This window comes from Trachurus trachurus, assembly GCF_905171665.1.
Source record: "Trachurus trachurus genome assembly, chromosome: 24".
Classification (NCBI taxonomy): Eukaryota; Metazoa; Chordata; class Actinopteri; order Carangiformes; family Carangidae; genus Trachurus; species Trachurus trachurus.
The window spans coordinates 5,094,647-5,197,963 of record NC_139910.1 but is presented as its reverse complement, the minus strand read 5'-3'; the positions used below and the strand labels follow the sequence as shown (position 1 = coordinate 5,197,963).

General features: G+C 42.5%; 1 protein-coding gene across 1 annotated transcript; it reads right to left on the bottom strand.

The window, feature by feature from the left end:
• Window positions 1–27,447: 27,447 nt before the first annotated feature.
• On the bottom strand, window positions 27,448–98,695 carry adgrg6 (adhesion G protein-coupled receptor G6). The gene is made up of 26 exons (XM_084000894.1): window positions 98,455–98,695; window positions 96,536–96,675; window positions 96,141–96,420; window positions 93,995–94,168; window positions 83,355–83,420; window positions 67,429–67,517; window positions 66,545–66,597; window positions 66,347–66,385; window positions 66,115–66,257; window positions 65,817–65,934; window positions 64,073–64,164; window positions 63,874–63,953; window positions 62,633–62,766; window positions 60,986–61,151; window positions 60,740–60,886; window positions 60,526–60,642; window positions 59,315–59,360; window positions 58,595–58,704; window positions 57,923–58,050; window positions 55,920–56,188; window positions 55,012–55,114; window positions 53,058–53,208; window positions 52,830–52,962; window positions 51,936–52,037; window positions 49,447–49,602; window positions 27,448–33,540 (listed from the first exon to the last, which is right to left on the bottom strand). Exons 1-26 carry the CDS (start codon window positions 98,519–98,521, stop codon window positions 33,320–33,322), a joined length of 3,324 nt encoding a protein of 1,107 aa, XP_083857020.1. The 5' UTR covers window positions 98,522–98,695; the 3' UTR covers window positions 27,448–33,319.
• Between the last annotated feature and the right edge of the window lie 4,622 nt (window positions 98,696–103,317).

The window sequence follows — 103,317 nt, the reverse complement described above, 5'->3', positions numbered from 1 at the left end:
GTCATCTGGAACATACTGTACACTGAGCATGGAAATGACACAGCCACAAAAGGTGGCCCACTCTTTCTGTCTGTTCTTTTTTATCTCTCTCTGGGCTCAGTTTAGGGGAAGCTGTCTCGCTGTCTCTCTGCCAGCCTAACCATGGAGAGGCCGTTGCGGTAAACCATTCATGAAGAAATTAACAAGGACAACCCAAACATCTGGGAGGCAGATACTATGGCGAGCTACAGAAAACAACCCTTTTGGTTGGGTTTCCCCAAAATTGCTCCACCAGATCTCGTGAAATTTCCTGAAATGAGCACGGTGTCCTGAAATGCAAATAGCAAACTCTGTGCGGAGGAAGTGAGTTTAACCGCCATGAAAAGACGAGGCGCAGCACAAACCGACTGTAATTTATACTGGGACTGCATTTTACCTTTAATTCCATATGACATGGATTTTTATGACCAGGGTTGAGTTCCCAGCTTGTAAGGAAGTGGAATTTTTTTAATCTCATCTATTACCAACACCTTTCGGGAAATGCTCCAATTTGCTTTCTTTCTGAGAAAGAGATGTTTATCAATCTCATGTCTGTGTGTTAAGTACAGAGTGGGCTTCAGGATGTGGTTAGCTTAGCTTTGCTTAGCATCAAGACTAGCTAGCCTGGCTCTGTAATCTTGCACCACTGAAATCTACCATCATATCTCATTTAAAAATGAATTGAAACATTACCTTCAGGACGCAAAAGCGTATTGATTTGTATGGTCCATCTCTGCAGTGTCTTCAGCGTTTGTGTTGGTGTAGCTAATAGTTTTCAAAATCTGACTTTTTACAACATCTACACACTACGTAAGAAACCCTAAAAAATTTTAACAATTCTACTTTTGCAACACTGTTGGAGAGTCTTAAATGTGGACAAGAAAAACACAGTAGTGAATTTGCCACAATGACACGTCCACACTGTCTGTGTTGAGTTGCTCCTTACCGTCGAGACAGACGTACGTGCATAATTTACATTTCTGTTAATTATCTGCCATATTTATTCATTTCTTTCAGTGGCTGCAAATACACAATTTAAAATGTCAGTGTTTGTGTGTTTGTGCGAGTATGTGCTTGTCATTTGGCCGACATTCTGACTCCTCATCAGGTCTTCAGGTGGAATAATTAGAGAGCAGAGGGAAACTGGAAACAACAGCCTGTCGCTCCCATTGCCCCGAGACACAGCGCAATTATAGAGGCGGAGGTGAGATAATGGGGATGGGGTGGAGGAGGAGGGGAGGAGAGGGGAGGGTAATGAGGAGAGGTGGTGAAGGAGGAAAAGGAGGTAAGAGAGTGAAAGAGAAAATAGTGTATGTAAATTAAAAGCCTTACCTGTGGAAGGAGAAGCGATGGCAGACAGTTCAACCTACTCTAATCTATGTCAATGTAGCCGATGTCAGTCTGGCCTTCTGCATGGTGTTCCTCGGTATGGACTGCCCCAGGTGGGGTTGGAACCCCGGTCTCCTGCATGGCAGATGATGATGCAAACCGTTTTGCCAAGAGCTCAATGAGCGGTTTGCACGTCCTTCATGGGTGAGTGCACCTCCGTTATACTCACCTCCGCTGAACTCACTCCACCCAGGGCATCCGGGTCACAGCACCACTGTAGCCGCTGTTAAATCTGGCCCTTTGGTTTGTGTTGGGATTCGAACCCCAGTCTCCTGCACGGCAGGCGACGATGCAAACCGTTTTGCCAAGAGCTCGATGAGCGCTTGGCAGCCGGTTTGCACGTCCTTTATGGGTGAGTGCACACCTCTGTTACATCAACATGTCTCAGAGAAAAGACAGAGGATTCAGATTCCACTGAAGTGTATCAGAGCACGGCCACATCAAAAACAGCTGAACGTATGGGCTGCATAAAAATGCTCTGGAAAATGCAAGTATCAAACAGAGTTGATCAAATGCAGTGCTGAAGTCGTTTTTTACTTTTGTGCTGACCTGCAAATTGAGTGGTTTCCATTTCCTCCTTGGTCAGTCTGAACTCCAGCCAGAAGCTGATTGGTCTGCAGAGCCAATAGTGTGGGCATGTTTGACTCCAAGAATCCGATTTCATGTGTTGACTATATTTTCTACATATTCGATGTTTGATATCAGCAGTCTTTTCACAGTAATAGTCACATTGGTTTCATTGTCCATCAATCAGACTCATGTCAGAATCAGTTTGTCTGACATTTGACAGTTTTCAGTCTTCAGTCTTTCGGAGCTCATCATCTGTGACAGTTGTAATTCTCTTCAGACAGATTTTCACTCTGGTTTATATCAGCAGTGAACATTTCTCACTCGTCATGATGTTGCAGGTTCAACCAACCTTCAGACGGTCCTGAACTGCTCTTTGTGACTGATGGATCGTATCTTAATGTTTTTAGGTAGAATCTAATTCAGTCTGTGGTTGTGGTTGTCTGGAAACAAGGAGACTTCAACTTAACTTCAGTTTTTTTTTTACTTTTACTTTAAATAATTTTGGATTAAATCTTTCTGCAGACGTTTGTCAGGTTGTTACTGCTCTTCATCGCGCCTCCTGTGTGTTTCTGCTAAAAAGAATAACTGGTGTTGTGAACAACATCAGATATTCAGTTTTGATCCAGTAAAGGAAGAAGAAGAAGAAAAAAAAACGGGTCAATACAGTCATAAAAAACGCAGCTAGAGAACAGCTGGTTTTAGTGTTTGCTCTGCGGGCCGTAAATACAGCCAGGTTTAGATCAGTGAAGCAAAGCAGGTGCCTTTCTGACCCTGATCTGGATAAGCAGCAGAAAATACAGAAAATGGATGACTATCCTCCCAAGAAAACACTGACAGCAGAAAACACATTCATTTTCTAGTGATTAAGTCCAGTGCTGGATGTCGGAAATAAACTCCTCTCTGTTGGGAATAAATAGGAAGCCAGGAAACGTTGTTATAGAGCAACAGAGTTCAAAAGGTGAAGAGGTCAGGAGGTCTGGTTGAAGAAGACGTCTGACTTTAACATGGTAGATGGTTCCTCTTGATGTCTTCTTTTAACAATGACCTCTGCAGATCAAAAAATGGTTTTAAGTGACATTGTAAAGGCCAATGACCAACGGGAAACTGTAGACTTGTAGAGAGCCAGTTTGGATGGGCAGACGGATGAGGCTAGTTTTATTAATTCAGGCAAGTTGTGGTGTTGAGTCACAAAAACACATCTCCTGGTATTTTTACTCCACATACCGGATGGATGTCGTCACATTTCCTCCTGAGAGCAGGAGCTCTGAAGCTGGTTTGACGGCTGGACTCGTGCTACTGACAAGTCCCTTGAAAGAGTGAGACAGCTACGACCTCTGACCTCCAACTTGATGAGTAGCGCAAAGGGAAAGTTTTCCCAAGCATCAATCACAACCAGTAACAAAACTTTCCTGCAAAACATTCATCTTAATATTCAAACTACTGCAACAACTCAATTGACGTAATAAAATAAATCAGAAAGAGAAACTCCTGTTTCAATAATGATTTTTAAGAAGTCAATAACATTTGTTGGTTCCAGCTTCTGAAATCTTCTGAAAAAAAAAAAGTGAAGATCTTTGGGTTTCCAGCCTTTGGTTGAAGAAAACCAGCGATGTGAATGCATCTGTGTGGACTGTGGGAAGATCAACAAAGCTCCACTTCCTTACAGTTTGGAGGCAAACCGATAAGTCAAGAGTGAAATAATTATCTATTATTATTATCATCATCAATAGATTAACATGAAATTACTTCATCTTAAATATTGAGCTCCCAGAACAGAGGGTTTACTATTTGTGGTTAAGATTTATAGTTAGAGAACGCTGATCTTATCAAGTAGTGATCATCATGGTTTATGTGGTTTTAAGTATTAGCTGTATGGTTGGAGGGAATGTGGGTCTGTCTGTCAGTGGGTCAAGCACTCTGGTCCAGACTAAACTATCTGAGCAGAGGAATTGTTGCTCCAGACATTTATGGTCCCCAGCGGGTTCAGTCTGTTGACTCTGGTGGTCCTCTGACCTTCCCTCTGGTTTTAAGTGAATCATCTCCTCTAATCCTAAACGCTTTCTGATCAAACTTGGCCCAGACATACATGTCCTTGTAATCAATTCTCTAAAAACGGGTCAAAATTTGACCTTGACCATCACATTGTTCAACTGATTCTATTTAATAAGACTTTACAGTGCAGCCATATGATTTATTCAGACTGGTTTGAGCAATTACTCTCAAATTTCCTTCACCTTCCCGTCCGCCAAACTGACTCCAGATAACCCCTCCCTGCTGTTTTTAATTCAACATTCCCATCCAGCCCTGGTATGACGGTGCGATGCCGTGGACTGTGTAGGAATGCCTGATTGATCAGCTGTCTCTTTGTTCCCCGAGGGACTAACGGGGCTGAGGGGTGGAGTAATTACCCCCTCATCATTGTCTCCTGTTACACGGACCCATCGGCTCAGTTAAGACCTACAATTAAACAGGTCCCTACCTCACATTTACTGCGGGGTCATCTTCTGCCACCAGCCAGGAGAGGAGGGAGGGAAATGATTAACCCTCTTCCGGACAATAGCAGGTTGTGTTTGGGCTGTAACGGCAGTCAGCTATAACCACACTGAAGAAATTACACCTGTAACTAGAGCTCAGGGACGTGACACCAGCACAGCCTGTTTGACTTCTGATGAGACCCCTGGGGCAATAGTTTGCTGCTAGCCTCTGCTGATGTCCCGCCTCTCTGCCTCGGTACCCTTTAACACATGAAATTCCCAATGTGTCCAAAAACTTCCTGCAGCTGAACAACTCCTAATCTGGGGTCATTCTAATCGCCCCCTGTGGACCAAGCACCAGCAGCGTTAAGGACCTCTCCTCTTTCCTCTGCAGCAGGAATGCCCTCATATATCTAAACTGGCCAACTTTCATTAAAGGTACATTGTGTAGGAATTACTCCCATCTAGCATTACGGTTGTATATTGCAAGCAACTCTTTCATGCTGCATTCACGTGAAATTGGGCAGACGGCTGTCACTGCACGTAACGGCACAAACAAGCCTCTATGTAAACAAGTGGTCCGTCAGCGTGAGGCAAAACAATACATGTGGCAATATGTTGTCACGGCGATGTCATATTGTTTACCTGTCCCACGTTTTACCGGCTTTCTCTCGACTTCTGTGACTAAAATGACATCTGGTTTGTTAGCGACGGCCGTCTGTCCTCCTCACTGCGTTACCGCGGTGACTTTTCACAGATGCCACCTCAACCTGAGCCGACAGCTCCGGTGTCTCCGCTGAGTTTCCGTGGTTTCCTACCGTCACGCTGCCACTGAACGTAAAAACATGGAGACACCACATGGCAGCAGCACCGAGCTTACCCGCTCCATGGAGATATGAATGATATGAACGGCTCATTCAGAGCTGAAAGGAACACTTCAGTTTGTTGATGGAGGGGATTACTGATTAATGAAAAACAGACTTTTGAACGAAATAATCGATTTTTATATGAATAGATAACAGGAGAAGTTACACAATGTCCCTTTAAAAATGCATTATCAGTGGATTGGCATTAATGCTTCAGCTGTGGTTTGCAGTAGAGAGAACTGCCATCCGCATCCAACAGGCCACCCAAACAACAGAAGATGCCAATGCATGCCAACAATGATTGGATTATCTGTGGATCAGCAAATCTCAGCACCCATGGATGATCAGTATCAGCTGCATAAAACCTGATCACTGCATCCCTGCACTAAAAGACTTCCAGACCTGGCTCTTCCACTGCCCTGTGTTCTGGTATGAGCAGGTGAAACGTCCAAAAACTGGAGTTGATACGAAATGAGAGGAATGACAACATTAAACCACAGCCTGCTGCCCTCCACTGACCTCCTGGGAGATTTAGAACCGATTGTCAGATTGTATTGTTTGTTATTGCAGCCTTGTACAGTCAGGCTCCTGTCTGTATCCACGATCTGCTAACTCAGAGAGCACAAATGACTGGAATGTGTGGGTGGGAGCACTGGGAGAGAAGCACTTACCCCGCCCTCGTCAACAAGACTGCGTTGCCCTAGAGCAAGGCCCTAAACCCCCCCACCTGTGGCCGACAGGTCGTACTGTGGCTGCACCTGGTAGTTTTCAGGTGTGAATGTAACTATGTGAAAGTGATCAGGGTGTTGATCAGATAAACTACCCTGAACAAACAAAGGTTCCAAAAAAACAACTGTTTCTGAAGACAGAAACATGGCCCATACTCACACCAGTGTCCACAACAATTCTTCAATTAACTGTTCCAAGCTAAATGTCAAAAATGTCAAACATTTGCTGTTTCAGACTCTGACAGTAAAGTTAATGCCTCTGCCTCTGAGTCAGATGAAACCAAACCGGTGAGGTGGTGATGGGCGGTTGGTAACTGTAACAGACCCTCCTCTGCTGCTGCAGAGACGAAACAAACACCCAATTATTGGAGAATATAATCAATAGTTACAGTTTAATCCAAGGCGGTATCATAAACAGTGTAAGGTTTCTACAGTGTCAATCGCTGTTAGTTACTTCAAAAACAGACTTGATATATTTTTCCTTCACGCGTATTATCTGCAGTTTTTGTTGGGGAGTCGTCCTGAAACATCGAGGAATTGTGAGATTTTACCACAATTTTAACAAAGCGTGATGAAATGATAAACTTTTCTCCGGTTGGTTTAGACACCAGAGAAGCTCCTGTGACTTCTGTGATGTGATGTTTGTGAAACAGATTAAACCGTCAAGTGTTTGGATTGAACCAGTTCATAATTCATTTGGCAAAGCGAAGGTAAAGCATCAGTGGAGCGGAGCACTGAACTCCACCAACAAACCAGAGCAGCTGATCAACACACACCGAGGAATTTTCACGAAACATCCACCAACCCGGTGAGGCAGAGAAAATAACTCAGTCCACAGTCTGTTTCATTTCAAGAGTCCTGCACCGTGGTTTTCCCTGGCAGCAGCAGCTCAGAGGTTCCTCTGCTGCTCAGTTAATTCAACTCTTCTTTCATTATTTTCACACGAAGATACGCTATTTCTAAGTAGTCAAATTCTATACCTCTGGAACCACTGACGAAACGATACAAATAGATACATTACGCTGCTATAAAAAAAAAAGCAAGTCCCGTCTTCTTTCCGACGTTTCCTAAATAAATCTACATGCGGCGACCAGACAAACATCTTCATGACAGTGGGAAATGCAGTCTTCATTCCGCTTTCGTCCACAGGGGCCGCCAAAATCAACACTAAATGAAAGTCTGTACATGGACTTTAAACATCTGTCGCTGCTTCTGTTAATTAAACAGTAAACTGAAAAAATAGATAACCATCCTCTTGGACGTTTCCTCAGAAACCCACCATTTGTGTAGCACCTTTTTAACAGTTCAAAATTATTAAATAAAACTTTTTTGGCCCTTTTTTCACAAACATTGAACAAACAGAAAAACAAAATTGTCCCACATCATGATATATAAAGTTAAATAACTGGGTTCAGTATTTTAACAAGTGGATTGCGAAGATAAGACCTACCGATGTTCCACGCGAGCTGCGATTACATAAACAGATGGCATTGTGGGAACTTTGTGTTACTAACAGTGAGATCTTTTTATTGGGTACACCAAATCTTTTTTCATCGTAATAAAATGATATACAGCTGGATGGTGAATGATCAAGTTCTCACAGGGATCAAGCCATGCTGTCCAACCTGCTGGCAGCTCCCGTAGAAAAATGTACGTCATCATTAGTGCGAGGAGTCTCGCAGACAGACGGACGGACAGGCAGGTGCAGCACCTGCACACGGTGTTGGTTTGAGTGGACGGGAGATAGATGAGCTCCCATGTATGTTATGTCCTGGCCAGTCTGAGGATGAAAACCATCTATCCGCAAATCCTCCTCATATTTCCCATATGTCCACTGGGCAAATGTCGGATCAACATTCCTGAGAGAGGTGGGAGAAGGTGGGGCTGGTTTGATCTCCAGTAAAACAAACCGTAAGAGAAGAGACCGGGACAATTAAACCACAGTCATTCACATCAACTCAGGTAATAACACACTTCAGCTCATCTTACAGCTACAGGAATATTAGCACTCAACCTTGGATCTTCTCTGCACCAGTGTCTTGATAAAGTGGTGACCAAAAAAAAAAAACAGCAAACAGGATCTGAAGTTCTGGAGTGTAGAAATGTCCATCATTACTCTAAACGAGCCCTCAGAGCTTTTCCCACAGTCAACACTGATAAACTCAGGTGACTAACAGCGCTGTCTGTGGTCTGACGCTTTGTCATACACAAGAATGATGATGAATTCTTTCAGGGAGTTATTTTCAAATCTTTGTGGTTGAGATGAAACAATTCATGGATGCACAGGGTTCAATGTGGTCGATGGGAATCAAATAGATACTAATTTATTCCCTTTGCGTATCAATAAAACCACAGGATATTAGGTGAAAATAAGTATAATGTGATACAATATTCAACAAAGGTATTTCTGTCCACAATCAAAAGAAAACTACAGCTGTGAACTAGATTTTATACATTTCCTTTAGATGATCACAGGGATGTGATCATCTAAAGGAAATGATTCATTCATTCTGAATGAATTATTACAATTAAAAACATTTTCAAGGCGGTATGTGACACTTTTTGCAATCTTGGTGTTAGCAGCTGTTTCTGTTGCTTCTTGCTATTTTTGATCTGATGATCTGTAGAAGTTCCCATCTGTTTGTTTGACTGCCACTCACCATCTGCTCAGGTTTTCTTTTCAAAGTGCGATCTCTCTTTTCTCACAGTCTCTCTCCATATGGTCCAGATCAGAGAGATATATTACTGTTTGTTAATACTAATAATTCTTCCGCACTGACTCAGTGTGATGGAGCTCCCCTCAGAGGCTCAAAGTGACAGCCAACGGTGGAAAAACCTCTGTTTCTCCGCTACTGAACTTACTGATCTTATCTCTTCATCTGAATAATTGGAAGCACAGATTTACACAGGCGTGCACACAAAACACATGCCACTGTGTTCAAAACAGATCTGTGGTCGTCTGGCCGGGCCGACGGCTCCATCTGGACTTGTATAATTACCTCTCGGTGTTTTAGTGAGGTTGCGTCGATCCAGGAAGTGCTCCTGCCTGTTTTCGAGCTTTGTTGTTTGCAGCGTTTCATGGGTGAGACGGTGGGATTCCTGCTGGAGGACACACCACATCATACAGTCTGAGCCTGGGAGCAGACGCTTCTGGTCTGAAGACACGCCGCCTACGCATCCCCTGCCCTCTGAACACCAAACGCCCACCTAAACCCTCAACCCACAACCCCGGCCCCGGACTTTTCCTTCGACTCCCCTCTGAGTATATCAAAGGCGACATCGCCACCAGAGCCTGGGTTAGCGCTGGTCTTACCCCAGCTACAGTGAGAGCTCCATCAGTATCACACTGGAGGCATTACCCCCTTAATTTCCACATGCTCAGTCTCCGCTCCGTTCTGTCTCCGTTGCACATCCCAGAGCCATTTGCTTCCATTGGCGTTTGGTCTCTGGTCCGGCAGCAGTAGAGGTGTGCCAAAAAATCGATTCACATAAGAATTTCAATTCTCATTTAATACAATTCAGAATCGATATAAAATGTCCCAAAATCGATTTAAAAAAATGAAACAAATCTGCTGGCTGTCGGCCTCCATTTCCTTAGAATTTGAGAACAGCATGTTTAACTGCACTGTTTTTTTTAATAAAGAGGCACTTTTAATTTTGTTACTTAAACAATATGCGATATAACTTTTATGCAACAGTTTCAACAATTCCATCTAAGCATGGATAAATGTTTAAAACTCAATAAATGTGAAAGACACTTTAGTCATTTTGTCTTGCAAAGCAGACTGGAGTAGATCATGAGGATCCTTTGCACACTGATAGACTGAGCAGATAGGCTATCATTATGAATCAAATCGTCTTGAATCGAAAATCAATTTTGAATTGAATCGTAGCCCCAAAACTCAGAATCTAATCTAATCGTGAGATAGTAAAAGATTCCCACCCCTAAGCAGCAGTTCTATTTTTGCCGGATCACACAGCCATCATGCATCAATCCAGCATCCGGTAAATTTTCAATTGTAAAATCAACATTAGTTTCATTGGCTGGCACAAACCACGAGTCGTCAACCAGTCAAAGGGTCCTAAAGGTAACAGGACGCAGCCTGGTGGCCCAACAAACCCTTTAGGAGGGAAGGAGCTCCACTCTGTAACAGCGCATTCCTCTGCTGAAGCTTCATTCACGTCGTATCAAGAATTTAAGATGATCAGTTTAACAGTGTTGAGCCGTGACCTATTTGGATGAAGTGGCTGCTGAAGGAGCAGACGAGCCAGGTCAGTAGACTACACCTGTTATCAGTCTGAGCCAGATCCCGTTGCTATATAAATAAGTCGATTGGGGAGGTACTAGCACATAGGCTACTACTGTAAAGAATTTAAAGAGTAAAAATCTGCCTCAAGGTTGCAGCAAGCACAAGCTGGATGGATACTCGTATACAAATTTGTATTTTCAGATTCAGAAGAAGAGAACTGATCTGATGTTAGAGCTTCCTTTTTGTCTGTGCACTTCAATGTGCAGCCATGTTTGTATTTATTATGTATGAACGACTTTTGTACCTCACAAATGTATGCTCATTAGCTTAGAACTGTAGCCGGAGAATGCCACCCTACAAGCCCCTGGAGGGTTTTTTGGCATTCCCCTTCACATTGTTTTGGATTTTATATGTTATATCTTTTTTAACTTTGATATGTGAAAATAAACAAACAAACAATGTGTGAAACAACATGAGCTCAACTGCTGCAAGTATAGATGTAGAGAATGATAAACACTAGATTTTATAATGACATTAACAAAGAAACTTACATTTGATATAGGGATGCAAACAATTAATCGACTATCGATTAATTGTCGATAAGAATTTAATCGATTAAATTAAATTACTTGCAATTAATCGTTCCTTTCCAATGGGAGTTTTACTGTGAAATGTAAACAAGCAAAGCCGACATAATGTAGCGGAAACGTGTGCAGCGCTGCGCACTGCAGCACACAAGGGAGAGAGGGAGAGGAGGTGAAAAGAGACAACAACACCTGTTGTAGCTATACGGGAGGCTGTACCATCGCTAACACACAGACGACCAGTGAGTAACGAGTCAAAAAGCCGCCGACACGGAGCTGCCTGATGAGTTGTAGCCTAATGCAGCCTGACCGCAGCTCAAACCGACCCGGTGCCTCAGCACGGCGAACAAGCTTTGATAAACACACCGGATCCGCACTGGTTTACAGTATCCTTCCGTAGTTTAGCCGGTCGCTACCGGAGCTTAATTTTAAAAAAGAAAAAGAAAAAAAAAGGCGCTCGTTGCGGTGCCGCGGAGAACAGCGCGTGTGTCCACGCTGTGTTGGTTTATGTAACTTGAGGGGACAAATTAACCACATGTTTATTGTCATGCATTGCTGACCTGGGCATTGTTTCTCATTAAATTAGAAAAACCTTTCCTATCATTCCCCTTTTCCGTGCATGGTTGAAGGAAATTTGGCTCGCATCCACACTCCCACTCCCTCCTGCGCCGAAATGTCACCTTAAGTCACATAAACCTGTACGGGTGTGTGGACACAACCACCTATATTGTTGTCAGCGCGACAGCGCCTCATCACCGCTGGTGTTAAAAGGCTCCGTTCTTTCTGCAGTCAGGTTAAAGCGCACATCCACCGTGTTGGTAAACAAATAGTCCCTCTGTATCAACGGAGGCAACCGTGCTTGATCAGCTTGGGTTGGAGGTGGTGTGAGTGCGGGCCAGCGGGGGACAGAGGAGGGGGCATTGGAGCTTCAGCACGGTACAGAACCACTGGCCCTAGTGTGAGTGCGCCCTTATTGTGGCCGCTGCCAGCGCCACACGGGCTTTGCCTTTCAGCAATCAAGCGCCGTCAATGTTAAAAACAATAACAGCAACAGCTGTCGGCAGCTGTGCCGTCACCATAGAAACGCAAGACGCAGTACGGCTCATTCGCAAAATACCTTTCAATGGAAACACCCGCAAATGGCAATTGCACTTTTTCGAAGTTTCAGAAATATCGCTTTTATTTTGCGAAAATCTGTAATGGAAACGCAGCGGTGTCTCTCATCTCATCTCATTATGATAGGACTTCAACCTCAGAGCTCTATGTCCCAATAACGTGCTACTTAAACATTTTCATTGTACTGTGCTCTTAAAATAAATTAACAAATACTAGTGTAAAGTCCATAAGGAATGTTGATCTTAAATTTTCCCCTTAAATTTAGGTTCTCAGGAAAATCGCCGCTTATCAATTAATCGATCATCGATCGATAAGGTCTATCAACTATCGATTAATGAATTACTCGATAATTTGCATCCCTAATTTGATATGGTTCTGGTTAGGGATGCACATGATGAACCGTTTAACCGATAACAAGAACTTTGCCCAATTAAAGCTTTAGTTGGTAATACTTATTCAGCCATATTAGCTGGAACTGACATTATATTCTGATAGTCGGACATTAAATGGGTAAATTAGGACAAAATCCAACTCCTCTGGCTCCACCTACAGTCTGTAATCGTATTTGCCAAAATCCACCGCGACCGAAGATTCAGGTAGAGGGAGCAGGAGGAGCAGCCAATCGCCGCTCGTACACGTCGTAGTAAGTTGACGAAAGTGAAAGTAAAGTCTGCAACTTGGTCGGAGCTTTAATACTTTTTTTTTTATTAGCTCGTTATGTCATTGGGGCGTGTTCACATGTGTAGACTTCCACCTGCCTTCAGTCATATTTCGCAGAAAAAAGTTACGCAGGAGGACTGACATGTGCCAGTTATGCAGTGCAGTCCCCGTGAGGGAATGTCAGACAAAGCCCACATGGACACAGTGTGCATCATCTGTAACAACACCTCTGCTTAAAAAAAAGAAGAAAAAAAAAGACATCACTGCGTGGAGCTGTCAGAGGAGCCTCTGCTGTTCCTCTCTCTTCAGCCTGGTGTTTGGCTGCACTTTGTATAAAAACAGTTCAACATTGGACGATCTTACTTCCATCTGAGACAGAGCAGAGTGGATCTGGTGCTGATCAGCTGTTGCAGCGCATGTGTGTGTTTTATAACGGCAAAACCACAAGCGTTTTAATCTTATCGGTTAACGGTTAATAATCGGTTAACGAGCGTTGGTTATCGGTCATAAAAAAAATTCAAAATGTGCATCCCTAGTTCTGGTGCATGTTAAAAACTTAACTACCTATAAAATCACCTATAATTTAACCATGACTACACAGACTCTGGTCTCCACAACAGCTGTTAAGAAGCCCTTGCCGTGATACGCCTTCCTTTCAATCACCTGAATAAACTCTACCTACCGTCGTTCCACGTGGCTGAGTTGCTGTTTTGTGTTATTGAGTGTTTTAAGCTGCTTCACGGAGCAGAGCGGCAGGAAAGAGCGCTCGCCAACAAACACAGTCCGCTGGTCCAAACAGACAACATCTGCTAAACTACAGAGCAGACTTTTTATTTATTCATTTTGATTTTTTTGATTGAATATTCAATGCTCATATCTGCCTGCTGTACTTAGGGTAACAACACTATTGTTCAGTGCAGTTCTACCAGTAAAATACAAAACAACAGCTGTAACATGTTAAATGATAATCAGTATAAACATGTATCTTACTGATAAAGTAATTCAGTGTTTTCTTCTGTAATTTTACGGGTAACTCTTATTATTTACTGATTTATCATGATTTAATATTAGTTTTTAAGATGTTTACATTCAAAATTACATTCATTTAACAAAGTGAGTGACCCAATCAGGCATCTGGCAGCACCCAGTCAGTGATGTCACGGCGAGTAAAAGCACATGCCAGTGAATGGGACAAAAACAAGATGAGTAAAGGCAAAGTCAGGACAGCAGTGTATGACTCTATGGTCCCAGCAGGAAGTGGTAGGAGCTGGAGCAGACCGTTTAATAAGGAGGTGAGAGGGTGTTTATTGAGTAATTGCCAAGGTGTCAAGTATTTGGTGATTGCTGTTTCCAGGTGGTTGCTAACACATGAACAATGTGGTTACCAGGGTGTTATAGACCCAACAGAAGAGCCAGCAACAAAAACAGCACATCACGCCTCCATAGGAATGAAATGACCGACTGTCACCCGTCCCAGTGGACATTAAACACTTATTACATTATTGTGTTTTACAGCATCAACTGGTATTAATAAAACCTAACCATACGTTATTACATTTTTCATCAGACACAGCAACAAAAACATCATACGTTTGAAAACACATCTGTTTCTGCTGCTTGATCGATCCACTAGTATGGACGTTACCTGGGTTATTTTACAGGTGTATGCCAAACTCTTAGTTTGTACTAATTTGAGTTATTTGAGCACATTTGAGCTACTTGACAGTAGTTATGTATTCCATCAAAATCAGAAAAATACATTTAATATGGTTCATTGAAGATATACTTGAATAATCAAATATTTGTCATTGTTTTCATAAATCTATTGAATAAACTATTCAAATAGTTGGTTAACTGTACATCAGAGTAGGCTGGCTCTTAACTCAATCCTAAAGAGTAGGATGAATGAATTTCAGTAGTTGTTGACTGAGTGGAGTGGTGGGATGTTTCTAGCTTGCGTTGTGATGTCTTTGTCAAATTGATTGACTGATTTATTGATTGTTTCTAGATTTGAAACGCATCGTCTAAGTTCTTTGGCCAAGTTCTAACAGTTAACAGACATGGTACAAGTACCATCTAATGAACACTATTTGTATTCCTACTGCTTTATCAAGATGAAGTGAATTAACATGAGATGCTATTAGTTAGCACATTAACACACGAGTCATATTAGCACATATTTCAACTAGGTAGTGGCTAATGTTGCTGTTTTTAACTCAACATGAGATATAAACTCTGCTTGGACTCCATGAAGAGTTGAAGTGTCTCACTCAGCTCTCACTTCCTCTGGACTGCTGCCTCTGGCCGGCCTGTTAGTTCACTCATCGCTTCCCTCATCACACATCACCCAGCTCCTCATTCTTCGCCCATGTTTCAGATGACAACCCAGGGATTTGTGAGTAATGACTAACTAGTGAATGCACATGCCTTTTCATTTGGTAGCGTGCACGCTCGTGTCTCTGTCAGCGCGCCAGAGGTTTATATTGGTTTCCCGTCATGGTCGAGATGTTTTGGGATTGAAAAGTCTCCCGCCACAAAATCTTCAAAGGCGGTGAGTGATCATGTCATCCGGACATAAAGACAATGAAAGGACATCATGCACATTAGTAACAGTATTACTGTCACGTTATTGTGCACATGGGAAAACAAATAGACCTAACAAGAACAAGGTACCGGTCAGGATCAAAGCCCTCATACATTATTTATTAATCTGTCTACGTAGTTGTACAGTCGTAGGACGCCCATCCTGACACATCTGTATGAGTCCAGAGGTGCCAAATCTAAACAAGTGCTGAACTTCTCCTCTCTAAAATGTTCCTCAAACACACCATAAACATGAAGCCATGTTTTCTATGACGATTTCCATGTAGGTTTTAGTATCAGCTGATGGCGGTGGTGGTTAGACTTGATAAAAAAAGATTATTAAAAGGGACATTGTGTAACTTCTCCTGTTATCTATTCACGAAAATCGATTATTTCGTTCAAAAGTCTGTTTTTCATTAATCAGTAATCCCCCCCATCAACAAACTGAAGTGTTCCTTTCAGCTCTGAATTTGCCGTTCATATCATTCATATCTACATGGAGCGGGTAAGCTCGGTGCTGGCTGCCATGTCGTGTCGCCATGTTTTTACGCTCAGTGGCAGCGTGACGGTAGGAAACCACGGAAACTCAGCGGAAACACCGGAGCTGTTACACTGATGCTGCATTCACCTGCAGTCGGGCAGACGGCCGTCGGTAACAAACCAGATGTCATTTTAGTCACAGAAGTCCAGAGAAAGCCGGTAAAACGTGGGTCAGGTAACATAACATATTGTCACGTGTATTGTTTTGCCTCGTGCTGACGGACCACTAGTTTACATAGAGGCTTGTTTATGCCGTTACGTGCAGCGGCTGTCGTCCGTCTGCTGTCTGCCCAATTTCAAGTGAATGCAGAATGAAAAACACGATTTGAGTTGCTTGCGATATACAACCACAATGCTAGATGGGAGTAATTCCTACACAATGCACCTTTAAACTTTAAGGATGGTCGTTGTGTCTGTAACGTATGATGGAGACAGTTCATTGTCAAGTCTACCAATGTTAATGAGATGATTTTTATGGTTTGTTTTACAATTTTTCTTTTTACATAAAACAGCTTGTGCTTGCCTCAGAGAGATGTTGTTAGAGAGACGTAATATTTGGCTGCCGGTTAGTTTCTGACTAACGCTTTCCTTCCCTGATAACGATAAAAACCTACTTTTACTTGTTGATGAAACATTGGAACAAGGTTTACAGGACAGAGGAGGCATCAAACAGAGAGGCCAACAACAGTCAGTACAGGCTGCAGTAGGCAATAGGACCAGGATATCATATTTAATTCAATTATATTGTGATTATACAGTTTAAGTATTTTAAGTACTTAATTGATCTCATTAAAGGAATAGATTCTGAGTCTGCACATTTTATTAAAGTTTTGTAAATCTAAGAAAAACCCGTAGATTATATATTTAAATCTATTTTGTACAATATTCTTTTGAGAATAGTCATTTGTCTTAACACCATTATGGGTTAGGGTCAGGGTTGTCTAATCTTGGACAAAAACAAAAAAAATGGTGTCTGTGAAAACCTTTTAAGAGAATTTGTGGAAAGTTGTTGTTTTTTCCCACTTTGTTTGAATGAGGATAACTTAATTTAATGTGACAGGGGTTTTCTTTTTTTGGCGGCTGATGTTGTTAGTCATTTGACCACTTGTTTTATGATTTATTTATTTTTTATGATAGTGAAGTTAGAGCTGTTTAGGGTTAGTATCTGCCAATTGTAGAAAAGCAGGCAGCTCCAACAAAAACAGACAGGAATCCAATGATTCCTGAGCTCGTATTAGCGCCAGAGCCAAGAAATGACCGAGATCCATTTTTTATTTAGTTTGGTTCTATGTGTTTGGTTTTGTTTGATGCAGCACTTTAGACCCATTAGGAGGAAAATTGTTTAATACTCAGCGGCAAAGGATGAACAATCAGATCAGTGAGGGATAAAATACAGGGCGAGGAATCCAAATGCAACAAAACACACCAAACACAACAAAGTGCCGAAACACAAAAGCACACCACAAACTTACATTAAGATGTAAAAATTTCATTCGTTACGCTTGGTGGTCCAGTTTCATGGAGCTTCAGGGATTGGTAATTGGGAAAAGCTGTGAACACGAGGCTCACCAGGTGCACATGAGGGACTTATTAAATATAATAACAAGCGTCGGCAGTGAGGAGGAGGAAATATGTACATGTAATTTGTTGCCAATTTGTTTCTTTTATGACAGTGGAAGGGGAAGTGGCTGAAGGTCGTGTTCAGTCGAACATCAATCCTGATGTCGTCATGTGACCATATGTAGAAAATAAACAAACAGCTTATTGGAGTCGAATCGCTTCCATGAAAAGTATCACATACTGGTAACCTGATAGGCTCATAAATACTGTTTGAATGGTCGTTAAGTGACATCATATGCATGGTATATGGTTTAGTGACCTGCCCTTTAAAGAAAAATGACATCAACTCTCCTCCCTCACACATCAGGGTCAGAGGGATAGTGACTGATGTCTGACCCCTCTCCCCCGGCTGGGCCATCCCGTCCTCCCAGAGGAAGGTCAGGCTCAGAGCCCCCCCCACCCCCCATATTCAGAGCGTCACCATCTTTCCTTTAGCATCACTCGGGGTGTGTAAACACATCACCCCCGTCCTCCAAAAACTGCACTGGCTCCCCATCTCACACTGCAAACAAATCGAAATCCTCCTGCTCTCACCCTTACTTGTAAGAAGACAGCTTTCTGAGTAACAACTTATGATCTATAATGTCAAAAGCTGCACTAAAATCCAACAGCACTGCCCCTACAATTAATTTCTCATCAATACTTTTTAACCAATGATCCGTAAGAGATGTTAAGGCTGAGCAGGTCGAATAGCCTGTTTTACCCTTACCCTTACGGTTGCAACGGCCATCTTGTCGCTATTCAGTCTCATTTCTTGATCCTGCCCCAAGTTCCTTTCAGGAAGGCATGGGTTGTTAGCGTCAGAAGGGACATCGGGCCACATTTCAAAGTAAAACGACATTCACTTTCTTTTTTAAACACAGTGAATTTAGAAAGTCTCCTTTTTCACATTATTTATTATATTGCTGCCATATGCTAAAAACATTTTACATTGTTTTTTTGTCTCTGTTCAGTTCCTCAAAAAAAGAAAGCCAAAACAATAAGAAAAATAAAATCTAATCTAAAAGATATGTGTCAAATAAAGCAGCTGTAAAATTCAACATCACATCTGTTTAAAACCACCTCCTCTTCATCTATTTCACCATTGAAGTCATGTCAAGTCTCTGTATCCGTTTCCTGACCTTTCACCTTTGCCTTCCTCCTGTCCGTCTCTTCTTCCTGTCTTTTGAGGACAGGCAGGAGAAAACATTGCTTGCTGTCTTCTACTGAGCACCACACACTCTCCTACATTCAGTTTCACTTCATCTCAGTAACTGACTCACTGTACTCAAATGCCCCCCCCCAGCCCCTCCCTCCTCTGTCTCCACTTCCTTCCTACCACACTTTACATCAACAGTATACATACTGGTTTATGAGGTCTGATGTTTGGTCAACCCCCCCCCCCCCGTTTAGTGGGGCGTGAGTGAGACGGCGGCTCGGTTTGTTGTTTCGAACCCTGAATTGAAAACAGAAAATTTAATGTATTGTTCTCGACAGCTCGGTGGCGGGCCGCGCCTGTTTTCCATCAGGAGTTCAGACCGTTTTTTTTTTCTTCCTTCTAGCAAACCAAACATGAGAGGAGAAGGAGATGAGAGTGAAAGTTAGGTGTTGATAGGAGAGGAGAGACGATGAGGTGATTCGAGGGGAAAGCAGCACACGGGAAGTGGAAGTGTGATTTATGGTGTTGTTCTGGATTCAGACGGCTCCTGGAGCTTATAACAGTATGTGTTCTAGCCTGTTATCCAATACATACACACATAGGCCTACATATACATACACTGTCTACCTGTTGTCAGCTTGTTTCCAAACAATAAACCATCCTAATCTGATGCCCTCACATCCAGTATGAGAGTGGCAAAGAAGCTAACGTTATAAATAAATCTGATGAATGATAACATAGATGAAAAGTTCCATAACCATAAATCTAAAGCAGCAGTGTAAACTTCACCGCAGCACTCACCACCAATCACCATCACGCTTTAACAAATGTTGCTCAGCACAACTTGAATTAAATATTGGAACATTTTGGTTTTAAAGCACAACCACAGGACACAACACAAGCATGTAGCTCACAAACAATCAGCTCTGACTGCAGTGAGAAAAAAAAAATTGACCATAACCTCAAACCAAGTCTGCATTCATGTCAAATCCACGCTGAGTGATGACAAATCTATCAACAGAGCTGGCCACTGTTCATAACTGGTTCTTTTCAATAGCTATTTACAGAAATATATGTGGTAGAATTATTAAATTACAGAGCATGTTTAAGCAAACAGGAAAATACACATACTGTTCCTTGGCAAGAACTGCACCACAAGCAACCACTGTTACAACACCACTGAAGCTTCATAGAGTTTAATAGCAACATTAAAATTAATTCCCACTTCCTACAAATTTTACAGCAGAATACAGCAGGGAAAATAAGAATGATATGATTTCATTATTAATTCACAGCAAACTAAATCCTGTGAGTCGTATTTAATGCTCTCCTCAGTACTAAACTGTTGCAGATCTACCATTAGTGTTTCAGCATTTAGCATTTAGCCGGACTCAGAATGCACCTGATGGTCACACAGCATGGTGGGATACCACATGAGTGTTTGAATGTAACCTGTAACTTACTGGGCAGACGACCACATTAAATGATCTTTAGATCTTCAAGATATCTGAGACAAATATTTGAGTTGGCTACATGAGGGCAAAGACAGCATAAGGCCTCAGTATCAACCGGCACAAAAAGCTTTATGGAACATTATTTATCTTTTTTAAATGTTTGAGAAGTAGGCCTAAAGAATAAATATTCAATCTTCCAAAAATAACATTTTTTTCACTTCTTGTCTTTTCCTTAAAACTTCAAAAGGATAATGGCTCAGTTATTCCAGCCCTGACCATGCAATAGGTACATTCCTTGTGTCTTCTTTGCCAAATAACTTCATCACATACAAATCATGACAACGACATCAAAGGGCTTGACCATTAAAGGCATTCACACATCTCAAGGTTTGTGTTCATGACAGAATAAACACTCTCACTGCAATGATTCACATGTAAAAACAGCCACAACCAGTGATCTGCACACTAAAACTAACTCAGTCATAAATTGCTGCAAACCAGCATAAATAATGGGCAAGGAACTAATTACTCACAATCAGCAAGTGAATGAAAAACCAACAACAGAAGCAACACGCAGGAATTTGCTTGGGCAACACAAACGCCTCATCTCCAACTAAGTAGCTACAATATAACCTCCATAGCAACAGACCAAGCCCCCTACACACACAAACCCATCATTTAACCAGACAAAGAGACAAAATGTGTCCAACTCACGATTTCTGGTGTCTTCATGAAGCCAAAGTCCTCGTAGTGTCCCACCGCACCTGTTGCTGTGACTGTTGTGTTGCTGAAAAAACCGAGCTCCAACTTTTCCCTCCATTTATTACGAGGCAAAATGGCGTCCGAGTTCACTGCACGTCCGTGAAAACCTCTCGTGACCAGTCTAAACAATGTTATGACTTGTTTTTATGTAGGTTAGAAGAGTCTTCACTTCACTTTACTTTACTTTGGTTAATTTAACATTACTTAACTTTACTTAAGCTCATTTCACTTAACAGTTTTTACAACCATGACGCAGTTTTTTTTTTTCGATCAACTTGCTGCAGCCTCACCTGTCCTCTCCTCTCCATCACTACAATCCTGACTGTGTGTGTGGCTGCATTACCGCCTCTGACCACACGGGCCGACCATTGCCACCTGTTACAATTACAGGGGGGCGCTGTTTCACTCGTTTAGGAAAACAAAGAAAGCTGGCTGGTCTAAAGGATATTGCATTAAATCTCACGCATGGTCTCATTTTTTTCAGCCTGTTATTATTATGATGCAGATTCTTTAATGTGGCACAGCTGCACACTAACAAAACACATGGCATTTCAATGAAAAATGAACTGAAACATACTTTCCTGAGGAAAACGCCTCTAATCCTACAAGTGACATCAAGTTTTGACAAATGTAGAAAATATTTCCAACTAAGCCACTGCTCCCTCATTCTTTTTTTTTTTTTTTTGGCCTTTCATCTCAAAGGAAAAATAGAATTCCCATGGGACAGTGAGAAAGTATCATTTGTCGTTCTTTGTTCCATAATTCACAGGGGTTTGATTAAAAAACAAGATTTTTATACAAAAAAAAAAAGATCTTGAGCACTGATAATTTCATAGAGAAAGAAGATATTTTGTAAGAAGAGCAGAAACGGGGGAGACAGAAAGACCCGTGAGATACAGAGGGTGACAGGTCAACAGAGAGGGGAGAGGAAATAAATGATTGGGGGGGGGGGGGGGGGCTTCGGTTCCAAAGTATTGTTGATCACGCAGCAGCTGAACCACAATTACAGCTCTGTCCCAGGATGACTGAGACTGAGGTACACAGTGTCTCTGTAACCATGGGCCCGTTTTTCCCCCCGTCAGAAAACATTCACAGTTTTTGACAGTAGAAACCAGAAAAGTGAGATTTGACTCTCAACTCTTGCGCTGCGATTCCCTGACTTTTTCAAACCAGAGATATTGATGTCGGAAATGGCTGGAACCCACTGATTGTGGTGGATATCTGTGTCACACAACAGGCCAAAACCTGTTCAGCAAACCATAATTCAGGTTACGGGAAGTGTGGGCCTACAGTCTAATTTTAGTTCTGCTGGCTGTCCTGAATCAGATACTACAGTCTACACTGAAGGGTTGACTGTGGTATAATGTACTGTATAAACCGTTGAGGAAAGAGAAATAAGGAAAACACAGGCCCTTACAGCTGCTCTCACCTTTCCTCACAGCATTTACAGGTTTTCATGGAGGTCCATCTTTCCTAACTAATCACCCTTAAGTAGGAGTAAGTTATAAATCCCACCAACACTCTGGAAGTCGGACACTCCCAGAGAACTGCAGCAGCACCGCTTCGAGTCCAGGATGCTTTAAATGCCAGTTATCTACAATTGTACTGTAAGTTCTGTGCAGTTATTTCCAGGGGATCTTCCTAAGTGACCCCACCTCAAATAAACACTTGACAGACTAATTAGATGTGACATTGTATTTTGGAACAAACGTGCTGTTGTGTACCTAAGAAAACAGCTGCTTGTGCTCCATCCAGGAACTATGGAAATAAACCAAGGGTCTAATCAAATTAAGATGGCAAAAAAAAAAAAAGCTCAAATGCAGCCAAAGGAGCATGGGTGTGAGTTTCCCTTATTCACTTAATGATTTTCCTTCCACAAGCTTGTTATGCCATGAATGTGCCATGTTATTGCCCATGTTTGTCAATGCTTTGGGCTATTTAGTTACAATGTCTGAGTCCAAAAGGATGTCACTGTTTTATACTCTAATTACACAGCCATGAATGTCTCTACAGTTACAGGCGTGTAGGGACCAGACTGGAGTGGGACCATGATCTGTCAGTTTCTGATGATGGCAACACAACTGAACCACCTGGCATTCGTCTTTCACAGCCTTGTCGTCATGAGAGCTGATGAAGTGGGATAGTAATTGGCGGCACGGTGGCACAGTGGTTAGCACTGTTGCCTCACAGCAAGAAGGTCCTGGGTTCGAATCCCGGGCCGCCCAGGTCCTTTCTGTGTGGAGTTTGCATGTTCTCCCCGTGTCTGCGTGGGTTTCCTCCGGGTGCTCCGGTTTCCCCCACCACAAAAACATGCCAGCTAGGTTGATCCTCCAGTCAGTGCCCCTGACCAAGGAACTGGCTCATAATCTGGAGTTGGTCCCCGGGCGCTGCACCGCGGCTGCCCACTGCTCCTCAGGGATGGGTTAAATGCAGAGAAAGAATTTCACTGTACTAGCTGTATATGTGACTAATAAAGTACCTTTACCTTTACCTTTACCTTAATTCACCAGTAGCCAATATGACTGGTTTGTTCTGGGCCCAGGTTGAGGGGACAATATGAATCTTACTGTCAGTCACATTAATCGCCCTCATTTGTTTGTATTGGTTTCACTGGGATGCATTTGTGGGAATTTCAGACTTTTGTTGTTGCCAAACCACAGTTATCCAGTATAACAGCCATAACAACTCGGCTGTCAGGTCTGTCGTCCTGAACGAAACGGATATAATCATGATCGATGGGCTGGCCTGGCATACAGCGAGTTTACCTTTTTCCTCCAATGCTTAGTCATAAAAAATCCAAAATAAAGACAGTAAAAACAGTGCACTGATTGACTGTAACACTTTTATTCATTTTAATGTCAATGTCAGCAGGGCACAACATCCTTCAAGTGAAAAAATGACAAACGTGGTTCAGTTTCTCGTTACCGTTCTGGGAAGCTGGTCGAACTCTCTCGGCCGGTGCCTCAAGGAATGCAAGTATTTATATGGACTGGGTTGAAAGGTCCCCAAAGTGTAACAAAATCTGACTCAGGGACCCCCACGCTGAAGTGTTGTAGTTGAGTCTCACCTCCTCTCCTTGAAGGGCTTTGTTTCAACTGCAGACCCCCTGAAAATCCCCCGGCAGCAGCCTCCTGACCTCAAACACAACTGCTCAAATCAACTCCTCTGCTTCCAAACCACAGATTTTATCCAGATACTGTGGCATTCAAATCTATTTCAGGAGTCAAGAGTGTAACCAGAGGAATCTTGTTTGTCAGTGTATACCCTCTTTGTAACAGATTGAATATAATGTGTCAAAAAACCAACTCATCTCCATACGCTGCATGATAAATGATCTGGGAGCCGGTTCTGGTTTCTCTCCTGACCCCTGGCAGATGTAGTGACCGAGTCCTCTCAGATCGCACTCCATTTAGTGGATTAACCACCACATGCTAAAGGATAAATAGCCAATCACAACAGTGGGATTTACGTGAAGATGGTGTTGAGGTCAAGAGAAAGGTGGGAAACCACAGCTGGGGTCAGACAGAGGATTGGTTCCATGTGTTACAACAAAAAATAAAGTTTAAGGTCAAGGTACATCTTTAAGAGTCCTTTATTCAACCTAACCTACCTCTAAAGGTGTATTTGGGCTGAATGTGAATCCCAGCTAGGGAATTACACCTCAGGAAATACTCTCAACCATCTTCTACATCGTTTTTGAAATTGATGTGCGGCATAGAGATTCGTACTGACACGATACAAGTGTGTTTTTGCAATCACAAAATATTTTACTATAGTAATCCAAAGCAATTAAACTGCAGAGGCAGGAGCTGCCAGAAAGAAAAGAAAATCAAGTCAGATCAAAACCACCACAGGGGATTAATTACCGATTCCTTTGTAGGGAGCATGTTCAGTATCAAAACAGAAATACTGGATTGTAGTAAAAATGCTAATTCACAATCATGGTCCAAATCATAAGACACAAGATTTATGGTGTAAGAAAAGGTCATTGTACAGAGTCCTAAAGCTGCATGTGTTAAAATGGCATTCCAACAAAAACTAAATACTGTTGTGGGCCTTTGTTGACTATACTGAGCTCAGTCGCCTCAGATACAGCACAGTTAACATCACAGCTGAAGTGTAACTGACAGACATGTGTGTCCCAGTGCTTTTACTCACATGTATTCTGTGTGACCTCCCGGCAACGTGACACTCAACTGCACTGAAAGAAAAATGACTAGTGCAAACAAATAGTCAACCAGAAAGATATAATCCGAATAACAGGAATGTAAGCATAATAAACCATGAGGCAAAAGCAAGACGTATAGTGATGAAACAGGAGCAGAAACACCTACAAAAGAAAGAACAAGAATTAGCCAGGCTCACTACGCCTCTCAAAAAAATACATTCTGATATTATGACCACACTCACCTTCTATGGAGCATTTACAGCATAGACGCAGGGTTCAAATCAGAGCTAAGAGAGTGAAGTCTGACTGACTCATGCACGTTTAATGATCCTGGATCACCAAACAGCAGCAGCTGCAACAAGGACAGGAAACAGAGAGGGTGAACCAAGGCCAACAGGTGCCTTATATCAAGGGGGTAGATGGGACTACACGCAGGCGTAGCTCACAGTCGGCCATATTTGAACGGGCAAATTGCTCTGACTCTGGCTGCAGTTACAGTGCAGTAGATAGGTGATCCACTCATCTTCACTAAAAAAATGATTCATAACTCTGTTAAAAATAAATCAGTATGTAGCTATTACTTGAACTATTTGCATAATGTCACTATAATGTTACTTTTACAAAAAAAAGTACATGATTAAACTGATCCGTGATTTTAAGTATGCTCCATCATAACTGCATAGACGTTCATAAAAAATCAAACCGTTTTGAAATCGGACAAAAACTGAGCAAGTTGTGGTCATTATAGCAGAACATGCAGCATAGGCTTAATGCTCTGAGGGAGAGAGTTGCCCGTCCCACGATGGCCGCCGTACTGGCTACGCTTTGTCATTGGGCAGCAGCGGTGGGTGAGTCATCTAGTCTTCTTATATCTATGCCTTATATAACCTGGCCCTGATGAAGGTGCTGGATGGAGGAGGAGGAGGAGGAGGAGTCAGACCCAAGGCTGCTGCGTTCACAAGCATTACACAATTGTCACCTACTGTAGGGGAGCAGTCCAGACTGGAATCAGATTTATGCTGCGCGGCCAACTCTGTTTTGCAAGAAACAATTTGACTGCACTTAAGGGTAAAACAATTGTTAGGAAGAAAGAAAAAAAGTTTGATCTGTTGTCATAATCACTGAAACACAGCCTGCACAGACACTCTCAGTGGGTATATTACTTACATTATGTAAATTCCATTCATCAACTGTTAAGAACACATTCCAATAATCTTAGTCAGTTTTCATGCCTTGGGCAGCAGCTTGAAACACTGGATTATATCACTAGTTTTTTAGAGTGACGTATTCAGGGCAACACACACTGGTGCCATGTTATGTGGGTTGTTGCATCCGTAGTACAATAGCGCAACTGTTCTACTGTATCTCCCAGTGTCTGTGTGAAGCAGCAGTTGTGTCACATCCACTCCTCTGATGAAAACATCCACGACGGCCCTCTGGCTCTGCCGCGGCCTCTGCATTGTTTTGTTCCTGCTTGTTCTGTTCAGTTTTCCCTCAGGTCAATGGTGCACAGATTTGCCCCAATAAAGAATTGTGGGAAATGTAGTTTATCACTCACTGACGTCTGCAAAACAGCAACTTTTATTTTAATCCAAATGCTTTTCAACCTTTCCTGTCCGTGGGCCTTGGCTTTGACATATTCCATTGTCTGTATATAAAAAAGGACGTTGGTTGCAAAAAAAAAACCAAGATGGCGGCGACTGGTCAGAGATTATGTCCCATCTGGGCTCTAACCCTTTTGCCGGGAAACATGGAGTCTTGACTGTGAGTATCAGTTTATACTCTCTCTATCAGTTTCCTGTCATACCTGTCCCAGAAAAGGCAAAATATTAAAAAAATTACCTGTAAAACAAGATGGCGACGGCCAAATCCCAAAACTCTGGGCTGTAAACCAATGGGTGAAGCCATGGAGCGTTGCCACTTGGTCCATCCATTCCGACCCATCTCTATCTCACTACATCATTGTATCTCCTTAATGCATTCATGCACTAAGTTTCTTTTTAAGTTTTCTTTCTTGTTTCTTTTCTGTTTAGTGTGTTTAAGTCCTACTTTAGTTTTGCCCATATAACACCATCTCATTCATCATACATTCACCCACCAACCTTACTGACTTACTGAATACTACTGAGTGTGGATAGGAAAAAATGGTACAATAAATTATATTGCTAACACTGTGACATTGTAACATTTCCTCTACCCATAAGATTAGTACAGCTGTTAATACTAACAGTACAAATAGCTCCTTATGCTCAATTATATGTGAAAGTATCAAAGCCTCAGTCCACAGAGAAATGCACACAGCCTGTATTCAGAAACTAAACCTTAAAACCAGCCGTCAGGACTTCCTGTCACCTTGTGATGTCACAACATAACTCCGCCCACCTGTACCCTTCATAGTGTTAGACAACAAACTGTGAAATTAAAGTTTAAATCAACCTCTGTGCAACTTTCATGACCTTAAATTCCCTTTAATGTTGAGATGCTGAAGTGACAAACCATACGACAATGACAACATCAATGGGTGCAGAAAAGTGTTTACATAACAATAATAATCACAATAATAATAATAATAATAATAATAACAATAATAATAATAATAGTACAAATACAAAACAACAATGAAAGCCAAGAACAATTACAATCCTCATCGGAAATCTGCATTTGGTACAATATCCATCAACCAGACAGAGTTCAGAGTTACTAGAGAAATATTTAAATTAATTGGAACTGTACATATGACATGTAAGAGAAAACAAGAGACAGACGCACAGATATTTGTTGGGTTAGAAGACAACCTATCAAAAAAAAATTAAGTCGAGCTGAATTAAACCATTTTATAAATTACACTCTTGTCATGATTTGTGGTGTTAGGGCATGTTGTGTAACCGTGTGGCTCATGGAAGTGCAGCGATGTCACTGTGAGATTGCACAGGTTTATTACTGAGGCCTGACCTCAGCCTTTTAAACAGAAACAGACAAAGGAGTTTAATTTGAAGCTGATATCTGTTCATAGATCTGAGTGAGCAGTGATGCTGATGTTAGTTTCTGTTGAGCTGCCAGAGGGCTTTGAGACTCAGGCACTAATAATAAGAGATTAATTAGAAAACTCTTCCATAAAGCCTAAATATTCAGTTTGCATCAGTTCCAGGATGTTTCTCCAGGTTTGGGATGTTTGAGACTGGACACAGTGACAATGGTCCTTCTGATTTACATGTAGGAGACTTCATCTCCTCTTGTCCTTCATTCAGTACTGTATTTCTAACAGTCTTTGGCTACGTTTTAAGGCCACAAGGAAAAAAAAAAAAGAAAAAAAAAGAGGAACTATCTTTTCCACCCTCAGGCTGAACCCAGACCAGTGACTGAAAGAAGCACTGAGCTATGCCACTGGGGCTGCCAAAGGGGCCTCATCTCTTCTTTACTATCTCTGGGGGTTTGTTTCAGAGGGCTGAATAATACATTCTTCCACCACTCTGGGCAAAAGAAAAGAGAAACGTGGGCCAGGGTGCCTGACGGTCGGTACAATGCGTGCTTCACTACACAGTCATGCTTTGGTGTTGAACACTGTTGGCTCGGCGCGGACAGTGGAAGTCTGTTTGAGCCAACAGTTGACGAGTCGAAGTCCAAAGATCCAGAGTCTAAAACCTCACGCCTGAATGCCTAAAAACTGTCAGACAGGTCTGTGTGTTCGTCCGCCAGGTTTCACCTCTCACTACAGATGACTGTCAGCCTAACCAGAGAAGAAAGTGAGTGAAACAGAGGCTGGGATGAGCTACAGGTGCAGAGAAAGTGTACATCCTGAAAATAAATAAAAGTATATACCACACAGTAAACATGTCGGTTTTGCTCTAAAGCTTTACGGAAGATCTCAAAGAAACAAAAACACACAGAATTCACAACGAGCAAGACATGTTTGACTGTTTTAGCAACAGTGGGCGAACAAAAACACAGAAGGACCAATAGGGAAAGATTATTTATACACGTGTTTCACAAAACAAGGCATATTTTCAGCAAAACACACATTAACCATATTGAACTTCAGGAATGCTGTGTTTCCCTTTTTCTTTTCTTTTTTTCCCAAATGTGCACATGAGTTTCGTAGAGAATTTATTCAATGTTTTTATGGCAGGGACAAATCACCAGCGTATAATAACCCAGATTGACACTAGTTATTAAACAGTTCTCTTTTATGGCCGCAGCCTGATAAAACTAACAAAGTGTCAAACCGCAAAACTTCCATTAATAACCGTGCAGACAGAAGTTAAAGTGTCACTGGATCCAAACAGTCCACAAGCAAAGATCTACTTGAATTCACCATTTACCATAACAAACACGGAGTGGGAGGAAAACAGAAATAATCCCAGTATTTTGTTATTTCTGACGCCACATCAGCCAATAAAAAGTCAATTAGTAAAAAACTATTTCCAGCTTTTGTGCTTTCGTTTCAAAAGAAACATGTAGATTGCTTTGCTGTTAAATTGATTTATTTATGGGTTACTGTAGGGTTGGGTGCTAATTGTGGGTCAACCATGGGTCAATCATAGGTGAAATTATGACAGGGGTCAACTGGTATATTTCTTATTAATTAATGTCAATCATATGCTAAATAAGCAGTACTTATTTAGACCTTTAGTTAGGGCATATAGCAAGTGACAACGGATAGTTTCTAGGATGAAATACATTTACAATTGGGTTTGATTGAACTTTTCTTGCTTGTGAACTCAACTCAAATTAACTAACCAAATAAAACAATAGCCTTAGTGTCTACTTTCAGTATAATCGGTATCAAATTAAAAGGCTTTGTCCAAGAAATTTCAAAGAAATCATTAGTAAGTAACAATCCCATAAAATACAGCGTTACCCACAACTGTTCTCATTACCCCTGGAAAAATATCCCATATCAAACCGAGGCTGAAATGAAAGTTTTTAACGAGGCTGTGTAAAACTGGTTAGATCTAGAGTTTTTACAATCCATAACTTTTAAACCCTAATCAAGGTCCGAGAAAAGCCCTAAAGTGACCACAGCCCCGCATCAAGCCAGTTTCGGTGATATAACAACCAAACATCTCGTGGTATCCACAATACAAATGCAACTGAACAGACTGTCCCTCTTCAGTTAGTGGGAGATAACTGCCAAACTGCAGCCTTAATAGGCATAGACAGTGTCTGTTTCCAAACTTCTTCACTGTTGACTAAATGTTGTCCGCTAGCCAAACAGTCACAGCTAATGACTGGAGGAAATTACTGTTTAAACATCAATTCAAGTTTCACAGTTGGAGAGCATATGTGCAGGGGATGGCTACACGCAGCACTCCATAGACCAATCATTGTTTTATGAGGAGGCACGCCACTATCTGCAGCTGCAAACGTATGGAAGAGGATTCGTTTAGCAGCAACGTATTGACTTTTAAGGCTTGTTGACAGGAGCAAGATCTGAAGCCTGTTAAACAATAAAACAAAAGTAAAACTGCTGTAGCATCAGTGTCCTATGATATGTTATATACAGTATATTATACCATTTTGAAGTCAATCATTTAATCTTTTACTGTGTTTGACAGAACAAATGGGATGATCTTTGGTAAGTGATGAATTGAAATAGCCGTTTCTAACAGGCACACAACCTTGTGGGCTGGTGGGCTCAGTCTCCCAAATCAAACCATGCCATCCCAGTGTGAGTGGCATGAACAGAATTTCCCCCTTTGGACTAAAATCATTAAAAAAAACAGAATTACCCCTTAAAAATGTTGTTATGTCACTGTGACCTCGCCCTTTGACCTTCGACCACCAAATTCTAATCGGTTTCTTTGAGTCCAAGTGAATGTTTGTGCAAATTTGAAGAAATGCCCTCAGGGCGGCCTTGAACTATAACATTCAAGACGCCAAAAACATGTTTAGTCATATCACCATGATCTTGACCTTTGACATCTGACCACCGAAGTCTAATCAGTTCATTCCTAATTCCAAGTGAATGTTTGCGCCGGATTTGAAGGGATCCCCTTGAGGCGTTGTTAAGCTATTGAGAAGCCCATCATGAGAACTTGATGGACGGACAAGCCCAACACATACACATAATGCCTCTGGCCGGGGCTGTCACAAGTGCGGGGGCATAATGACACTTGACAAACTCAACAGAAAGCTGTCTTTCCAGAAACAACACCCTGATTGCTCTGGATAATCCACAGACTTCACTGTCAGCAGACTCCAGCGAGGATTATTCTCTCGCCAAAAAACTTAGCTTGTGAAATGTCTACGGAGAGGCCTGTGGAACATCCAGAATCAAAGCTTTTCAAGTGTCATTTTGTGATCATTTAAGCACCGCAAGTGAAATTCTATTCACCTCCGTTGCATTTGGGTGGTAGCTGAACCCAGCTGGATAAAACCAAAACTATGCGTATGGCTGGACACCCCATGGGAAAACATGAGCAGGCCCTAAAGGTGGTGAAAATATCATGCTGGCATCTGCACCGTGAGCGTTGTCTTCACGCTGGGAATTCGTCTTGTTATCATAAAAACAAAGCTATTATGATTTTTTTTTAAAGTGTTATTTGAACATGTTTCCTCTCCACAAATGATGCCTTCTAAGATTGCTAAACTTTGGCTGACGTGCACGAGGAGCTGAGCTTCACTGGCCACCGGCATCATCTTTATCGCTTATCCTCAAACCACAAGACATCGACTCACCAGTGAATCACAGCGGGATTGTCCGATTTGCCACGTAGAAAAACGTTTTAAAAAGTGCAAACTGAGAGAGATAAATATTATAATCATTAAAAAAAATGCTTCAAATCCGACAACACTGGTTGGTCCAGAACATTGGTCGAAGAGAAAAGGACACCTCAAAGATTTAGGTGCTTTTTTTCTCAGATTTTAAAATGTGCATCAACATGCTTTGGCGTTTGACTGTTAGAGATACCAGCTGTGGGGAACACGATGTACATGGGTTCAAATGATCTCTCTCCAGCTCGGCTGACAAACTGATTGATTAGATTCTGTTCTGTGATTTCTGCCCTGTCTTTCTCCATGACTCTGAAACTGACAGAGTGTGTGCCTACACAGCAAGGGGAGCTGGAGAATGTATGGTTTGTATGCACAGTCATGGCGACCCTTGCAGGACCCCGCCAAGGCACGAACAAAAGCAACCACCCGGACACATTGTAACACTAAAGAATAAGGCACGTAGAATAGATAGATCATCAATATTTACATAGAATATGGCTCCACACACATGCACAAACAGTTTTAACAAACATCACAGTATTAAAAAAAACACCAAAACATAACAGCCTACTTTTTTTCTACCAGATCCTTTTTTTTCTCTTCTCTCCCGTCCCACCTTGTGTTTATCCTTTCCTACCCACTGCTCCTTTTCATTTCCTCTTAGTTACACAGTCTGGAAGCCAGGTCAGCCGATTCTGTAATTTGATATGATACAGTAGAATCGCAGCGAGGGTCTCTGACCGCCCTGTAGCCCTTAAACACCCTTAAACACTCTATTATCCAGGAGACCCGGGGATTTCAAAGCCTGACGTGCAACTCTGTCTGTGATCGTCTTGACCCGATCTCTGGCTTTTTAGCAGTTTGTTGCAGCTGAGTTCTCAGGCTGCCTCCTCAAATCTGACTGAACAGTGCTTTCATGTAAAGCTGCTACAGTGCAGAGGCTCTGTTGGTGGTTGATTGTTGTAGATCCTCCATAACACACTTTACATGCTGCTTTGGTACAGAGTGCTTGTATCATGGGGCCAAAGTTTTGGCCCCATGATACAAGCACTGTGTGTGTCACCCATTTTTTTTTCTTTCAGTCCAAATATTATAATTTATAATATACAAATACAAATCAAATTCAAAAAGAAAACAGGAGTAAGGGAAGACGGCAGGAAGCATGCAGAGACTGAAGAGAAACAACCGTTCTATAACATGTTCCATGGCTGCTTCTACAGTGTCTGTCTCGGTCGTTCTGATTGGAGGGTTCCTTCCAACGTGGGGCGACAAAGAGTTTGAGAATTCTTGGAGGTTCTGAGACTCTCAGAGAGTTCCAACATGTCGGGAGCAGTTCCACAACGCACAGGATTCTAGAATGTTGGACGGGCCTCAGTCGCGGAATTCTGGAGCGCGCATTATGTGATGGCAGCTGCTGGAGGGTTCTAGAATGTGAGGAGCTGTTCCAGAACACAGACGTTTCTGTGACAGCAGGTGGTGGTTTCAGAGAAAAAGTGGAGCCTTAAATATTATAGTAGGAAGTTTCATAATGACAAGTCTGATTCCAGCCCCCCCATGTCACTGGAGCTGTCACAGGCTTTTTTTTTTTCTTCTTTTTTTCTTTTTTTTTTAGAACAATTTAGTAGTTCCAAGACGCTACAGGAAGAAAGTTCTAGAAAGTCCGCCCCGGAAAACCGAGGACAGTTCTAGAACCTGGTGCTGTGGGCGAAGCTGTCGGACATGATGATGTTCTTGTAGAAGTTGTCGGTGCGTGTTGTGCAGTAATCTTTCACCTTATCAATCATCTGGCTGACAGGGAGGATGGAGGAGGAGGAGGAAGAGGAGGATGAAGAGTTGGGCTCCATCTCAGAGGAGGATGAAGACGAGGAGACGCACTTGGGACTGGTCTGGTTGGAGTAAGGTTTATCTGCATCCAGGGAGGAGAGAAACACGGACACACACACGGATTAGGATATGAAAATGCAACCATTGTCACAAGTGTGAGAATCGATGACACTCTGGTATTATTACTATAGAATGAATCGCCTTGTTGTTTACAACTACTTCCGGTTAGAAAACCAGCATGAGAACAATAGTGACGGACGAGAGTTTCGCTATATAGCCTATATCTAATTTTATCTAATACTCAATAAACGGTCCATGAAAAAATATTTTTTCCAGTGGATATCTGAGTTACAACATGATTGAGCTAACTGGAGTAGTTTCATGTCGTGTCCGACAACGGGAGGGTTTTAACAGCTGACGTCCTGATGTTAGCTTAGCTACCGCCGTCAGCTTAGCTACCGTTAGCTGTCCCTGTCCGCTGAGCCACTGATGCTTTCTAGACATTGTGATTCCTCCAAACTGAATAAATACAACACATAGCAACACAAAACACACACACAGAAATAGTAATGTTTCTTCAATCATTTCAGATTTGTCTAAACGGTGACAGGGCGTGAAAAATATGGTATATAGCTAAACTCTCGTTTGTTACTACTGTTACCATTCAAATTACGTGCTACGTTTTCTACCCGAAAGTAGTTGTAAACAACAAGGCGATTCGGTCTATTACAAGTTTAAAAGTATTATTTCATGGACAGTATTGCAGATGTAATTAAATATATTCTTCACGTCATTATTCATTATTCAACAGTAAAAAAAAAAGAAACCCACATGGTTTCTATTACACAGTTCCAAATGCACAGTTTAAATGAACTTGACAAAAGAGAACAAAAGCAAGGACAGGGAGGTGGGTGAGGGCAAAAAGTGAGGGAGGAATCAAAATATATTGTTTTACATTCACTACACATGGATATGAAGAGAGAAGTGCAATAATATTTGGCACCATCCATTTCAATCCAAACAATCCTAAGTATATGTTCATACTGTAATGGCCCGGGGCCAAAAGTAACCACTTGCACCAAACAGGGTTTATGACATATAAGAAGGGTGGATCAGATTTATCTTAATAACAGAGGAGATTCACATAAAATAAGTCCAATAAGATTTAATATACTTTTATGAATAGAATAATATCAACTCTGACAATAACCTGTCACTGTCCTGACAGACTGATGAATGATCCATGATCTGATGTCAGAGATGTTTTGAGCACTATGTGAGCCATGTTCTGGGCTTTGAACCGGCTCACTTCTTGCCTCAACACCTATGAAGAGCGTATGTCTTAAGGGTCTTTCAACTCACTAAGAACTAATGGAGGTTTTGTTTCTTTGCTCTATCATGTTTTTAGGTAATGGTACAAGGTCTACCAGAACGCTTTAGGTCAAATGGAGACGATGACTTTATTCTCCACACTTACTAGTTTTTAGAACAAACACTTCCCTTGATGATGTACAATGGTTCCCTCATGTTGTTTTCCGTTGGAGGCTGCCATGCATGCTCCAAAGGAAAAGTGGTCTTAATGGGTGTAAAGCGGATGAGCTGACCATGTGTAGGCCTACCAAGCATTTTATTCTCTGTTTCCTTATTTATATCGTCACAGTGCCAGGCAATCTGGTTGTTGTCTGGTGCTTTTGTTTGTTCCTTTTTTCTGTCCCAAACGGGGTTGGTTGGTTTGGCATTCTTCCTTCGCAGAGACTTGCTATCTCAGCTAAAGGTTAATACAACCAGGCAGAGTGAAGCCACACGAAGACTGTGGGGGCTTCACACTCGCAGCCTCGTCCATAAAAGCATATTTGGATTAAATTTTCCACTTGATCCCAAGATCACTTTTCAAAATGTGTGCATACCTGACGTAGAAGGACACCTACAACCAGTGGTATGTTTGGATATCATCATGCTGCTGTGTTATTTGGACCTTGGAGGCTCTGCGCTATTGTGATGGGTTTAGAAATGATTTGGTTCAACTTCAGAGAGCGGGATGGGAAGCATATGGAAATACGGGTGGTACACAATCAACATGCGCAGCGTCTGAGGTACAAAGCTTCGGACTCAGCTCCATTGTTCTGCTGAGCCCGCCAATGAAAACACCAAGAGGCTGAACAGCTCTGTTTTGAGATCGACTCTCCAACTGCTGCGAAAACTATAATTGGCTGGAGTAATCTGCATCCCATTTAAAGTGGTGAGAGAGTGGTGAAGCCACATCGTGGTAACTCGTGCAGCGTGTGAAGAGAAACAGGCTCGTGTTGTGTTCCAACATGTTGGTACGAGTATGTAAAGTACAGAGTCTGTCACATCTTATTTCGCTTAAAGGGATAGTTCAACATTTTGGCAAATTGGCCCGTTGCCATAATCCCTATAGTCATAGCAGTAGGTTCTTTACCTTTGTTTGTCGGTGCAAGCTATTTTTAGAACGGTGGAGCAGAGCTGTGAGCTGCTCAGAGCTACGCTACGGAGGCTAATGGGATTTCTTGGTTTCCCTCATCAAACTCATCAAATACACAATCCAACAACTCCAAAACGCTCTGGTGGACAAGTTGTGACCTGCACATTCACCACGCTATGAGATAATAACACAACGTTACCAGACAGAGTTGTTTTAGAGGTAAATTCATGCAAAACCACTGATGCGCTTTGCCTTCAGGGACAGTTTTTCAGCAAGCAGTCTCTGTATTTACCTCGAAAACGGCTCTGTTTCATAACGTTCCGTTATTATCTCATAGCGTGGTGAATGTGCAGGTCACAACTTGTCCACCAGAAATGTTTGGAGTTGTTGGATTGTGTATTTGATGAGTTTGATGAGGGAAACCAAGAAATCCCATTAGCCCCTGTAGACCAATGACCATGGGTCTCATCAGCTGAAGAACACCAACCCAATGCCCATGCATTGCCATGAGTGTAAGAAAGTCAACATCAGGCTCTTTACAGCTTCAATTTGAAGGTAATCAGGTTTATGGCCATAACTTTGTCTACTTGTTGTGAATGTCATCCTAAATTTATAGTCACGTCACTTCAATGAAGCTATTGATGTTATTTGGACCAGTGTTCACAGCCTCTAGAGTTTTATACATTGGAACATTCTTTTGGAAACTGGGCCAGGCCATGGAGCAACGTATACAATTTGTAGCCAAATCAAGCACATACTGTCGGTGGTCTGGCCCTCCGGTACCATCAAAACGTGAAGTGTGACGGCTGTAAAGCAATAATTTAGCTCGCATCTGAATCATTCTGCACGGCCAAAGTCTTCCTTGGCATGACAGAGACATGACTGAATCACGGCTCTATCTGCTGCCTAATTAAACAGAACAGGGATGAAGTTGTCATGTCGTTGTTGCTCAACATACAGATGTGATTCCCCGCTCTTCTTCCAGCTGCTGTCCCTACGCTGCATGAAGCTCCGGGGTCAGGAGATAGTTGCCTGCTGGCGTCGGCTACAGTCACGACTTCCTTAATTCACGCATCCTGACATTCACTGTGCATTATGTCAGCACTGATTATACCCCTGGCTCCACGCAGTTATGTTGAAACTGGTCCTGTCCACTAATTCTGACTTTTCAAATGCCCTATTATATCCCACAGGGATGTTTGTTTTTGTTCCTGCATCTTGCATTTTCCCCCCATGTTGCCTCAAATACACTCCAGAGTGCACTTCAGGACGAAGATGGAAACTGAGGGGAGGGGGGTTCTGGTTGAACCAGGGTCACAGTAAAGACCTCTGGAAATCCCTGGTCATGAACTCCAGTCGTTATGGCTGAAGGCTTTTACCTCAAACATCTGGAAACTATACGATGAGAGATTAATGCCGGTACAGACGCTGTGAGATGCTCAGACAGAGAGAGAGAGAAAGAGAGTCCTGCCTACAGCACATAAGATTACAGATCCTGATCTGGGATTATACTTATCTTTTTCCATTGGAAACTATGATGTGGTTACTTTAGGAACTCTTTAAATTACACCTCAGAGTTCCCAAACGTGCCAATCTACATATATTAGTTTAATTTCAGCTTCAACTCTATGAATAATGTTGTACATTCTGTATCATGACAGTCTGCGTGTACATTTTTATGTCTGGGAATGGTGTTACTTTGTGGGACAAAGACAAGCAAAACCATAAATGGTACCGTTTCTATGGCGATCTGTGTTGAGGTAAAGATATGTTGATGTTTTCTGTCTTTGATTCAGACCTCAAGTCAAAGAAATCAAAATACTTTCTTCCGACTCTGTGTTATTCGAATTGTAGATTATAGCCAACGAGTCCATCTACAAAAATATTATTTTCCATGTTGAAATCATTTCCTGATTGAAACTCTCAGGTCCTGGAGTCCAGATGACAGTGTTCTAGTGAACAACAATGCCTCCTAACCATGACTGAAGGGTTGGCTTCTTTTATTGGGCCATCATGAGGGAGCGGTTGCACCTCATCAACCTGGGCTCAGACCTCAGATATTAACGCTAAACACACATGCACATGAACACTAGGGGCGGTGTGGGGGCAGGACGGGGATCTGATCTCTGTCGCGTGACAACGGAGCAAATCACCAAACATCTGGACCGTCGTTCAAAACTATTGGTGGTGTTTCTCTTGCATTGGCAAAATTAGGGAAACAGACTCACCATTATGAGGATGTGATTGGCTTAGAGGCCGAACAGACTGACTTGAAGAGAACAGTTGCGTTCTTGATGCAGCTGGTTGTCTACATGAATTAATAGTTAACCCTCCTCAAATTGATGTAATCTGTTCCTTCCCTCCATTTTTCCCCTTCCTTCCTTCCATCCTTCCTTCGTTCCCTTCATTCTTACTTCTTCTTCCTTCCCCTTTTGATCCAATTGACCCAATCTGTTCTCCTCGTCCATCTTTCTTTGCTTCATTTTTCCCTTCCTTCTTTCCACATTCCTTTTTCCCTTCCTTCCTTCCTTCCTTACTTCCTTCCTTCCCTCCCTTCGTCCTTACTTCTTCCTTCCTTTTTGACCCAATTGACCCAATCTGTTCACTCCCTTCACCTTTCTTTTCCCCTTCCTTCTTTTCTCCCATCTTTCCCTTCGTCCTTCCTGCCTTCTTTCCTTCTTTCCCTTCCTCTTTTGATCCAATTGACCCAATCTGTTCCCTCCCTCCATCTTTCCTTCCTTCCTTTTCCCTTCCTTCCTTCCCTTCATCCTTACTTCTTCCTTCCTTTTTGACCCAATTGACCCAATCTGTTTACTCCCTCCACCTTCCTTTTCCCCTTCCTTCCTTCCTTCCTTCCTTTCTTCCTTCCTTCTTTCCCTTCATCCTTCCTGCCTTCCTTTCTTCCTTCTTTCCCTTCGTTCTTCTTTCCTTAACAGGAGGGTTAAGGCTGAACATAGAAGAAGAAGACCTCGGTTTCCTCTGGGGACACAGTGAAGCCAAACTGAACTTGAACCTGAACCCAAACCGGTTTGTCCTGGTTTACACACTGTAAAACATCCTGGACTGTCCCTCCTCTGTCCTAAGCCCTGACTTATTTCCATTGATCGTGATGAAGTGTATAAAGTAAGAAAATCTGGATGCAAAGAGATGATTTTTCTCCTGTTCAGTCATGATTTGTTTGTTAGTTTCAGCCAAATGTTGACATTAAGCCTGTACAATATCAGTGTCAACAGCTTGTCTGGCAGCACTGGTAACCAAAAAATATGTGAATTTATATGCGTTACTGTACGTTTTACAAAACAGCTAGCCAAGAAAAAACACATATATTTCCTCCCTCTTCGTCTGCTCAGGGGAGTGCATCAGAAGGTGCACCAGAAATCAAAGGTTTCGCCTTGAACAGGGCAAAAGGTTAACAAAAGAAAAAAAAAAAAGAGAAAGAAACCCCCTGATTACTGGGAGGACAATGGATTCATTATTGTCCAGAGCGAGGAGTATGGACTCTGTAAGTCTTCACCGGGCTGGACATCGAAGAGATGCTAACAAGTCTTGGGCAGGAATGAGTTGAGGACTCTGCCAACAAAATGACAAAGACAGTTCTTGAAAAGGTCCTTGTGTCATGTTTGGAAACAAATCAGGTGATTTCCCAATATGAGTCTGGACCGGGACTCTGCTCGTAACCGCTACGAGCTGATTGAACCGACTGCGAGAGTCTCTATACGGTGGAGGTTTCCTATAGGTCAAACCTGTCTGGAACCAGTCACCTCCGCTTCACAGCCACCTCTCTGCTGCCTCAGCTCAGAGAGGATGCATGTATGATCCAGCAGAGCTACATGTTCAGTATTTGGCTGAGCTATTTCCGTGACTAACAATTGAGAAACAAAATAAGGAATGACACAGAAGAAACCAGCCAGCGTTTATGTTTTGGTGCTTTGGCTGAGACCGGATAAGCTTTCTGTCTGTTTGCCTGGCAAAAAGGAGATAAAGCAAAGAATTCCAAGGTTTCCGAACACAACGCTGCAGCCTTCAAACCAAAACGTTTAAAGACTCAACTTCACTGGGCAATGGTGCTTCCACGTGCAAAGGATGAAACGTCGGGACTCTGATCCTTCATCCAACTTGACAGTAGATTTCAGAAACAGGTTGACATGAGGTGAGGATCTGGACTAACGTGCCAGAAAAGCCAGAAACTTCCCTTAAGGAGATAACAGGACTTTTTTTTTTTTTTTTTACTGTTCAATAGGAAAGTCCATCAGTGTTGGCTGAACGACTGCTGCACGAGTAACAGGAACCAGGTCCAGAGGGAAAGAGGATCTTCACAAAATAAGGTGTTTGTGATGTGTTTATTTTATACAATCCAACAAATTATCTGTGCAGTCGAACGCGGAGCACGCTCCAGCAACCAGCAGCACGATCTGTTTATATGCAGAGACACTGGTGCTGAAAAGACTGAAGCAGCAGGAAAAAGGCTCAGTGTTTATGTGATTATGGAAAAACTGCATATTCCTACATAGTTTTCCTTCCTGGGGGTGTAGTAGGCCTTTACCACACACACTGAAACTAGATTTTAAACTCCTCTATTATGTGAAATGATAAAACAACAATGTCCTTTAAAGTTCCCACATTGTTGAATGTTTTTTGAAGCTACGGTGGCCCAGATGTCTCAACACAATAAACAAAAATACAAAAACTTCAGCAATCCTGAAAGTATCAAAGCCTCAGTCCACAGAGAAATGCACACAGCCTGTATTCAGAAACTGAGGCTTAAAACCAGCCGTCAGGACTTCCTGTCACTTTGTGATGTCACAACAAAGCAGTCACTAAGCCCCGCCCACAAACACCTGGACCCACTATCCATCCAAAAACTTGCAGGATTTGCTTTCTCTCAGTGTTTTATTCTGGAATCTGCTGTGTTTTTAATTGGATCAGTCAGAAAACAGTCAGCCAATCAGAAGAGAGGCTCAGAGACTACTCCTCTCTTCTGATTGGCTGACACCGACCTGTTGTCACTAGAGCTCCAGAGAGAAGCTGAGAGAAACTACTCTGGGATGGTTTTTGGTTCTTAAAATCACAAACAGATCTTACGGAGCTTAAACCTCGTCCTGTCGCTGTGTGTCTGAAAAATTAATATCAGTGTGTGCATGTGACCTGTGTTTAATCATGTGTTTATTTACAGAGCAGAACGTGCAAATAAACATCAGGCAGTTGGAAAAATGTCCTGCTTGTTCTGCGAAATGATAAGAACAATAAAATGTTCAAAAGTGACAAGTGCGCCCATTCCTGTGTGTCTGGGACTCACATGCAATAACATTACAAACAGATCATTACAGTGATATGGTGCAATGGACGCCCTCAAGTATGTGTGTGGTCCGGGGTCTGAAGCGCCACGGCGACCGCATGTTAAGATTTACAGCAACACTCAACGTAAACTGATCAGCGGTTTCCCCTCAGAAGCCTCGGTGATGAGAACGATTTGTTGACCGTCTCTCTGACAACGTGGGAGAAAACACTTTCGCTCATGAAGCATCTTCACAAATGAATCATGTTCAGCTGTTCTGCCTCCACTCAATCACCTCAGGCTCTTCTTGTTTCCCTAGAGGTGTTAAAAGACGTAAAGATCCTTCATCTAACGCTGCGATGGATCACAATTCTACCAAAATGAAAGAATAAATAAAAGAAGTGTCAGTGGTGGGATGAATAAATGATGGTTGTGATTCTTCAAGTGATATTTGACTGTTCACTCTTTCTCTCTTTCCAACTCATGGACTTTTTTAAAAGACTCAGCCCACAGCCTTTAACAGTACGGAGGCCCAGTGATGCCTTCTCACAGCACTTTCTGTTGTAGTGACTGAAGGACTTTATTTAAAGGGACATTGTGTAACTTCTCCTGTTATCTATTCACGAAAATCGATTATTTCATTCAAAAGTCTGTTTTTCATTAATCAGTAATCCCGCCCATCAACAAACTGAAGTGTTCCTTTCAGCTCTGAATTAGCCGTTCATATCATTCATATCTACATGGAGCGGGTAAGCTCGGTGCTGGCTGTCATGTGGTGTCGCCATGTTTTTAGGAAACCATGGAAACTCAGCGGAGACACCGGAGCTGTCGGCTCAGGTCGAGGTGGCGTCTGTGAAAAGTCACCGCGGTAACGCAGTGAGGAGGAATGGAGCGTTACACTGATGCTGCATTCACCTGCAGTCGGGCAGACGGCCGTCGGTAACAAACCAGATGTCATTTTAGTCACAGAAGTCGAGAGAAAGCCGGTAAAACGTGGGTCAGGTAAACAATATCACATCGCCATGACAACATATTGTCACGTGTAAAAAGAAAAGAAGGTTCCACCGCACTCAATGGGGTACATTCACATTAGCCTGATGAAGCCCACAGGGCGAAACGCGTTGCTGCGGTTTTAACAATAAATTAATTGAATGTACCCCATTGAGTGCGGTGGAACCTTCTTTTCTTTTTTCATGGTTTTTGTTCCTGACACCACCTGCACCAATGTGGAGTTTTATCTGAGTTGTGCAGGGGCAATCTCTTCTCTATATTGTCACGTGTATTGTTTTGCCTCGTGCTGACGGACCGTCTGCCGTCTGCCCAATTTGAGGTGAATGCAGCATGAAAAATACGATGTTGCTTGCGATATACAACCGCAACGCTAGATGGGAGTAATTCCCACACAATGTACCTTTAAGCTAAATTATCTTAATATGTCTTCTAACTTTTATCACTGAACTAAGAGCAGAAGATGCTGAATTCTCTTGTTTTGTTGTGACAGGGGAGAGATCATATGGATTAACTCCTCCCACTGGTCTGAAATAAGTCTATCATGTGGTCCCGTCGGCCGCTTTTATTGTGATTGTAATTTATAATATCTTATATAATTAGAAAAGTCTGTTCCTGTCAGTAATCTATCAGACTCTCGGTCTGTTATTTACTGTTCAGTCCCAGTTCAGGGTGTGATTGTGTTTTCAGTCACAAGATACAAAGTAAAAAAAATAACACGTGAAGCTTCCAGGTCCAAGATTTGTTTGTGCTCTGGGCGTCTCTGCAGTTGGAAATAAAAAAGACATAGGGAGACGGAGTCCTGACCCGTCGTCTGTGGCGACTACTGTGTGTTGACACCTTCTGTCTCTTTAGTTAAACAACAGCAACAACAGGACGTTTCATCATTTTGAGGGAAAATCACTGAACTCCCAATGAGACGCTGAAGACTCTCTCTCTCCTCACCTGGTGACACGACCCCTCAGCACACACACTTCCACTTGTCTGTTTGTGTACTTGTTAGTAAGAATCTGAAGGAAATCGAAGACATTTGTTCATAACTCTGCTTAACAGATTGGCCTGAGCATCAGAACAGCCCCCGAAATTATTCCTAATTTACCATAACACTGTAAATATTTGTGTGTGTGTGTGTGTGTGAGTCGGGGAAGTCCAGCACTGCGGACTGCCAAGTCAGCGAGTGAGCAGCACTCACACACAGAAGATCCTTTGCAGCTGTGGACTGTGATGGATAATTATTCAGCACTGGCAGAAAACAAAAATCATATAACCTCTTTCACCTTTATAATTTGCCAATAAAAAAAATCAAGTTTTGAAGTGACCTATTTGGCAGTAAGAACAAAAAAAAAAAAAAAAATCTGCTTTTAAATGTGTCATTGACAAATCACCGCTCGGGTGGATTAAGTGTTATTTCGCTTCTCTCTCTCTCTTTCTTCTCTCTCGTGCGGAAACACTCACCCTCAGAAAATTAGATCAAGATGGATTTTCCTCTCAAACTAAACACAGATAATAGGTCGGCATCATTGACGTCCAGCTGAAATCACAATTAGTCATTCCTTTCTGTCAAAATCATGTCAGAGGGACTTTTAATATTGTTTAAAAAGCAAATGAAGGAAGGTTTTAAAATATCTGAGGCACTGCCTCATGCTTTAATCCTCCCAGTGAGTGACTAGTGCATGGGTTTGATTGACAGCTGAATCAAGAGAGATCATTAAAACCATTTTTTGCATCTAATCCTGAAAAGATTACCTTTGAATGTGCTGCAGCTGATTCATCCGTCTGACAGACTCACCAAATGTTTGACGTGCAGGTTTTTTGGTAAATCCACAAGTCATTTATAGTGAGAGTCATTCCTAAGATTATTAATAATGACTTTAAATCCTAAGAGATAACCTGCAGTTCCAACTGTGAGTCACTCCCCATAGACTCCCATGTTAAACAGCCTGCCACAAAAATAGTTTTGGTCCCCACAGATAATTTCCTTCTTCATATAAATCACCGGTTTACGTTTTTATTTACGACTGAAGTTTCATATAATTCTGGGCGTGGCCACTTTTGAGTGACAGCATCAAACATCTTTGCTCATTTTTGGATAAGCCAGATATTAGGGGGCGGAGTCAGGTTCTGCCAAGATGGCGACTTCAAATCGATGGGGGCCGATGCAGAGCCTATAGACACGAAGATTTAAAGACTAAGAAAGACTTTCTTTGTAGCTTATTTAATGTAGTTGCTTTAGTTTGTTAGCTCATTTGTAGATTGCATTATTTATTTTTTTGGCTCCTCCTTGTGTGCAGCTATATAAGTCACTGTGGAATAAAGGAAATCATGAAGCAACGTGTGAATCGAATGCTGGGAAACACCTGTAGTGTTAAATCAAAAGCATCACTTAAATTCCAGTGTCAGGCGCCTAAAGATGTATTAAACTTAACTGGCAAGCCTTTATGAAGGCTTTATTTATGTGTCCATACATGGAGAGATGAGTGTCTCTGAATAATTACCCATGCAGTCAGAAGACGATGACTATTATTAGCTAATGTAGGAAAGGGCATAAACTATAAATGTCTTCCTTTTGATTTTTTCTCAGAGGAGGGCAGGCTGTGATTTACTGAGCAGATCTGCTGTTTGAAATGGTTCTCCTTGGCGTGGAAAAAAAAAAAAAAAAGAATATAAATTCTTGGCTTTTCAAATTTAGATACACAACCAGTCAAAAGATTCAGAACACAGAAATTTTTCCAGCTGCTAAATTGACATTGTTCAATGCCTCAGTGTTTCTGAAGAGAGAAACTACTGGAGACTCTCTGAATTAAAGCTACAGTATAAAGGTAGACCTTTGTATTAAAGCTCCATACAGTATAAAGGTAGATGTTTGTATTAAAGCTCCATACAGTATAAAGGTAGATGTTTGTATTAAAGCTCCATACAGTATAAAGGTAGATGTTTGTATTAAAGGGGAATTGCCGTTTTTTTACAATCTGGACTTTATTTCTAGCATAAAATACGATCATTTACTCACCCAGATAACTTTGGTGTCATTACAAGTTGTTCTGATGAAATTAGCTCCAGCCGAGAGCCGTGTATATCCATATAATGCGAGTCTACAGGGCAGCAGAATGCAGCCTCTAAATAACACATTATTGCAGCGAAACTCGTTCATTTCACCAATATTTTGTTATGATATGCTAGTGCTATTCCCCTCTGAGTCCGGGGTTAGCTGTTATCAACATCCGGGGTCTGTAGATTTCCTTTCTAACCTCTGACCTGGATGACCATCTCTGAGCGCTGCACGGTTCATTCTGATAATAATGATTCCACTTCGGCATTCGGGTCCATTTTTAGCGCAACTAGCCTTTAGTAGGTCCAGGTTGCGGAGAGGAAGCCTGTGGAAGCTGAACTTCGTCCAGCTGCTCATTTTGTTCTCGTCGGAAATGCGCAGAAACGAACCGTAGCATTAGCGGTAGCAACAAGCCACGTTCAGAGATAACATCATCCAGGTCAGAGGTCAGTAGGTCAACCTACAGACCCCGGATGTTGATAACAGCTAACCCCCGACTCAGAGGGGAATAGCACTAGCGTATCATAACAAAATATTGGTGAAATGAATATGAGTTTCGCTGCAGATAATGTGTTATTTAGAGGCTGAATTCTGCTGCCCTGTAGACTCACATTATACGGATATACGCGGCTCTCGGCTGGAGCTAATTTCATCAGAACGACTTGTAATGACACCAACGTTATCTGGGTGAGTAAATGATCATATTTTATGCTAGAAATAAGGTCCAGATTGTAAAAAACGGCAATTCCCCTTTAAAGCTCCATACAGTATAAAGGTAGATGTCCATGTGTAGTGTGATTATAAAGCAGCTTTAGGTTCTATATTAATACTGTGAAAGTATCAAAGCCTCAGAGAAATGCACACAGCCTGTATTCAGAAACTGAACCTTAAAACCAGCCGTCTGGACTTCCTGTCACTTTGTGATGTCACCTGCTCTAACTGGTCCCACCATCCAACACTTGCAGGACTTGGTTGTTTGTGAACATCTGATTACGGCAGTTTACTGTACAATTTACCATTGTAAAAAGTGGAGAAATACTGTAGGGGCGTCCTCAAGCTTGAACTGGTTTTGTACTCGTCTGTGTGTAAGAGTTATATTCTCGTGAGCACTAAACACAAAGCACTAAAAGTCCTTTAAAGGAATCAATGTTTCAAAAAGAGCTGGATGTTGTTTCAGGTAGTTTGGAGAACAGATGTTACATCTAACTACAACCAGATAGAGTGAGGGGTGTTGAGTTAGTCTCATTGGGAGTTTATTACATCGTGTAATATTTGGACCCTGAACACAATGTCTGACGTCATGCCAACATCGTCCGCCACATTTGGTGTTCATTGTAAAGAGGAACCCAAATGATTACATGAGCGGCTGGCTGTAAGGAGAGCCGCAGCGTCAGCTTGTTGTTACTCGGCTCGTATTAACACTCCAGACAAATCACAGTTAAGTGAGGCAGATGTTAGCTTGGATGCAGCCTGGTGGGGTGTGCTTGTTTTCCACACCCTGGGGCACTCTGGGTGGGTGCAGTAGTTGTGCAACCTCCTCCCACTCGGTGTGTCTCAGGCTGGGAACAAGATGGCGTGAATGTGTATGACGTCACAGTGACTGGCCAATCACAACACACAGTGGCTGCTTTCCCAAAACGTCTGCTATACGCAAAGTATTGAAAGTTTTTCTGTTTTTTTTTCTTTTCTTTTTCTTTTTTTCTTTTTTTGTCCAATCGAAATTGAAAGCATCAAATATTCGAATCCTAACGCCCCTATCCACTTTGTCCACAGGCGTTTTGGGAAACACGGAGCGGATCACACGATGCTGGAAGCGGGGAGTCAATCAACAAACCAGCTTGAGCTTTACCTCCGTCGATTCGTCCAGTCCTGCTATTGTTGGGAAGAGGTTTCTACACACCAGACACAGAGGTAGATACATCAATAAACATTCAGCCTCCAGAGCAACACACACACAAACCTCAGGTAATCACAGGAAATACAATAATCATGTTTACATGCAGACTCATTGTGTCATACCCAAGCCGAAATCAGCAGTCAGAAGCTGATTTCATTTTAGCTCTAAACTCTGTAAATATATCACTTTATCGACATTTCAAACATGTTTAGGTGAGAAAGTAGCCGTTTAGATCAGCAGAGTGTCGTTAATTTGTCTAAATACCAGCTGTTTACAATTTTGTTCGGACGAATTTGGCGCTACTCAAGCTAGCCGTTGTGACCAACGCACTTCCGGTTACTTTCACAAAATAAAACACCCGTTGCCTTTTACATACAGAAGTGCTTTTACTTGGAAATTGGAAGCTAACCTACCCTCGATGTAGCTAGCTTGAACCAAAATAAACCGTCATTGCTTGAACCCTCTGTTTTGACCGATCTCGTCCCGTTACCGGCATTTGACCGCCTGAGAGTTTTGTCAGCTCTGAGACGAAGATCGGTCCGTTTAGAGTTGCTGAATTGTTTCTCTGATGACTTTAGGTGGAGGCAGGCTAACACTACCTATACACTTCCAGCGTTTGAGCTAAACTAATTACGGGCGATATGGGCTCTATCTCCCTTGTTACTGCACGCACAGTCGAAAGGATGGTGTCTATCTGCTGGTCATGGACTCGGGAGTGAGGCAAGACACAAAAAAAAAATGTTGGCGTATCCCTTTAAAGCCAGCCGTCAGGACTTCCTGTCACTTTGTGATGTCACAACAAAGCAGTCAAGCACAAGCGAAGGGAGGCTCTGAACCCACTCTTTCTGACTGGCTCCACTGATTTAAGCAGAGACGTGAAACTACACTGAAGTGGTTTTTGGTTCTTTAAACTACAAATACATCATTTTATCGACCAACACTGGGAAAGAGTAAAGTAAGGGGGCTTTGAACAGAGGTAGGTAGTTTGACTCTAGTTTTTCAACCAAACTTTAACAAACATTCACCATCACCAAGTTTAGAAAAAACTCCTAGACTGTCTGTTAGAAGATGCAGAGAAGATTATGGTGAGAATCTGAATGTCTGAATTACTTCTGTGTTGCAATAACATTTGTGTTACATTGCAACACTTTAGCTTTAAAGCTGCAATGTTCAGTCTGTTATTTAACAACTATTTTCATAACTTTTTGGGGCTAAAATGCCTAAAGTTCCCCCTCCTCCTCCTCCTCTCCTGGGCAGCGTCTAATGTTTCCCCTGGTCTTACATTATGGTAAAAATGCAGCCTTTTGTATTTCCGAGCAGTGGCCAGACAAAACATTGACGTTCAACATTTAGATAGAACCTTTGGCTCCGAGACGTTTTCACAGTTCACCGGTTCATCTATTGAGGAAATGTACTGTAGGCAGATTAATGGATCAGCCCAAAGTTCCTGTTGAGGAGGGGGGGTGCGAATCAGAGAGTGCTTACATTTCTCAGGCCAATAAGAAACCAGAGATCTTGTTAAGTTTATAGAACTTGTTAAATCTATAAAAGAAAAAAAAAAAACACGATACGTCCTCCCATAGTGCAGCCAGAGTTTGCATTTCAGTCTCAGCTGCAGCCGTTCAGCTCAGCTCTGGGATGTTTTATATAAGTAATAAAGTTAATTCATTGCAGAGTGCAGCTTAACCATAACGTAAAGGCTCCGTATGACTTTTATGTAGGTATCTATTTATTGCGATTTACATTGAGAGTACAGCTGAGTCCGTTTACCTGGATTAAATTTAGGTTAGAGGCCTATTAACGTCTCGGTGTTATCACTACTGTACGAAAACAAAGTATAAGTCATTGATGCGTTTGTTTCAGGACACAACACATTGAGTCTGCATTTAATCTTGATTATTACACACCAGAGGGTTTTTTTAATTCTTTTTCTCTGTTTTTGAAATCTACGTTTCAAAGTTTCTAATCTCGCTGGAGGCCAACCGCAGAAACTCTGTGATTTATCTGCTCAAGGTCGAACCAGAGAGAGGTTTTCAGTGAGGAGGATGTATTATTACAGCGATAATGAAGCTTAAAGACCATGTGCTGCCATGTTTTCTCAGAAAGAAATGAATGTGAGAGGAGCAGCCCGAACGAGGTGGGACCTGCTGCTGTGGGGAACACCTCCGCTATAAATCAAGCTCCATGTTTTTCTTTTAAGATTAATCAGATTTCCCACACTAGATGTGTTTTTTTTTGTAATCTCTTGATGTTTTCTCCATTTCACTCAGATTAGTCTTTTTAAAGGATTACTTCCTGTGTGTGTGTGTGTCTCACCTGTGTTGCTGTGTCTCTTGGTGAAGGGGTTGAGTGTAGCTTTAGCTTTGGACGTCCAGTTGGCCGTGCTGGAGCCGAAGGAGCTGGACGACAGAGACTTGCCCAGGTTGTCTGAGCTCACCTTCTTGGTGTTGTTGGTGGCCGTCTTACTCCAGTCTGCACCGAGACAAACAAACACGATAATCGATCAGTTTCCTCCCGATCTGATCCATCACTTATCATTCTGTCATTCCACCCTCGGCCTAATATTTCTCTGACTTTCCTCCAGTCGTCTCCTCTCCCTCCTCTCTTCCTGCCTTCCTGCCTCCTCACCATGGGATGTTGTTATGGATAATTATAACAGTCATCAGTAACACACACCAGATGTGCATCCATTTATTTCCCTGCTGGTGTCTGCAACCTGATGTCTCTGAGAAATATGCACATGTGCAGATGCTGCAGGTTCAGGACTTCTGTGTTACTACATTACATAGTGAATCAGACGATTGTGTTCTTTTGGAAGTAGTAGCTAAAATTATTCTGGAAATTCTGCTGCTTCATTACCGTTGTGCAACCTTATAGTAAGAAACTAAACATAAGCATTTAAAGGTTTCAACATTTTTGGCAAATTAGCAGTACATGATTATTTCATAGTGTGGTGAATGTGCAGGTCACAACTTGTCCACCAGAGCGTTTTGGAGTTGTTGGACTGATGAGTTTGATGAGGGACAAGGGGACCTGTACCGTTCACCTCCATTGTGTTCACTGAGCAGCTCACGTCTCTGCCCCGCCGATCTCAAAATAACATGCACCGATAATTAAAGGTAAAGAGAATTTGCCAAAATGTTGAACTATCCCTTTAAGAACGTTGATCTGAATCTGCAGCCATGCTAACAGTGAGACTGTATTTAGATACAGTGGTTGTTAGCTATATACTAACATGCTAAAATCAGCATGCTAATACCCAATGCCATGATGCTGATGTTCAGCAGATGTACAGTAATGCACGTTTTCTTACTTTAGCATTTAAAGGGACAATGACGAGTTTTGGAAAAGCGAAGCGTTTTCACACTACATTTATGAGCTTCCGCGCATACTGTGAAATTCTTTGACCGGCGCAAGATGGACTCATGTTTTCATTCATCAAGAATTAAAGTCAGAGGTTCGAAGACGATCAGATACAGTCCCGACCATAAACGGCGATTCGGCTGCGTTATTCTCATGACTCGCCACAAAACCTAAAGTAAAGAAATGCTGGTCGGCTTGACCAGCATCTCCGCCACCACTAATAATAACAAAATAATGATAGAGACAAAACGATATATTTATCGAAAATAGGCCCATTAACAAGTGTGGGTAGCGTAGATTCATCCACATTAACGTGAGACTTTTTTATAACCAAATAGAAACTCCTCGTTGTCCCTTTATTTGCCAACTGGCTGATATATCTACTTATTTTTCATGTATTTGTCTATCAGTAATGAGACTCTGCATATTCATGAACATGCAAAATAACTTGTTGTAAATAAGCCAGGTTTAGCTCTGGAGTTATACTTTGTGTATTTTTCTCTTTATCCACCTTATATTCTCTATTCTTTGCTGAGATATTAACTGTTAATGTACCTAATTCCTCGCTGGGGATCAATGAAGTATCTTACAATCATTCTGATTCTGATTCTGAAAGTCAAGGAGCAGCTGGGGCTGATGGGAATTGTCATTGTCTTATATCAGTTCATCCTGAGGGAACAGAAAATGTCTGAACTCAACTCTAATGCCGAGTTATTGATATGACTGATGGACGATGGTGTCAGTGCAATAAGAACGACTCATCCTGCGGGAACCATGAATGTCTGTGAATCTATGAAACATCTGGAGCAGCTGGACAGACTGATGGACCAACACTGCCGTCCATAGATTAGAATAAAGATATTTCATAAATAAATGAATTGGCCACTGGTTCTTTGATGCCACATTTATCAGCTTCAGTAAAACTCTGCATGAAGCTTCACGTCAATGAAAGCACGCACATGGACTTTGTGTTTTCCTCTTCTGATCCCGGTCTAAAGGAGGTATTCTGAGGCTAAATACCATTTCACAGGGTTTCACACAACAATTAACTTGGAATCTTTGGTATGAAAACTGTTGAAAATACTTTAACGGAGCTGCACAGACTCATCCACCACCCTACAAATGAAATGGCAGCAGTACAGGACGTCCACAGACTAAGTCTACCTGGAGGACCTCCTAGTCTTCCTGACATGACTCGGTTTTTATCTTTTTTTTATTAGCTGCAAAGCCGAAGACTTAGGTTTTATATTTTAATAAAATGCCTTTTCCTTTTTTTTTTCTCCTTCTGTGGGAATCTGGCAGGAGTCCAGCACAAAGATTTGACTGGACCCCTGTGGAGACACGTGAATTAGCTTCATTGTCCTGTTGTGAACCCTCAAGAGACAAGAGACAAACAACAACAACAAACAGAGGGATGGGTGGATGGACGGAGAGACAGATACCTGAGTTGTCTGACAGCTTGAACCGGCCGCAGCAGAGGTATCTCCTCCACTGCTTCTGGACGTTTTCTTTCAAGGCGCAGTGGAAGATGAAAATGAAGAGACCTGGAGAGAGACGGATGGTGAGATGGTCAAGTATCCATGGTTACGTGCATATATGGTTGCAAAATTCCGGGAATTTTCAAAGTTGGAAACTTTCCATGGGAATTAACAGGAATAAATGGGAATAAATCCGAAATTTACGACATTGAAGGCTGGTCCGTAACAGGGAACTTAAAAAAAAACAAAACAAAACAAAATATTATCATTTATGTTTGGATATGACACAGTTTGTTTAAATTACCCCCAATTTCCAGTTAATTCCCATAAATTCCCATGGAAATTCCAATTTGGAATATTTCCAAAATTCCCCAGCTTAACTTCCCATGGAAAGTTTCTGGAAATTTTCCGGAAATTTACTGGAAATTTTCCGCCCCTTTGCAACCATGCGTACATATCATCTCCTCCTAAATACCATCAATACTTAATTTCATTCTGAAACCTTCTCAGTGTTGAACCTGCTGCTAAATAAAAGAGAAGCTCCTGAAAACCAGAGGAACTCCTGTTTGCCAGCTTCACAGCGGGAACAGATAAACCGTCACCCGGGCAAGAATTCCCCCCCTATGAAATACTGAAGTGTAAAAGCTGTCAAGGAAAAAAAAAAATCCTGCCAATAAAATAAAACATAAAAGCAGTTGTCAGGCCTCGGTTAAGTGTTTTGCCCCTGCAGAGAGAGGCAGCTGCATGCGTCTGTTTCACACTGAGCTGAATCACTTGTTCAGGCTGCAGGAACCTCCCGTTGTCTCTTAAATCACCCATGTTGGACACAGAGGAACAATCGCAGTGTTGTTATTGTACCTTGAAGTGAGTTGAAGATGGAGAAGAGGTATATGAAGGCCAGAGCCACGGGGCCCCAGGCGAACAGCGCGAAGCCCCACGTCATCCCCAGCAGGAAGGTGAGGCTGATCACGCTCCGCAGGTTCCTCAGGACCTGGACCGGGACGGGACCCGAGTGTGGTCATTAATTCATTCACTCACACACATAAATTTGAAAAAGAGGTTGTGCGGGCGCGGTTGCGGACTCACCTCCTCTCGCAGCGTGCGGTTGCTGCGTTTGCCGTTGCGGCCGCAGATCTGCATCATCACCACCACGAACATGGCCACGTTGAGCAGAAACACCAGGCAGAAGTAAACCACACAGGTGGTGTAGAAGACGATCTGGTTCTGGATCCAACAGCTGGAGACACACACACACACACACACACACAGACATATCGCCATTAAAACCAAAGCCACTCAACTCAAACCAGTCGATGTTACTGAAGAAACACGCTCCTAAAGGTCAAAGGTCAAGACTCCAATGTTACATCCTCAGAAATACTTTGGGAACATTTGAGAAGTGTATACTTTACTATTTCCAACAGATTACTTTTCTTTGTCAGGACTAATTCAGACGTTTTTATAAACAACGCTCTTGAATTTGACAGTTTTAAGTCCAAACAATAAACTGAAATAAAGGGATTTAGTATTTTCTTACTTGATCCTACTTTTTATTCCTGGATGTTTGGAGACGCTCTGAGACCAAACTGACGACAAGTGCTGGACCGATGTTAAAGAACCGTCTCCATTGGTTTCCAGTTTCCATTAATGCAACTTCAATTTAAGGCAAGTCGACTTCAATTTTCCAATTTTACAACTCCCTCTCCTCTCGTCTCAAGTTATTTGGACCTAAAAGGTTATTTGACTTATGGAATTAACTATTTAAGTTAGTGAAGCAAGCCCATCCCACTGTCTGACTAATTAACCAAAACTGTTTTGATAATTGAATAATTGTACAAAATATTTTGTGACCAAAATTACCAAAAATTACGACGGAGTATTAGGGCCACATTGAGAGAAAAAAAAAACACACAGACTTCGAGAATAAAGTCATAAATTTGCGAGAATTAAGTCGTAAATTTCCTACAAGAAAAAAGTCATAACATTACGAGAATAAAGTCATACATTTACGAGAATAAAGTCGTACATTTCCTACGAGAATTAAGTTGTAAATTTACGAGAATAAAGTTGTAAATTTACGAGAATAAAGTTGTAAATTTACGAGAATAAAGTCGTAAGTTTCCTACGAGAAAAAAGTCATAACATTACGAGAATGAAGTCGTACATTTCCTACGAGAATGAAGTCGTAAATTTACGACAATAAAGTCGTACGTTTCCTACGAGAAAAAAGTCATAACATTACGAGAATGAAGTTGTACATTTCCTACGAGAATGAAGTCGTAAATTTACGACAATAAAGTTGTAAATTTATGAGAATAAAGTCGTACATTTCCTACGAGAAAAAAGTCATAACATTACAAGAATAAAGTCGTAAATTTACGACTTTATTCTCGAAGTTTGTGATTTTTTTATTTGTCAATGTCAATTGACAATTGTCAATTTTGTCAATTTTATTTGTCAATGTGGCCCTTATACTCCGTTGTAAAAAATTAAGCTATAATCGCTACACAACAGTACTAAACCGATGACCCACGACCCAGTCTTGGTGGAGAGGTGGATCGTGGGTCTGGAAAGAACCCATTACATTTTGGTGCTGATCCAATAAAGTGGGCGGATCCGATCATTTTTTATATCCCAGGAAACGTCTGGACCTTGTAAGAAATAAAGTCGGACATATTTATGGTGTTGGGATCTAAGATTTTGTCCAATTTGAGGCTCATGCAGATAATGATCAGGATGTGAGGGAGGAAACATTCCTGGCCTTGGCGGCTCAGTGCCGTTCTGCTGTAACAATACGCTGCATTACTGGATCATGATGCATGTACACTGAAGCCAGAATAATCAGTTTCTCTCATTACGATGGATACAATTTCATCCTGTGATGGTGTTGACTGCACGTTAAATCCCTCCTAAATCCACAACATCTGTATTATGACCGTTTATTGTTCTGGGTTAAAACAAATATGTTTCCCATTGAAACGTATATATGCTGCAAATTCTGCCGAGTTTGACTTATTATTGTAAAACTGTGGAGACTCACAACTTGGAGGATTCCACTTCTGACGATCCTCTGCCGTACTCCGACCGCCCGTAAGAGTTTTTATTAACTGCAAGAACAATTCCCACCAACACTGCAGGGAGTCCTGGAACGAATCACACAGTCAACAGCTCAGTATCTGAATTCCCATGTCGAACTTTTCTGATTATTTGTTGCTGCCAAACCATTTATGGACACTGTGAACCAACACATTCATGTGAATCAGAACAAAATCACTTCATTTTTACAAACTGGCAGCGGCGCAGGAGCCTTGGTGAAGTCTGGCCGCCGACTGAAGCTCCACGCCACAGGCAGCGGGAACATAACACACAACTCTAACAGTTCCTAACAAACCCACTTCTACTGCTCAAAACCGATCAATCAACCAACGTAATTTGATAATAGGTGCTCTCCTGGGAGCGTGCAGTTAATACGACCGCCACAGTACGGCGCCAGAGAGCGGGGCTACCTAAACAGAGCTTCTCCATGTCGGTTTTGACAGATTTTATTTGGTGAAAACTGTGGTAAATGAATAAATAAATATCAGAGTGTTTAAACTCTGCACATACATCAGACTGGTTGGATTAAATACACATAGATAAAATGTTTTTTTTCAAAATGGCAGAAAAAACCTCAGCATTAAATCAGATTAGATTAGATCAGATTAGATCATATTAGATTAGATCATATTAGATCAGATTAGATTAGATCAGATCAGATTAGATTAGATTAGATTAGATCAGATCAGATTAGATTAGATTAGATCAAATCAGATTAGATTAGATAAAATTAGATTAGATTAGATCATATTAGATAAAATTAGAATAGATTAGATCATATTAGACCAAATTAGATTAGATCAAATCGGATTAGATTAGATTAGAGTAGATTAATGAGTTGAAACCCCTCACCCCATCCGACGATGCAGAATTTGAGGATGTATCTGCGGATGTAGGTGTTGAAGACCTTGACCAGGGCGATGTACATGTGGATGGACTCCAGCCCCATCCAGGTGAAGGAGGTGAGCAGGAAGTAGTGCAGCAGCACGGCCACGGACAGACACACCCAGTCGGCCTCCAGAGTGGCCAGCCAGCCGTCCAACAGGAAGACCATGTTCAAGAAGAGCAACGAGGCGCTGAGGTTCATCAGGATCTTAGACGGGTAGTCACGGCGAAGCTTCCTGCCATTATGAAATGAATGAGAGAGAGAAAGAGAGAGAGAGAGAGAGAGAGAGAGAGAGAGAGAGAGAGAAAGAAAGGATGTGGTCAGTGGTTGAAATCTGTTGTTGTTGACTGCGGTCACACCCACCAACCAACCAACCAACCAACCAACCAACGCCACCCAGGCTGCAGCACGGCGACCTGAGGGCAGTGGAGGTCAGAGCTGAAGGCTTCATCAGGAGCTTAGAGTGGGAAGTTAAAATATATTAAATATACATATACAGACAGAGATTGACAGAGTACTCGACCCCAGTACTTGAGTAATAGTACAAATACTACTGGTCAAAATTTACTCTGTTACAAGTAAAAGTAGCTCAGTCGACATGTTACTTAAAAAGTACTTGATTTAAAGGTACTTAAGTATCCAAAAGTACATGCTTTTAAATTTAAAGTAAAGTAAAAAATAAGAGTAAGAGTAAATTTCTTATTTTTCACAACAATGAATTACTATAATTTTTTCTAAGGACCTTCGAACTCTTGTTCCTGAGAATTAACTATTTGAAACCATGGGTTAGGGTTTCCTTCTTTGACAAACACAGCTTGTGTCCAATAGGATTTTAGAAAAAAAAAGAAAAAAGAGCAGACCTGAAAGTAACGAGTACTTTTCAGCCTTCCTAGAAATTAACGAGTAAAATTAACGAGTAAAAGTAAAAATATTTGTCTTGGAAATGTATTCAAGTAAGAGTAATAAGTACCAAAGAAATCTAATACTCAAGTAAAGTACAAATCCTCTGGATATGTAGCTACTTAAGTACAGTACTCAAGTAAATTTACTCCATTACTGTCCACCACTGTATACAGATGAGTTAAATGATTGTGTTTAGCTAAAGACTGGAAATAAAATAATTGTAACAAATGCCCTCAAAGACAAAGATAAAACATGATCAGGATGTTGAAGCTTTTTGTACCTTCAGTCCCTTAAACCCTGTTTCATCAGCTTCTGCTGCCGTGGCAAGAACACAATGCCATTCTTTTACAAGCCCCCATGGGAAGCTGAACGTCTTGTCAGTAGGAACAAACAAGCTTTGAACACAGCACTGACATCACTATGGTTATTTGTTGAACATCACTGAAGAAACACGTTCCTAGAGGTCAAAGGTCAAATCTCCAATGTTTCATCCTCACAAATACTTTTTATTTGAATATTTGAGGAGTTTATACTTTACTATTTCAAACATTACTTTTCTTTGTCAAGGCTAATTCAGACATTTTTTATAAACAACGCTCTTGAATTTGACAGTTTTAAGTCCAAACAATAAACTGAAATAAAGGGATTTAGTATTTTCTTACTTGATCCTACTTTTTATTCCTGGATGTTTGGAGACGCTCTGAGACCAAACTGATGATAAGTGTTAAACAACCGCTTTCATTGGTTTCCAGTTTCCATTTGTGCAACTGTAAAGCAAGTCGACTTAAATTTTCACATTTTCTAACTATTTTCGTTATTTGGACCCAAATAGTTATTTGACTTATGGAATTAACTCTTTAAGGTAGCGCAGCAAGCCCGTCCCAGTGTCTGATTGAAACTTAACCAAAACTGTTTTGATAATTGAATAATTGTTCAAAATATTTTGTGAACAAAGTTAAAATAGGGCTCTTTAAAAAAAAAAAAAAAATTAAACCGATGACTCTGGGAAGAACCTGTTACATCTTTGCGTCCTTTGTGACTGTGATGAAAGTGTAACCAGACTCACTCGAAGGCGATGTAGGTGAGCAGCGTGGCAGCAGAGAAGATGGCGGAGATGCCGCAGCCGATGTAGGTGATGAAGGTCAGGATCCGGTTGTTCTTTGCATCGATCTGAGACGTATATCCAGAAATGTCCTAGAGGAAGAGACAAAGAGAAAACATTAACGTCAAAGTCAATCTGAGCATCAAAGAAACTCAAAGGGAAAAAGAACAAGAAGCAAAAGTGACAAGTCCAATTTGTATTATTTTATTTATCCATTATTTAACCAGGTAAAACTCATTAAGATTTAAAAACCTCTTTTACAAGAGCGATCTGGCTAAGAAAGGAGCGCACACCGATACAGTAGATCTCCTTTCTCAATCCTTCAAAACTGATCTGAATCCTTCTGCAGGTCGTTCCAGCCATTTTTCCCAATTTAGTCCAATTGGGCCTTGCATCTGTATGATGTTCTGGGATGTCAGGCTGTAACGGCTGCAGGTTCTACACATGTACAGGCACAAGTATGGGGGGAGAAGCCCAAGTATAGATTTATATATAAAGGTCATCCAGTGGGAGACGAAAAGTGATAAACTGTGTCCAATTTCTCTAGAGACTGCTCAGGACAGGAGCATTCATAAAAAGCAGATCTCCATAATCCAGTAAAGGTAAAAAGGTCACTGAGATGAAGATGAGACTCACCATGAGGATGCCGAAGTGTGTGAGGTGGTCACACTCACAGACGGTCTTGTTGCTGCTGGACTCACTTTGGTTCACTGTGCAGCCTCTGTCGTTCCAACCTCCGGTTCCATCTGGTGGCGGGACACAGGTATTACACCACAGTCACATTACAGCATCAACATCTACATGCAAAAGGGGCTTTGACGACAGCGGTGCTTGGGTGTAAATGTATCTTTCCTTCAGCAGCATAAATAGGTCAGCCTCAACTTTTGTATTTCAGCCCCACAACCATCATTTATTTTTGTCCTGATGAAGAATGTTTGAATTATTCTGCTCATACAGGATGGAAACACTTTGGACGGCGGGAATCCATCATCTCTGATTTGTTATCTCACTGTTACAAAAAAAAAAAAAACCCTGGGAACTTGATTCGGTGCTGAGCAGAGACAGAGAGATTTATCTGCATGTACACATGGCCGAACGACAGACAAATACACGGAGCGAGAAGGAAGGTAACATAAGAACAGGCGGTAAGTATGTGAGAATAGGACTTGGGGAATCCCAGCGGGACCAGGCCCAGTTGATATAGAGCGACTTGGACCAAGCTTTTACAGATGGGATGTTTTCCTCTCCGAACAACTCGGGGTATATAGTTTCATTTGAAAAGGTGAATGTCTCCCTGCAGACCCGAGAACCTGGACCGAACCTGAAATGTTTAGGGTGACGTGACGACAGACTTACTGTTCATGCCGAAGTCCCAGAACACGCAAACTGGATTGGAGGAGGTCTGCCAGGAAAAGAAGGAGGGGAAGGAGTGAAAAATAGCATCAGGTTCACATGAAAACTGGCTTCATTTACAGCCACATTCCTCTTTTCTCCATAAGATCATGTAGAAGGAGAAGACTGATCACATTCCTTCTTCAATGAGAAAAGCTGATGGTCAAACCAGCAGGAAGCCTGAACGTCCATGTGTCAATGAGGACTGAGATTTTACTGCTTTCTCTTGGCTGTTCTCTGTCACCATTGACATGACTGTTTGTTCAGTATTACTTTCTAAATCGACTGTTGCCACCTGCTGGAGTATTTATATGTCCACACCCTCTGAAGGCCAAGATTCCTGTTGATGGAACTGTAATAAAAGGCCTGTTGTTGTTTGCCTGATGCTTGATACTGAATGTGTTTGTTTTGAAGGTCTTATATGATGCTGTTACAAGAAAGACTTTTTAATATTTTAGAGGGATAGTTCAACATTTTGGCAAATTGACCCATTACCATAATCCTTATAGTCATAGCAGTAGGTTTGTTACCTTTAATTGTCGGTGCAAGCTATTTTTAGAACGGCGGAGCAGAGCCGTGAGCTGCTCAGAGCTATGCTATGGAGGCTCATGGGATTTCTTGGTTTCTTGGTTTTAGAGGTAAATTCATGCAAAACCGCTGATGTGCGTTCCCGTCAGGGGCAATTTTTCATCAAGCAGTCTCTGTATTTACCTCTAAAACAACTCTGTCTGGTAACGTTGTGTTATTATCTCATAGCGTGGTGAATGTGCAGGTCACAACTTGTCCACCAGAGCGTTGTGGAGTTGTTGGATTGTGTATTTGATGAGTTTGATGAGGGAAACCAAGAAATCCCATGAGCCTCCGTAGCGTAGCTCTGAGCAGCTCATGGCTCTGCTCCGCCGTTCTAAAAATAGCTTGCACCGACAATTAAAGGTAACGAACCTACTGCTATGACTATAGGGATTATGGTAATGGGCCAATTTGCCAAAATGTTGAACTATCCCCTTAAAGGGATTTTTGTATTTTAGTAAGATGTTTCTGTAACCAACAGCAACATGACACCCAGCAGGTGTCACTTCAAAGAGATAATAGAGAATGAAGCACAGCAGACCCTCAAACCTCCAGTTTAGACAAACAGTCCTGTTCTAACGAGTGCAGGTGAATGTTCTCTGTACCCGGTTGGGGAGGTGAGCGATCTCAATCTTCACTTTTTCGGTGAGGCCAGTGATGGAGAAGTTCCCCACGCTGCTGGCCACGACGTAGCTGTTCAGAGACTTGTCACCTTGCTCTTTCTGGAAATAACATCCCACAAAAAGACAAAACAGTCAGTGAGCAGCACTGTTGGACGAGTTCATCATCAGCGTTAAAACAGGAGACGAGGAGACCGACCTGGAAGAGGTTGTTGCTGCTGAAGAACATGAAGTTGATCCTGGACAGAGACGACCTGTCCGACTCGCTCAGAGAGACGTTGGACAGCAGCGAGGCCGGGAGGGTGACCTGGGCCAGAGGGTGATCAGGGTCCGATCCAAAATCAATCTGAGGAGGTAAGGAGAGGAGACGATCAGCTGTGGAGCTTTTTTTTTTTTTTTTTTAGAATGGTTTGTAGTTTGGTCGGGTTCGGGTTCGGGCCGTCACCTGCGGGTCGGTGGAGTTGGGAGGGATGAAGGCGCTGAACGTCGTCCCTTTGAACATGCTCATGTTGTTGGCCAAGATCCCCAACGCCAGGTTTTTGGAAGTGATTCTGAGGGACGGCCCGTCGAACTCGATCTTCTGCACCAGCTCGTCCATCGTTTTCAGAGCTCTGAGGGAGAAGGAGAGAAACGTCAGGGCTGGATTATAAAACTCTCCACTGAAGAACTGATACTAAATGATCTGAGAGGACGGTGAACAACTAAGAAATACAAGAGCAGCTGGAAACAGTTCAAAGATTCTGAGTTAAAATCATAAAATCTCATGTAACATTTCCTTAAGACACGTTAAATCCAAACTACATGTCCCAGCATGCATCATCAATCTAAAGGCTTCACTGCTGGACAGTTTAATGGCTGATAAAGTCTCAGCGTAACAGATGTGACATAAAACATGCAAACACTGAAGTCTGTGTTCACTCCGCTGACGGTTGGCTCTTTGAACGCAGCACGGATTATAAAATGACGTGCAGCAAAAAGGTCAAATGACCACAAACACACATGTGCTTGATGTGTGTGAACAGTTTACACAATGAAGAGATAAAGTTGTAGAGAGGTAGGACTGATCGGGGTACAGAAACAAAGAGTAAAGTAAAGTGCAATAAAGGCAGAGAATGAAACTTCACTGTGGAGGAAAACTGTACAGGAGATTAACATGAAGAGGGATTACAACACAGTAGAGTGTAGTAGAGGACAGCAGAATATATTGAAGGGATAGTTCAACATTTTGGCACATTGGCCCATTGCCATAATCCCTATAGTCATAACCATAGGTTTGTTACCTTTAATTGTCGGTGTAAGCTATTTTTAGAACAGCAGAGCCGTGAGCTGCTCAGAGCTACGCTACGGAGGCTCATGGGATTTCTTGGTTTCTGTCATCAAACTCATCAAATACACAATCCAACAACTCCACAACGCTCTGGTGGACAAGTTGTGACCTGCACATTCACCACGCTATGAGATAATAACAGAACGTTACCAGACAGAGTTGTTTTAGAGGGAAATTCATGCAAAACCGCTGATGCGTGTTGCCTTCAGGGACAGTTTTTCATCAAGCAGTCTCTGCATTTACCTCTAAAACAACTCTGTCTGGTAACGTTCTGTTATTATCTCATAGTGTGGTGAATGTGCAGGTCACAACTTGTCCACCAGAGCGTTGTGTAGCTCTGAGCAGCTCATGGCTCTGCTCCGCCGTTCTAAAAATAGCTTGCACCGTCAATTAAAGGTAACGAACCTACTGCTATGACTATAGGGATTATGGCAATGGGCCAATTTGCCAAAATGTTGAACTATCCCTTTAACATAAAGAGGGATTACAACACAGTAGAGAGTAGTAGAGGACAGTAGAAGGTATTAAAATACTGTACAACAGAGGACAGGATGGTCCAATAGAAAACAGTGGAGTGCAGCAGAGGGCAGTAGAGCTCTGTGGAGTTTATGATGCTAGAAGCAGAAACACCAAAGACAGTAGAGTAGAGTAGAGTAGAGTAGAGTAGAGTAGAGTAGAGTAGAGTAGAGTAGAGGAACAGAAGAACCCGTAGACCAGATGACTGGATCAAAGAGCAGTGAGGAGCAACAGAAGGTCTGATCTTACTCCTTCGACGCGGGCAGCACCGAGCCTGAGCTGGTCATCACGTTGGACATGATGGTCACCACCGTCTTGGCCAACGAGCTGTTGATCTTCGCCACGTTCACCAGCTCCTGCACCTTCGACACCACTTTGGTCACCTGGAAGAGGATGAGGAGGATGAGGAGGAGGAGGAGGAGGAGGAGGAGAGGGAGGAATAGGAGGATGAGGAGGAGAAGGAGGAGGAAGAGGAGGAGGAGGAGGAGGAGGAGGAGAGGGAGGAATAGGAGGATGAGGAGGAGGAAGAGGAGGAGAGGGAGGAATAGGAGAAGGAGGAGGATAAGGAGGAAGAGGAGGTAGAGAAGGAGAGGGAGGAGAAGGAGGAGGAGAAGGAGGAGGAAGAGGAGGAGGAGGAGGAAGAGGAGAGGGAGGAAGAGGAGGAGAGGGAGGAATAGGAGAAGGAGGAGGAGGAGGAGGAGGAGGAGGAGAGGGAGGAATAGGAGGATGAGGAGGAGAAGGAGGAGGAAGAGGAGGAGGAGGAGGAAGAGGAGAGGGAGGAAGAGGAGGAGAGGGAGGAATAGGAGAAGGAGGAGGAGGAGGAGGAAGAGGAGGAGAGGGAGGAATAGGAGAAGGAGGAGGATAAGGAGGAAGAGGAGGTAGAGAAGGAGAGGGAGGAGAAGGAGGAGGAGGAAGAGGAAAATGAGGAGGAAGAAGTAGAGAAGGAGGAAGAGGAGGAGGAGGGGGAAAAGGAAGAGGAGGAGATGGAGGAGAGGGAGGAGGAGGAATGGGAGGAGGAAGAAGAAGGGAAGGAGGAAGAGGAGGAGGAGGAGGAGGGGGAAGAGGGAGATGAGGAGAGGGAGGAGGAGGAATAGGAGGATGAGGAGGATGAGGAGGAGGAGGAGGAGGAGAGAGGAGATGGAGGAATAGGAGGAGGAAGAGGAGAGGGAGGAAGAGGAGGAGGAAGAGGAGGTAGAGAAGGAGAGGGAGAAGGAGGAAGAGGAAGATGAGGAGGAAGAAGTAGAGAAGGGGGAAGAGGAGGAGGAGGGGGAAGAGGAAGAGGAAGAGGAGGAGGAATAGGAGGAGGAAGAAGAAGGGAAGGAGGAGGAAGAGGAGGAGGAGAGAGGATGGAATAGGAGAAGGAGGAGGAGGAAGAGGAGATGGAGGAATAGGAGGATGAGGAGGGGAAGGAGGAGGAAGAGGAGGAGGAGGAGGTTGTTTATTCTGATCTCCAGTCTGCTCAGTGAGGACACGGTCGTTCAGACTCTCACCTCCTCGCTGCTCAGGTTAAAGTTGGTGTTGTCGGTGTCGGTGAAGCCGGCGAGCTCCACGGCAACGTCCGCTGCATTCTCTGCACAACAAACACACAAAAACAGAAACACATCCACGTGACCTTTGACCTCTTCATCCTTCACGTCTGTTTCTGTATCACATCGTATCATATCCTCCATCCATCAGCCTGTAACGAACCTGCAGACACCTTGATGTCCTCGATGTTGGTGCAGCTCCCGTTGTTTGGATGGGACCAGAAGGAGTGGGAGTAGTTCTGTGGACTGATCAAACTGTGGAGGAGAGACAGACAGACAGACGGAGAAACTGTCACATTTTCTGTCTTTCCTTCATGTCCCTCTGAAAGTCTCTGAGAAGAAAGACCCGGCTGTTGACTGTTTGTTTGTTTATTATACGGATCCCCATTAGCTGCAGCAAAGCCACAGCTATTCTTCCTGGGGTCCAACAGTGTCAAATATACATTCAATAATACAAAAACAGAGACATTATATAAAAAAAAACAAAAATTAAAAACAAAGAAAATACAAAAAACAAGTGAGCAATATGCCTCACCTAACAAAACAAAATCAGAGTGAGCGTTTCCACTTTGTTACAGTGCTTTATCCATTTTTTTGTTAGTAAGTCATCATCACATACTAAACGGGTTCTCTCACACACATATGTCTACATATTATATATGTATACATTATTTCACAATCAACTTACACTTCATATCATATTGCATATACATTCATTCTACAGCATATAGATTCATTCTGCAGTTTACACATTATAATAACCCATATACAGTATATGTGATGGATCCACAGTGTCCAACCTGCAGAACGTTGTTGTGAAACACCTGAGCTGACCCAGGTAGGGCTCAAACCTACGATCTCCAGCTCCTCTGGACTCCTTATGAACAATCTTTCAGACTAGAGTACATAAACAGGAGGTTAAAGGGATAGTTTGCCCATTGCCATAGTCCCTATAGTCTTAGCAGTAGGTTTGTTACCTTTAATTGTCCGTTACCGTGAGCTGCTCAGAGCTACGCTACGGAGGCTCATGGGATTTCTTGGTTTCCCTCATCAAACTCATCAAATACACAATCCAACAACTCCAAAACGCTCTGGTGGACAAGTTGTGACCTGCACATTCACCACGCTATGAGATAATAACAGAATGTTACAAGACAGAGTTGTTTTAGAGGTGAATGCAGCCGGAACTACATCCCAGACATGGCTGCTGGGGGGCGTGATTTCAAAAGCAAGTAGTTCTGAGTATTTGCTTTATGTGACGTGATGTTACATAATTATCTATGATTATCTCATAGTGTGGTGAATGTGCAGGTCACAACTTGTCCACCAGAGCGTTTTGGAGTTGTTGGATTGTGTATTTGATGAGTTTGATGAGGGAAACATGGAAATACCGTGTAGCTCGCGTACTCTGACTCCGACAATTAAAGGTAATGAACCTACTCCTAAAACTAAAGGGATTATGGCATTATTTGCAAAAATGTTTAAATATCCCTTTAAGCTTTTAGAGATGTATTTAAAGCAGAAGTAAGAGAGGACCGCCCCTTTATGCCATTCTCTCTCCTCATACGATAAAGGTTGTAGGATACAAGGACAGTTTTCTCCTCGGCTTACAGCAGAGCAGAGTGACTGACAGACCCGTGTTTCAGACCAAACACTCTATATACTGTAAGTGATTGCTGTCGGAAGATACAACTATTTAAGACTTATATTAACACAAACATTCCGCTTACTTCTGCTTTAATGATCAAATGATTCCAACTAACTTCAACGATAACTAACTGATAACTTGGTATGCGTCTATATCTGACAGATAGAGTCTGATAGGTTGAGAGTATAAACCAGGAGAAAATCTAGAAGTGTGTGTGTGTGTGTGTGTGTGTGTGTGTGTGTGTGTGTGTGTGTGTTACCATGTTCTCGACACACTCTCGCCCTTGTTGGGGAAGCAGGGCAGGAACTGGGTGACCATGGGTCTGGTCTCAGGCCAGGGGTATCTAGAGAGGCCCTGACCCTCCTTCAGACAGTTTCCTGTTTGTGCAGGAAACAGAACAGAGAAGCTACAACGATCTGTTCAAGACGGACTGAGACCGGCTAATGTGTTAATGCTGCTAATGTGGTCAAAACTGGAGATCAGGTTTGTGTTGTCATTGGTGCATGATATGTAGAAATATAAATTCTGCCTCTGATGTGACCTGTCCAGTTTCTCACCAACTAGGCTGACGTTTCCGACGGCGAGCTGCAGGCCGGCGTCCATCGCCTGAGCTCTGCCGCGCAGCCTGGTCGACACAGTAGCTTCACTCAGACTCTCATTGGAGATGTAGTTGTACACCAGCAGGGCCTGACCTGTGAACCTGGAGACGGAGCAGAGCTGTGAATAAGCAGCAGCGGCCTCAAACGAATGAGAGGAACCAAACAACGAGACACAACCAGCTGTTGTTACCTTGCGTGGTGACCTTCCACCAACTCTTGAAGCACCAGACTGAGGAGAGAGAGAAAAGGTTAAAGAGGCGACAGCTTGGATGCAACAGCTGCATCCAAAATCACAGATAGTTGGTAAATACCAGGACTGAACCATTAAAGTGACGAAGCTGTGACAGTTACTCTCTGAACAGGTGGAAAACAAGTGAAGCAGATTTACCTGATGTTGTTGACGTAAACCGTGTGAGTCCAGTTCTGAAACGTCTGATTCATCTGCAAGAACAAAACACATCGGATCAATGACTCTGATCAGTGAGATGAGATTCTTCTTCTGTGATGGGGTTAGTATCACAGTTAGTGAGGGATAGTTCAACAAATCGCCCCATTGCAATAATCCCTATAGTCATAGCAGTAGGTTCGTTTATTTAATTGTATTATTTAATTGTCGGTGCAAGCTATTTTTAGAGCGGCGGAGCAGAGCCGTGAGCTGCTCAGAGCTAAGCTACAGAGGCTCATGGGATTTCTTGGTTTCCCTCATCAAACTCATCAAATACACAATCCAAAACGGTCTGGTGGATAAGTTGTGACCTGCACATTCACCACGCTATGAGATAATAACAGATCGTTACCACACAGAGTTGTTTTAGAGGGAAATTCATGCCAAACAGGTGATGCACGTTCCCGTCGGGGGCAGTTTTTCATCAAGCAGTCTCTGCATTTACCCTTAAAACAACTCTGTCTCGTAACGTTCTGTTATTATCTCATAGCGTGGTGAATGTGCAGGTCACAACTTGTCCACCAGAGCATCCCATTAGCCGCTGTAGCATACAGTAGCTCTGAGCAGCTCATGCCTCTGCTCCACCATTCTAAAAACAGCTTGCACTGACAATTAAAGGTAACAAACCTACTCCTAAGGGGGATTGTGGCAAAGGGCCAATTTGCCAAAATCTCTTTAAATTATGCTGTAAACGAGGGGTCGATAGGGGCCCCTCCGGACCTCTTTTTATTCTTAAGGGCCCCTAGTGATTTTAAAAAGCCCCAGGTCAGCTTCACCTCCTCCTGTCTCTATACTGTTATCTCTGTGAAGAGCAGTTACTCTCTTACCCAGAGGTCCACAGCTCGCTGCACGTCGCCCTGGGTCTGCGTCGCGCCCGTGGCGTTCACCTCAAAAGAGATCCCGTAGAATAACTTCTCTGCAGATGAAGGCGAGAGGGGGAAGGAAGAGAGAAATAGAAAATATAACCTCAGTCTCAATCTGCCTCAGGCTGTTTCATATATATAATGGAGCTTTTTTTTGTGTGCCTGTGCCACATAGCAGGAGATGAATGGAGTGGTCGGAGCTAATCAAGTTATGCAAAATCCAATCTTACAGTGTGGAATGACAAGGAGGAACCTGCTGCCTGGCAGATAACAACAGCAGAGCGGTGGGGGAGCGGGGAGCAGTCATTACCACTTCTTTTCTTGGTGAATGGGATCATTTTGAACCAGAAAAAAACTGCTGGAGAAAATGTCTCTGCAGCTTGAAGAAGCCGTCGCTCTGCAAATCTTAACAATTTCAGTATGTCTGTGTGTCTGCAGTCTGACAACTCACATATTTATTTGACATTGATATTAGAAAAAAAATGAAAAATAAAGAAAATGCAAATGATCCTGTTCTCAAAAATGTCATTATTTAACAAAAACATAATAAAAAATAAGAAAAACAATATTAATTTTAGCATGAAATATATGTGAGTTCTCCCACAGCACACACACACTGTGTTACTGTAAGACCCATTACATGTCCCAATCAGTCATAATGCTCTCACTCTCCTGCTATGCTTCACTTTGGCCACTAGGTGTCTGTCCAGTATCTACAATTGTTAGTAAAAACTACTGAGCAGTTTGAGAGAGCTCTGCTCCATCAGTTCTGGTGGGAGACCCTGCAGCTGCACATGTTCACTGATGTTTTTTTTTCATTTTATTTTTCATTTTTTCCTGAGATTTGAGGAGAAGCTGCTTGTTTCAAACATCAACTTGTCTGCATGTCAGAGATGAGTTTTCTGTCGGTCACTGTGGGAGAGCAGGAAGCAGCAGAGCAGGATGTCTCGACCAGGAACATGGGTGGATTGAAACACTCAGATAGGAAGAGGGAAAGAAAAGAAATCCTGAGAGGAGGTGGAGGTTTTTTGAGAGAAAAGGAGACATAAATAAAGATATTCAAAGACAGAGATATTGAGACATTGATGTAGACTACGAATAGTGAACTACAACTCCTGTGTTGGAACTACAAGTACCAGGGTAAACACTACAGTCTGACAGGACACCTAGACTTCATTTCAAAACCCAGAATCACAGCAAACCAATCACCAGCCTCTGATCCCCGAGGGGATCCCGCCTATTCACCTGATTGACAGCTACATACAGGTACCACACCTTCGATCTGAGTCAATGAATGATTAAAAGGAGCGATCCAGCTACTGCACTGTAAAACCCGACCACCTTAAACTACTCATTCAATCCTGTATTCAGTCTTAAAATCTTGTTGTTTTCAGATGAGCTGCCGTCGTCCACAGATTCTCAACAAGCTTTTTGTAACAAACTACGTGGCCAGAAGTCTGCGGACACTTTATGATTGAAGCCTTACGTGATATTTGAACATTTGAATCAATATTTGGTTTGTTTTGAAACAACATTTGAATGATTTTTGGCCTCTTGTTGCCGGGATTTTCTCCAATTCAGCCACAAGAGCTTTGGTGCATTCAGAGTGATTCGGCCTTGTGATTGGTCAGATTGTTCCAAACTGGGAAAAGCCCTTTCTTTATGGGGCTGGCTTTGTTCACTGTCAATGTTGAAACAAGAAAGTAAGAAACATTAACTATAACAAAACAGTTGCAAATTTCACCGTGGCATTATAATGTCCTGTAATTTAAGTGTCCATATACCTTTGGTAATATAGTGTATATTATAACAGGCGCATGATGCACTTGATTCATTAAAGTTTCTTCAAACGTTTTAAATAAATAAAGGCTTTAAGACTTAATACAAGTTATTATGATGAACATAATCAAGTGCATGCTTCTGTCATTGCAGATCATGGTGTTTTTTGTTCTCTATTTCTACAGGTTTTTTGTTATTGCATGACATACTGTTCCCCGGTGACAGTCCACACAGACATGTAAAATGAAAGCGCTGTTTACATTGGCATGGCAACGTGGGTTTGGCAGATGTGGATCCACGGGTCGGACGAACCGTGGCCTTTTTGAGGCCACTGCCGCCACTGCCAGCTGATGTGCTGACTGCTTTGAGCGGCGCTGTCGGAGAGGAGTTCTTTGTGGTTGTTAAGCGGTTAGCGCTGATGACTGTAGGTAGAGTAGGGGAGAGGTGGACGACACCGCCGTGTACGTCCGTCGCCTCGTTCACAATCTCTCCTGTGTTGTGATTCCCACTGTGATTCGACACACTTGGACTGGAGTTCAAACCAGGCTTGAAAGGGGTAAAATGCGACTGTGCTGATGTGCCTGCATTCACACTGAGACTTGGCGGCGGCTTGTCGCCCGTCACGTTCCCCCGAGATGCCTCCGTATTTCCATTTTCCATCAGAGTTGTAGCATTTTTATCCTTTGTGGTGTTTGTGATTTCAATTGCCACTGAGGCAGAGTCTTTGGGTGTTATTCCAGTAGTTAGATTTGACTTGGAGATGTATTTTGAGCCTGCTGTGAGGTTGTCACTCACAGGAGGTGGGAGCTCTGAAATGAAGCCTTGATCTGGGGCATCGATAGAGGAACCAGTGGGGGTTCCGGCGGCTGGGGTGGAAGACGGGGCGTTAAGGTCAGGAGTGTGCAGTTCAATAATTTGAGCACTAGTGGGTCGTTTTAATGGTGCATAGCCGGGCTGATAAGTGGGTTCAGAGATGAGGTGGCGTGACGTAGTTGGTGTTTCAACAGGAAATCGTTGAGAGTTTGGGGCAACTTCTGGATTCAGATTTTCGTTAGGTTGAAGCCCTGAGTTTGCAGAGTTACTGGGGCGAACTGTTGAAGCAGCAACGTGTCCATCCAAAATATGAATTTTTGGAACAACACGTGCAGGATAAAATACTTCTGAGGGGTGTGACTGTACTCCAGCTGTAGTTTGAGTATTCAAGGCCGCAAGTGAGGACACAACACCCTCAACACTGACTGTTTGTTGGTCGTTTGCAAGCTCTTGGGTTGTGGCAGCTCGGCCGACAGGAAGTGATTGGCTGACTGTGGTAGACTGCTGGACCTGTGTTGACTGGCTAACAGAGTGTGTGGTGGATCTTTGGAAGGACTGCAAATGTTTATCCAGGGGGGATTGAGTGATTGTGGGCTGGTGGGAGCCAGCAGTCGACATGGAGGGCAATAAGGAGGCAATTTCAGCTTCTGCCATGTTGGCGGACACAGCTGGCAACAGCATCCAGCTGGGGAGGAGAGGGGAGGAGACAGATACGGAGTGAGGGATTGCAGAGAAGATAGGGGAAAGGTGAAGAGAGGGTAAAGGAGGTGTGAGGGTTGCTTCAGCAGGAAGAGGCGGCACAGTCGAGGGTGAAAGTCGGGCGAAGGAAACGACGTGAGACGACTGCTGCCGTTCATTCAGTGCATCGTGCCCGGGCCTCTGAGTCAAGTCTAGTTTCTCACTTGAATCTAAAAACTTCACTGTGTGTGTGAGCATCCGTGTGTGTGCTGAACTGCGTGTGTGGATCAGATGGCCGGGGTGCTCGCTGTTAGTTTGTGCCAAGCATGAGTGGTAGGAATAATCCAGGCCTGAAGCATGCTGGGGGGTAGCACTGCCAGGCTGTGTACTCACGCTGCCGTCGAGTGCCAGCGTCTGGGTCGGTGCCATGACAGATGGATTCGACAAAGGGGAAATTGGGTGATTAAATGCATCATCATAGCCAGAGAAAGCCTGGGAGACCCTGGAGTCAGTGTTCACCTGGTTGTCGGTGCGTAAATGGGACATGATGTGCTGCAGCCTCCATGGATCCCTGTTAAAGGTCGGGCTGGATGTAAGTCTGTCCGAAGAGGCCTGAGCCCTGAGAGGAGAGTCCTCATTTATTGAATTAGGGGCGACAGAGGAAAAAGACACTGCAGTGTCCCCTCCCACCATCTGCTCTGTCGCCCTAGCAACTTGCACCACTGTCGCAGTAGAACGAGTCTCTAGAGGCACAGTGAGCAACAGGTTGTCAAAGCGGAAGGGATCTGAGGATGAGGAGGGAGTTGCAGACGAAGAAGCTAAGTGCAAACCTGCCAGGAGTGGAGCTGGGGTGCGTTCAGAGGCCCGGAGGGATGTCAAGCTGATGTCAGACTGATTCTGTGGATGTGAACCGACTGACAGACCGACCACATGAGAGGAAGGTGATAAAACCACTGACGGATCGAACTCAGGGTCAAGCAACTCTGACTGTGACTGAGCAGTCTGAACTTCAAGGGGTAAATCAAGTGTGAGCGCCACAGAGGTGGAAGCCCAATTCCCCACCGATAATAAAGTGGGAGTTGGATTAATTGAACTGACTAATGAACCTGACGGGGCATTTCCCTCTAGGGAGGGCAAACCGCCTCTGAAAAGTTCTGATACAGTGTCAAGGGAATTCTCAGCAGATATTAAGTGGTATTCAGGGAGCAGTGCATCATCAACAACTGGCATCAGAGATTCAGTTGCGGCTTTAAAAAAGAGAGGAAGTGACAAGGAGGATGCTGTGTCAACTGTTGTCACTACAAAGTCCCTTTGAAGGCTCGAGGACAGAGACAGAGATGACAACAAAGAAGGCGGAAAGTTCCCACTAACTCCATCCGACTCTGGAACGTGAGCAGATTCAGCAACGGTGCCTGTTCCTGAAAGCCTCCCCTCGGCATGCTGGGAAGAAGACGGTAGGGAGGGTGGGGGCGGCTCAGGAGGAGCAGAGGGTGGAGGTGGAGGTGGGGGAAGGGGAGGAGAAACGGCTGTGAACCAGAGGGGAGGAAGGGATGAGAGAGGAGCGAGGGAGTCGGAGGAGCTAAGGGGAGTGGAGGCTGGAATTTGTGAAGTAACGGCAGTGGGGGAGAAAGGTGGGAGGGGAGATAAGGAGTAGAGAGGGGAAGCAGACGTGTTAGAAAGAGAAGTTTTTAGAAAGATAGGAGGGTGTGGAGGAGGAGGGGGGAGCGGAGGCCTATGGAGAGTGAAGTGCACTGACGAATGTATCTGTCTAAATGCGTCTGTACTTGTGTATAAATTGTTAATCAGTCTGGTTTCGGCTGCCGGAAGTTCGACATCACTTCCAGCAGTGTTCGTCTCATACCCTCTGTCCTGAGGGTTTGAAGAAAGAGAGGAATATGATATCTGTGCTGGGTCCTCCCTCTGTGGCACAGAGGAGGAAGAAAGATGTTTAGTGGAAATCTCCTCTGCAGGAAAAGCAGAGGAGCTTAGGTGAGCTGTGGGCAAAGAAGGTGTTGGCTGAATGAGGAGTGGGGATGAAAGGGAGTGTATATGGAGAGACTGTGTAGGTTGAAAAGTCAGTGTTTCCAAAAGTTGAGGTGCAGCTTGTGAGTATACACTCTCCTCTAGCCTCTGTCTGCTTGAACTAGTGCTGTTTGAGATGCTGGAATTGGACAAAGTGTTAGAAACTGTCACCGTAGGAGTCTGAGACCTGCTCCAGAATGTGGCCGTTTCCAGCATCAATCTGTCTTTTAAGGTTTGAGAAAGTTCGCCGCCCGCTGCGGAGCCACTCGGCAGGTTCTCTGAGTCATCAGGTGAATGTGTTTGGGTAAGAAAATGTTCACTTCCTCCCTCATAAGAAGTCAGCGGGTGTGTGACAGGATGCAAAGCAACATGGGTCTCTGATACGATGGGTGTATGTTCGTTTATCGCATCAGGATTGAAAAAAGGCTGAGGGAAGGTGGTCGGTTCGTCCACAGAAAAGGCATCAACGAATTCATATAGACTAAAGGTACCGTCCTCCACAGCTGATTCATAGACAAATGGCTCAGTTCCTGATACATAATCATCACCCAGTGGCAACAGAGGATCTGTCTGGTTCTCCATAGCAACCGTTTGATTGCTGTTTTCACCACTTCTGCTTGGCAGTGACCACTGGGGAGCTAAAGGTTTGTTCTTTCTGTTGCCAAGAGCCAGTGATGACGATGATGATGATGACGCCTGAGGAGCTGCTTCCACCTGTGGGGAAGATTCCTTGGTTGTAGGAAACTCAATGCTGGTGATTGGTTGGTGTGAAAACGTCGGTCTTGATGTAGGTTGAGCAGATGCAGGAAAGCGACCAGTTGCATATGTTGAGTATCTAATACTTTGCGTTGCGTTTCTAAATCCAGGTCCAGCAGAGTGTTTTAATCCATTTCTTTGTGTAGAGTCTGTGGACCTGATGGTGGTTTTGACCTCTGAAGAAGGTTTGGTGACATGAACCGATGCTTTGGGTGGCGCTCTGGTGGTGACTGGACGCCTTCCTCCAGTCGGCCTCTTCCTCCCCTGCCAGATCAAAGGGGTGGAGATGAATCCCAGGGAGGTCTTGGCGCTACGAAGTCCTCCAGGCCTAGGAAAGGAGGCTGAAGGTGGAGCTTGGTGACCAGGAGCTGAGGGTGAGAGCTGAGGTTGGTATGGTGGATATTGGGGGCTGGGGGCTTGGACTGGAGAACCTGATGGTCTGGATGCAAGGGATGTATGATGAGAATCTACGGGAACAAAGGCAGGCTTGGCTTGTTTTAAGGTGGGTGGAGGGGGTGGAGGTCCAGGAGCTTGAGAAAGAAGAGATCCACCTGCTGTTAATCCAAAAACATGCCTCCGTCTTCTGTGGTGAGCAGCTGGACCAGCAGCCACTGGTCTGGACTGGGAATCAAAGTGTTCAGGCTGCTGAGGAATGACCACAGCAGCGTCAGGACCTGAAGCTTGGGTTGGAGATTTCACTGTTGGTTCCTTTGCTGTGCCCAGGACAGAGATTAAACCAGATGCCATTATAGGGGAAAATCAGGTTACAGATGATAAATAAAAGTTGCAAATGCTTTTTCAAGCAAACAAAAAGAATAAACAATGGAGCTTGAGAAGCACCTGACACATCTATTTCAAATTTTCTTTGATCATGACTCGTGTGTTAGTGCTAGTGAACTGTTTTGATTGTGACTTATGTTTTATTTATTTGCTTGTCAGATCAGCTACAAGTGGACCAACTACAGCAAGAAAGGCTCAGTCGGAGAAAAAAAGAAAAAAAAAAAGATCATTGGATTGGATAGTTTTTGGATTAAAGAGATAAAAGAACCACACAAGAGGAAGTAGCTTCTCCAGACACTGATGATAAAATCATTAAGAAAAGAAGCCAAACACAATTTAACTAAATTAGACAGAGAACAAATCAAATCGCTGATGAGAGAAAACGAACTATGATACATTTACTAGAACAGTATAGTAACAGGTTCAGGGAAGCAGCAGGAAAAAATAAATGTTTAAAAACTTCGATAAAATATTTTTTGTTGTTGTTGAGAAAACGAGGAGAAAGAACAGAGACCACCTGGTTGGACGGGCCAGAGGAGAGGAGTATGATACCGACCTTCGTTGGCCAACTAGGCATGCATGATCGTCTTACCCGCAGAGGAAGCAGCAGTAACAGCTATGCTAGTGGTTGGTTGGTTAGTAGTTACTAACAACGGCAGAGCAGTCGTTCCTGGAACTGTTTGTGGAGGAAACAAACAGGAGAACCGACGAGAAACAGAAGAGGCCAAAGAATAGAACAAAAACAGAAAAAGAAAAGAAGAGGAGATGAGCAAGTGCTGAGTATTTTAGTGCTAGAAGCAAAAAATCTGACAGTGTTATCAAAATTAAATATTTTTCATTGTTAAGATGCTTAGTGATTAAACTGTGAACGCATCATTGATTAGCTGTTCAAAAGAAATTGAGTCAACAATTCTGAGTAATTTTTAATTGTATGTTGTTTAACAAATGAAAATGCCATGTGAATGTTTAGAAATAGAAAAAAAAATGACATAATATAAATCAAGAATGAAACCTATAATTAGTTACAGCCCAAGCATTTATAGGTATGACTGTCCATGCTTGTAATATAGCCAGTGAAACATTACACTGAATTAAAGTTAAGTTTTTATCATGCATATAAACATAACAGCTGGTTTCATGTTCTTTGAGAATAAGCAGTGACTAATTATACCTGATTTACTCACAAATAATCCCTAACGGGTATAATATCAGCTCTATCTTGTTTCTGTGCATCATATACTATACTGAAACCACATGCACTCATAACATTGTAATGCCTCCTGTATATAAAATTAACTTTTTCACAGCAGAGGCTTCAGCCCAGCACCGTTTCTCTTACCATGCGTTGAGAGGTTAGTAGTTGGGTTGTTAGTGGTAGCAGGTGAGACAGTTGATGTGCTGCTGGTTGTCTGTTGGGCTACAGGGGAAGTAAACAATCACATAATTTCATGTCAGCTTTGTAGACATATGCTGTAGGGACAGTAAACATCAGACTGTAAGCAGGCCATTGCCATAAATACATCAGGCACAGGTCTGGACTGGTTTGAACCCCACTTAGAGGATTACACATCCGGCGTTCCCCAAGGCTCCATACTGGGGCCTCTTCTGTTCAATATCTACATGCTCACACTAGCTCATACTATGGAAAACAACTACATATGAAACATAAGTTATGCAGACAATACCCACACAACCATATCACCAGGGGAACTATAACCCCATAAAAGTCAGCCCTAAGTGTCAATCAATAAAGACAGAAACTGTAAATTAAGCCATTATTTCCTATAGTTAGTTACACTATTTCCTTATTTTCAGATTCTGCCATATACACAAGAGAAAGCGGAAGTCTGAGAGACAATAAGAAAATAAACCTGTGGTCACTCTTTTCACGGAGTTTGAACATTTACAAAAGAAACAAACGAGTCCCTAAATCTACCTGTTATTCCTACAATATCATGTCGAAGAAATGGACATTATAAAGCATAAACTGATACTATTTTCTTATAGAGATCACAATCTCTAAAATTCAACTTTTCATGTATCATCTCTTAATCTGCATTTAGAGAAACTGAATCACAGCTTCGCAATGTGGTGGAGAGAAAAGACATACTTATAAAAATGTAGTATGACTATTATTGCCTATAACGTCAATAACCTTGAAAATATGTACAGTATGCTCATTGTATTGTAAAAGTGTGCTGCTGCAGAGAGCTGCAGAGAGTGAAATGAGGGGATGAGAAAACGTACGAATGGTTGTTATTGATCCGAAACCCATTTTCTAGTACTTCCTGTCTTTGGAAACTTCTATTCACACCAAGGTGATGCTCCTTAAAACCTCTGCACACGCACACAAATGTTCCGTTCACTTTACAGTCGGAAATGAAGATCCTTTCTCTTCAGTGACACAAACATACGGACCTTGTATAATATGAAATGTCTCTCCTACTTGTGCAACACATGTGTAAATGTGTGGTTACCATCAGCTACACAGTTTAAACATGCTCACACTAATGATAAATGTAATAAAATGTACGGAGATGGTGATAATGATGAGGGTGATGGTAATTATGGTAATTACTGGTTGAGAGCTTAAGTACTTTCATATTGTTTCTTTTAGTTCTTTCATTATTAGTCTGAAACATGATATTTAGTCCATGTGTGCATTGAAAATTCATGCTTTATCTTTGCAACTCAAACTTTAGTTTGTAGAAAAAGTAGCTTTTCTTTAGCTAGCCTCAAGCTAACTCTAAAAATTCACCTTGAAACTAGCTTAAGCAGTAGCTGTATTTTAGCTTTGTATGAGCTCCACCATGAACAAAATTATCCTTAAGTCATCTGTACCAGAACAGGACAAAATCAAATGCACAACTTGTTCCATGAGCTGGTAATGATATTGAAATATTGTCAGCTACCTTACCATGTGCTGTGCTGCTGGTTGAAGGAGCGTTAGTGGTGGGGGTAGCAGAGCTGCTGGTGGTGATGGTGGTGGTAGTGGTAGGCATAACTGATTAGCACAATGAGTCAGCATGTCAGTTACACAAAGCACACAACCACACTGCGATAGCCTAATGAGACAAGCTGTCAGCCTTCCGTGGTTACAGGACCAATGCCAAAAGTCTTGGATATTAAAAAAAACCAAGAAAAAACTTTTGAAAGTTGGCTCTGGAACCGGAGTCAGTTTGTTTGATTATTTTTTAGCATGAAAAGTCAGATGGCAAACAAAAAAGCAGTGCAGCAGATGAAGCCTTACCAGAGGAGGAGGAGCTGGTTGTGCTGGTAATGGTGGAGCTGATGGTTGGGGTTAGAGGCATGCTAGTGGTAGGGGTGGTGGATGGAGAGGTTGTGGTGGTGGTGGTGGGGGCTGATGACAAATCAAAAGGACAAAGGACCACGGATGGAAAACAAGATGGTGTGTTAATGCTGCCAGCTGCAGATCTGAAACGTCCAACGCTCTGTTTGGGTGCAGATCTTTCTTTTCACGTGGCCGTGAATAAAAACCTCCCACATGCAGCGGTAGTAGCCTTACCAGAGGAAGTAGAGCTGGTTGTGCTGGTGCTGATGGTTGGTGTTAGAGGCATGCTAGTGGTAGGGGTTGTGGATGGAGATGCAGTGGTGGGAGGGGGGGCTGGAGATGTCAAATCAGAACAACAAGGACCACAGATGGAAAACAAAATGGTGTTAATGCAGCAAATTTGCAGATTAGATACAAGCCACACAAAACCTGATATTTTCCATCAACTCTGAAAACTCTTTATCAGCTCATTGATAAGTCCTCCCACATGCAGCGTTACTGGCAGAAGGTTCAGGGGGAGCACCAGTTGGACCTTGTAGACCAGGGATGGGCAACTCATTCCAAAAATAAAATAAAAGGGCCGCCGCTGCTGCAGGTTTTTGTTCCAACCAATCAAAAGCACACAGTTTGACCAATCAACTGTCTGAGGGCTGAGATCGGTTGATTAAATGAGTCAGGTTTGGTGTGCTGCTGCTTGGTTGGAACAAAAACCTGCAGCCATAGCGGTTCTTTGTGGAATGAGTTGCCCATCCCTGCTCTAGGTTTTCAGACAAGTATCAACAATACAGCATCTCTAATTATAATATAATAATTCTGTTATTATTTCTTTCAAGTTTGCTACAGAAATTAAAGGCTGGGTGTCTGGAAGCCAAGAAAAATAAAGATAAGTTATCCAACTGGATCAATCTTTTCTTTTCTTTTTTTTTGTCTCTAAGTGGAGAAAGGATTGGCTATCTCTCTCATTGGTTAGGACTTCATTACCAGGACAGAAATTCTAAAGCCTCCTCAGGTATATTTGTTTAGAAAGACTCTGCTTTATGGAAAAGTTTGGACAAACAGCCACTAAATTAGAGCTAGGTGTACTGGGTCGCTTTTGGAAAATCCTTCCTGAGAAGTTTCTACATCGACCAAACGAGTCACCAAGGCTCTGCCCTGAGTTTTCTACAGTTGAGATGGACTTATTTTTGTTTACATGAAAAGTCTGATCATGCTAATGGCAAATAAGCATAATAAGCAGTGCAGCAGATGAAGCCTTACCAGAGGAGGAGGAGCTGGTTGTGCTGGTAGTGGTGGTTGGGGTTAGAGGCATGTTAGTGGTAAGGGTGGTGGATGGAGAGGTGGTGGTAGTGGTGGTGGTGGGGGGGGCTGATGATGACAAATCCAAGGAAACAGCAGAATGAGAGTGACCACAGATGGAAAACAAGATGGTGTTAACGCTGCCAGCTGCAGAGCTCTACATGGGCGCAAATCTTTCTATTTTCCAGCATAAAATTTGCATTAACTTTGACAACTCTTCATGTGCTCATGGATAAAAAACCTCCCACATGCTTGTACTGGAGAAAAATCATACTATGTGCCAAGTAAGGGAATTTCCCACTTCACTTAAAACTTCCACAGAGGATGCTGCTGTTCTTTGTTAGAAAGAAAAATCCTTTTTAAACCGAAGAACAAAAATCTAGTTTTCCATAAATTCCTGGGAACATTCATCCACAAAAACTTTTTTAACATGCTTTTTTTTTCTGAGAAAGAGTCAAATAAAGGTTAATTAACTAATGCAAAGATTTGATGAACCCTCTACTTTAATGCAGTGCTAGATGATATTTATATAGTCTCGGTCCTCTTGAGTCCAGCACGTTCATCTGGATCAATTCATCATTGCAGAATTAGCCGAGTTTTCTCCCAGGTAGATAATGAATAATTGAGGGTAAATGAATGATAGAGGGTTTTTACTTTTAAATGAATTAGCTCCAAGCAACTTTTCACTGGCCCTCGAAAGGTTAAACATGGCACAGCATCAGAGGGATGTGATTTCTATGAGGGAAGTCTCTTCTCTAAAAACCATTACGGGTAATTGGTTTTCTGGTGATGAACTCTCAAAAGACTTCCCTAAAAATCAGTCGGTCAGAGTGAAAGGGAGAGGGACTAACAGGAGCTCTTTGGCTTCGGCTGCTATTGACAATTATAAAGAGATAAATGGGAAAACATAAAAAATGATCAGCAGAGTCACTGAACAACATGAATGAGTGGTAAAAACTACAAACAAAAACAGGGTAAAGCAGTGGTTCCCAACCTTTTTTGGCTTGTGACCCCCATTTTGACATTCTGGCGGCCCAAATGTCAAATAAAGTCCATAAATTTGTGACGTTAATCAAAATGCGCCAGCTGAGATATTTTTATTTCAAATTGTTTAAAAAAAAAAAAAAGCTGTAGTGAGAAAAAACAAAACAACTGAAACTGCCAAAGAGCTAATAGACACAATTGCATGAATGCCACATGGCTCCAATCTCCTGTGTGCGTTGGATATAATATTAGATATGTGTATATGCTGCATTTTATTTGAACTTGATTTATATTTGAGAAAGGGAAAGTATAGAATACAGTTGTTTAACATTGGGTGTGCTGTTTTTAATCATAATTTAAAAAAGAATAGTAATTGGTTAAAACATATATATTTATCAGAAATTTTTATCAATTACTCAAGATTTCAGGCGACCCCACACGGGGTCCCGACCCCAAGGTTGAAAAACACTGGGGTAGAGGAAGAGAAAGGTGACAGAGGGTGGTGATATGAGAAAGACAGAAAATGATGGAAAAAGGAGGAGGGCCCTTAGGAGGAGGCTGGTTGAGGGCGAAGTCGAGGGTTTTGCTTACCGTCGGTGTTGGCATTAGTAGCATGGATGGAGTTAGTGGATGAGGCGGCGGAAGAGGAAGCAGCTGGAGGCAGCGACAAGGAGGGGAGGGGGGGTCGGGATGGGAGGGAGAAACAGATGCAGAGGATGATGAATGGTTGTGAAGCTGCATCACAGAAGATCATCGTCAGTTCAGAACCTCGAACAGTTCGAGGTCGCGGCCTGTGGTACTCTGAGGTTGACGAGTGGACTCGATACTGTGTCAAAAATATCTCCGTACTCTGGACTCTTACAACCAATCATGATGTCTCTCACCTTCAGAGTCCCTAAGGTCATGGACGGGTCATTAGCCCACATGTGAAGCTCTGTGGCTGAGACAGAGCTTCAAGAACTGTGACTCAGCACAACCTATAACCTGGAACAACTGAACCTGCTTCTAAAACTCACTAAGAATTTCTACAATAGAACATTTTCTGACTTCCGGAGGTTTAAGGCAGCGCCGCTGGACGTTACAGAGACTGATGAAAGTCAAAACACCCTGGGCCCAGGCTGTTCGTGTAGTGAAAGGAGTGGAGGGGAAAGAGGTCAAACAGAAACCCAGCAAAGTTGTGTAATGAGATGGGAAGATGATTGTCTGGTACGTTTAGACCTGCTGCATCAAGATAAAGAGTCTGAGACTTTTTTCCTTCCTGCTCCAGCTGCTGCAGCCCGAAAACAATGATATTATTCACCGAAGCGGCCCATTTAAAAGTCAGAAGTAGAAGTAGAAGGGACAAATGTTCTTTATGTGCTTCGGCTCAGGAGAATTTTAACACAACGATGAGGAAACAGCTCAAACCTCGGTCCAACTTTCAACCCTTTGTCTTTTGTAAAACAGGAACGACTTCTCTGAAGGTGAAGGTGAACGTCCTGTTTGCTGAGGCAGAAACGTCCTGGTGGCATTAAATCAATAATTTCTGCCTTATCCAGCTTTGTTGAGGGATTTACCGTTGAACCCGTGTTGTTGCTCTCCCATGGCCTGGCGACCTCGCCTGCTCTGCTCTGGTCATTATTCTCTGGAAGCTGCAGGCACAACCTCACAAAAACTGGCCTTTTAGAAAAAAAAATGTCCCTCTGGGGCCTCCATAGTGCAGGACAGTGTGAGAACTGACATTTAGGGAGTGCGGTCGGGTCACGTCGTCAGCTACTGTTCTCACAGAGTCCGGCCGGATTCCTGATCATGTGACCTCCTGGGACGAAGCTGATTGGCCGCAGCTGAAGTTTTTTCTTCAGGGCCGTGATCAGACGCACGGACAGCGGTCTGGATTTAACGGCCTTGGCTCGGCGGCCGGACGGCTGGACGGCACCCTGGAGTGTTCTTTCTTTTTAAGACTCTGGTTCCTTCACGTATGTTCCTCTCAGGAATGTTAGACGCGTCATTTCAGGAAAATGTCGTTAGCAGAACAAACCTGAGGAGAGGCTGTTACAGATTGTTTGGTCACAGTGAGCAGCTGAGGGGGAACGCTTTCAGTCTTTTTCTCATTTGAAGTGGTAGAAGAAGCAAACACAGCATTGTTTTCAAGTGTTTCTTCATCTGGACCGACATGACCCAGATCCTTCCCTTGTCCCTCGTTGGACTTCTTGTTTCTTCTCAGGCCGAATCAGTTTCAATTGCAGATCCCCAAAAAACTATAAATCAAACGGCTTCGCAATCTGAACTCACTTGACCCTGAGGAAACAAACATTTCACAAAAACTTTTTCTTTTTCAGTTTAAGGTCAATTCCATGTGTTTTCATGCAAGTATTCAGACAAGATTTGAAACCTGGCTGAAGAACAGAGGAACAAATGAAATGGAAACATCTTAATGAAGAAAAACGAATGAAGTGAAAATCAGATCAGTGAGCGATGATGATGATGATAATGATGAGGAGGAGGAAGAAGAGGAGGAGGAGGCTGGAGCCTTTCTCACATTAACACATAAAACAAACAGAACTGTCAGATTTCCATCAGGTTTTCATCACAGACTCTCCAGCGTTTGAAGTTTGAAGTTTGACTGCAGCTTCAATCAATTCATGGAGTTAATATTCACACAGCAGCAGCGCTGGAAGGAAACTTTTGTACTTTATTTTGCCATTTTTCTGGAAATTCTGTCAAAATGTCTTTGTCTATTGACAAGTAGTCTAAAAAGAAACAGCACAAGACGACACCTTCATGCAGCTACGTCTGTTATGGCCAATCATTAATAATCTGTTTACAATTTTATTTTTTAAAAATCATAATAATTCAGAAGCCAACTTAATTATTTGAATGTCTGAATTTTTTTCCGGCTTTTACTCCTCTCTCTCTCTCTGAAAACGCTCCGAGCCTCTGCCTCATGTGGTCATCAAGGAAAAACTTACCTACCATTCCTGGCAGGAGGTGGAGGGTTTCACACCCTGTGGATAATCCAAGCTGTGAGCGCTGCCAGGGTTCGATTCCCGGCAGGGTCACGCTCTGACAACAATGCGCTACACTGCTACCTGAAGGTGATTTCTGAGTAACAGACTGTGTTCTCTTCACCTGAAGCTGCCTGATTGGCTCAGTTATGGAGTTACAGAACATTACATCACGGAAGAATCAATCTCCGACCTGAAGAAACGACTTTGCTTTTTTTTTTTAAACCAATTGACTTGGTTCAAAGGAACTGATGTGACTGGACATCAAACATCTGCTTCAGGAAACTGCATCGTCATCGTCCAGGATGATGTTGAGTTTATTCTCAACTAGACGTGACATCACCATGTCAATTCAAAACATAACATGAACCTGAACCTGTGATCACTGGTTAAAGGGACAGGACACCAAGGTTGTGAGCAAATGCTGCATCTCGCCCAGATTGTGTTGTTAGTGGTTGTTTTTAAGTCAGTATATCCACAGTGAGGGGTGTGTTTATTTTCCCTACCTGGGCAGCCCAGTTCGACGGAGACACAGCTGGTAGTGAGTGGAGTGTTGCTGGGCGGGGACACACCTTTAATGGAGGGGAGGGAAAATTAAAAACACAAAGGTTAGTCATGTAAAAAAAAAACGAAAAAAAAAACGAGTGGGTTTAAACACAGAAGCATTTTGTTTAAATGCAGCAGTGAAATGTGTTTTTAAAATTAAAGGCTCATTTGAGATTAGTGGGTTGATTTTAGATTGGATCGACTGGTTATCAGACTAGATTTATAAAGGTCAGGGATGTGGTTTGGGATCAGGCTATTAGAATTATTTTAGCTTAAAGGGATAGTTCAACATTTTGGCAAATTGGCCCATTGCCATAATCCCTATAGTCATATAGCAGTAGGTTCATTACCTTTAATTGTCAGTGCAAGCTATTTTTAGAACGGCGGAGCAGAGCCGCGAGCTGCTCAGAGCTACGCTACGGAGGCTAATGGGATTTCTTGGTTTCCCTCATCAAATACACAATCCAACAACTCCGCGCATCAGCGGTTTTGCATGAATTTGCCTCGAAAACAACTTGTCCACCAGAGCGTTTTGGAGTTGTTGGATTGTGTATTTGGTGAGTTTGATGAGGGAAACCAAGAAATCTCATTAGCCTCCGTAGCGTAGCTCTGAGCAGCTCGCCACTCTGCTCCGCCGTTCTAAAAATAGCTTGCACCGACAATTAAAGGTAATGAACCTACTCCTAAAACTATAGGGATTATGGCAATTGGGCCAATTTGCTAAAATGTTGAACTATCCCTTTAAAAAAAACAAAAAAAAAACTTCTTTAAGGAAACCAAACAAACCAACAAACCTTTATATGTCACATTTTAACATCATATTTAATCTCGTGGCTCTAGTGACACAGTCCTGTGGTCACATCCCATCAGGCACTAGAAACACCATTACCTCATTGGCAACAATTTCCCTATGGGGACAAATAAATGACTACTACTAAATTACTACTACTACTACTACTCTGCCTTCAACAGAGTTTGTGGCAGCTCGCGGGAATCAGACCAACTGATATTTACTACAGGGACAAAGTCCATCAGAGCCACGGTGCACAAACAGCAGCCGACACTCAAACGCACCACAAGCACTTTACTCTGGCCTTTTGAAATGTGAAGTCCAGCAGCAGGACACACACACCCACACATGTACACACACTCTGGAGTGAAGCAGCAGGAATTCGGTGATGCTGATTGGTTGGAGCTTCAGAGGAGCTGATGAGAGCTGAGGATTGTGCCCAGTCATAACCTCACCCCCCCACCCCCTCCTTCGTCCGTCTCTATTTTCATCTTCCTCCTCTTTCCCTTCATACCTCCCCGTCTCTTCTCACCTTTGACTCTTTTCTCACATTTCTCACATGTTCACCTTTGTCTCCTCTACATCCTCTTATCCTATATTTTTATATTTATACACATACATGCATACATTTACATGACATGATTTCAATTAGTTTTAACCTCTTACCACCCACTGGCCTGGCTGTGCGTTATGTTGCTTATACAGTAATTAATGCTAATGAGTCCTGGGCGGGCCGGCGGGTGTTCATATATTTTCCTATTCTGCTTTTATTTAAAGGGATAGTAGCATTTTTTTGAAAGTGGGGTTGTGTGATCTACAAATAGCCCCTAAGTACTTTAATTGCAGTAGAAGACTCTCTGCACTCCTCCCGTTAGCAACGCCAGCCCATAGCCCTGCCCAGAGATTTACAACATACAGTGTTGTGAACAGACCCAAAGAAACGGCCTATTTTCGCAGCCTAAAAGAGGTTTCACCTGAAAAAAAATACACAGTTCCATTGTTCGCTATGTTCACAACACTGTATGTTGTAAATCTCTGGGCAGGGCTATGGGCTGGCGTTGCTAACGGGAGGAGTGCAGAGAGTCTTCTACTGCAATTAAAGTACTTAGGGGCTATTTGTAGATCATACAACCCCACTTTAAAAAAAAAATGCTACTATCCCTTTAATTTATTCTATTCCATCTTTTTATTCCTCACCCTGGGGGGAAACCACACTGAGTTCCATTGTACAGTGTGTCATTTATTTTATTTTATTTTATTTTATTTTATGGACAGAAGTAAATGGACAGAAACTTCGGTGCAGACTGATCCACATTATTTTCAGTGTTTTACCCTCTGAAGTGAGATCTTGATCCTAAATGACTCTAATAAGACCTAGGTTCCTCTCTGCAGAGGAAGAACTAGACTTGATCCTGTTATTTTTTACCTGTTAAACCTGAAGTGCTGTTTTCTCCTCCTCCTCCTCCTCCTCCTCCTCTCTCTCAGTCTGTCACTTCTTAATCTGTTCGACAACATGTTGTGATCGGTGGAAAGCGAAGGCAGCTTTGTGCAGCCAGACTACAGAGCGTGTCGACCAGGACGGAGGCAGATCCATCACTAATAATCAGCTATAATCAATCTAATCGTACAGCAGCAGGTAGCCGGGTCTTTACTGTCAAAATGTTGTTATCACACGTTTCCATGTTTTTCACTTTTTCACACTCCACATGAGTCTGTTTGAATTTAAGACGGAGAAAAAAAAACATCAATCAGGACGAGGAATGTTTAAAATGCAAATGACTTAAAAACAACATAACCCTTCCCCCCTGTCCAGCATGTTGCCCCTGTGTGTCTCCATCAGGGTGTCGCCGTGGTGACAGCAGCTGATGAGCTATAATTAATGTAAGGACTCAGCAGCAGCAGGCAGCGCGCTATAACTCACTGTCATTACCGGGACAACACGCTGCAGCTGTTACAGTTGGACCGGACTCTCGCTCCGCAGCGCTTTCATATAAACTCATGTTCAATAATAAAACACTGTGACGCTCAGTCGCTTCATTAAAGCTTTTCCACTCTCCGTTCCCGGCCAGCGCTCACAGTCTGGACTGGACTGGGCTGGACTGGGAAAACGTCTCAGAGCTTGAGGGGTTGAGATCGTCTCTCTGTGGTCTGGACACGTCGTCTCCGTCCTGGACGTCTGGACCTCTCTAGCAGATCTAAAAGCTGAACTTCACAGCTAGTTACAGGATTATTCTGCAGTTTCCGTCCACCAAACTTTAGATTTTGTGATTAGTGACAGGCAGGGCCGTTGCGTAGGGGAGAAGGGTAAGGGCCCACAGTCCTGCAGGGCCCCCCACAACCCCCAGTATCCTAATCTTTTTTTGACTAAATTATTCTGCATATAACCCCGACTAATACTCAAAACCATAAAACATGTAATATTCATGAAATACGGTTAATTTTCCAAGCAATAACCCCCTACTTTCTTATAAAAACGATTTAGTCCATGCTAGAGCAACAGTAGCTCTCTGCAAACTAATAATAATTGGGTATATTGCATCAGGCACTGTCAAGAACAAAGAGTAACAGAAAAAAGCATGATAATAAATGATAAATAATACATAGTCTAAATGTATATAATAAAAAAGTGGCAAGGAAAAGTCAGGGGGCAGGGGCCCACTTCAGTGTTGTTTCAGGGGGCCCAGAATTCCTAGCAGCGGCCCTGCTGACAGGCAATACAACACAATGTTATGTGTTGTAGGTCAGTAATCAAGTCTGACTTTCAAAGGCTCGACATAAAAACTGTTAATCCTTGGTTACACCACAACAGACTGAGGGACACATAGTTGGAATAGAATAAATAGAATTCATTGGTGAATCCTCGTGTGTGCGGCGTGTCCCTGTTCATCAGCTGATGAGAGTGTGTAGTGACGGACAAAATAAAACACAACTGAACCGTCCTTTAAAGGAGGATTAAGGCCACAGACCGACAGGCGCCATCACAGTGTGTGTGTGTGTGTGTGTGTGTGTGTGTGTGTGTGTGTGTGTGTGTGTGTGTATGTTTAGGTGTCTGTCTTTACCTGCTGGCACCAATAAGAGATGAAAGACGACATAACACACACTATACAGTGTGTGTACATGAGGTTCAAACACACACACACACACACACAGAGGGCGCCGGGCTCTCGTAAAGAGCTGACAACTTTTACAAGGTAAACAAAATGAAGCGTAAATGAGTGTGAAACGTTCTCTTGGAGGAAACGTGTCGTAGCTGCAGCGTCAGAGTGAAACCCGTTCACACAGAGGGAACAGAGCTTTAATGTGTAATACATTCATTAAACTGTAATTTAGATTCAGACACGTGAATGAGGCCGAGTGTCGTAGTGTAATGTAAACACACACACACACATTCCCATTAACACTGGAGTATTTAATGGTCCTACTCAGGCTAAGACTAAACAACACACTCCTCTGTGTTTATTTGAATGAAGTTTGTTTGGCTGAAGCCACACATCTTTTTTTTTTAACTATATAATTTAACTGTATTAGTTATTTTAGTCTTAGCGCATCTGGATCAAATGACGCTGTATGATTTATATGATTTTAGAGAAACGAGCCACTCAGCTCACAACATAAACCTGTTATTACTGGTTTTACCATCATTAACCCAGAGGAATATGAGTGTAAAACATTAATGTAGGGATAGGACAATACAGCTTTGAATGGTTTATCAATGTGAATTCGTAGTGTTCATATTGAGCCTCACCTCTTAACTACGACGAGTATTAGGAACACACTGACAAATAAAAAAAATTACAAACTTCGAGAATAAAGTCGTAAATTTACGACTTAATTCTCGTAAATGTACGACTTTATTCTCGTAATGTTATGACTTTTTTCTCTTAGGAAATGTACGACTTTATTCTCGTAAATTTACGACTTTTTTCTCGTAGGAAATGTACAATTTTATTCTCGTAAATTTACGACTTTATTCCCTAATACTCCGTCGTACTTAACAGATGAATGGTTTGAATTGTTTTTATTTTTATTCAAATAAATTGATTGTGATAGAAACAGAAAAAATAAATGTATTGTGTTAATTATGGAGGTGAAATATAATATTTAAAGTTTTATTACTTTGGTTTCAAATTTCAAATGTTATTTATTTATATGGCACCTTTCATGCTAAAAGCAACACAAAGTGCGTCATAGAGGCTTAAAACAACAACAAAAAGAAAGAGAACAATCAAAGAGAACTTGGAACTTGGAAAGTAAATAAAGACGTACTTCCACCAACTAAACCAGAATTAACTAGTTCTCAGTATTTCACCAGAACAACTCACTGACCTGAAGTGTTTTAGCCCGTGTGTTTTACTGAACAGTGACTGTTCTCAGTTCTTCATTTCCATCCAGCTTTAACTTTTATCATCCTCTCTGTAACATCCAGCTCAGCACATTCAAAATTAAAAACCTTCATTAGGAAGCGTGTGTCTGCAGGACGTCGTCGACCAAACAGGATGTAGGATCACGACCGTACGTTATTAAACACAGTAAAGAAATGAAAGAGTCAGTCAGCGGTTTTGTAACTTCCATTAGTGAAGGGATGGAAACAGTCACAGTCTGTGAGGACGTGAGTTCTCTGCTCTGATCCTCCTGCAGCTCTGTAAACAGCTTCAAAGAGTAAAACAACATCTCAAAGTGTTTGTTTCCTCTGTCAGTTCATCCTGTGACCTGTGTTTCAACCTTCAGCTCCTTTACTCACTGCAAAGTGATTAAAATACAATAAAACAAACCTGTGACCTGGATCATAGCTAATCTGTTGAGGAGTCAATACATTACTCATCCTCTGCTCCTGTTTCCTGCTGCTGGTATCACAGCGTCTCTGCACGGATCAATTCATTCTCATCTCGTCTATTTACTGTAGATGAGACTCACCTGTTACTATTTTACTAAGGCTTAAAGTTTCACACAACTCACCACAAACCACTATCCAGGATTAATGGTGCGTTCAAGTTGCACTCAGAAGTCAGAATTTACAAGCTCAGAGTTGTCATTTTAAACTTAATTGCACGACCCCCGAAGTCAAATCTCGGACTCGGAAAGTCGGACAAATCCCACCAGCCATGACATAAGAATTCAAGATGGCTGCTACTCGTGTAATTGAACACTGTGTAACTTTGCTGTTTATTTTAAATCTCTGGTAATTGTTTCACATTAAAGTCAGACATGTACACGTCACTTTTCAATTCTTATCCCTGGACATTTTTCTTAGATGTTTGTAGAGCGTTGATATCAATGCCTAGCAGTGGCTAACAGCTAACGTCCCGTTTGTTTTGGTGCTCTGTAAATGTCTTTGTTGTAAGTTTGTATGGCTTTTTAAAAAAAAGTAAAAAAAAATTGTTTACAATGAAATCCAACAAAGTATAAAATCGTTATATTTTCATTCGTTATATCAACCGGACAACTCAATAACTCAGAGGTGACATAAATCTGAACGCACCATTAGCGGCGGAGCTAAGAACGGCCAAGATAGCGGCGGAGGTAGAAGCTAAGTTGATTTTTGTTGTTGTTGTTTTTTTAAATCAATGTTCACTCTTAAATTAGTCTTTAGTTTTAAAAGTTTGCTAAGAGTTGCACAGTAAATTCATTTTGCTTCATCATTCTTCATCTTCTATTTTTATTACATAGAAATATATCACTGTCTGTTAAAAGTAGCCAAAGCAATTACTTTCTAGCTCAGCTGTCCATATGTTTTACTGTTGATATGAATTTGAATGTCCTGAACCAACTGCCTACAGGATTCATGAAGTTGTAACTGTATTGAATTGAACTCCTATATAATTGAGGGCGTGGCCACTTTGAGTGACAACTGGAGCGACCAATCAGAGTGGTCTCTGCCTATTTTTGAAGAAGATGGGACGGAGTTAAGGACGGTCAAGATGGCGGCAGTGGAAAAGCCCACGCTTCAGAAAACTGTCGTCGAGATCTTTATATATAATCTATGTTCAAACAACGTTGCCAAAACACACGGTAACTAAGGAAACGATCCCTCCCTTCACAAATCCATCCACCATTACTCACTGGTTGGTCGTTGATAAATGATTCTTCTTGGCTCCGACACTGATTAAAGTTGGACTCTTCTAAATCTGACTTTAAGTCTATTATTAAGAAAATATTCTGACTGTCACTTTTATTTACATTTATTTTGACAAACCTAAGTTCTTTGAATTTTTTTCTTTTTTTTTTTTTTAGAAAATGGAAAAACTCAGATGAGATGAAAATCCAAAAGTTTCAGATCCAGATGTGAACCTGCCAGCTGCGGGATGAAGGTACAGTTCACGTCTGCTGACGTCTATATGACGTCACGATCCAGACCTGCAGTCAGCAGCTTCTCTGAGGTCACATGACCCTTTGACAGGAAGCAGCTTCCTCTGATTCAGAGTTTGTTGGTGAGGTCGTATAAATGTGGACAGAGCCCGTTCACCATGACGACACAGTGATTGACATGTCAGACAAAACAACTCGATGTCCAGAGCTGTGAGCGCCAAAATGGCCGACACCTGAGTCACTTTAAAGACGATTTTACTAATACAGACGCATATTTTAAGATTGAATTGAAAGATTATTGCACATTCTCCTGCATGCATCACAGCTCAGTTAGCGCAGCCAGATCATACCTACCTCCAGGACACACACACACACACACACACACACACACACACACACACAAACACACACACAAACACACACAGACAGACATACAACATACATGAGCAGAGTGTTAGCAGCACTCACCACTAGTTGGCGCAGCAGTAGTTAAGTGAGTGCAATGAGGGTAGCAGACTGTAAAGAGAAGCACAGATTAGTGACATCGGTCAGAACAGAACAGCATCACTCACAGTTTTTCATCACATTGATCAATCGATTAGTGGACGAAGCGATCGGTTAAAAAAAACAAAAAACAAAAAAACAACATCGAGACAATGAGGTCAGTTACATTGATCGTTAATAATCAGCAGTGATCAGGCAGTCATGGAGGTCAAAGGTCAAGTAGCAGACGAAAGTGTGTGTGTGTGTTTCCCTCCAATCAATACATGAACTAAGAAGAAAAATCACACTTGTTTTAACCCTTTATAGTCCACTCTTTCCAACTGTGGTGGATATTAACTTATTTTTACTTTTACTTTTAATTATTTATTTATTTTTTCAGTTCTTCTTTTTCCGCAAATCAAGGTCAGCTCAGTTACCATATACATATTTCTTCCTCCTTCGAAGGTCATAATTTTTCCAAAAGGTGTAAATCTAAAAATATTTTAGAAACACAAAGATAAAGTTAAGAGAATTTTTATTAAAACATAAAAATGTGTTTAAAAAAAATAAGTAGCAAAAAGTACTTTATTGGTGCTGGTTATTGTGATTGTTTCAGGAACAGTGAATGTTTTAACAGTCGACTGCAGCTAAACTCACATGATTAATAAAACCACAGACTGGAAAAAGAGAAATAAAAAAGTGGAAGTTTGATGTTTTTCAAAATAAAGCTGTGTGTGTGTGTGTGCAGAGTCACTTCTTGTTTGTCGAAGCTTCACATCACACGACACTTGAGACTAGATTTATTTCATATTTTCACAGTTTTCATTTCAAGAAAGAAAGAAAGGATGGATTTTGTGTCATGTCCTGTTTTTCTTTTTCTTCTCCTACTTCAGTTTTTACTGATGTGTTGTTTTTAGATTCAATCCGACAGCACTGTAAAAAACAACAACACAACACACACGATTCATTCATTCATCCTCTGGTTTCTGATGCGTCTGGCTCAGTGTGGATCACAGCAGATAACGTTTCATGCAGAGGAAGGAGAGCTCATGTGAACTCCCCCTTTTTGCTGTGTGTGTGTGTGTGTGTGTGTGTACGCACCAGAGAATCAGGAAACTAAGTGCAGAATCATGCATTTCTTGAAAACCACTGCAGGTCTCTGAGGCATACAAGCATGCGCACACACACAGACACACACAGAGAGGCCCGGTCTCCACAGCGCTGGCATGAATTGCACTGAAACCGCTGTGGCTAACCTCCTGTGGCTACACACTCATTTACAGCGCTTTTAAATGAGAAGTACTACTCTGTGGACACACACACTCGCATTTACACACACAGACACACGCGCACACACACGCACACACACAGAGTGTATACTCTTACACTCTCTTTCATGGATAATACTTAAATACGGTGAGAAAATGGTCCATTATGTAAACTTGGTTTCAGGTTTTAAGTGTGTCTTGAGTGTCTGTGGTCATTTGTGCAAGTGTGTGTGTGTCTGTGTGCGTGTGTGTGTATATGTGTGTGTGTGTGTTCAGTTTGCACTTTTGATAGTAGTGCACCATTAAATCCACTCAAAAACTTGCAATAAATAAGTGATTTGAATCACTTTATACACAGCACCTTTATGTGTGTGTGTGTGTGTGTGTGTGTGTGTGTGTGTGTGTGTGTGTGTGTGTGTGTGTGTGTGTGTGTGTGTGTGTGTGTGTGTGCAGAGAGGAGCAGGAACCAGCAGCCAGACTCGGTGCTGGAGTCAGTTAACTTCACCAGCCACCGTCAGAGTTTGGTTCAAGTCTGGTTGTAATTTTCCAGCCTGATAGCAACACAACAACACACTGCAGTACAGTGTGTGTGTGTGTGTGTGTGTGTGTGTGTGTGTGTGTGTGTGTGTGTGTGTGTGTGTGTGTGTGCGCTATACAGTATGTCAAACAAAACCAGTCATTTTGAGCAAACTTTTGTTTTCTGCATGTTTTTTTATTCATGCACTGACTTGGTTTTACAGTGTAATGTAACGATGTTGATGTGTTGATGACGTGTGGTGTAGGATCAAGTGTCCGATGTGTCTCAGGGCAGCAAGAAATAACTGTCCACTGTCTCTTTTGTGTTTATTAGTTAAAGGTATAATATGTAGGAATAACCAGCGGTGCGGTTGCATATCTGAGCGTATTCTTGATGTTGCATTCACCTGAAATCGGGCAGACGTCAGACAGACAACAGACGCTGCATGTAACAGGATAAACAAGCGTCTATGTAAACAAGTGGTCCGCCAGCACGAGGCAAAACAATACAGGCGTGACAATATGTTGTCATGGTGATGTGGTATTGTTTACCTGAGTTTTACCGTCTTTCTCTGGTGGAATAAAATGACACCCGGTTGGTTTGCCAACGGCCGTCTGCCTGACTGCACCTGAATGCAACATCAGTGCCTCCGTCCTTCCTCACACTACACAGTGGTGACATTTTTAACAGGCCGAGCCCACAGCTCCGCTGAGTTTCCGTGGTTACCTACAGTACGGTTACGCTGCCACTGAACGTAAAAAATGGCGATGCAACATGGCCGCCTCGGTTCGGTGCGTCGCCCACTTATGTATTTGTAACGAATTGTAACAACTCATTCTAAGGTACCAGAAAGCTTTCATTTGTATGCGGGTGTGATTCCACTTCAGTGAAATACGAATATGAAAGCAATATTTGATTTTTGCTAATAAAAAGCCAAATAAGTTTAAACATCGATGGGTCTGCTGTTGCTTAGGTTTCATTGGTAACATAGTTCTTCCTTCAAACCCAATGAAAACAACAATGTTTTAGCTCAGAGCTCATTGGTTCCTTCTGATGATGTTGCTCCTTATTGAAATACCTCACATACACATAACATAATTTCTTTTCATTTCCCTAAAACAGCTGCTCACTCTAGTGTCCATCAAACATTACCTATTGAATATGTAGGGGACTACTTTCAGCGGCGGACTGATCCACGTGTGGTTGAGTATCAGTATCGGTGTTTGCTGTACTCACTGCAGCTGAGCGCGGCGTCCGTCTGGGCCAGACTGGACGGGATGGTCCAGTGGCTGTTGTCCCAGTCGATGACGTTTCCCACGGCGCTGCAGGTCAGCTCCTGGAGCTGCTGCTGCATCATGGTGTAGTCCCACAGCCGGAAGTTGTAGACGTTCCCGTCCATGGCGTGTTGACCTGGAAACAAAGAGGTTGGATGGTTTTTAGCATCGCTGCTGCACTTTTACACTGAAGTTGTTTCATGATTAAATTAATCAGCAGATCGTCTTATTACAAAACTGGATTGATTTACAGTCGATTGATCCAGAACTTCGGCCTTGTCTTAAAGGGATAGTTCAACATTTTGGAAAATTGGCCCATTGCCATAATCCCTATAGTCATTGCAGTAGATTCATTACCTTTATTTGTCGGTGCAAGCTATTTTTAGAACGGCCAAGCTGAGAGCTACGCTACGGAGGCTAATGGGATTTCTTGGTTTCCCTCATCAAACTCATCAAATACACAATCCAACAACTCCAAAATGCTCTGGTGGACAAGTTGTGACCTGCACATTCACCACGATATGAGATAATAACAGAACGTTACCAGACAGAGTTGTTTTAGAGGTAAATTCATGCAAAACCGCAAAACCGCTGATGCGCGTTGCCTTCAGGGACAGTTTTTCGGCAAGCAGTCTCTGTGTTTACCTCTAAAACAACTCTGTCTGGTAACGTTCTGTTATTATCTCAGAGCGTGGTGAATGTGCAGGTCACAACTTGTCCACCAGAGCGTTTTGGAGTTGTTGGATTGTGTATTTGATGAGTTTGATGAGGGAAACCAAGAAATCTCAGGTGTCGAGTTTCAAAAGGTCAATATTGTAGCATGGTGTAAGTTCATTTACTGTACAGATTTCAAAACAAAAAGTAAAACCAGAGACGTGTGTCCTCAATAAATACAAGTTCAGATATTCACATCTCGGTCCTTTGACTGTAGTCCTCTAGTGTTATCGTCATCATCATCGTCGACTTCTACAGAGTGTCGAGTACATCATTTAGTGCTTCATAATCATCATAATCCCTCTGTTCTTGTCTCTTTGTCCAAACTGACCTTCATCTGTTTGGTTTTCTCAAAAATCACGCCACATAGTTACTGCAGTCTGAGGTCAAACCATCAAGTAACACCCAGTTGGGTTTTCACCATCTTCACTTAAAAACCTGATTGTGATGATAAATCGATCGTGTCCGAAGCTTCAGGTTCAGAGTTCTGTGCGTCGACCGATCACTCAGTCTCATTCTGGGAACTAAGACGGTGTCCTTGTGGCTAAACGTCAAAATCATTATTCAGCTTGACATCGTGTTTAAGTCATCTTTGGGGGGCGGAGCCATTTGTCCAGACTGATTTGTAGCCACATTTTTAGTTGTAGCAGAAAATGTGATTGAAGTTGGAAGGAGCAGTGAACTTAATACTTGTCACGTCAGCAGAGAAATATGTTGATTTAAGTGTTTTTATTTCCTGCTGAGCTGCAAATATATCACTGCGGGCTTGTTGCCACTTTCCTGTCCTGTTTTTTATCATTCAGGGCTCGGGACCAACGTCATTCTACCTACAAAGCTCAGATATGACTTGTTGTCTCTTCATTTGTGTGAAACACCAAAGCACCTCCACCAGACAGATTCCAGAGGTTCAGCACAACTTGTTGACCCCTTGTTAGAGACCAGGATTTCATTTTGCTTAAAGGAAAAGTTCACCAACAAATGAAATTCATTTTTAATTATTCCTCAAAGTGCATCTGGAGACCCGGGAGGCCGGGTCGTAGTCCAACAAAAACTTTACATCAATAGTCAATAGCGGCCAACACAAAAACGTCCATAAAACTACACAAAAACCATCCTCGTCATTTCCAGTAAACTCTGGACAATATCCCTTCAGGACACTTGGATTGCAGTGGACGAGCAGTGTGGAGGAATATTAAATGGTTTTTGTGTAGTTTTATGGATGTTTTTGTGTCAGGCGCTATTGACTCTCAAATTTTTGTTGGACTACGAACGAATTTCATTTTTTGGTGAAGAATTCCTTTATCCTTTAAATCCTTTAAATCCAACGTTTTGTGAACAGAACCTGACGAAGTCCAGAGATCAAACCAAACGGTAAAATTCAAACTCAGACTCACCTCCTAACCGGAGCAGTCCTCCAGCCGGGACGGTGCGCCCGGTGGACGAGGAGCAATACTTGAACCGGTAGTTCCCGTTGAAGTAAACGGCAATCTGGCCGTCGGACGACCTCCACACCACGCAGAAACGTTTCATGGTGGAAGTGAAGTCGGAGGAGGTCAAGATGTCGCTGAGCGAACACATCACCCCGTCAACGATCAGCTTCATGCCGCTCTGATCGGAGCCCACGCTCAGCCTCACGTTGCTGTTCGTGTCGAAGTAGGTGAAGACCCACTCTTTCTGTTCAGGAGCCCAGAAAACAGAATTATTAGGTAACTCCATTCACAAATCGCACATTTTCTTCTTAAATGAGCCATTTGTACGTTTTAGTGACTTATTTCTAAGTGTCCGGTACCTGTTTCTGGCCGGTACGCTCCAGCTCGAAGCACAGTGTCAGCTGAGTGAGCGCCGGGAATGAGACGGACTGGGAGACCTTGGTGACCTGACCATTACCACTGGTTATTCTGACCTTCTGGTTCCTAAGAGCAACGGCAACTATAGAAAGGAGGCATGAGGAGAAGGAAGGAGGAGGAGAGGAGGAGGCAAGGAGTGGAGGAAAGATGAAGATGAAAATATACAAGGGTGGGAGGAAAGGAGGAAGTAAAGTTGAAATTAAAAAAAGGTGCAAAAAAGCGTAAAAGGAGAAGTGAAAATGGAAAAATCATAAGTGGAAAAATTAACACATGTTTTTATTCATTGTTATTTCAGCTAAATGACATATGAATAAACATGTGAACACTGATTGACAGTTTAAGAGCACAACACCAACACACAAACCATCCCTAGGTATCAACGAATCAGAGGTCTTCATCTCTCAACAGAGCAACTCAAAATCTTACCAAGCATATAGTCAGAATGTTATTTCTAGTCAAAACAAATCTCATTATACCTAAAATAAGACTCATCACATTAAAAAGTAGCTTGTTTTTAGACATTTTTACTCATTTCAAGCCTATTTTCACTTGAAATAAGTAGAAAAATCTGATAGTGGAGCACGTTTTTCTTTCTTATTACAAGCACAAAAAAATTCCTTCCACTGGCAGATTTTTCTACTTATTTCAAGTGACAATTTGTTTGAAACAAGTGAAAATGATCTAAAAACAAGTACATTTTTAGGCGATGAGTCTTGTTTTAAGTGGAAAGAGATTAGTTTTGACTAGAAATGAGACATTTTGACAAGAAATAAGACAAATATTCTTGGAAAGATTTTGAGGTTTTGCAGTGTAACACACATTCACACACACAAGCAGGGCACGCACACACAGATTCACTGAAAAAAAACACCAAACCAGATACTGCTGTGGATCCTCTGGTCTCACAGCTGCAGTGTCTCTTGTTATCAATGAGCTAAACACACACACACAACTGTAACACACCTTTGTGACCTTCATCGGTTCAGGAAACATCAACAAGTTTGAAGATGCTCTTACTGCTGCTCTAACTGGCCAAGACCGCCGATGCTCACATCCTCTTCATGTAGCCACATTTAGCTAAACCAGCTACATGCTAAAAAATCTATAAGTTTCATTTCTCACGTATAAAACTAACTAAACTCAATTTGGTGACACAACTGCAGCTGTAGAATGAAAACTAAAACCTTTTTTCTATAGATTTTGTTCATATCCTACACCCATGGCCGCTGGTGGATGTGAAAAGCATGCTGGGATACGCTGTTTAACCCTATGTCAAACACATGGGTCAGCTCAAAAATCAGTAACAAACACCTCAACATAACCAGAGCAGCAGGATCAACCGTCTGGAGACTCTTAACTTCCACTTGATGAATCTAAGTCCAATTTTCACTTTTCTTTTAGCTCTGTGTTTGGTCTCCACCGGATCCTGAGGGAAACATCTGGTTCTTTTAGCTGCTAAATGCTCCACAACAGCTGCTCTCTGACCGAGTCTGTCTGCTGTTTGATGCTCAGCAGGTGGTGGACAGGGGATTTGGGATTTGATCTGTTGTTGTTTTGAAAAATATCGATCAGCGGTGCTTTTAAAAGATTTATATTCTGGTCTACGTCTCGAGCAAACCCCCTTGATCTGTTGAAACATGTTGAAACCAGTGAGATAAACAGAAAACAGAAAACATGCCGCTCCAACTGAAAATGTTTGTTGTTTGTTTTCTGAGCAGCTGAGATCTGAGCGGTCAAATTGGACCTGTCTGATGTTTAACAGCTTCATTCTTCACGCTGCACTACTGTGTATTCAACATTGACCTGCTAGCAGCTGATAAATGGTACTATGACCACCAATCAGATCCCAGTTTGGACCTACCGTGTCGGTAGCTAACACTGAACCCCTTCTTCTGCACGCTGAAGTCGGAGGTAAAGGACAGCTCCATCACGTTCCCCGTCGAGTTTAGAGTCAGCCCGTTGGCCGTCAGACCACAGAATTTCACTTCGTTGTTCCCCGTGTTCACCACAACCCTGTCGTAGATGCAGCCCGGCGCCTCCTCCAGGTCGAAGTCCAGGAAGGAGAGCTGGATGATGTAGCCGGCCGGGGCCTGAAGGGTCCATTTGCAAGACTGCGAATTGGGGTATTTCTGGGGGTAGCAGGGTGACGTGATTCCCCCCTGGTCCTCCGTCAGCACCTGGTTACAGTTTGTAGATCTGCAGCCCAGCACTGGAGGAGGTGATGGTGGGATGATACATTGATCGTCAACTTTCAGAGAGCTACAAGGCCCGCTGAAGCAGTTAAAGTAGGGTAATATCACTCAGAGGACAAGATGCCAAAAGACAAGGACACAAGGGAACAGGACAAAAGAAGACAAAAGACCTTAAAAAAGGGAGAGGAGACAAGACAAGGGGGTAAACATCAATCAGGGAGCTAGGAGGAAGGATTCAAGGATATTCCTGACAGGTACTCCACACCAGAAGAGTCAAGACGATGAAGAGGACGAAGACCGAAGTTTTCAAGAAGGTTACAAGGATTCAGGAAACAAAAACCAACACTTTGTTTTTTTAAGAGGACAAGAAGAAGAGTTTAGGGATCATACTAAAAAAAGTTGCACTCCAGGGATCGAGAGGAAACAAAGACGAGACGGGACAAGACACATCGTGCAGGAAGCTTAAGGTTCAACAGCCCAGAGAGGGAGGAATCAGTCGATTAATCAATCAGTCAGCGAGTCAGAGGAGTAGTAATTGATTGATGAGACAGAAGTCACTTCTGCTGAGTCAGCATTGCATCAAATTCCACAATACAATTGCCAGAGATATTCCCACAGTCAGCAAGGTTTAGGTGTTACAAAGAACCAACTTTAGTACAGGAAACCAAACACATGCAGGACAATCTTGCAAGTTAGATTTGGAAAAAGTCACTTTTTTTCTTTTAAAGGAAACAGTGAGCAGTCAGATCCTGTGAGTGTGTGTGTGTGTATTGTCTTTTATTTTGAAGTGTTGATCCATGATAAGATCTGAAATTTGTATAGTTTTAAGAACCAAAAAACCATCTCAGTGTAGTTTCCCATCTTAGCTTCTCTCTGGAGCTCTAGAAACAACAGGCCGGTGTCAGCCAATCAGAAGAGAGGAGGAGGAGGCTCTGATCCTCTCTTCTGATTGGCTGACTGTGTTTTTTAAGTGATCTAATTAAAAACAGAGTAGATTTCAGAATAAAAAACATTCAGAGAAACCAAATCCCGCAAGTTGCTGGATGGTGGGTCCAAGTGAGGGGGCGGGGCTTTGGGTATTTGTCTAGTTGTGACATCACAAAGTGACAAGAAGTCCTGACGGCTGGTTTTAAGGCTCAGTTTCTGAATACAGGCTGTGTGCATTTCTCTGTCGACTGAGGCTTTGATACTTTCACAGTATTAATATAGAACCTAGAGCTGCTTTATAATCACACTACACATGGACATCTACCTTTATACTGTATGGAGCTTTAACACAAACATCTACCTTTATACTGTATGGAGCTTTAACACAAACATCTACCTTTATACTGTATGGAGCTTTAATACAAACATTTACCTTCATGTGGAGCTTTAAATTCATGGTTTTTCTCTCCTCTACCTTGAAAACACCAGTTAATAAGATGTTGTGTTTCTCGCTGTGAGAAATGTTGAGTGGGTTGGAGTTTTGTCGACTCTGTAGAATGAATAAATCTTTCTCTAAAAAGCATCATAAACACATAATGTGTCGGTTTGTCAGAGAGTCCGACCCAACGCCGCTGATCGAGTGGGATTCATTTACGACTCGAGACATAAAACACATCAGCCCTCATCACTTTCACCAACAGCTGGAAAGACGAGCCGGCCCTCGCAAAGAAACATAATAACAGACAAGAGCTGAAATGGAAAAGTGGAAAGAATGGTTCGTCTCTCTCAGTCGGGGTAACAATGCCCTCCGTTGATTTCAGGCCCCGGCCCTCGCTGCCGCCAAAACCACAGCCAACGCACTGGAAACGCTAGAAACACCAGCAGCATGTGTGTATATGTGTGTGTGTGTGTGTGTTTTAACCCTTACTTATTCCAAGAAAAGCTGACTGGTGTCACATTTGTCAGCAACATCCACCATCCACTTCTACCACGTTCAAACCCCAACAGCTCCACTGTGAATCTCTGCATCATGTTGATCAAGTAAAGGATGTAAATAATAATCATACATTAGATTTTTAGGTGGTGTTAGACACTTAAAGGGATAGTTCTAGATTTTTGCAAATTGGCCCATTACCATAATCCCTACAGTTTTAGCAGTAGGTTCGTTTTTAATTGTCGGTGCAAGCTATTTTTAGAACAGCGGAGCAGAGCCGTGAGCTGCTCAGAGCTACACTACGGAGGCTCATGGGATTTCTTGGTTTCCCGCATCAAACTCATCAAATACACAATCCAACAACTCCACAACGCTCTGGTGGACAAGTTGTGACCTGCACATTCACCACGCTATGAGATAATAACAGAACGTTACCAGACAGAGTTGTTTTAGAGGTAAATTCATGCAAAACAGCTGATGCACGTTGCCTTCAGGGACAGTTTTTCATCAAGCAGTCTCTGCATTTACCTCTAAAACAACTCTGTCTGGTAACGTTCTGTTATTATCTCATAGCGTGGTGAATGTGCAGGTCACAACTTGTCCACCAGAGCGTTGTGGAGTTGTTGGATTGTGTATTTGATGAGTTTGATGAGGGAAACCAAAAAAATCCCATCAGCCTCCGTAGCGTAGCTCTGAGCAGCTCGCGGCTCTGCTCCGCCGTTCTAAAAATAGCTTGCACAGATGATTAAAGGTAACGAACCTACTGCTATGACTATAGGGATTATAGCAATGGGCCAATTTGCCAAAAATGTTGAACTATCCCTTTAACAGCAAGTACGAGAAGTAAAATACAAAATAAATTAGAATAAATGTAACTCTAAGAAATTAAAATGATGCATGAGATTTACTAGTTGTCAAAGAACTATTCCTGTCATTTGGAGCCTCATCTTGTCTGAAGCTGCAGGGTTTGAATGAAACGTGATGCACACACACACACACACCCACACACACCCCACACACACAAACCCGCTTCCACTCCCTGTGAGCGAGAGAGACTCTGCTGCCATTAAAGTTGCTCAGCATGAAATTTCAGGAACATTTGGACGCGACATCAAAAAGCAACAAACTCCTTTTTTTCCCACTAATGGAAAAACTAGAAGCAGCCGCACGATTCACATACCGAGCCCTCTCTCTCTCTCTCTGTCTTTCCCACCACTGTATAAAACACACACACACACACACACAGAATGAGACACAGTGGTGTTCCACCTCTCTCTTGGGGAGTGTTGACTTCTCTCGGCCCACTCCTCCATTTCTCCTGATCCACTGATTTCATTCAGCTTCTGGAGCAAGTAGCTTTGTCTGAGCTTCCTTCTCAAGTTTCTGGCACACACAACCTCGCGTCTCTCTTTATCCCCCTCATGTCCAGTCCGGCTCTAGAAGCTGCATGTGACCTTTGACCTCTGACCTGAAGATAGTCACAATAACAGTGATTTTAACGAAGCTGCATGAATGAAACATTAAAAATAAAGAAGAGAAGCAGAGACACTGAGCTCAACCTGTTGAAACCAAACGTCTCCAGGCTCCATTGTGTGTCACCGGCTTCATGCCTCCTCCATTAGCCTCTAACTAACCAACTCTGTTTTTATGACATGACACAGTGAAAAGCTGCTTTGCATTGCAAATGATCTCATTGGTTCAGAAAGTTACCGCTCTGTTCTGAATATAAATCTGATAGTTGAGGAGGGAGCAAATTTGATTTTTCAATCAGAGGCTTTTTACTCTCACAGAGGAGAAGGCCATTAAAAGCATCAAGGCCGAAAGAGGAAATGAGGAGTCCTTCAAAATAAAAGAAAAGTGGGTGAATATACAAAACATTCCTCTCTTTGTCTCTGAACCAAATTAAAGCTCCATACAGTATAAAGGTAGATGTTTGTGTTAAAGCTCCATACAGTATAAAGGTAGATGTTTGTGTTAAAGCTCCATACAGTATAAAGGTAGATGTTTGTATTAAAGCTCTATACAGTATAAAGGTAGATGTTTGTATTAAAGCTCCATACAGTATAAAGGTAGATGTTTGTATTAAAGCTCCATACAGTATAAAGGTAGATGTCCATGTGTAGTGTGATTATAAAGCAGCTCTAGGTTCTATATTAATACTGTGAACGTATCAAAGCCTCAGTCCACAGAGAAATGCACACGGCCTGTATTCAGAAACTGAGCCTTAAAACCAGCCGTCAGGACTTCCTGTCACTTTGTGATGTCACAACAAAGCCCCGCCCCCTCACCACCTGGACCCACATCCAACAACTTGCAGGATTTGGTTTCTCTGAGTGTTTCATTCTGAAATGTTCTCTCAGAAAAAAGTCAGCCAATCAGAACAGAGGCTCAAAGCTTCCTCTCCTCTGATTGGCTGACATGGATCTAACGCAGGAAACTGTGAAATACGGGGACCATTTAAATGAATAAAGTTTCTAAATCTAATACTTTACAGTATGAGCTGAAACTCCATCATAAAATGTATATATCATTCTAGTCTGACTCTAACTTTCACTTTTTACTGCCAGTCACACACACACAAACACACACATACACACAACAGGGTCGTGACATTTCTGTGACAGCTTCACAGCGGCTGATGGAAAGAACCTGATAGACAAACACCTGTGAC

Bases quoted from the DNA above. Each gene is read 5' to 3' on its own strand.
- adgrg6 (XM_084000894.1), bottom strand. From the start codon at position 98,521: ATGGAGCTGTCCTTTACCTCCGACTTCAGCGTGCAGAAGAAGGGGTTC. The intron at 96,676-98,454 runs GTAGGTCCAAAC...TCCTTTCTATAG, and splicing joins CAGTGTTAGCTACCGACACG to TTGCCGTTGCTCTTAGGAAC. The intron at 33,541-49,446 runs GTGAGACACACA...CCCTGGATGCAG, and splicing joins CAAGAGACACAGCAACACAG to ATAAACCTTACTCCAACCAG.